Raw genomic sequence first — 144179 nt, forward strand, 5'->3', positions numbered from 1 at the left:
ATTTGAGTAGCATGGTTTTGTACTTGTGTTTACTACTGTACTTTTACAAAGTTGTAATATACTCATTGTTATATACAAATGTTTTGAATATAAAAAGGTATGTGAAGCCTGAAGTATAGTATGTAGCTATGCTATACCCAAAGTGTTGTGGTGCCATGTTTGAAGGGTCATGTGTGCCTTGTGTTTATGTGTTGTACAATGTGGATTGCCACCTCTATTGTCATTGTGTCTATGTTGTTGCCATGTCTTATCCTCTAGGATCGCCGCCACTATCCCGCCTTACACCATGTTTACTTGCCTCCTCGTTTCCACTCCATTATTGATATATTTTAGAGAGAGAGAGAGAGAGAGAGAGAGAGAGAGAGAGAGAGAGAGAGAGAGAGAGAGAGAGAGAGAGAGAGAGAGAGAGAGTGTGTGTGTGTGTGTGTGTGTGTGTGCATGTCACTAAATTGATGGCTTATTACGCATTCTCTATCTAGTAAATTTATATTCAATAAACTAATGACTCAGTTTTCTTTAAGTGTTGATGATGATCTAGCATGGCCATGAGACCATTTAGAGACCAGTATTCCTAGTGCATCACTTAATGGGGTGATCAGAGCACTGTGACGGGGATATTTGGTACATGTAGTACAAGTTATGAAAGGGGAGGGAAGTGTCTGCCAAGTGTAAGAGTGTACATAAGAACCAAGGAGTTACACATAAATGAATATGGATAGAGTTCTAAGAAGAGGAAGTGCATTAGCATTGTGTATATGTATCTATGTGTGCATTTGGGGACGCCTAGGAACATTTACTTGTGTGTAATGAGCATTGCATTCATTTGGGGCCATCCTCTCTCTTACAAGTCAAGGTTTAAGGTATTTTCTCTCTTAATGAATTAAGAAGAGAAGTAATTCTTTCACTAATAAAAACAAGAGAGGTAATTCTCTCACTAAGAAAGACAAGAGACGTGATCTTCTGGAAGTGAGGAGAGAAGTGATTTTCTCTTTCTAAGATCTAAGATGACACAAGCTTTTGTGGGAAGTCAATCTTAAGGTTGAGGCCCAAGGCAATCTAATGAACTCTTCTTATCTATGGCTCAAGGTGGTTGCATGGACCATAAGTTAAGAGTAGAGTTTAAAAAGCTGTTTTTTCTTAAAATAGACATCGTGAATCCATTTTTAAAATATCTCATAATAGGAAACTGATCTCTAAAAACGACCCTCACGAATTATCGAAAACGGTAAGATCTACAACTTTTGTGTTGAACGTTTTTCCATCCAAGCAATACACATAGAGATATTTCAAAATTGGTGCTGCAGAGTAGGTTTTGGAACATCAACATCTTGCGTATGAAGATCAACCTTTCCAATCTTGGCACTCAAGTCTCTCTCCAAGAAGAGAAGGAAGCCTATAAGAGAGGAGGCTCTCCTTGGGTATGGGAGATGTGAAGGAAGCATCACTTTGCATGCATCCAAGAGGAGAAGAGAAGAAGCAAGTGCTACAGAAGCTCTGCTGAAATCAAGTTCCAAGAGGAGAAGAGAAGGTGCAAGTGCTGCGGAAGCTTTGCTAAAATTAAGCTCCAAGAGAAGATCCCTACACATATTGTGTTATAGGATAGAAGGTGCAAGTGTTGGGGAAGCTCTGCTGAAATCAAGCTCCAAGAGGAGAGCCCTACACATATTGTGTAGGAGAGAAGGAGAGACTCAAGAAGGATCAAAAGGTGCCAACTTCCAAGTTGTGCAAGTGTTAGCTAGTTGTATACCGTGCAAGGATCAGTGATCTTGTTCCCAAGATCTACAAGTTAAGAACAGGTTTATGCGTAACAGAGAATCTTACTCATTTGTCAATAATATAACTCCACAAAGGGAGGGGGGGGGGAGCAGTCCCTAGTGTGTTGTCAATCTCTCTCTCTCTCTCTCTCTCTCTCTCTCTCTCTACATATTTATTTTCTCTCATTTGTTCTCTCTCTACGCCAGCATAATATTCACCATATATCTATTAAATATATAAGAAAGTCGAGCGTGTATCTCGGATCTTATAATTGTGTGTGTGTGTGGGTGCACATGTGTTGTTGAATGTGAAACTAATAATCGATGATTAGAATTAATGTAGTTTGCTTACTCAATTCTATCTCATCATTGCAAACTTCACTTTAACAAAGACAATTGCAAATCTTCATAAGTATAATCTTTCACAAGGTTAGAATCTACTTTTTTTTCTCTTTTTATCACAATAAATAATTAAAAAAAGTAAAAAGAGCAAAGGAAAGTGTATATCTTGGGAATGGCACCTTTCACTATAATTATAAAACTATGAAAAGACACGTGCCAGAACTCTTAGACACATTGCTTATAAAGCATGTTTATATGTTTTGTTGTATTATTGTTATGCTTTTAGAGAGTTAAGAGTTAATTCTTAACCAAAAAAAAAAGTGATATGTGAAAGGCACCACATCTTAAACTTTGACTAAGTAACTGACTTGTTTATTAGTTTATGTTTTGCAAGGTACTCTTTATCAACACGACATCTTATAAGTTTCTAGCAAAATTTGAATAACCTTGTGGGTAATTAAACTCAATAAAACATTCTAAAAAATCATGTAGTTTTTTCAAACATAGAGAATTATATATATAATCATATTTAAGTATATAATTGTATTGTTATCATAAATAAACACACATTCTTATGCTAATAAAATACATAGCAATTGAATATCTTACCTTCATTTTATTTTAATTATTGAATACTCATAATTTGAAAAAAATACAATTTACATTCAACTTTAATTTTCAAGCAAGAGAAATTAAAATATACTTCTCTAAATTATTCAAAAACAAGCACTTCGATAAAAAAACACAAGCAATGCCGCTACTAAATGTGGTTGCAGATGCCAACATAATTTTACGAGGGAGCCCTGTAGTTGTAGTTGCTTTAAACGTGTCCTTGGCTAGTAAGGCACGGCCCCACACTGCCTGCATTTGAAATCGTCAGCAGCGGCGACGCCTGCAATGGGCGCTTACGAGTTCGGGCAGGCAATCGCCGCGAGCTCTCATCGTTACTACTGCTAATCCTCGCCAGCGCGTCTGCTGTCGAACTTTGAGCAAAATTGGCCATGGAATCAGTGTGGGCAGCATCTTCACAGGCTGCATCCCAAGTCGCGCACTGTACTGTATCATCTGCAAGGCAGACCTTTCCTCTGGTTGACCGTGGGATTAAACTAAAGAGGGGACAAGCAGGGTTTTCCAATCCTCCCTCCCACGGGATACATCGTCTCCGCACGTGCGCGCGTGCTGCTCTCGGTCCACATGCATTGCACTTCAAGCCCTCGTGGGAGGAGATCCAGGAGCTTGCCAAGCCCAATCCTGTTGTTTTGGATGCCCAGGCCAGAGTCTGCACTGGCCCGACTCAAACAAGGCCCTTGGATGAAGAACAAGCTTTCAACGTCTTGAAAACCATTGCACAATCAGGTATGCCTCTGCCATTTGGTTGATGATTATGAGTTAGATTGAATGATGTATGTATGTACACACAGGTGTACGCATGCATTGATGCACGTAAGGGGAGGGAGAAGCTTCAACCATGGTTTTTAGAGAAGGGTGTCGCAGAGCAAGCAAATTGGACTATGTTGGAGATGGCCCAGTCAATGTTGGACCATCAAGGACTTCCTCACACCCTTGGGGGAGGTTGTCTCTACTGTGGTTCGTATATGCAATATGGCTTCAATGGCATCTTTGAAGGATACGACTTCATACAAGGCTTTTCTGGGCAAGAAGCCATTTGTATCTCATTTTGGCATCTTTGGATGTGATGCCAATGTTCAAACTTCATGTTGACAAGGAACATAGGGGCCAACTCAAATTTCAATGTGAAGTCCAAGAAGTACACATTCATTGGTTACAGTTGGGTGACCAAAGTACACACGCTTTATGATCCCCAAACTCCTAAGATTGTGGTGAGTTGGAATGTTGTGTTTGATGAGACTATAACCTTGGATCCTCCCTTTGATGGTGCCTCTTCTTCAGGACCGAGGTGGATCTTCTCAGACTCCTTCTTCTCCACCATCATTATCTTCTAGGGTTTTGCTTGGCACCTTTTCTTCGTCTTCAAATTCCCCCCCTTCTCCTCCTTTGCCTCCCCCACCTTCGCCAACTCTTTCTCCAAGTATTCCTACTCCATGCCCACCCCAGGTTTCTTCAGAGGGTATTAAGCCTTAGGCGAGAAGCCTTCCTTTCTCAATGAGGGGAGTCTTCTTTACCTAATGAGGGGAGTCCCTTTTCCATACATATAGGTGTATCATAGGTTTTGAAGGCTCCTAGGCCTTGTCGATAACAAGAGTAGCTTATTCTTATTCCATGGTGGTTGAAGGTTCATGCAGCCTGCGCAAGATTTGGGAATCACTAGGGGTTTTTACTTTGTGTGAACTATTCAATAATCATTCTAGTCCGTGTCTAGATTTTGTTCGAAGGTCGAAATAAACCACCAAGTTTGCTTGTTGTTGGCAATAGGGCCTTTTGGGAGACCCACTCGGGCTCGTAGGGGATAGGCTAATCCTAGAATGCCTAAGGAGCTACGGCAAGAGTCTCTCTGGCTCCTTGGTGCCTCCTAGCCTATAAGGAGTCCCTACGGAGAGACCTCTCACATTCGATGCCGGTCATCGCAATCTAGGGTGGTAAATCTGGCTCCCTTGGTTGAGAGCTAGTGCAACTACCCTTGGGGGAGGCCTTGTGTGCTCAATCATAGGTTTAACTTGTATTTTAGTATTCCCTTTTCAAAAAATCACAAGCATTTTTCAAACAGTTTTTTAATGCAACAAGCAAATGCTCTTATGTGTAAGGGCTTGTATATGTTCCGAGTTTACAAACATAGGTTCTATAGTCTCGAGTCATGAATTTTAGGTCTCTTAATCAAGTTATTCGCATCTAGGCAAGAGTGATGCCTTGGTTTGAGCCTTAAGGTTTTATTCTTAGCGGATCGATCCCTATGTTTTTAGCTCTAGCAAGGTACATATTAATATCTATCATAGTAATGTCAATTTAATATCTCCCTTAATTCCTTTTGGAAGTGGTTAGATTATAAATTATATATCCTATAGCCTATTGCTAATAAGAAAACAAATGAATTATCTAAACTCATAATTTCTTATAGCCTATTGCTAATAAAAAAACAAATGAATTATCTAAATATCCTATAGTCTATTGTTAATAAGAAAACAAATGAACTTTAAGTCTCTTAATCAAGTTAGTCTCATCTAGGCAAGAGTGATGCCTTGGTTTGAGTCATAAGGTTTTATTCTTAGAGGATTAATCCCTATGTTTTCAGCTCTAGCAAGGTACTTATTAATATATATCATAGTAATGTCAATTTAATATCTCCCTTAATTTCTTTCAGAAGTGGCTAGATTATAAATTAAATATCCTATAGCCTATTGCTAATAAGAAAACAAGTGAATTATCTAAACTCATAATTTTTTTAAAGTAAAAAAAAAAGATTTATTTCAAGACTAGGTGTAAGAACTAGGTGCTATCATGAGAGGATAATTCTAGTCGAATTTCCTCCTAAGTGTCCAGTGTTTTGTCATTTTGCTTGATGTCTTGGTATGCACAAGAATCCCGGACTACTTAGTAGCTTATATTACTTAATGAGATTTTCTTCTAACCGTATTTTTAAAAAGATTGCTAGGAAAACGAAGGAATAACTTATGTTAGAATTTGCCAATTCTATGGGTAGTACCAAATGTTTTAGTCTTTAGTTTTTTTTCAGTTCTTAGTGTGAACGTAACTAAAGTTATAAGTTGTGTCACCACTCTTAGAGTTAGAGTTAGAGTTAGAGTCGGTTAACTCTAGTTGAGTTAGAGCTCGGTCTATCTTAGACCTATCTTGCACCTTTTATTCTCATTCTTTCAGTTCAGCAAGTACACTCTACTCTTTTGCTTCATTACACTCTCATTGTTTGTAACCAGCCTTTCTTTCGTGGATGGGTGGTGATTCCCTAATTACAACTTAGTTACAGCAGTAGCATTTATTAAAAAAATGAGAAATGCAAAATAACTTACAATCTTGGACAATGAACACTCTGTTGGTCCCAAAATTGGCACCCCTTTCAGTATTTCTTTAACTTAATTGAACAAGAAGTTGATATACAATGGTATTCTCCCAATCCCTTTCGGTATTCCAGCTCCACTTGTTGTCCAAAATGACGAGCAAGTCTTCAATCTGATTTGCCCCTTGATTCAGGTAGTCAATTGGCCTTCATCCGCTTTGATGGAGATGAAAAATGCCCCAAATTCATTGATTTGCTGGTCCCTCCACCTGAATTTGACTGAAAATAGCTTCAGCCCTGTTGAATCCAAGTCTTGGAGCTTTCAATTTTTGGCACACTTTTCGAGGCTGCTATTAAATCCTAATTTTTGTTGCAGATTAGGGTTTACAATAGAGAAATTTGAAATTTCTTAGCGTGTGGTGATCTCAATGCTGTAATCTCTAGAGCAAGGCTGTAGAAAGACTTCGAGATGAGAGAGAAATTTCAGACTTTCTTGGTGAAGAACTAAATAAAATGTCATTTAATGTTGTTGCTTTGTCTCAACAGCTTGTAGATGCAAAGAATTGAAGAAAATCAGTCATTTACTGCTGCTATCCTATCTCAATAGCCTGTAGATGTTATTACATGCTGTTGATTGGTCCTCTCTTGTCCCTGGCTGCCTCAGAAGATCCTCCAATGGTTGCAAATCAGACCACCAGCATCTCCTCCCTCTCTCTTGCAGGTTGAATACACTAAAATGCTTCTCTCCAGTCTCTAAAGACGTTTTTCAGTCTTGCGTGGGCATTTTTGATAAGTGGCAGTCTTTCCAAATGTTTTTTTTAGCATTATCCATAATGAGATATTAAATTTCAGTCTTTAAATACTGAAAATTAATCTAATAATTATTTCAGTGCTCTGAAAAATAATACGATTGGCCAATAATTAAATTGGCTAGATAACTTCCATTTACGAGTGTCTTTGCGCCATCTTTGACTATTAGATTGGCGTTAGGTACCATTAAACGCCACTTCTCTAGTGTCACCACAACTAACACTTATGGCCAAATGAATGACCTAGGCCAACAATTGGCACTAAATATCACGAAGTACATGTGCGACATAACTTATAGCAACTTTTGCCCTTGGCATCCCGTGATTTTCTTAGGTCTCGGGCTTGTAAATTTACTGTAAATCTAGTTACACCTTATATGTGCAACATTTACTTAACTATGTGATTAAAAATTAATCCACATGTTAAGTGAGGTTTCAAAAATATATGTTCTCATGACATTGTCTCTCTTTTCTCTCCTCCATAGTCGGTTGTTATTTTTCAACATTTGGTATCAGAGCATGTTCTATGTGCGGATTTCGTTTAGCTACGTTAGTTGGTGCCGCCCTACCTAAGGTCTTGTTGCTGCCAGCAAGCTCTTAACCTGAGGAAGAGAAGGACAAGCTGTTGCTATTTTTAGCCTATGCGTAGCCCTATGCATAGTCCTATGCGCAGTCCTGTACACAGCTTGCACGCAGCCCAAGGAGCTGTTGTTTTGGAGGAGCTGCTGTTGTTTTCAGCTCTGCCCCTTATTTTCTCACCTCTGGTGGAAACAATGGTGCAAGGACCAAAGAACGTCTGAAAGCACTATCACTTGGAACAAGATTAAGGATGTTGTGCGTGGGAGATATCTTCCGCCCACATATCAAGCCCAGAAGATGAACGAGTTTTTCAACCTAAAGTACTTAAGCCTAAGCCTAGAAGCTTAGTACTCCAAATTCGTAACACTTCTAAAATATACATCTACAATGGATGTTTCACAGCAAGTATTCAAATTTTGCAATGGTCTAAATCCGCCCTTGAATACGCGTCTTGAATCAATGAGACCATCGGATTTACAGGATGCATTGATTCGAGCAGCTCCAATAGTTCAGGAGATCGAATAAAGGCCAAGGAATGTAAAGATTTTGGAATAGAAATAGTCAAAATAAGGGCAACTTCCAAGGTTATGCAAAAAGAGCCCAAGGGAAGTACCAACCAAACAAGACGAAGAAAGCCAAATCAAATGCAGTGGAAAACTTTATACCCACAGGAAGGAGCAATGAGACTCCAAGATACTTCTATTGCAAGGAACCAGGATATTTCAAGAGGCAGTGTCCGAAACTTGGCCAAGGTCAGTTTCGCGGGCAAAGCCAAGATGCCAGGGGAAAGGTTGCTAGAATAAACCTAAATTCATGGGCCACACATGGTTCAGCTAGGGGCAGTGAACCATACTAAATTACTTCCATGCTTGTTTACAATTGTTGTATGGACAAAACTATGACTGTGGGAGCTATCCTACCTCTAACATCTTGAGTTTGCAGATAGGGGTCTTGGGCAGATTTGAAGTAGATGTTGACTCAAGGCTAGGTCTCCCTTGAGTATGCTCTCCTCATTCTGACACTTTGCTTTGCCCTTATAAACTTCAAAGTAATTGACAACCAATTCGAAGAAATTTCATAATTTCTTTGAAATTCATGCAAAAAATTTTGGGGCTTTTGTCCGATTTGTAGTCCCACGTGTGAATCTTCATTGGAAACGCCAACATTACATAATTTCATTGACATTTGTGCAAGAAATTTGGGGCTTTTTGTCCTAGAGGCTCTGGCATGCATTATGAGGCAGATTCCAGTTGTTGTTTGCTGTTGGCACGCACCCGAGGTGACATTACTGCAGAAATTCAACCTGCAAGGTATGAATTTTTTCAATTTCTTTGAAATTTTAAGAAGAAATTTGGGGCTTTTAGTCGACATGCATTCCAAGGTAGCAAACGAGTGGTACAACATCATTTAATTGCTGTTATAGTCATATTAAGCAAAAAATTTAGGAAAAATCTTGTAAATTTTGGTAAGAATCAGCATTAAGTTGCTGTAATTTGTACTTTTGAGGGCATGCATTATGAGGTAGGTGTGGTACAATAGTGCATTGCTGTTATTTCTTGGCTGAGTGCTGATTTGGGTCAAATTGGGCACACTTTGGCATTTGTATGATAGTTTGGTACTTGTTGCATAATGCCGAGGGAATTTTTAGGTATTTTGAGGAGTGCAATCTATACTTTAGTAGAGAAGTATTTGGCTACTGAAGTATTTGGTTGTAGATTTTTGTCCATTACTGACAGCATGGCTCGTCAAGGGACTAATGTTTTCACTCAAGAGGACAAACTTGATGGATTAAACTACCTATTGTGGAGTTTTATGGTCCCCAACCTTCTCATAGCAAAGGACTTGTGGGACTGTGTTACATGTGATTTGCAGCAACCAAGAGGCCTTGCATCTCAAGCACCTTAGCATAATGCTAGAAGACAAGCTGCTGATGCTGTTGCCTCTCCTCCCCCTTCTACTGAGGATTAGAGGAGATGGGATGCAAAAGATGCATAGACACTTTCTTTGATTGCCTTATGAGTGAAAAGATTATTCCACACATCCGGTCTTGTAAGAACTCAAAATCAGCATGGGATGTACTTAAGTATATGTTTACAGTACGTAAGAAGGCTCGAATATCTTATCTTCGTAGACAGTTGGCCAATTTGAACATGAATGAGGGTGATAGCATGATAGATCACCTTACTCACACATAGGATTTGCATGAACAACTGCTCAATATAGATGAAATCATTCAGGATGGTGAATTGGTAAACATCACATTGAACTCTCTTCCAGAGTTGTATCTTGGTTTCCACACCTCTTTGATGTTGTCTTTGAGAGGGGGCAGCAACCCCTTGCATTTGTGGAGTTGGAAGGCCTTTTGTTGCAAGAGATATAGACTTGGAAGAATGTTGCATTGCGTTGGCTCATGCAAAATGCAAAAAATCACAAATAGGGTGATGTTGGATGCCCATCAAATAAGGCTGTCCAAGACATAGAAAAGTTTAAAAAGAAGGGGAAATGTCATTATTGCAAGAAGCTAATTCATATATTGATGAATGTTGGAAGGGATTAGCCGAAGAGAAGAAAAAGGACTTCGATTTGGTTATCCAAGAGACATTAGCCAGTAAATCTATTGATGGTGATGCTTCAACCAACTTTGTGAAGGAGGACTATGCATTTTTGACTTGCAGCTATGATTCTTCAATGGTTGATTCAGCATTTAATGCTGTTGAAATGCACCAAACATGGTATTTTGACAGTGGAGCTTCAGAGCACATCGCTTGTAGGAAGTGTTTGTTTTCCTCTTTGTATGCAGTCCCTGCTGGGAAGTGTGTTACATGTGCGAACAACAGCAGTTATGATGTTTGTGGCATTGGGACAATCACTATTACTGCTGCAGATGGTTTTGACTTCATACTTCTAGATATCTTGTTTGTGCCTAGCATTACAAAGAACTTGTTGTCCATCTCTGCTTTTAACAAGCATGGCTTTCAGGTCATCTTTGAGGATGACAAATGCATTGTTAGAGACAGGGAGATGGATCATGCACTTAGGCTGTCTGGGACCTTGTATAAGGATTTGTTCTTGTTGGATACCTATGATGCACACTCTCATGATGCTTTGGCAATCACTACTCTATCGCCCGCTATGTAGAATGTGGAGCTATGGTATGCCCGCTATGAACATATGAGTTTTGGGAGTTTGATGACCCTTCAAAGGTGTCATATGGTAGATACATTGCCTCCAGTGGAGACTCCACCTCCTCATGCATGCGAGGGATGTATTTTGGGCAAGATGCATAGATTTTCCTTCAAAAAGGATGGTGTAGTGTGTGTTGTTCAGAAATTGCAGCTTATTCACTCTGATGTTTGTGGCATGAGGACACATGCACTTGGAGGTCATCTTTACTTTGTTACATTTATTGATGACTACTCTCGGTATACATGGGTGTATAGGTTGAAGCAAAATTTGATGTGTTTATGCATTTTAAACATCTTGTTGCAAAGCTTGAGGTTGAAACTGGCTTGAAAGTGTAGACACTTCGTACGGATAGAGGGGGGGAGTACATGCCTTGTGCTTTTGAGACATATTTGCTTAATCATGGCATCAAGCCATTGTTAGAATGACTCCTCAGCAGAATGGTGTTGTTGAAAGGAAGAATCTCACTTTTATGGAGATGACTTGTTGTATACTCAAGCAAGGGGCTGCCTTATAAAGTTTGGTTAGAAGGCCTTCAATGTGTAAATCATGTGTTGAATCCACTAAGGTACTAAAAACGATCACACTCTGTTTGAAGCTTGGCATGGCAAGAAACCCAAGGTTGACTACTTTTCGGGTGTTTGGTTGCATAGCCTGTGCACATGTTCCGAAAGAGCTTCATGAGAAGCTTGATGAAAAAGTTGTAAAATGCATATTTACTGGCTATAGTTCGGAAAGCAAGGGCTAGCGCTTGTATGATCCACATACAAAGAAAGTTTTTGTTAGTAGGGATGTCATATTTGTTGAAAATGCTGCATTTTCACATGATCAGTTTCAAATTCCAGCTACCCATGACATTGGTGATGTCTTTGAGGGTCTCTTGCCACTTTCTTTGAAGTCCATGCGCCTGGACAGCAGGGTATCGATGATGGTTTGCCACATGCAGTACAACATGAAAGGGCTATTGTAAATACAGCCAAAACGGTTCCAAGATGGCTGTTACAAACTCTCTAGGAGAGTAAAATGGATGCTCCTTTAGCTCAATGCACTAGAAGGGCTGCTAGACATGCAACACATAATGGAGGGGAGTCCATTTGGCTAATTTTACGGAAGTAGATGATTGTGATGAGCATGTATTTATGAGCTCACTGTTGGATGATGATGAACCTACTTCCTTGGATGAAGCTTAGCAAGATGTACATTGGATGCAGGCCATGTAGGATGGGTTAGACTCTACTGCCTTTAACTCTACATGGGATCTTGTGGATTTACCACTTGGCAAGAAGGCCATTGGTAAAAAATGTGTTTTTAAACTCAAACGCAAGGTTGATGGTACCATTGATGTTGGGTTTCCCTCACTTTCACTCACGCCTACGCTCACAGAGGAGTGTGGGTGATTGGTAGGACACTAGGGCACTTTTTACTCTCGGTACGAGAGGTTTTTTCCCCCACACTTAGTCTTCTTTCGTATGTGCTTATGTCACACACTTACGGCACTTATCATGTTTCGGGTGTGAACACCCCTTATAATCCTAAGGTTTAAGGGTTGTACTTTGTACTTTTAGGTTATACTCTTTCAGTCTATTGCATTGGGTGTCGTGCTTCACTCTCCACACTGTCTATTGCACTCTCAGCTGAGCTTCGATCCTCTCTCTCAGCTGAGGCTTTGCTTAGGTTCAACTCTGCTCAGCAACCGCCAGCCAGGAAGTAGCCACCATTGCCAAGTAGGTTCGTCACCTGTGGCACCAGGAAGCACAACTGCACCACCATCTTGTAGCTCACCAGTCCGCCTAGGCGCTCGCCTGCTAGGCTGCCTTTGTTCTCGCTTGAAGTGCTGCTTGCACTTGTCCGCCTCTGGCCACGCCCGCCCCTGACAAGCGCAACCCGTCTGTAACTTGCGACGCCTGCCAGCTCACTTGGAAGTGCCCCACTGCCCCTGCAGCCCGCTAGTACTCCGTTCGCCCGTTTGGACCTCACGTGTCCGCCGCCCACACCTTGTGCCACGCCCGCTTGAAGTGCTGCCTGCACTTGTACCTGCATTGCCGCACCCTGTGGTCTGCACCTACTACCACTAGCTTGACTGGTTTCGGAGGTAAGTTTTTTAAAAAATTACTTTTTAATTCCAGATTCATCTATGGAAAAGGGGCTTTTGCCTGGGCAAGCACAGAATTATGAGTATGTGTTTGGGACATGATTGATTCAAATTTCTTGGCAAATAAGTAAAAAAATTTGGGACTTTTGAGGTTTTTGAAGACATTAGCACATGTACTGTAGTCTCAGTTAGAGATAAACTGTTTTGGACAAATTTGGGGCAAGAAATCTTGGGGTTTTTGCTCATATAGTGTTGCTGAACATTGAATGCACCTTTTACTGCATGCATTCCAGACAGTTTAGACAAAGTGTACCTCAATGTACTAACTGCAGCAAGCTATTTGCTGTAATTTGTGGAAATTTTGGAGATTTCTAGGTTGGTCCAGCTTGGACATTGCTCTTTTGCCTTCTCTTGGTATTGATTATCATGACAAATCAGGGAGATGTATTTACCTATGTATCCAAGGAGGATAGATTGGATGGTAACAACTACTTGCTTTGGTCCTTCATGATGAAGAATGTGCTTGTTACGAAAAATCTTTGGGACTATGTCAGTGGAAAAGAAGTGGCTTCTACTACTCCTCCAGGAGGACGTGGACAACGGGCACCTCAGCCTGTTTAGCCTGCTCCACTTCAGCCACTTCCCAAAGATCAGTAGCTTAAAAAGCATGGGATACACGGGATGCACAGGCTTTGTCGCTGATTGCATTGGCAGTTCAGTGGTTCATCATCCCTCACATTCAGTTTGCAGCTTTTTCACGAGAAGCTTGGCTAACTTTGGAGCAGATGTTTGCTGGTAAGAATGAGACCCACATCTCTTTCTTAAAGAAAGAGACAGAAGGGCAAAGGCAGCTAAGTAAAGAATGCTTCGCAGAGCTCTGGGACTTCAAGCACCTCACAAGGAAATAAAAAACAAGGGGGCACACAAGCCAAGAAAGGCAAATGCCATTATTGCAAGAAGCCAGACCACTATATCACTGAGTGTAGAAAGTGTATCGCCAAGGAGAAGAAAAAAGAGTCAGGGATGTTTGTCTCTGATGCTCCTTCCACTGCTACTAAGTCAGCGTCCTTTGTTGCAGACAGGGACTATTACTTTTATACATGTAGTTATGACTCTTCTTGGGCTGATCGAGCATTTAGCTCTACTGAGGATGCATGCACGTGGTTTTTTGACAGTAGTGCTTCTAGGCACATCACATCTCGCAGAGATCTATTTGCTTCTGTTGGTGCAGCTCTAGTTGGCAAGTCTGTACAATGTGCCAACAATGCATCATACCTTGTTAGAGGTATTGGGGAGATTGTGCTCACAGCCATTGATGTCTCTATTCTTCGCCTACAAGATGCTTTGTTTGTGCCAGGTATGAAGAAGAATTTGCTTTCTATTTCTTCTTTGGCACGTTGTGGATTGCAGGTCACCTTTGATGATGACATATGCATGGTGAGAGATAAGGAACGCATGACTTTGGTCTTGACTGGTACTTTATGTTATGGGTTATATGAGTTGGATGCTCTTTCAGTTGATCAGTCAGCGTACTTGGCATCCACGCTTACTCCTGCTATGATATAGGCAGAGTTATGGCATGCTCGGATGGGGCATGTAAACTATGGTAGCTTGATGCTCTTATAGCGTACACAAATGCTAGATGGATTACCTCTTTTGGAGAGACCTCCTAAGCACTTGTGCGAAGGATGTATTTTGGGGAAAATGCATTGGTTTCGTTTCCCCGTGATGTTGCTTTTAGAGCCACAGCTAGGTTACAGATAGTGCATTCAGATGTATGTGGGCCTATCCAGGCAAAGTCATTGGGTGGATGTTACTATTTTGTGACTTTTATTGATGACTTTACTCATTTCTGCTGGGTCTATTCTTTGGTGAAAAAGTCATAAGTGTATGATGCATTCTTGGCTTTTGTAGCACTTGTTGAGAACCAATTTGGCTGTAAAATAAATACTCTCTGTTCGGACCGAGGGGAGAAATATACATCCTCTATGCTGAATTCTTTTCTGAAGCAAAAGGGCATTGTCCATCAGTTTACTATTGCTTATACTCTATAGCAGAATGGGATTGCAGAGAGGAAGAATCGGTCACTCATGGAGATGGCCAGATGTATGTTGAAAGCAAAGAACCGGCCACACAATTTTTGGATGGAAGTTGTAATGTGTGCTTGCCATGTTTTAAACAGATGCCCCACCCAAGCATTAAATAATATTACGCCTTTTGAGGCATGGAACAATCGGAAACCCTCTGTTGGGCACTTTTGTACCTTTGGGTGTCTTGCATATGCACACATTTCCCAGGTACTTAGAAAAAAGTTGGATAGCAAGGCTGTCAAATGCATTTTTATGGGATATAGTAGTGAGAGCAAAGGCTATAGACTCTATGATCCTGTCTCTAAAAAGGAGTTGGTCAGTAAGGATGTACTATTTGATGAAAAATCAGAATTGTCCCTTGCTGGTTTTGACACATATCATGCTGCCCGTGATATATTTGAAGGGCTTCTGCCCATTTCATTTGGTGATTCAGCTGGAGTTTCAGCAAGTGAACTTAATGTTCAGCCAGCTGCTCCATTGGAAAATGCAGGAAATCAGCCATTTGCTGATCTGAATATTCAGCAAAGTGCTGAAACTGAAATTCAGCAAGAGCTTATGCACAGTTAGGAGTCAAGACAAATGCCTAGATGGTATTTACAGACTATGAAAGATAGTCATTTGGATACACCCATGGCTGATCGTGCTAGAAGGCAAGCTCGTATGCATGATACTGCACATACCATGGAGTTTGTTATGGCAGCAAGTATAGTTGATGATGAGGAGCCTGAATGTTTTGAGGATGCACAACAAAGTGTGCATTGGATGGCAGTAATGCATGCTGAATTGGATTCTATCACTAAGAATCAAACATGGGATTTAGTGTCTTTGCCCTTTGGGAAGAAAGCCATTGGAACAAAATGGGTCTACAAGCTGTAACAGAATGCAGATGGATCCATTGACAAATATAAGGCAAGGCTTGTAGCTAACGGCTATGCACAGAAGAAAAGCATTGACTATGAGGAGACATTTGCTCCTACCTCTTGAATGACTACCATCAGGTCTATGGTTATTTGGCTGTCCATTATGGATGGACTCTGCATCGGTTAGATATTAAAACTGCATTTTTACATGGGGAACTTCATGAGGAAGTATATGTACAACAGCCCATTGGTTTTGTAGTTGAGGGATTTGAACACTTGGTTTGCAAGCTGAAAAAGGCTTTATATGGTTTGAAACAAGCTCCTAGAGCTTGGTATGCAAAGATTGATGCCTTTTTCTCTCAGCTAAGGATTTATAAACAGCTTATCTGAGTCTACTCTTTACGTATGTAAAGAGGGGGGATCCATGTTGATCATTTGTCTATATGTTGATGATCTCTTGCTTATAGGGATACATGTTGATCAGATTTCAGCATTTAAACAAAATTTGCAGCAAACTTTTGAGATGTCAGACTTGGGGTCTTTGCATTATTACTTAGGCATTTAGTTCATACACAATGCTAGAGGTATTGGTTTATCATAGTCAAGATACATTGGTAAACTTCTTGAGAAGTTTGGCTTATAGGATTGCAAGCTAGTTTGTACACCAATGGAACCTGGACTAAAGGTGTCATTACATGATGACATTGATTTGTTTCATATACACACATGCGCTCCAGCAGTTGGATGTCTTATTTACCTATGCAACACTAGCCCGGACATACATTTTGTAGTTTCCACCCTGAGCAGATATATGCAGCAGCCACGCATGTCACATTGGCAAGCTGTTAAGCGTGTCTTTCGGTACTTGCAGGGTACTAGATCTCTTGGATTGCTTTATGCCAAGGGGGGACCACTACAGTTACATGCTTACAGTGATTCTGATTGGGTTGTGATTATGATTCACGTCACTCGACTAGTGGCAATTGTTTCTTTCTTGGCTCATCTTGCATATCTTGGCTTACCAAGAAACAATCCATTGTTGCCACATTATCATGTGAAGCTGAATACAAGGCAGCTTTCACTACCATAGTCGAATGCGTATGGATTAGATGCTTGCTAGCTGATCTGGATGTATCTGTTATGGAGCTTACTCCTTTGTTCACTGACAGTTAGAGTGGCATTGCAGTGGCATGGAACCCAGTGTTTCATGCACGCACGAAACACATTGAGATACGTTATCACTTTGTCAGAGAGAGGCTACGTGCAGATGATATCAACCTTGTCTATTGTCCTACCATCAGTAATGTGGCAGATATCTTCACCAAAGCTCTTCCCCGTGACAAATTTGAAGCATTTCGCAATGCTTTAAATTTGATCTCCTTTGGTGGCGGATGATCCTTGTACTTTTGATCACTTTTCACTCTAGGGGGGTTTGTTGGGTTTCACTCACGTTTCACTCATGCCTACGCTCAGAGAGGAGTGTCGGCGATCAGTAGGACACCGGGGCACTTTTTACTCTTGGTATGAGAGGTTTTTTCCCCTAGACTTAGTCTTCTTTCAGAAGTGCTTATGTCACACACTTACGGGCACTTTTACTGTCATGAGGACATGTATTTTTGAAACCTCACTTAATATGTGGATTAATTCTTAATCACATGATTAAGTAAATATTGCACATGTGAGGTGCAACTGGGATTAAATTAAATTTATAAGCTCGGGACCCGAAGAAATCACGGGATGTCAAAGGCAAAAGTTGCTATAAGTTATGCCGCATAGGTACTTGGTGGTATCTGGTGCTAGTTGTTGGCCTAGGTCATCCATTTGACCTTAAGTGTCAATTGATGACACTAGAGAAGTGGCATTTAATGGTATCTAACACCAATCTGATGGTCAAAGATGGCGTAGAGACACTTGGCAATGGAACCATGAAACCAACCTTCCTCCTCGGATAGGGTGGTAAATCCCTAATTACAACTTAATTACAGTAGCAAACAATAAATGCAAATCTAAAATTAATATTTAATCATGAAAAATATTGGAAAAACCCTTTGGGAAGGGTGTCACTTGTCAAAAATGCCCATGCAAGACTGGAAAACGTCTTTAGAGACTGAAGAGAAGCATTTCTATAAATTCAGCCTGCAAGGGAGAGGGAGAGGAGGCTGCTGGTTTGATTTGCAGCCATTGGAGGACCTTTCGAGACAGCCAGGGGCAAAAGAAGACCAATCAACAGCGGGAGACAGCATCTACAGGCTGTTAAGGTAGGGCAGCAGCAATAAATGATTGATTTTCTTCAGTTCTTTGCATCTACATGCTGTTGTGGCAGGGCAGTAGTTGCACTTGACTGATTTTCAGTCATTCTTTGCGACAAAACTCTGAATTTTCTCTCTCTACAGCTTTCCCTCTCATCTCCTAGCCATTTCACAGCCTTGCTCCGAAGATCTTAGCATTTGGAACGTTGGAGGCTGAGAAATTGCAAATTTCTCTGCTGTAAACCCTAATTTACAGGAAAAACCGGGGTTTAGCAACAGCCTTGGAAAGTGTGCCAGAAATTGGAAGCTTCAAGACTTGGATTCAACAAGGGTGAAGGTGAATTTCAGCTGAATTCAGTTGGAGGACTAGCCAACCATTGAATTTGGGGCATTTCCATCGTCTATGAAGTGGGTGAAGGCCAATTGAGTGCCCGAATCAAGGGGCAAAATAGATTGAAGACTTGCTGGTCACTTTGGACAGCAAGGGGAGTTGAGATACCAAAAGGGATTGGGAGAATCCCATTGTAAGTCAACTTTTTCTTCAATAAAGCTAAAGAAATACCGAAAGGGGCACCAATTTTGGGGCCAATCGGGTGTGCAGTGTCCAAGATTAGTAGGTAAATTTGTATTTTCAGATTTGCATTTATTGTTTGCTGCTGTAATTAAGTTGTAATCAGGGATTTACCAACCTATCCGAGGAGAAAGGCTGGTTTCATGGTTCCATTGCCGGGATACCACTCAATCCCTTGATTTGGTGGGCTCGAGGCACGGCCCGAGGCAGCTGATTGCAAGCCAAAGCTTTGTGCTAGTGTTGATTTTTACTCTCAGCTGAGAAATTACAACAATATGTCTTCATACAGTGAGATGGACTCAAGCAGTGATGATGCCTCTGAGTATGAACGTTCACATGGGAATGAAGGAAATGCAATGCTTGATCTTGGACAAGGCTCAGACCATGGACAGTAAGCTGAAAATGTAGCTGTTGGGCAAGATGCACGGCCTTCAGGGCATAAGGAGGCTGATGACTAGCAAAGTGAAGAGGAATTTGATGACTAGTTCAAGAATTGGATGAGGACGGCAACAAATCTCTTTGCTGAATTGGCAAAGGATCCTCAATTTACCCGATTTTTGAATGCTCCAACGAAGGACAGCAAAGGCAAGAAGAAAAAGACGTCCTCTACACCTTCGGGATAGCAAGATGCACCGAAGAGAATGCCAAGCCCTTCATTTGAAGCTCCCAAAGATGCTAATGTAATAAAACAGTTGGTACCTACGGGGCAAAGAATGCAAATGCAAGGCCATCACGAAAGTGCCAATCCAATGGATCTTGGACAACTAGGTGTGCAGGCTATGATGGGGCAACTAGGATATTTTGGTGGAAGCACGATTTTTCATGCTATGGTTGGACAAGGATCCCATACGGGAATGTATGGCACAAATCCCTATGGTATGCAGCAACCAATGCATGGAGTGCAAGGCCCAATGTATTTGGGTATGGCTGGAAATATGCAAAACCCTGTGTATGGCAGCATTGGCTTGATGCCTGGGGGTACTGTATTTGCACCCCCGAATGCTTATGGGGCTCAAGGAATGAATGTTAGTCATGCAAATGCTCTGTTTGGCATTGGTTTTGATGTAAATTCAGCAAATGCACCCTTTTTGCAGCAGCCAATGTATGACAACTTGACATCCAAAGGGGCAGCAAAAGACTATGATGAGGGTGAAAAAGGAGTGAAGTTTGAGTCCTTCAACGGTGTACAAGATAGGCTGAAAGCTTTGACTTTCATTTAGTAGTTTGATGCAGCCTATTCAGGGGGGAACTTTACGAAGTCCTCAAAGATTCAAAAGGCAGCCACTTTCTTGAAAGGGAATCCATTATAGTGGTGGTCCACTCTTTTGGTGCAAGGTAGAGCGCCGTCAATGTGGGTACAATTCAAGCAAATGTTTGCATCGAATTGGTTGATAAGTACCTTTGAGGTGGATATCATGACAGCTTGGAATAAGCTGGATGCTAAGGAATGTAAGAATTTGGAGCAATATAATAAGAAGTTTTGGGATACATTGCTGCCTATTACTTCTTATCGCTCTGTACCCCTTCATGAGCAAGTGGAAAAATATGTTTATGGACTGCCCAAAGGAATCAGGGATTTTTGTATTAAATCCACCGTGTCTAGCATGTCTTAGCTTAGATCGCGATTCGTGAGTCTGGTGGCCCTATGAGCCATTCGATGCATTTAGAGACCTGCTACAGCTGATGCTTTGTTGCGTGGGAAGGATTCGGGCTTCCTAGAGAGTGGGGAGAAGCCGAATAAAAAGTTGTTTAAGGCTGAGAAAAGGGGAAGATCTGAATATTAGCCTGAAAAGAGGCCAAAACAACAAAGAAAGGGCTCGAAAACATTGGCACAATGTAGGGAATTGATTGCTGCAAATAAATGTTTTATTTGTGAACAGGAGGGTCACATTGCAAGGGACTGTCCCAATAGGAAGCAAGCTGGAAAATCAGAAAATCAGGGAGATTCTAAAAATTGATGCATGTCTTGCTAGCAAAGGGTTCAAAAACAGTCCAACTGCTTCCACTTTATACATTAAGAATGAATGGGGAGACTTGCTGATTATTATTCTTTATGTAGATGACATGTTGCTCATTGGACCTTCAGAAGCAAAAATTGTAGATTTCAAGGCTGAATTAAAGCATGCATTTGCCATGTCAGATATGGGATGTCTACATTATTATTTGGGGATTTAGTTCACCCAAAATCAGCATGGTATCATGAGGTCAAAGTCACATTATGTGGATAAGCGTTACATAGGTTTAACATGCAAGATTGCAAACCTATGTGCACTCCTATGGAGCTAGGCTAAAAGCTGTCTATGCATGATGGTGAAGAGATGTCTGATGTTGCAATTTACAGCCAGGCTGTTGGCTATCTTATTTATCTTTACAACACATGCCTTGACATTCAACATGCTGTATCTCAGGTGAGTAGGTATATTTCCTAGCCCACGGACTATACATTGGAAAGCTGTTAAGCGAATCTTCAGATACTTGCAAGGTACTCAGTCAAATATATTATTCTTTTCTAGGGGGGAGACTTGCAATTACAAGCTTATAGTGATTCAGATTGGGCTGATGATGCAGACACTAGGCAGTCTACTAGTAGACACTGTTACTTTTTGGGCGGTTCATGCATTTCATGGCTAAGCAAGAAACAACCTACAATGGCTACCTCGTCTTGTGAGGTTGAGTATAGGGCAGCCTTCACGGCAACAGTGGAGTGTGTATGGTTGTGTAGATTGTTGGCTGATCTACATTTACCATTGGAGGGTCCTACACCCATTCTTTCTGACAGTCAAGAGTGCTATTGAAGTGGCATGAAATCTTGTGTTTCATGCTCGCACAAAACATATTGAGGTTGTGACATTAATGTGACATTAAAAGTGATATTTAATGTCACATTAAGGTCATAAGTGTGGAATGTGACATTAAAAGGGATATTTAATGTTACATTAAGGTAAATTTAGGGAAACATGCACGAGAATGATCGTCCGGGCTCTTGGGCGCCCGAACGGGGTTAAGGGAAGCCTAGAGAGTAAGGGAGTCCAGGAATAGTAGGACTCCAGGAAGTTGACGGCTGGCAAAGAGATAAGCTTGAGGGCCAGCACTTATCTAGGCGTGGCTGGGAGGTTAGTGTGTCTCATGCTTCCATCTTTTCAAGAAATCGGTCCCCGTAATCTAACATTGGTATCAGAGCGTCAGTTTTGGTCATATTGCGTGAGCAGCCGGAACCAGGAGCTGTGAAGATGTGACGTGACTCGTCACGAAAATAATCGCTGGAGTTGCTGGTCATTAAGACGTCGATAATAGTCGACGGGCCGTCAGTCAGAAAACGGGCCGTCAGTCAGAAGCGGGCCGTCAGTCAGAAGCGCCCCGTCCCGTCGCATGAGAAAACGGGCCGTTAAATTTTTTTTTAAAAAGAACTTCAGTGACACGTCACATTAATGTGACCTTCAACGTCACGGCAGATAAATTACGGGAGGAAACGCTTCGTTACGGGCAGGGAAAAGAAAAGAAATAAAAAAACGGGGAGCCGCCAGCATCCGCGAAGACCAGGCGTGGAGTCGCCAGCATTCGCGAGGACCAACCAGATCAAATGTGAAGCTGCCAGCATCCGCGAAAATTAGATCAGAAGGGAGCCGCCAGTATCAGATTGCTGCTCCTGAGACGAATAGGACTGCGATTGCTGTGAGACAGGCAGAAAACATCATATACAACTGAAGTCACAGTCTGCCATTAAAATCAGGGAAGTATTTTATCTTGTATGCAAATTTCTTATTTTTGCTTTTCAATTCCAGTGTATTAATGGCAGAAAAAGGGAAAGAAAGGGTAATGGAAAGTTCTAGTTCCGGGGATCAACCTATGGTAGATCCCCATGAACCAGACATACAAGAAGAACAATGGGAAGAATTTTTTGCCACGAGAGAGCAATTTGATGATCTTTCTGCTCGTGTGCAAACTCAGGGGGTTCAAATGGAGTTTTTAACTCAAACACTTACTGAAATAAAATCTCAGTTAACTTTATTATTGGAAAAAGATAAAAATAAGATAGAAATCTCAGATGTCCCATCTTCATCGAAAGATTTAGATGTGACTATGCGAGATCCTAAAGAACCCCAAACTTATCATAAATTGAGGGATAATCCGGTTTTAAAGGATATGAAACCACCTCAATTTTACGGGGAGGAAAAAGATAGGAATAAAGATACAATCTTTAATTTCCTCCAAAAATGGGAAGATTTATATAAATTGAAAAATACCCCACCACATCTCCAAGCACTGGAGGCCAGTTTAACTTTGGGGCCCAAAGCATATAAGTGGTGGCGAACTTTAAAGGAGGCGAATAAAATACCTGAAACTTGGGCTCAATTTGAATCTGTCTTTTTAAAAGAATTTCTTCCTGAAAATGAAATGGAAAGAAATTGGGAAGATTGGGATTATGTCAGACAAAAGGGACGGCCCCTACTGACATATCTGGAGGAATATCGTGAGATAATCCTCAAACTGGAAGGAATTGATGAATTCCAAAAAACAAGAGGATTCATTAGGGGACTGGATAAAGCCTGTAAAAAGGAAGTAAAACGGAGTTTACCTAAGACGCTTGAAGAGGCAATTAAATTTGCATTAATTTATGAAGATAGTACGCGTCCAGGTACACTCACCAGTCTCACTGATATGGAGCCCAAGTCTAAGGAATTAGAAACCTCAAAATTTGTGGGCAAATTTAAAAGAAAAATGCCATTTTTCAAGGGTAAAAAACAACCTTTTGAAAAGAAACCATATATGAGGCCAAAGCTAAGTCCTGATGACTTTGATAAGGCCAAAAAAGAAAAATTGTGTTTTAATTGCCTATCCCCTAACCATGCTGCTTGGAATTGCCCTCAAAAGAAAAAGGGGGAAGACAAAGGAAAGGACAAGGGCAAGGGAAAAGAAAAACAAATCCATGTAGTGCAGACCTTAGAATTAAAGGGCCATGAAAAGTATAAATCTTTAGAGGTCTTACACAGGGATATACAACATAAGTGTTGTATGTCAACTTCTTTGTGGCAGCCTACTTTTGGGCCACATGATTTACTTAGAGTACATGGATTGATAGCTGGAAAACGGGTTAGAGTCATGATTGATGACTTTGCCACACATAATTTTATAAATTATGCACTTGTCAAAAAATTGAAACTTCCCCAACAAAACAGTGAGCATCAATATGTTGTGCGTATGATGCAAGGCCAAGACAATAAAATATGGGATACAATGGTATCCAATTTGGAAATCGAGATTCAAGGATATAAAGATAAGCTTGATTTCCAAATAATGAACATGGAAAGAGCTGATATTGCTCTAGGGAGGGAGTGGCTATGGGGATTGGAACCATCCTTAAAACGTAGCTATCACCATAATACACTGGAATTTGAAAGGGATGGTAAGACTTTTGTCGTTCAAGGTGAACATGAAGTATCTGATAATCCTTTGCTGTGTTCTACTGAAGTTCAGAAGCTGATAAAGAAGGAAGTTTGTGAGGCATATATGCTATGGTCTCTTCCTGTACAAAATACTTTTACTTTCTGTAATATAAAGCAACAATTTTCTTATGTTTGCGAATTGAATGTAAATAATGAATTGAACAGTTTATTAGATGATTTTAAAGATGTGTTTCCTTCTGATTTACCAAGTGGCCTTCCATCAGATAGGGGTGAAATAAATCACCCAATTGATATAAATAAGGATACACACCCAATTTCAAAACCACCGTATAGGTTAAGTGAAACACAACATCAAGAAGTTGAAAGACAAATTAAGGATTACCTGGATAAAGGATTTATTCAACCTAGTAATTCACCTTGGGCTTCACCAATTTTATTGGTAAAGAAAAAAGATGGTTCTATGCGACTTTGTGTTGACTATAGAGCACTTAATAAAATAACGGTGAAGAATAAATTTCCTATGTCCAGAATGGAAGATCTTTTTGATCAATTGCAAGGGGCAAAATTCTTCACAAAGATAGACTTAAGATCAGGTTATCACCAAATAAGAATTAAGGCACAAGATATTTCCAAAACGGCATTTCGTACTAGATACGGGCATTATGATTTTTTGGTGATGCCTTTTGGTCTCACTAATGCACCAGCTACCTTTATGAAGCTGATGAATAGTGTTTTACGGCCCTATCTAGGACATTTTGTAGTAGTCTTTTTGGATGATATCTTGATCTTTAGTAAATCAAGAAAAGAACATTTGGAACACTTACAATTAGTATTCCAACTGTTAAGAACACATTCCCTTTATGCGAAGAAAACTAAATGTGAATTCTTTGCACAAGAGGTCAAATATCTAGGGCATATGATCTCGAAAGAGGGAATCAACATGGATCCAGAAAAAGTAAGGGCAATTATTGAATGGCCACCTCCACGGAACCTGGAAGAGCTGCAGATCTTCCTAGGTTTATCTGGATTTTATCGTAGATTCATTCGAGATTATGCCAAAATAGCTATTCCAATGACAGACCAACTTAAAGGGAAAGGGAAAAGTTTTAATTGGGGAACAGACCAAAATGAAAGTTTTCAAAAACTTAAGGTAGCTATTGCTACAGCTCCAGTATTATTAATAGTGGATCCCAATAAACCATTTGTGGTTGAAGCTGATGCCAGTGATAAGGCAATAGGCGCGGTCTTATTACAAGAAGGTTGACCAGTTGCTTTTGAAAGCAATAAATTAGATCGTGCAAAACAGAATTATTCTGTTTATGAGAGGGAGCTGTATGCAATAGTACATGCAATGAAGAAATGGAGGCACTATTTGTATGGTGCCAAACTTTTGATTTTATCGGATCATGAAAGCATTAAGTGGCTTAATGATCAACCAGATTTACATGGGCGTAAAGCTAGATGGGCCGAACTCCTCCAAGAGTTCGACTATGAAATAAGATATAGAAAAGGAAAGTATAATATAGTAGCTGATGCACTCAGCAGAATGCCCATCATTAATGAATTGAGTTTTACTGAGTTCACTTCCAACTTGCTTGAATCTTTAAAAGGGAAATGTCAGGTTGATCCGGCATATTCCAACATATGGGAAGCAATAAAAAATGGGGATCCAAAAGAAAGTGCTTCTACTGAGGAAGGAATATCTGAGGATGTTCAACTAGGAAATGGAGCATCAGGGGTTGCTCAAACTGGATTCAAGTGGAAGAATTTTACCATTGATAATGGTTATTTACTCTACAAGGGTAGGGTATGTGTCCCGAAAGATATAGAAATAAGGCGCCAGATACTCTTTGAGTGTCATGATACCCCTAGTGCGGGACATCCAGGAGTTAATAAGATTTATAGTCTTATTAAAAGGCAGTTCTATTGGCTTGGAATGAATAAGGACGTCCTTGACTATGTGGTCAAATGTAATAAATGCCAGGTTAATAAAGCTGAAAAATTAAAAATGGGAGGACTTCTCCATCCATTAGAAATTCCTTCGGGAAAATGGGAGAGTATCTCCATGGATTTTATTATTGCTTTACCTAGAACACAGAGGGGGCACGACTCTGTGTGGGTAATTGTGGATAGGTTAACCAAAATGGCTAGGTTTATTCTAACTTCAACTGATGTTAAAACACCAGAATTGGCTAGATTGTTCGTAGAGAACATATACCGATTGTATGGCCTTCCGGCAAATATAATTTCTGATCGGGATAGAAAATTTGATAGCCATTTTTGGCGTGCGGTATTTAGGAAATTGGATACTAAACTTAGCATGAGTACGGCGGATCATCCGCAAACAGATGGGCAAATTGAAAGGGTTAACCAAATTCTTGAAGATATGCTTAGGGCATATGTAAGCAAAAGGCAAACTAATTGGGAAGAGTATTTACCGATAGCAGAGTTTGCATATAACAGTGCCAAACACTCTTCCACTGGATATAGTCCATTTATGTTGATGTATGGGTTTCAGCCCAGAGCTCCTTTTGCAGTAGGACTGCATAAGGAAAAGGTTCAGGCAGCTAAAGACTTTTTGGAGGATATGAATAATATGTTAAAATTTGCTCAAGAAAATATTAAAAAAGCTCAAAATCGAGCTAGAGCATATGCAGATCCTCACCGTAGAGACATCTCCTTTGAAGAAGGAGAATTGGTCTATCTTAAGGTGCCTGAACAAACTAAAACTATGAAAAAGGGACATTGTCCAAAGCTTTCACCAAGGTATTGTGGTCCTTTCATAATACTTAAAAGGGTGGGAGAATTGGCTTACAAGCTCCAACTACCTGCTGGTAGTAAAATACATCCAGTTTTTCATGTAAGCAAATTAAGGAAGAAGCTGGGTGATTTGGATAATCTAATCTTAAATGATGATATTGAGGAGTTATTCTATGACCAATCTAATCCACATGAACCAGAAAAAATATTAAATGTTCCTAATAGACGAACGAGGAATACTATTTATCAAGAATGTTTGGTTAAGTGGAAAGATTGTTCAGAAGAAAGCTCAACATGGGAGCGAGTAAGTACTTTAAAGAAAAGGTTTCCCGATTTACAGTTAGACCTTCCAAATATCGTTTTCGAGGACGAAACCGATTTTTAAGGGGAAGGAAATGTGACATTAAAAGTGATATTTAATGTCACATTAAGGTCATAAGTGTGGAATGTGACATTAAAAGGGATATTTAATGTTACATTAAGGTAAATTTAAGGGAACATGCACGAGAATGACCGTCCGGGCTCTTGGGCGCCCGAACGGGGTTAAGGGGAGCCTAGAGAGTAAGGGAGTCCAGGAATAGTAGGACTCCAGGAAGTTGACGGCTGGCAAAGAGATAAGCTTGAGGGCCAGCACTTATCTAGGCGTGGCTGGGAGGTTAGTCTGTCTCGTGCTTCCATCTTTTCAAGAAATCGGTCCCCGTAATCTAACAGAGGTGCATTATCATTATGTTAGAGAGAGATGCTATGCAGGAGGGATCAGTTTGATGTATGTTCCTACACAGGAAAATGTTGCAAACATTTTCACCAAGGCACTACCTCTTGAGAAGTTTGAGGCTTTTCGCAAGTCCTTAAACTTATTACCCTTTAGTGATTGATCATTCCTGTACTTTACCACATTGGCACTACAGGGGGGTGTTAGAATTTGCCAATTCTATGGGCTAGAGTCAGTTAACTCTAATTGAGTTAGAGCTAGGTTTATCTTAGACCTATCTTGTAGCTTTCATTCTCATTCTTTCAATTCAGTAAGTACACTCTACTCTTTTGTTTTAGCAGTTGGTTGTCATCTTCCAACAACTTGGACTTGAAGTTGCGGAATGGGAGCGTTGCTTGCGTGTGCTATCTTGCATCTAGCTCTTGAACTTCTCCACTTAGGGACCATCTTTTTCAGCATGTTTCTAGCCTCCTCCTTCTCCGGTCTTTGTGGTCGTGAATCAAAGTTTGTCAAGGTGTAATAGTAAGCTCAAAGGGTATGTGGGTTGGGTTGGATAATGCAGTTTGATATTGGAGGGTGGATGTTTGGTAGCAAGATGGATTTTTAGTTAGGAGGATAAGTTTGAAAGTAATAGAATGATTGGATTGAGAAAAGAGAGCTTTGTGGCTTTTGGAAGTAACTTAGTAGCAGGGTTGGAAGGAAATAAGGATGGGATACAAACTTGGAGTGATTGATGCAGGTTATGGCAAAAGGGTTCTGCCAAAGGAAAAAGGTCTTCTCGGTCCGTAAAGCCTTCGTTATGTTTTTTCTTTGACAGAACCCTTTTGTCACGACATACATCAATCAGTCCAAGTTCATATCCCATTCTTAAATTGCCTATTGAGGAAGCAAAAGAAAAGGGGACAAGCACACGGGAAGCACTCAAGCAGAAGGTTGGAGAAGGTACTAAGGAAGCACAACGGCAGTTTGAGACAGCAGCTGCTAATGCTGCACATAAAATCAAGCAGACCATTGGCTACGATGACAAGGAGCTGTAGGAGGCCTGTGGTTGGAAGATTTCCAGAAAGGCATGAAAAGGTTTTATTGTTCTTCTTAGTAAGCGCCCCCATTGTTGCTCTTTAGTTTTTTTCCTTCTGACTTTGCTACTAAGTTACTTCCAAAAGCCACAAGCTCTCTTTTCTCAATCCAATCATTCTGATACTTTCAAACTTATCTTCCTAACTAAAAATCCATCTTGCTACCAAACATTCACCTTCCAATATCAGACTTTGTTATCCAGCCCAACCCACATATCCTTTGAGCTTACTATTACACCTTGACAAACATTGGTTTATGGCCACAAAGACTGGAGAAGAGGGAGGCTAGGAATGTGCTGAAAAAGATGGCCCCTAAGCGGAGAAGTTTGGGAGCTAGACGCGAGATTGCATGCACAAGTGATGCCCTTGTTCCGCAACCACAAGTCTAGCTTCGTTTTTCATAGTGGTCTTGTTAAAAATATGGTTAGAAGAAAGTTTCGTGAAGTATTGTAGGCTTGTAGGCAGTCTGTGATTCTTGTGGATATTTAGACATCGAGTTGAAGGACAAGACAAAACACTAGGTGCTTAGGAGGAAATTCAACTAGAATTATCCTCCCTTGATAGCAACTTAGTCCTTACACCTAGTTCTAAAAATAAATCCAATATATATTTTTACAACTAGAAAGGAATTATGAGTTTAGATAATTCAGTTGTTTTCTTATTAGTGAATGAGACCAAAATGTTACATGTGAGAAATCTAGAAGTTCCCATGTTTCAAAGCTATTATCTAATGCTATGAATAACCAAATAGAAACTAAACATTGAACAATACATAGCTGATAAGTACATAATGGTGTCTAAGCTAGATGCAATGTGGAACTGCGTAGGAGGCACTCTTTGCGTGCTAAAGCATTGCATAATTTAGAGGAGGCTATGACCTTGAAAAGTATGAAGAGTGTTTGAGAACTATCGCATCCTAAATACTAGGGGAAATGTCATATATTGCTTTATGTGATTGCACTCTAAGGAGATATAAATTGTGAATTGTATCTTTTCCTAAACTGTTTTGGTTCCCATGAAATGTTGTAAGATATACTTTTTGCTTGAAAAAGAGATGATTTCCTAGTTGAGGATATATTGATTGCCTTGTTAGTGGATTTTGGGAAAAGAGATATTGTGTCCGCATGGGCGGATTCTTGGATACGCCCTAGGCTTCCCCCAAGGCTAGTGGCAAAGCCCTTCACCAAGGGGTTGGATTTGTCCGCAATGGGTGCTAGGACTGTGGCCTCGAATGCAAGAGGTCTCTTCCTAGCGAGAATGTTATGCTAGGAGGTAACAAGGATGTTAGGGGGGCTCTGGCTGTAAATTCCTTTGGTGTCGAGAACCCTGGCCTAACACTTGAAAGCTCGGGATGGTCTTCTTGAAAGGCCTTGTTGCGAGATAAGGGTGGATTGTGCCCATGCAGGGGTATTCAAGTACTTTGGATACAGGTCTTGGTGTAAGGAACAGAATGCTGCCACATCATTGTACTTTCGACAAGGTGCATATCAATATACTGCTTGTAACTGTTTTTTAAAGACTGCTTGAAATTGTATTTGTCTCTGTGTCTAAATTACGCAAAGGAACATTGTTTTAAAGGGCTAATTAATGAGGCTGATTTCTATATATCAAAGTGAATTGTGATAGGATTAATTAACAAACTAAAGAAAACCTTAGAGGGAGGTGGATGGCTAGATCTCTAATGGGTCTTACTAAAGGTAGGGTGTGTTGAGAAAACCTTCACCCTTCACCTGCAGTTTGCGTTTTGCGTTTAGGTTTTGCGTTTAGGATTTGTAGCCCTAAAAAGGGGCGCCATCCTAGACTGATTATGCCTATTTATAGGCCACTCTCTCATTCATTCCTTACGGTTGATTCATTCAGTCCGCCACCTCTTCTCTCCAGTCTCTCCACTACCCTCACACCCCTTCAGGAGGACATTGTGGTTCGTGGTTCGTGACTGTCTTCATGTGCTACAGCACCCTTGTTCCCTTGTATCACATTCACTCCATGATTCCGGACTTCATCATTCCATTCATCAGAGTTTCTTCTTTTTGCTCTTCTCTTCTCCATGTTTGCCGAGTTCACTTTGTGTTCCTCTTCGCCAACCCTACAGTCTCGCTAGTATGTCATCTTTTGACATGGTATCAGAGCTGGATCTGCTCACCTAGCGGCAAAGATCCTCCACTCCAGTGAAGGCAAAGACCGGTGGCGGGTTCGGCATCCACTTCTCTTCTTCTTCCGCTGCATCAAAATCTCGTTTTTGCAGATTTCAGGTGTTTTAGCTTGCTGCTCACACCCTGTTCGCGGAGGACATCTCAGCCGAAGCTGTCCGTTGCTGTCTCCATTAGTTGGCACCTGATTTCCAGCCCTCTTCACGTAGTTTGGAGTTGATTCCAGCCAGGCGATTGCTGTCCTTGTGCAGACCTGATGCCGTATAGTCTACCACGTCATTAGAGTCCTGCTGCCTACGTTTTTAGTCTCTCTCTTTTGTAGGCTGTTCTGCCTGCGTTTTTAGTCTTTCTCTCTCCTCACCTGCGTTTTTCTACTGGTTGCAACCTCTTATTGCTGGTCACATCCTCCTCCCATTGGTAGCTCACTTCTAGCCCTTCCACTACCCTCCCACCCCTTGAGGCGGACATTGCGGTTCGTGCTTTACATTGCCCTCATACCCCTTAAGGCGGACATTAGTTTTCGTGGTTCATGGTGGGTGACCTCTTCCTTCTTCAGTAAGGCACACTTGTATCCATGGCTTCTTTACCAACAGGTGTCCAAACTACTGGGTGCTCCTACTATGGCATCACCGGACACACCACCAATGCTTGCCGACTTTGACCTTTGCTCCCCACCCCTCTGGAGTACATGCGTCTTCCACCAGGCACTCCTTATGCCATCTCTCCTTTCTGGGCTATAGAGATTGTTCTGCATCGGCTATCAGAGTACTATGCTCAAGGCAATAAGACATATCCGCTACGCACTAAGTCCTTTCAAGCACATGGAGGATCGATTGGTGCTACGACCTCCTGGAGATCGTCGCAATGCCAGTGGCAGTCTTCTTCCACTTATTTTCAAGTACAGTGGCTTCCACGACCTACAGATTTGCAGTCTGCTCCATTGAGAGACAGTGATTGTTTGATATTGTCTCCTCGTCTGTCTGCTCCTTCGAGACAATGGTTGCTTGATTCCTTCCTCTTCTTCGGCTACCCAGTCTGCTCCATTGAGAGACAGCGACTGTTGCTCAACTTTTGCTCATTCTGAGCCCTATCCTTCCCCACCCTCGACTACTCAGGTTCGAGAGGCTACCTTTGGGAGCTCTTCGGCACCCCAAATACCTTCTTCAGCACGGCTGGCGGCACTTCCTTCGTTATGAGACATTTTGGAGTCCGTGATCCATGAGTTTTTGGATTCCCTATCTACTTTAGAGGGGGATTCAGAGGGGGATGTTATTTCTTTGCTCTCAGAGGGAGTATCTACTTCTTCTTCGACTTCAGCGGGGGCCCCTCCACCTCCCACCTCCAAGGGGGAACCTACTCCACATGAAGTTCTTCACTCATCCTCTAACTTCTTGGGGTGGTTGTCTTCGACCAATCATCTCTTCTACTGATACCCAGGATCTTCAGGTACCACCTAGATTGGAACCTCGGAGGTTCAGCCGCGACTTGGTGACGAGGCCTTCGTATTCCTTCTAGCATGGATGCATGGAGCTAATGGCTTCTCTCCCGAGGTTGAGTTTCGGGTTCTCCAGTTCACTCTGTCTACTATTCTTTACTGCAGGTTCTCTTTCCAGTGGAAATCTTGGATCTTAGGGGTCCTCTACATCTTCTTGCCTTGGTCACTTGGTTAGCTTGGAGCCACCTCACGAGATCGAGTACGGGCATATCCTTATGGTTCTCGGTACCACACAAAGTCCGACATTCCTCCTATGCATTGCACGTTTTCATCATCTTTGTACTAGGGCGCTTGGGCAAGTGAACAATTTCCCCACGAGGGACACTGTCCAAGTGGCACTTGCTGCATGAGCATTCTTCAGCATGTAACATTGCATCTCCACCTCACTCTTCTCTTGTTCCCCTTTTTGGGCCTGAAAGGGGGTGTTGAGAAATCCTTCACTCCACCCGCAGTTTGCCTTTTGCATTTAGGTTTTGCGTTTAGGGTTTGCAGCCCCAAAAAGGGGCACTATCCTAGACTGACTATGCCTATTTATAGGCCACTCTCTCATTCATTCCTTACGGGTGATTCATTTAGTCCGTCACCTCTTCTCTCCAGCCTCTCCACTATCCTCATATCCCTTCAGGAGGACATTGCGGTTCGTGGTTTGCGGCTATCTTCATCATCTTTCTTGTGCTACAGCACCCTTGTTCTCTTCATAGTTGCACTCGTACGTAGTACGAACTGGTTAGTACTATACGGTACAGTGCGAACCGTACCATACGAATTCGTACAAAAAAACAAGCACCTGTTTTTTTTTGTGCGGTGGTTGTTGTTGGTGGTGGTTTGGGTTGTTGACTGTTGTTGTTGTGGTGGTGGTGGTGATTTTGTAGCCTTGATCAATCAATCAAGAAAGGGGATGGAAGCTTGATTAGACTCGTCACTCCTCATACATGTTTTGTTATGATTTATCCTAGAGCCAAAGGCCATACGTAAGGTATTCAAGTAGTTCCAAACGTTTCTAATTGATGGCCCATCATTTTTCGCAATATGTTAGTGTCATCAATAAATAAATTCAGCACCATTTGAGAATCAAGTAGCTTAATCCTATTGATTTTACCTTTGTTCACAGCTCATTTTGCACCACCCAACCCAAAGCATTAGTACACATTGCTAATAAAACTAGGCCAGAGGATAGCTTGGCCTAATGTACCTTTTGAGAGTACACGAATTAGTAAATGTACCATCGGTAGCTACTTTAGCCTTAGCAATGCGAAATAAAACCATAACAAAATTCATAAATCTTTTACTAAAACCTTTGGTGGTTTGTTTGGTAACTGTTGGTTTCACAGGTCATTTTGGCCTCTTGTAGACGTTAATAAAGCATCTCATGTGATTTCATCTCTCTCTCTCTCTCTCTCTCTCTCTCTCTAGAGACAGATGCCAAGACGCCTCAGCTATGCAGAGATACACCTCCCTAGAGAACAGACATATCATTGATGGAGAGTTTTCCTTTCTCTACTCTCACTTTCAGATCACTGACATGTTTCCCTTTTATGGGACACTATTTCATTTCCTTTTCAGTCTTATAGGCATGTTTTTCATCTTTTTTCTCGTTCTAGATGAGAAACACACCATCATTGTATGTACTGCTTTGGTCTCATAGGCCACATTGGCCTTTTAGAGACGTTAATATACTCTCTCTCTCTCTCTCTCTCTCTCTCTCTCTCTCTCAACCTTCTCTCTCTCAGGCACACATGCCTCTTATTTGTATGATCATTTATGTATGATGTATCCACTCTTATGTATGTACTTGTAAGTTGTAGTGCATGTTGCACATGCGGCATATGCCATAGAGGTTTTGGCATGTTACCCTCAAGTATTCATCTTATATACTCCAATAGTATTGCTATTTAGACTTTAAACATTTGTTATATCATCTATAGTTCAAAATAATGAAGTTAAATTTTTTCGTACTAATATCGTACCATACCTTATAAAATCTTAAGGTACCATTTAGTATCGTATTTTATCATACCGTACCGTACTATACTTTTCATACCTGACAACTATGGTTCCCTTGTATCACATTCACTCCATGATTCAGGACTTCATCATTTCATTCATTAGAGTTTCTTTTCTCTTCTCTTCTCTTCTCCATGTTTGCCAGAGTTCACTCCGTGTTCCTCTCCGCCAACCCTACTGTCTCGTTGGTACACCAACTTTTGACAGGGTGGTCTCGGTTCGCCAAGAGGCCTCCATCACAATTCAAATGTTAGATTAGGCAAGGTAAGGAAGGGTTGAACATTGACTATCCTAGCGTGTCATCACTAGAATCCAACTAGTGTTATTTTAGGGGACGGGAGTTCAGACTTACCCTACGAGTAGAAGGGTTGACGCATATTGCTCCCCCTTGTTTCTTACTCTCTTTGAACCAACTACGGAAATGGTTTGGCTTGAGGGATGCTAGATGTTTGATAGGAGACTACAATTTTTGAATTAGGTTTTCGTTTTTAGGTTGATCCTTGTGGGGTTGAGGTAGAGCTTCCCTTTCAAGGTAGACTCAAGTAGTTTAAGATTACAAATGTTCGTTTATTCTAATGAGTTTCGGGGCAGAAAACAAATTTTGGTATGACTGCAGATTGTTACAAACTTTTAAAATTAAGCAAGAGTTAGTTGAGGATAAATCCTTTATGTCCCTAATGCTTAATGAATTTGAATTACAGTGATGAAGCATAGCAAAGATTCTTAGTATTTTGGGCTATGTTCACGTTAGCCATGTTCTCTGAACTTCGACATAAGGGACATCTCTTCATGCCTATTTTGGATCGAATTAATCCATCTTCACTGTATGCTGGAAGACACTGTTTTGGATGTGTAAAGGCATATATTGTGTCATCAATGTCAATCGTCTTGCTTACATCCAAACAAACTTGAAGTGAATTGAGTGGATAGAAATTATTAAGGTTATCTACGTATTTATTTTTGAAGAATGTAAATCAAACCCTACCCTCCACATAGATGGACAATAGATTCTCTTCATGACACAATGGTAATGTACCTCCATAAGTGGCATTCCGTGCAAGTACCAAAGTACTCTAGCTATAAATGTCCTTACTCCACAATAGTTGTAATTTTGCCTTGTACTCGGCCTCACAATTGGATATAGCATACACTCCGCCTCCTCGGTATGGCTACCCTATCAAATAAGATCATCCACATAAAGGAGGATGACAGTACATTGTTGAGAAACCACTTCTTTAGTTTATTCACTTGAGTTAGGGTTTTGCACTGATAGTCCCAAAAAGGATTGGCATCCTCATTCTGGGCATTTTTCAGTGGTTGCCCACACAGTGGTGCGCACTCAGATTTCTTCTCTTGTAGTACAATAGGATCAATGAGAGCCGGAATATTTTGATTATACATAAGAAGCTAGTTTAATACTCATCATAAAACTTACCCACGTTTTAACTTAAGATTTTTTTGAAGGACTATAGGTTTTATATACGTTGGAGAAAGAAAACCATCTTCTATTCGAAAATTTTCACTAGTTGAAGGCATTACATCATGATGAGTGTTCTGTTATGAAGATTTACCTATGTAAGTCCGATACATCAATAGTATGATAGCAAGGAGGCTTAGCAAAAACTTCTAGGATTCTATATTTTTAAGGAAGGTTTGGGCAGTCTTTACAATAATTTTTGTAGAGTGAGTAGTTTAGGATAGGAACTCTATTAGCTGGAATAACTCGAATCACTTGTTCATAGACATAATTGTTTTAAGCAGATTAAACCTTCGGAATTTGATGGAAAAGGGAAGGCTGTGGAAACTGACGTTGAATTTTGGATTGAGTCTATGGAAGACTATTTTTGAGCTGTAGGGACAAGTATCCCTAACCAAGCTATGATGGCCAAACTAAAGCTAAGAGAACATTGTTTTAAAGGGCTGATTAATGAAATTGATTTTTATATGTCAAATTAAACTGTGCTAGGATTAATTAGCAAACTAAGGAAAACCCTAGAGGGAAGTGGGTGGTCAGATCCTTGACAGGTCTTGCCAAAGGTAGGGTGGTCCCAGTTTGTTGAAACGCTTCCATCACAATTCAAATGTTAGATTAGGCAAGGCTAGGAATGGCCGTCCTAGTGTGTTAGTCACTATAACCCAACTAGTGTCATTTTAGGGGGCTGGAGTTGAGACTTTACCTTATGGGTAGAGGGGTTGATGCGCATCATTTCCCCTTGTTTCTCACTCTCTTTGAACCAAGTGCGACAATGTTTCGCTTCGGCTTGAGGGATGATAGCAATGCAGTCATTCAGAAGTTGATGTTGGGCAACACATGGGAGACTAAAGTATTATACTTTAAATTAGGTTTTCATTTTTAGATTGATCCTTGTGGGGTTGAGGTGGATTCCTTGCGAGGTAGACTTAAGTACTTCAAGGTTATAAATGTCCAGTTATTCTAAGGAGTTCCGAGTGGTAGTAGTCTTGATTACTTCTTGATCGACTACTAAGATATGTGTTATCGATGTTTGTTTAGGTAGGTACATTACATTAGGACATAATAGGTGCCTTGTTGGCTCTTTGATTTGACTCATTCATATGAGGCCGGTATCTCTTATGTGGTGGCCCTCTTGTCTTGTTTCACGAAGATACCTTTGCAAGCTTACTAGAGGGTTGCTTTGCACGTCTTGTGCTATTTATAGAGAACTTCATCCTATGAGATCATGTATGGAGAGGGAGTCACTCTAGCAGGTTTGAGTGAGATTTGGGCTAGAGATGTTGACACTCGATCCTCCACTATAGGTTTTGCTTTCTTCCCTAAATTGAGAGCTATCTCATGAAGCAACAAGAAGCACTGTACTATGGCCTTGTCTTCTATGGAGGTCGAGTATCGTGCCCTATTGTTACCACACAAGAGGCGGTATGCTGTACTAGATATTGGTGGAGAATAGTGTTTCACAGATAGGACCCATAGAGCTATACATGTAGGAAACACAAAGAGGTTTAGTACTATTATGTTTGGGAGCGGATCGTGGATTGCAAGCTAGAAACGGTCGACTATTTCACAGAGGACAATACAATGGATCTCTTCACGAAGTCTTTGTCTCAAGCTTCTATGCGTTATCATATGAGGATATTGGGTCTTCAGACACTCCCTAGGATGTGAGAAGGGGTATTAGCAACCAAAAGAATCCATGGCTCAAACTATTAAACTTGAATCCAAAAATGCATTCACTTAGGGTTTAAGGTGCTGCAAATTAAGGTGTTCTCACATTGGTTTGCTGGAAAACGGCAGCTAGCTATGGAGAGAGAGAGGAGAGACAATGACAGCAAGAGAGTGAGCTGAAGAAAAAAGAGAAGAGTGTACTTGCTAGAATGAAAAATAGAGTGAAAGTACAACTTATGTTTAGGTCAAGGGTTGACCTAACTAGCCTTCCACCAACTAACTAGAGTGAGGTTTATTTTTCTCTAGAGCTTGGTGTCACTACTTTAAGTTTCTAAGACACTAGGTGTACACACCTTACATTGACACTTTAATAAGTGTCCACACCACACAAATTACATTGGGTGCTGCCCATAGAATCGGCAAATTCTAACATGGTTGAGGAAAAGAGAGAGCTTGTTTGTGCACAATGCACAAGCATAAGCTGAACTAAGATTAAGGAAATCATGCTTTCTAAATAACCAAATAATCTTAATAACAAAATGTCACAACTCTATAGAAATAGAATTTGTATCCTTTTTCATTAATTTGTCTATATAATGATTTATTAAATTTATTTCCTTTGCACTAATTAGATATAAAGAAAAGTGCATTGGAGCTGGCCACTGATGAGTGGTCACAGGTTATGGTGGACCCACGAGGTGGGTTAGAGAAAAGATAGTTCACACTTCCACCTATATGGCCCGATTGGGTGCTTGTGATCAGAACTCACGCATATCAGAGTTAGACTCGCATACAGAAAAGATTGATGCCTTGAAGTGTGGGCTAGATCCACCAGAACAGACAGTTACAATCAACAAGATGGCATGATCATGAAATGCTTGTATAATGTGCATGTGTGGGCTGAAAGCTTGAAATGCACATTTCTTTGCATAGGAAAGTCACATGAAGATTCTGATACCGTTTTTGCGATGTACACAGAAAAAGCTTTCATATGACACCCATATTGGGGGGGGGGGGGGGTCCCTAAATTTTAGGAGATCCGTAAATTTTAGGAGGTCCCTAAATTTTAGGAGCCTCGAATTAGCCTAAAAATGCTAGTCCTAAAAAATAGGGATGTCATTCTAAAAATAGTAAGTTCTGTACTTTGACTGTGTTTACTAAATTTGGTTGTTTCTATTCTTGACAGTATTCAGCCCAAAAAGGAAGGCCATAGAGAAGAGACAAGTGTCAAGACACTTGTCACACAAGTTTCCAAGTGTCCCACCACTTGTCACATCTCATGACATGTGGCTGGACACTTGTCTTGTGCTACTCCACTTTCCCCTTTTGTACTAGCTCTTCCCTCTCCTATAAATAAGAGCTCATTTTTCTTCATTTAGCATCATTTTTCTTTGCTGTAAATGTACAGCACCCACAGATAGCTAGAAACTGGCCCCATCCATCCCCATCATCATCCCCCACTTCTTCATTATCAAATTCCTCCATATTCCCTCTTCTATCACTGCTGTTTTACAGGACAGCAAGCCTGTAAATTCATTACAGCACTTCTTTCTCAAGCTCTTTCTTCCATTTTAGCAACAAGAAGCAAGCCCTATCCATGTACTACTGTTCAATGATGGAGAAAGGCTGATTTCCCCTCTTTCTTCTCTCATTCTGTAAAGAAATCCGTTCTTATCATTGCATAATAGATAATGCATGTGTGTTTGTACATCTTTGCATGATCTTGTGAGAGTGAGAATTACTTCTCCTCACTCTCAGGTTGATTGTAATTGAGCTCTTCCCTAAGGGACTTGGGTTGAGCAGAAATACATTCCTTCGGGGGGGGGGTTGGCCCATCTTCAACCCTCAATCTTGTCTCAATTACTTTTACATTTTCATGGCTGTAATTTTGTGAGTAATTTTCATTTTCAGCTTTAAGTGTTCATTCTCTTTTATATTAAATCTCGAAAACAAGCGAATATCATAATTGTTAAGCATACTACGTTGTTCGGGGCATTTACAGTGGTATCAGAGCTTTGGCTCAGTCCTCACCCCAACATTGGTAGTGCTTACAATTATAAGTTTGTTTGTTTTCAGCCCTTGCATTGAGTGCTTGAGCATATTTTTTTTCTTAAGAATCTCAATGGATCAGTCGAGTGCTATCCTTCAAGCCATTCAAAGTCTTAGAGAGGAGAATCAGCAAATTCGTGACCAACTTCTCAAACTAGAAAAGTTGAGAATCCCAAAGAATTCAAGGAAAGAAGCCCATCTGCTTCAAGGAGACAAAGCCATACCAATGAAAGGAGCCGATCAAGAAGTCCAACTACTTCTAAGAGGCAGTCCCATTCTACTTTAAGACAAAGAAAGAGATCGCGTTGAAGCTCATCCTCTTCTTCAAAGTCATTTGGCGCCTACTCTGATGGACCCTCTTCTAGTGATGAAGAGTCACACCCTTCTCGTGGAAGACCTCATTATCGTCAAAGGCGTCGACATTCTTCACCCTCGTCTCCCATCTTCATCCCCATCAAGCACTTCATCATCTTTAACCTCAAGATCCGGGCATGGATGAAGGCATAAGAAGAAGAAGAAGACTAAGTCACTATCTCAACTTGAAAAGAAGATCAAGTTCAGTATGTATGATGGTTCTCGAAATCCTGATCTTCTTCTGAAGTTTATTCGTCAATTTCAAATTTTGTATGGTCGTGACAAGTATAAAGAAAAAGAAAAGATTAAGTTTGCAGCTTTACATTTAATTGACTTAGCCCATACTTGGTGGACGGGGTTGGAATATGATCATGCTGTCCCAAAATCATGGCGGTCCTTTGTTCGCATGATACAAAGCTAATTTCTTCCTGTTCATTTCAAAAGAGATGTAAAAATGGAATGGGATCGGCTTTGGCAAAGGAAAAATGAGTCACTTGGTGACTATACCAAGAGATTTTGGGAGCTACTTTTGAAGGTCCAACATTTTAAGAAGATCAGCAGTTCGGAAAAGCTTAGGAAGTTTCAAGGAGGTTTGCATTTTAAACTTCGTACTGCTCTTAATCATTATCATTGTTCTAGTCTCAGGGAACTCATTGACCATGCTGAGACATGGGAAATGGAGCACAATGGCAACAAATCATTCCAAAAGAATGATAAGAAGAGAGTAGCTGATGATGAGGAGTATTCAGCCCCAAATGAAGGACAAAAACAACGGCAAAAGCAGCCATCAAATCAAAAGAAGATGAAGCCCTATGCACCTCCTAATGCTCCTCAATTTCGCTCCAATCTATACCCACAAGCAAAGCAACTTTTCGAAGAAGAAAAGCAACGCTTTATGAAAGAAGGGAAGTGCTTTAAATGTGGACAAACAGGCCACATAGCGAAGCAATGTCCAAACAAGGGACAAAGCAAGGTTTTTGACAACAAGCCTAAGTCGCCAGTGAAAATCAATACTATCAGTGATGTAGTTGCAAACACAACTCACACTTCAGAGATGCGCAAATTATTAAAAGCTTGGGGACAGTTGTAAGGTAAGCAAGCACTATTCTTGATAGATCTTGGGGCGAATGAAAATATCATTTCCTTGCAATTAGCTAAAGAGCTTGGATTAAAGAATGAAGAGATGGACACTCCGGCAGAAGTTCGCCAAGCTTTAAATACTGATGAAGGTGACACAGTGAAGACTGTGACACCCTACATTGGCAAGCTCAAGTTTCAAATTCAAGGTTACAGTGACGAAGATACCTTCTGTATCGGAGACCTTGATGGTTGCGATGTGATTCTTGGCATGCCATGGAATCATAGAGTAGATTCAACCATCTTCTCTCAGAAAAAGAAGGTAGAACTCACCAACAAAGGCAAGAAGTACGAGATCCAAGCTGGAGTTTCTGGAGACACCATACCTATGGTAAGCCATATGCAAGTCTCTAGAGCAATTAAGGATTGTGTTCAATGTTGTTTGCTTTATGTCACTGATGTAAAAGATAATATGAATGCTGAAAACCAAGAGCGACTTCAGCTCTTGGAAAAGTATAAAGATTGTTTTTCGGAAGATCTTCCTTATCAGCTTCTCCCAGAAAGGCCAGAAGACCATCATATTGATATTATCCCGGGCAGTTCTCCTCCTAATATAGCACCATACCGTGTGAGCCGTCCTCAATAAGAAGAAATCAGAAACCAAGTCAAAGACCTACTCAACTGTGGGCTAATTAGGCCAAGTAGCTCACCATTTTGTTCACCGGTTCTTCTTGTTCAAAAGAAAGATGGCACATTCAGGATGTGCATTGATTATCGAGCCCTCAACAAAATCACCGTGAAGAATCGGTTTTCTATTCCCAGAATTGACGACATTTTGGATCGTTTAGGAGGCTCAAAGGTTTTCAGCTGCATTGATCTAAAGAGTGGTTATCATCAAATTAGGGTAATACCACAAGGTGTACACAAAACTGCTTTCCGCACTTCATACGGTCTTTATGAATTCTTGGTGGTTCCTTTCGGATTAACCAATGCACCAGCCACCTTTAATCGAATGATGGAGCGCATCTTTAGAGAGCATCGACAATATGTCGGTACTTTCTTTGATGATATTCTTATCTTTAGCAAGAATGAAGAGGAGCATCATCAACACTTGGAAATTGTTCTACAATTACTTCAACAAAATCAACTCTTGGTAAATGGTAAAAAGAGTGAATTTTTCATGCATAAAATAAATTACCTTGGGCATGTCATCTCTTCTGAAGGGATTCAGATGGATCGTGAAAAGATCATGATAATCCAAGAATGGTCTCATCTTCATGATGTACATGAGGTGCGATCGTTTCTTGGCTTATGCTCTTATTACCGCCGCTTCATCAAGCATTTTGTACATATGGCTTCTCCACTTCATGACCTTACAAAGAAGAAGATCTCTTTCCAATGGAAGGAAAAAGAGAAGGCAGCCTTCACAAGGCTGAAAACAGCTCTTACTTCTGGACCTGTTCTTATCATTCCAGATCTGGTGAAACCATTTGTGTGGAAGCAGATGCTTTTGGTGATTGTATTGGTGCAGTGCTAAATCAAGAAGGCCATGCCGTAGCCTTTGAAAGCCGCCGTCTAAATGATGTGGAGAAAATGTATGACATTTATGAAAAGGAGCTCTTAGCAGTGGTTCATACTTTAAAGATATGGAAACATTATCTTTTAGGCAATGAATTCCTTATTAAAACTGATAATCAAAGCTTGAAGTATTTCAAGACTCAAAAGCATTTGCAGGAGAAACATGCAAGATGGGAAAATTTCTTGTCTATGTTTCATTTTCAAATTGTGTACACTCCAGGGAAACAAAATGTAGTTGCTGATGCACTTTCTAGAGTGCCTCGCATTGCAACTATTACAGTGGCTCATCATGAAGATTTTCAAACGATGAAGAATACTTATGATGAAGATACTGATTTTGCAGCAATTTGGTCAAATTTACAGCAAGGAGGTTCTCATCTAGATTATTCCATCAAAGACGGTTACCTTCTCATGAACAATCGCCTTTGTATCACTCTTCCTGTTCGACAAAAGGTGCTTAAAGAAAGTCATGAACCCCCTTATGCAGGGCATAGAGGGAGGGCAGCCACTCTAAGTGCAATTGAGCGCTACTTTTATTGGCCAACATTACGAAGAGATACACATAACTTCATTGAGGCTTGTCTGGTATGCCAAAAATCCAAGTATGATAGGCAGAAGATTCCAGGATTGTTGCAACCTCTTCCAGTGCCCAAAGATCCATGGGAATCTATCACAATGGATTTCATCTCAGGTATTCCAAGAACACCTCAAGGTCATGATATGATTTGGGTCATAATTGATAGATTCAGCAAACAATCACATTTTATTCCTTGTCATAAAACATTGAAATCTGCACAAGCTGCAAGGCTTTTCATTCAACATATCTTCAGATTACATGGTATGCCTTCTGAGATCATTTCAGATAGAGACTCCAAATTCACAAGTAACTTTTGGCGTGCTTTATTTGAGAATTTGGGAACCACTTTAAAGTTCTTCTTAGCTTTTCATCAAACTGACGGCCAAACAGAGGTGATGAATGTTACTCTTTTGGATATGTTGAAAGCTTATGTTAGTGAACATAAGTCACAATGGGAGAAATATCTTCCATTATTGAAGTTTGCTACAGTGCACTCATCCACAAGGAAAGGTTCAAATGAAATAGTACAGGGTAAAGTGATTCCTCCTCCAATTATTCGCACTAAAGATAAGATTTTTGCTGCTGATGAGTTTGCTTCAGATTTAAAAACCGCAATGGATCAAGTTCGAGCCACTATCAAAGTTGCCCAAGAGCGACAAAAGAAGCAAGCAGATAAACGAAGAAGACCTTTGGCTTTTGAAAAAGGTCAATATGTCTTGCTAAAGTTTGATAAAAGCAGGCTCAAACAAGGTTCCGGTCAAAATTCATCTTTTCCAAAGCTCTCCAGTAGATACTTTGGATCCTTCAAAGTGATTGAAAAAAATAAATGAAGTTTCTTATCGACTTGAGCTTCCTGCTCATTGGAAAATACACAATGCTTTTCATGTAAGTTTGCTAAAACCTTACATAGGACCAGAACCAAAGGAACCCATTACTGAAGATCCCCCAGAAGTTGAAGAAACAGAGCAACTCTTGGAACTGGAACATATTTTGTTTCACAAGGATCGAACCACAAGAAGTGGCCTTGTGACACGAAAATTCTTACTAAAATTCAAGAATCTACCCACAACAGATGCACAGTGGGTAGATGAAAAATTCATGAAGGATTACCCAAACATTCTTCAGCCATATCAAGAAGCTTTTCAGCTGAGGACAGCTGAATAAAAGCCAGAGGGCTGTCACAACTCTCTAGAAACAGAATTTGTATCCTTTTTCATTAATTTGTCTATATAATGATTTATTAAATTTATTTCCTTTGCACTAATTAGATATAAAGAAAAGTGCATTGGAGCTGGCCACTAATGAGTGGTCACAGGTTATGGTGGACCCACGCGGTAGGTTAGAGAAAAGATAGTTCACACTTCCACCTATATGGCCCGATTGGGTGCCTGTGATCAGAACTCACGCATATCAGGGTTAGATTCGCACACAGAAAAGATTGATGCCTTGAAGTGTGGGCTAGATCCACTAGAACAGACAGTTACAATCAACAAGATGGCATGATCATGAAATGCTTGTATAATGTGCATGTGTGGGCTGAAAGCTTGAAATGCACATTTCTTTGCATAGGAAAGTCACATGAAGATTCTGATACCGTTTTTGCGATGTACACGGAAAAAGCTTTCATATGACACCCATATTTGGGGGGGGGTCCCTAAATTTTAGGAGATCCGTAAATTTTAGGAGGTCCCTAAATTTTAGGAGCCTCGAATTAGCCTAAAAATGCTAGTCCTAAAAAATAGGGATGTCATTCTAAAAATAGTAAGTTCTGTACTTTGACTGTGTTTACTAAATTTGGTTGTTTCTATTCTTAACAGTATTCAGCCCAAAAAGGAAGGCCATAGAGAAGAGACAAGTGTCAAGACACTTGTCACACAAGTTTCCAAGTGTCCCACCACTTGTCACATCTCATGACATGTGGCTGGACACTTGTCTTGTGCTACTCCACTTTCCCCTTTTGTACTAGCTCTTCCCTCTCCTATAAATAAGAGCTCATTTTTCTTCATTTAGCATCATTTTTCTTTGCTGTAAACTGATGTACAGCACCCACAGATAGCCAAAAACTGGCCCCATTCATCCCCATCATCATCCCCCACTTCTCCATTATCAAATTCCTCCATATTCCCTCTTTTATCACTGCTGTTTTACAGGATAGCAAGCCTGTAAATTCATTACAGCACTTCTTTCTCAAGCTCTTTCTTCCATTTTAGCAACAAGAAGCAAGCCCTATCCATGTACTACTGTTCAACGATGGAGAAAGGCTGATTTCCCCTCTTTCTTCTCTCATGCTGTAAAGAAATCAGTTCTTATCATTACATAATAGATAATGCATGTGTGTTTGTACATCTTTGCATGATCTTGTGAGAGTGAGAATTACTTCTCCTCACTCTCAGGTTGATTGTAACTGAGCTCTTCCCTAAGGGACTTGGGTTGAGTAGAAATACATTCCTTCGGGGGGGGGGTTGCCCATCTTCAACCCTCAATCTTGTCTCCATTACTTTTACATTTTCATGGCTGTAATTTTGTGAGTAATTTTCATTTTCAGCTTTAAGTGTTAATTCTCTTTTATATTAAATCTCGAAAACAAACGAATATCATAATTGTTAAGCATACTACGTTGTTCGGGGCGTTTACACAAAATGATAAGGACTGGAATAAGGGGAACAACCCTTGAAAATGAAAACAACAAACCAAATGGACGAAGAGAAAATCTAGCACTTAAATCTGCACAGGCCATGAAACACAAGCTCATGGACTTATAGGACCAAGGCACTAGCATCCTAAATTGTTTGTTGGACATCAACAATGATACTAGACAGGAGCTTGCAACCATGTAAGCAAAAATGGATTGCATTCGAAGAATGTTGTAGTTGTAGGATTCTCATAAGATTCATTATGAGATCTAGTGCAGCAATACCTATTTGACCACATTGATATGCTGCAAGCAAGTTTACACATTGCTTAGTCTCTATTAATAGGAATGGGGAACACGCTTGCAATAACTAAGGACAAAGCTAAAATACCATTAGTGGCAGCTCAATAAATATGGAGTGGGGGACGATCCTTATAGCTTCATTGAATAGTTTGAGCAAGTATGCAAAGTGAATAACCTTATGGTAAGTGATGCTAAGAAGGCAGAAGCTTTTGGACTGTGCCTTGGAGAGAGGGGCCAAACCTGGTTCACCCGGTTGGATGCCATTGAGAAATCCTCATTCATATTGTTTTTATGCTTGTCATATCCTGGTTGTGAGCTTGATGGAGATGGAGGAGCTTTGATTGTTTCCAGCCCTTGCATTAGTGTGCGTTTCAGTTTTTGGTGAGTTGTAGTGTGTTTAGACTGGCTGTCAGTGATTTACCTCAGTGCATTTTAGATTTTAACCTGTGCAGATTTTCAGTACACTCCCTCCATCAGCTTGTATACTCCTCTATCATCACCTTGATCTGGTGTTCTCATTGACGCTTTGGGCTGTGTGTAGGGACTGATCAGTCCAGATTGTATTCAGTATTCCATTTTCAGATCAGTGCAGATTTGTTGTACTGTTTTCTGCGTTCGTGTCAGAGTCTCTCTTCCCTTCTCTCTCCATGGTCGTGTTCTTCTGTTGTGAACACACAATATGTTGGTGCTAGGCCATAGGCGGAGGCTGCTTGGGATTAGAAATGAGTAGGGTGCTCCACACAATGAGATTCATAGAAAAATGCTACACAATGCAAATGAGAATGCTCATGTAGCAAGGTGCCACTTGGATAGTGTCCCTCATGGGGAATTGTTCAGTTGCTCAAGTGCTCTTTTACAAAAATGATGTAGAGATCATGCAATGCAGAGGGGAAGATAGACAGGGAAGGGTGCTAGCAATATACATATCCTAGGTGTCAAGGTTCATGTTAGGGCTCATAGCCAATGTGTGTTTCATTTCTGAGGCAGTGCATTCAATGCTGGCCGACTTGCATTTATGGCCATATTAATATTGGCCAACTTGCTCCTTATTTTGTATTTACACAGCCAATTTATTGGCTGCCTCTCAACTGCACATTGATTCATATGAGCACACTGCATCTTGTCGGAGAGAGGGAGACTAAGAGCACTCTGCTGGTTGCTCACAGCCCTTGCATTTGTACACACTCTCTTGTGTCTTGGTATACGGATTCTATTTCTTGAGTTCATTCTCTTTGAGCCCATGTGTTTTTGTTCTTATGTTGAGTTCTTTGTGTTACAACAATTCTATCAGCTCTATCTCTTTGCTTTAGTTGCTGCACACCATTTTGTCATGGTATTGGAGCAGCCCAAGTGTCTTGATCCTAGTGCAAGTAGTTTCTGATTGGTGTTTCAGGTTTGATTGCACTCCTTGACTATGTCAACCTTTTCATTGTCGTGCTTTCTTGATTTGGCTGGCCTGGGTGTCAACTTTGACAAGTGGGCAATAGTTTTCAGCTGCTGGGCGGCTTGATTCATTTGCCTTTTTAGTACTGTATTTGTGTTTTTTGCACTAGTTAGTGTTTTGATCTATCTAGTCATTGATTTTTCTTTAAGTGTTGATGTTTTGATCTTCGGTCTTTTCTTTTCGCAAGCATTAGCTTTTTCTTGCCTACATTTCCATCCATTGCATTTTTAGCTCGGTTGACACACTCAAGGGAAGGTTCACATGTGTCGGTTGTCGTGCCTTTGATCACTACACTCACTTCACATTCTGTTCCTCCATCTTGTCTCTAATCTAAACTGTTCTTTATTGTTTGAACTGTTGAGCTTTGATATTGTCATGGGGATGTGCATTTTTAATGCTTAGCTTTGGCATTATGAAGTTGTGCACATGTGAATTGCAAGTCAGTTAAGTCATGTTGATGGCCCAAGTACCCCAAGTGAGTAGTGGGTGACATTGGCAAAAGCTATATAAAGTTATGTTGGACAGGTACTTGTGGGCATGTGGTGTTAGCTTGGGTCTAGGCCATTGATTGGGCCATTAAAATGTCCAGTGGTGACGTATACAAATCAAGAGATTGTGATGGTTCAATTAGACTTGGAGAAAGCTTTTGATCATTTGGATTGGTCCTTATGGCCCAACTCATGCAGAAGATGGGTTTGTACCTAAAATATCAAATTTGCTTTGCACATTGAGTTGGGCCTCGTTTGAGAGAGAGAGAGAGAGAGAGAGAGAGAGAGAGTATATAGCTACTTCCTCACGAAAAAAAGAGAGTATAGCTACTCATTATGGAAAAAAAAGAGAGTGAGCAAGCTATGGGCTATTCGATAAGAGTAGAGAGTGGATGCAAAGCGTGAGACTTTGCTGCACTCGTCTCTAAAATTTTGGAGATTGCAAGTTTGGTCTACTTGGAGGTGGCATAGGTGACGATGATTATCTTTCCTTTGCTGCCTTGATCTATGTAGGACACTTTTATTGTTCAAGGGCTTCAAAAAGTGTCATTTATCTCTTAGTGGCCATGTAGCTTTTTTGGTTTTTTGTTTTCAGCTATGCATATACCCTTCTAATGTTGGATGGACAACCAATCTTTAGGGGCCCCGCAAGGGGGGAGAGAGAGAGAGAGAGAGAGAGAGAGAGAGAGAGAGGAGTTTTGTTTTAAATTCACAAGAGGCCAAATCAGCCAATCAACCATGTCGGGTTTGACTCATGCCTATGCTCACAGAATAGTGTTGGTGATCCGCGGTAGGACATTGGGGCACTTTTTACTCTCCTTATGAGAGGTTCCCACGCCCCCCCAAAGCTATATTATCTTCTATTTTTTGTGCTTATGTCACACAGTTCAGTTACTTATCATGTTTTACACCTTTCGGGTGTAAATGCACATTAACAACCCTAAGATTTAAGGGTTGTACTTTGTACTTGCATTACACTCTTTGGTAATCGTATTGGGAGTCGTGCTATGTCTTCACTCTCCTACTCTTCACTGTCAACTGTGTACTCTCAGTTGAGCTTCGATCCTCCATATCTCACAAACCAATCAGCCAATCAGACAAAAGGTAGATACATCAGGAACTCAGGGAACTGTCATGTATCCTGATTCCCAATTAAAACAAAGAAAAGATTGAACAGAGAACAACTCACACATATGTGCACCAATCAGCCAATCAGATGAAAGGTAGATAGGTCAGGAACTCAACTGTTGTGTATCCTAATTCCCAAGTGTGTGTGTGTGTGTGTGTGTGTGTATATATATATAGAGAGAGAGAGAGAGAGAGAGAGAGAGAGAGAGTCTCATATACTATTTTGGTATTTTGTCTTGATGTTTGAATTTCAGCAAAGGGGGAGCTGACTGATAAAGTTTCAGATGCTCAACTAGGTGCTTACTTTGCAGCAATGACAATTAGGGCGAGCTCATTCCCTCCTAAAACACAGTGGAGCAAGGGTGAATGGAAAGCTATGACTCATTTTTGGCCTTTGCTTCTGCAGCTTTTACCTCCAGATGTGCTGTTTATAGCAGATCCAGAAGGCACTTTGATGGAAGGGCTTCCCTCTAAAGGCATGTTATTTGTTGGAAGAGGCCCATCAGAGATGAGACTTGTGGGTGCCTTGCGGGAGGTTCTCAATGGTGGTCATCTTGGATATGAGGAGGTTGTGGGGTTGTTGAGAGACATTCTTCCTGTCAATGATAAGAATGTTAGTACTGCATTGGTTGCTGCTTTCCTCATTGGTCAACGGATGAATGGTGAAACTGATAGGGAACTGAAGGCCTATTGCTTAGCTTTTGACAATGATGCTGGTACTTCTACTTACATTACTTTGTACCTTTATCTACTTATAGAGTTAGTCACATGTTCCATGAATTATTTGGAGGTTTGGAGATGGTCTGACTTGTAGTTTTTATACTACCACATCATAAGACGGATGCTAAGGTCATATTCATTGATTGTAATTCCATGGCTCTTGTACTCTTATTTCATGGATTGCATGATTTTTCTTGTGAATTATCAGGTATTTGTTATCAGATAGCAGTTTCTGTACTTCAATTTGGAAACAGGTGTAGGTAGACTTGACGAGCTGTATGCTGCATCATAGTATTCAGGCTGATGTGTGAACATATCCTTTGATCTTATTTTTGACTATACTCAGACATTGTGCTTAGATAGCACATCCGTGTCTGAACCCAACTCTATGCCCAAAATACATATACTTTTAAGGATCTTGCTATAACCTTAGGAAAAGTCAGGAATTTAGAGTGTCTTATGAAATCGTATAGAAAACAGCCTAGATTGTGACAAACATTTGGCCTAATATCTTATTCACCCTTCTTTGTGAATAAACATGCTCTAAGGCATCTCTTCTCAGCAGTAATCTTGACCTATTGTATTCTGTTTAGGACCAATTTTCTCCATCATAGCTTCGCCTTCTACCTTGTGCACTCTAATTCCAGCATAAGATATCAAGGCCCTTGTAGCCATGTCTTCTATTCTCATAAGCAAGAAGAAAATGAAGATTCCACTTTTGCAACCTGGTGCTGCTCCTGGATCAGGAAACATACTCATATTGCAATTCTTAGGCAAGGCAGAAGGAGTTGAAGAGGGAGGGAGGCTGGAGAAACAGTCTAATGAAGAATTCTGTAAATAATTGCAAAGTATGTCGAAGATCATTGAAACAGTAACTGTAAGATGTCTTTAAAGTTTAAACATGGAGGAAGGGATGGGAAGGTGGAGAGAGATGGATGGCCCTACATGACATATGTTTTTGCGTGTATATACATGCATTTACTTTCTTCCTTAGGCTGCAGCTTAGGATCTTCTTCAAAGCATTGTGTCATTCTGTTGCTTCAATGGAACCAAGCAGGTCAAGTAACTGCATGTGACTCGTATTTCTTGTCATCAACCATCGTAAAGAAAGTACCTTGGCAATAGGGGGCATTCAATTAGGAGGTTAAGCCATGATAGTATGTCTTGTCTCAACTCTACTCTCTGTGATCCACTTCATCAATCACTCTTGAATCTTCTTTCTCTTCTGCCTTCTTTGTAGAATGATAAATCTCCCATATTGTTTTGAGTGCTACAAAATAGTTGATTTTTCTGATTGTCAGGGCTGCCTGCATGGCGCACGCCTATCTCTGGTCCACTATTGTAGCTAGTCTGGTTTCCAATGATGCTGAAGTCAGCTTAAATGCTCTTGTGCTTCCTGTCTGTTGCTCTTATGCATAGTGCTGTTTCTGGTTGTTAACCATCCCTGCTGTTGCATACCTATCCAGGCTGTGGCAACAGGTAGCCACTTGGAGTGACCAAGTTCATGTAGGGAGGCACAATAGTAACCGAATCAAGACTATAGTAAGTAGTGTTCAAAGATCAGCTGGATAATATGCTTGAGTGTAGGTTTTGTAAACTTCATTATGAGAAACTTCGTATAATCACAAAGCAGAAGCTACAAACTTTTTTAACAAGGTGTATGCAAAACTATAACTGCTAGTACTTCCAATGCACATGTTTTCACAAATGTCAGAAATATTCAATGGTGGAAATTTCAAAATCTTTCCTGTTTCCCATGCAACTCTGGAAAAGAAAGACATAGTTTTGCATTGAAATTGATTTTGGGCATGCCAATTGGGGTCACTGTTTTTCTGAACAGCTGGAGTTGACTCAACTTGAGTTTCAATTGGTGAAAATTATTGGCTCCAGGCATTTCTACCAAATTTCTGGACTGATCTGAGGAGATTTCACAGACTGAACTTTTTCTTGGATAAGGGGATGTGTAAAGCCGGGTTTAAATTAGGAGATGTGCAGTGCATGCCATGCCCAATATGTGCATTTTGCTAGCCATGCCCTTGATATGGATGTTTCCCCAGAGAATCCCTGAATTTCCCCCAAATTTGCATGGATATAAGTGAGGTGGCAAAATCTATGTGAATTGAACATCAATGACGGGGATGCCTTACAGTCTAGGATATCTCAAATCTTAATGAGGTACATAATTTTCTTAATCTTTACTGGGTTCTGTTCTGGCCATTTGGGCCTGCCAAAGAAAACAGAGTTACTTATCATCAAGCAGCGTGTTAAAGAAAACAGAGTTAGTTCTGATAAATCGGGTATGCTGCTTGGTTTCATAGGGCCTTTTTCGATTGTAGAAAAGGCTTTTTTAAAGAACTTTTTTCCTTGTACTTATTTTGTTTCTGTACGTCTTTTCCTCCTGGTGCAAATTGGTAAAGCTTGACCAATTTAGTCATATTGATATACATTCTTGAGCTGGCAGCTTGTTTACTGTAGTGGCCTCCACACATATTGTTGAACTGGCATCTTTTTGTGCAGGCCAGTTACCAGTTGCTGATGTAAAGTCTTTAACTCATTATGGGGAGCCTTATGATGGGAATACCCGCTTTTTCAGAAGCACGTTATTTGTGGCGGCTGTTAGAGCTAGTTATGGGGAAACTTGCTTAATACATGGAGCTGAAACAATGCCCCCAAAGGTGAATGGCTGTGTTCTTCCAAGTACAGCATTTGTAGGATGACTGAACTACATATGAGCACCAAAAGCATCATCAACCTTCCATCAATAATAGTGCAAAATATTGGCAAAATTGGTGAACAGCATTTTAATTTTTCAACTTATGGCTGTTCATAAATACATGACAGGTTTCCGTATCTTTGGAGATTAAAAAATTCAGGTTTATATTTTCTTGAGGTTTACAGAGTTTCTTGAAACATATTTTTTGATTCTTCTGCAGAGAGGCGTTACTGAAGAGCAAATGTTAAACAATTTGGGAGCTAATACCAGGCTGCATCCTCCATCAGCTGTGAAGCTACTTGAGGTTCTGTAGTAGTAAAAAAAAAACATTATACCTGTAGTAGTTTTTACGCTTCCTTTCATTTAGTTGCATGTACAAGCTCAGCTTGCATTCTTGAAATTTGCTGCTTCCTAAGTTTATGCTATTGCCTCCAGTCCAAGCCATGTTCTGTTGATTTCTACAGGATGAGGGAGTGGGCTTTGCCTATATTAGCCAGCGAGAAGCACGCCCATCAGTGTATGGACACACCTTATCAGTCATTTAAATGTGGTATTTGACTGTACTTTTTCATCGTTGCACTAGTTTTCTTGACTAATGAGGACACTTATATAAGACATTTCAACCACATTTTTAGGAGACAAGGCTTACAATCAGACCCTAGTCATGGATGGGTTGCTCATGGTAGAGGCCATGAACACTCTCACAAACATAAATATTGGAGTTTATTTGCTGGAGAGTGATTTATTGCTGAAGTAGCTTTATTGTAAATTATGCATTGATTAGAGATTGCGTCAACATGTTCTTCACAATTTGAGTTAGTGTCTTAATGTTGATTAAAGTGTTGTCCTCCGAAGATGGATCTTGAGTGAAACAAATCACTAATGTTGGGGTAGAAATCTGATGCAGAGGGCTGAAGATAGCAGGGAAGCAGGCTGGATGTTGAAATGCAGTCTCTGGGGTTGGATCCCAAACACAGCACAGTACTGCTTGGCGACATACTTTGGGAGGTGGAGAGGTCAGCTGCAGTCAAAATGCAGCCATTAGGTGCAGTTTGGGCAGAAAATCCAGTTGTTAGGATTAGTGGAAGTTGTAGATGACAGGTTCAGAGCAGGTGGCAGCTGATGGGCAGCACCCTGATGTCAAAATGCTGCTGATCTGTGGCCTCTAGCACGCTGGTGGCAGCTCTCAGATGGCAGATGGCAGCAGCACAAGCCTGCTGGTAGCCTCCAGGATATTGGATGGGAGCAGCCTGGTGGCACGGTAGCAGCTTGTTGATGAGGGAGATGATGAGGATGATGATGATGGGGCGATGACACACAAGAGTCAATGTGGGATCAAGATGGAGTGCATATGTGTCCTTACATAAGGGATAGAAATTTGTGTGACTACCAAAATAAAATGCCTTTTAAATTAATAATCCTTTTTGGGGGTATTTTGTTGGAGTTAAATTAGGCCGAAATGCACAATAAATTTTGGTTAATTAGGGCAGTTAATTTTGATTGCTCAATGATTTCACAATTTCCTTTGCTGATCCAAAAGCCCCTTGCTGTACATACAATCAGCAAGCAATTTGGGCCAATTGCCCCTTGATTTTCACCTAGTAACTGCACAAATGGAACCACCAATTGGCCAAATGCTGCCCCAATTTACATTGGATGACTTGGCATCTTAAATCTCTATCAATCGCATGAAACTCAGGTGTTGATTTTAGTGTACGATGTCTATTCTTGTTGGGATGGGTCCCAAGGTGGTTGTAAACCCCTAATTTCTGCAGAAATTGAGGGTTTATTGTAGAAGTCTTCTTGTTGTCCACCAAATATGGTTAAGATCTACTACAAATGACCGAGAGACGTTGAGAATGGCTGAGTACAAGTTGAAGAAGGTGAGAGAACGTTAGAGGAGAGAGAAATTTCTGATTTTCACGCTAGAAAAGCTTGAAATCAGATTGTTGCTAACACCAAACAACATTTAATGCTGTCGCTAGCTGCTTAGGAGGCCCCAAATTACTGTCGGCAGCTCTTGGAAGGTCTAGAATTATTGTTGCCTACTTCATTGGTCTTCTCCTACCCTTGGCTACCTCAGACGGTCCTCCAATGGTTGCAGATTAGACTAGTAACATCTCCTTTCTCTCTCTTGCAGCATGAATGAATTGCATCCCTCTCTCTAGCCCTCAAAAACGTTTTTCAGTTTTGCATGGGCATTTTTGTCAAGTGACAATCTTCTAAACCCATTTTTCAGCATTATTTGGCTATTTAATTAATTTTTAGAATTAAATAATTATGAGAATTAATTTCAGCCCTTCTGACCCTGCACAAAATTAAATGTGCCCATACGTAATTAAAATGGTTAAGCTATTTGCAACTTGGAGTGGTCCCCAACCTTTGTTGATCCTTAGATTAGCATTAATTAATTAATTAATGCTATTCCTTAGTGTCACCAATGTGCATCTCATGTGCTAAACAACCTTGCACATTTGATTAATAACTTAAATTAAATGTTATTGGTAAGATTGAACCATCTTAAAATTTCACATCTCTGCGATATACCTCCACCTTGAAATCCTTGCAATCGTCCTCGATTGCACTTCATTGTGCCAAAGGAAAAGCATACGACACTAGAGTTTTCATAAAAAGCATCACAGTCACAACATTGGCTACTATTGTCCAACCATGCCACATGCCCCAAATTTGTTGTCAGAATTTCCAACTAGTATAAACATAATATAAATCTGAAAAAAAATCCAGAATTTTTGCTAGAAACCCATTGGATGTATCCATAACTCATGTTTCTCGACTGTTCTAACTTCACAACCATAATAAAGCATATTCTCAGCATAAACCATGGCTGAAACTTGTCAATGGCATTTACTAACATGTTGCTATGCATGGAACTAGTTGTAAACCATTGAAAATTGAGCACAATCTGATTACAAACTGATCATTTGCTGATTTGAGAACTGATTATAAAATTCTGTAAATGTGACCCTAAACAGATCACAAACTCATTGCCAAAATTGATCCGTTAGTAATGCAAAAACTAATCCCAAAAGTGACCATTAATGGTTCCTACATTGAAAAAAAACCGAGCTGAAACTGATTGACATCTGATCTCAAAACAGATGTAAAAGCTCATGCCTAATTGATCATGAATTGATCCTAAAGTGATGCAAAAGTATAGTCTCAGAGCCGTGGTAACAACCATATTCATCAGCATACATCTTACAGTGACTAGTACCTTAAGTAGTGATCCCATGGCAGATATATTGTTAGCAGGATGCATGCTAAATACATCTGAGATCCACTACATACGAGAGCTTTCCAGAATTGGAGTGAAAGCATCTCCTCCCCCTTGAGCATTAGGCAATACTCTGGACCTTTGCTCTGCTGAACCTAAGTGAGCCCGAACTGAAGTCGGCTCTAACTGAAAGGCATCTAGATAAAGTTGCAACAATTGAGGATGGTTTGCCAAGTCATCCTCTTCCATCCGTTTTGCATCCATCAGTGAATAATTCTGAACCTCATCAAGAAACTTTATCTCTAAGCTTCCTTTCCTTACGTGCCAAGATTTGCTTAGGTACCAAAATCTCACGAATTTACATCAAAACCAACACTAAACGGAGCATTTACAAGACCAACACTCATTTCTTGAGCCCCATAAACATTCGACAGTGTAGATGCATTATCAAATATGCTACTTTGTGCCCTAGGTATCAAGCCAATGCTGCCATACATAGGGTTTTACATATTTCCTGCCATACTTGAATATATTGGGCCTTGCACACTATGCATTGGTTGCTACATACCATAGGGATTGCGCCATATATTGCCATATGCGGTCCTTGTCTAACCATAGCATAAAAAATCGTGCTATCACCAAAGTATCCTGGTTGGCCAATCATAACATGTATGCCTGGCTGTCCAAAAGCCATTGAATTGGCATTTCCATGAGGGCCTTGCATTTGCATCCCTTGTCCTGTAGGTACCAATTGTTTTGCTTCATTAGCATCTTTGGGAGCTTCAAGTGAAGGCTTTGGTACTATCTTCAGTGCACTTTTCTGTCTCGAAGGTATAGAAGATGACTTCTTTTTCTTGTCCTTGCTGTCCTTCTTCGGAGCATTAAAAAATCGGGTGAATTGAGGATCCTTTGCCAATTTAGTAAATAGATTTGCTGTTGTCCTCATCCAATTCTTGAATTGGTTATCAAATTTCTCTTTCCTTTCCTAGTCATCAGTCTCATTATGCCTTGAAGGCTCTACATCTTGCTCAACAACAACATTTTCAGCTTGTTGTCTATGGTTTAAGCCTTGTCCAAGATTAGGCATTGTATTTTCTTTTTTGTGGGTGTCCATACTGAGAGGCATCATCACTATTTGATTCCATCTCATTGTATGAAGTCATATTGCTATAATTTTCCAACTAAGAGCAAAAATCAACAATAGCGCAAAGCTTTGGCTAGCACTTAAGTGCTTTGGGCCCACCAAATCAAAGGGTTGAGTGGTATCCCGGCAATGGAATCATGAAACCAACCTTCCTTCTTGGATAGGGTGGTACATAACTTGATTTAACACTAATTACAACAGTTAATATCTGAGCACAAAGTGAAATGTATACATTACCTTAACAATCTTGGCTAATAGACATTCGGTTGGCCTTGAAACTGGCGCGTCTTTCGGTATTTCCTTAACTTTGATTGCTAATGAATAGTGTTCAAGTTGAGATTCCACAATCTCCTTTGCTGATCCAAAATCCTTTTGCTATACATATAATCAGCAAGCAATTTGGGCCAATTGCCCCTCGATTTTCACCTAGGAATTGCACAAATGGAACCACCAACTGGCCAAGTACTATCCCAATTTACATTGGATGACTTGGCTTCTGAAATCCTTGTCAAATCCACAAATTTCAAGTGCTGATTTTAGTGTATGATGCCCATTCTTGTTGGCACGGGTTCCAAGGTGGCTGTCAAATCTTAATTTCTACAAAAATTGAGTGTTTGTAGGAGAAATTCTCTTGTTGTCCACAAATATGATTGAGATTTGCTACAAATGGCTGAAAGATGTTGAGAATGGTTGAGCACAAGTTGGAGAAGGTGAGAGGATGTTTGAAGAGAGAGAAATTTCTGATTTTCATGTGAGAAAAGCTTGAAATATGATTGCTGCTTGTAAGAAACAGCATTTAATGCTGTCGCTAGCTGCTTAGGGCGACATCCCTCTCTCATCTCCTGATATATTTTTTGTAGTGGTTTAGTGATGCTATTGTTGGTGGCAAATACCATGCATGTTGTGTCTTTAAGGTGGAAGGCAGGCCCTCCTCTCCCATTTGTGGTTGTTTGGAAGATCTCATCCTTGATCTAAGCATTAATGTTTTGCATCTCTATCTCCATCTTTATCCCTATCAATCCACTTCATCCCACCAGTCACTCAATTCTCTTTGACCTCGAGATTTGGGCATAGTTGGAGGCATAAAAGAACAAGACCAAGTCACCCTCCTAGGAAGATTGTATTTAATACCAAATATTATTTGCTCACATGTAAAGAAGCACTTTCTTGCCATTTATTTCAAAAGAGATGCAAAGATGCAGCAAGATCAAACTTGACAATGAAAGGATGAATTATTGGATGAAAGGATCAAATTTGGCAATGAAAGGATGAGTCATTGGATGGCTACAAGAAAATGTTTTGGAGCTACTTTTGAAGGTTCTATAATTCTAGAAACGTAGTAGCTCCAACCATTGAGCTTCGAAGGTGCTTTGTATTTCAAAGATCATATTGCATACAGTCACTATCATGGCTCCGGCCTCAAGAGACTCGCCAGACTGTGTGGTGCCATGGTGAATGGAACACAATGATAATAATTCTTTAGGCAAGAAGAAGATGAGGTCATATTCATCTCTAATGCTTCTCAATTCCACTCTAATCTATATTCTCAATCAAAGTAATTTAGTAAATATGAAAGTAGTACATGGAAGGGGGAAGTGTTTCAATGTTGACAGACAGGTTAGGTAAGCTACAATGTCCTCTTATAGGAAAAATAAGACCTTTATACAATTGATTTGCACTTGTTGCTAGAACTCAAGCATATCATGTTGAGACTATCATATATACATAATGCATGCTTGCAAGTGTGGTTACATCCATAAGAATAGGCAATTAACAATGAATAAGATGTGATAATCATGAAGGTTTGATCGATGTGCGTATGTAGGCTCAAAATTTAGAATGTAAATAAAGTCTTTTAGAAGTGTTGGATTGGTATTTTAATAGTTCTTTGTTTGATACCCATGTTGGGGGTGTTGAGCTAAACCATGCATTACTTGTTGATTAGCCTCTTAAACAGCCCCAAAATACACTAAAAAATGCTCTTTTAGAGTAAAAACCCTAAAATAGGGAGCGGTTCGAGAGAGTTCAGTGGAAACCCTAAAATGGGGAGTGGTTCAAGAGAGTTTAGTGGAAACCCTAATTTTTGGGACATCCTTCCATATCTATAAATAGATAGGTTGCCCCCATTCAACCTCATTCCATCTATGCAGGTTTCTCACTCCATGTGCAGTTTTCAGCCATCAATCTCCTCCCACATGGTTGTCCAGCTCTCGAGATTGCTGCCACTCCATCCGTGTTTGCTCCTGTTGCTAGTGCCTTTATCCATGCTGATGTCAGCTGCTGGTGACATCATCATCTGCTGAGATCTGATCATCTAGTCATTGCCAGCCACATCAAACACTATTTTAGCTTGTTGTTTACAACAGACTGTGCGTAGTTTCCTGCCTCCGATTGGTGGTATACTGCTGCGTTTACCAGTTTCTAGCGTCCAGACTATTGCGTTTTGGTGACCAGCGTGCTGCCATTCACTATTCAGCACTCCTACACTCCAACTGGTGGTCACAAACTTGGGATCCGTCTCCGGTGGATGTCACACTCCGACATTGCTCTACCCTTGAGCACACTGTACACTCTTACATTCATTTACAGCATTCATTCACTTCAGAGTTGTGTTCTCTCCCTCCCTTCTTCTGTTTGTGTTTGAGTTTCTGTGTTTGAGTTTTGAGTTTTGCGTTTAGGGTTTGAGTTTTTCCCTCTGTGTCTATGTCTGTCTCTTTGTGTTTCTGTCATGGTCGTACACTCTGTGTGTTCTCAGTGCAAACCCTAGCAGTTTTCTTCACAGGGAGACCCCTGAATTTAGGAGCTTTGAGTTGGCCTAAAATGCTAGCAGCTAATTCTAAAGATAGGAATTGATGTACTATACATAGTAGGTTTGGCTTCTCATAGTTTTTACTCAATTTGGTAGTTTCTATTCTCGATAATTTCCAATTCACAAAGGAAAGCTTTAACAAGAAGACAAGTATTAGTGCCCTTATCATTTGAGCTTTGTTCTTGCACTTGTCCCATTTCATGCCATGTGGTTAGGCACTTGTCTTGTGCTACTCCACTTTTTCTCCTTGCATGGATGCTCCTTTTCCCCATTAAAGGAGCTCTTTCTCATTTCCCATCAAGTTTCTTTGTTGTAATTTTGTGTATAATAGAGGACCACTTGTCCCACTTCATCACATGTGGCTGGATGCTTGTCTTGTGCTTCTCTAGCTGGTCACAACCATCTCCTTCTTTCTAATCTTTCACCTTGTCATCATGAATCCCTCAACTCTCCACCTTTCTCTTTGCTGGTCCTCACAACAACAAAACTGTAAGTTAAAGTTCATGAGTATTTCAGCTTCTCTCTTCCACTTTCAGGTTTGTGCAAAGGCTGAATCTTCTCTCTCATACTTCCTGAATTATGAAGAATCAATTGATTTGCCGCGCCCCCCGCCCCCCAAACGCCCCCGCCCCAAAAAAGAAAAAAAAGAAAAAAGGAGGAAACAGATTTGTTTGCTTTTGCATTTTGTTCTCTCAAAAAGTAAGAATTAATTTTAAGTTGTTTAGCACTATGTATTGTATTACATCAGAGTTTTTGATCAAGAGGCATAGCATTATTATATGAGATTGTATTGATTCAATCATAATGTTTTTTACTGCATAATGTTAGCCTGTCAAGTTATTCTGATCTACGCCTTGGTTACATGTGTTTGCAGACATTCCCTTGTCAATATACGGGAGCATATCAAGAAAAGGCCTCCACTTGCGACTACTGAAAAAGTGCAACAATATGTCAGGGTGATTCTTCTAACAAGTTTGAGAGGAAAATACCTTTATTTACTGAAAAGACATGTTTTTACTGGTCAGTCTTATTTGGCAATGACTCGGTTTACAACTCCAGTGTGATTTTGTATGAATAGGCGACAGGAAGAGAGGCAATGATTGCTGGTTTTTACCATGAGGGTTATCGGGATCCTCTGTTGATGCTCATGCGTAGAAGGGGTGTAACAGCTGGCTTGGTTGTGAAGGTATAGATAATCTTATTCCTGCTTGTTATCAGTCCCCATGTTTTGTCAGTATATCCAGAGTGGATCAGCTGTATTGTCTGTAGCTGTATTAGGCATCCACTTACAAATTTGCATATCATGTGCAAGGCTTTTAGAGGAGTGTATGTAGTTGTGTCTATGCATTCTTGATTTTTCTTAAATATGGAGTTAGAATGCTATGAATGCTATGACTAGGAAGTCACAGTAGGATTTAAACTATTTGTCTGATTTTCAGAAAGTTACTGTTAGAGCCAACTTGTAGTCTACCCTCAGCTGGAATTATAAACACTAGAAATCTCAGGATTTTTGAGAGAGAGAGAAAGTGAGAACATGCATGAGTATATCTGAAAGCTTCAGGGTGACTTAGAGGAGACAGAGCATTGAGAAATCTTTCAGAGCTGGAAGGATGAGATGTACTATCAATTGACAAGAAGCAGCTGCTCTGGTTATCCTGTTAACTTCAATGCTCGAGAAACATTCTATTCAGGCACTGTTCCATGGACAAATGTGGTTTCTTTGCAATTGATCCTTGTGGCCTTCCCACCGTGAGGTTACTACCACTAAAGTGGCCAGCTAGAGTAGCAAGATGAGAGTTCGCAGTAGGTAATAGGATTCTAACACACACACACACACACACACACACACACACACACACACGAATGAGAAGGGCCAGCCTTGAGAACACAGCTATCCCCTTTTTCCTTGAGGATTCTCTTAAGATGGACTCAATTTTCTAGGACTAAGTGATGAGAATGGGGAGCATTGAAAATAGAACCATTAGGTTTCCCTCTAACTATAAGAGTGCAGAGTCTTTGTGCATATTGGCCTCTCTTAATCAAACAATGACTTGTGTATCTTTGACAATCACCCAACTCTCTAGCCAATTGGAACCACGTAAAGAAAGAATGAGTCATTAACTTTTCCTTAGTGTGTGCTGGAAGCTTAAAAGGCACCATATTGCTCTGCTATGCCTAGTGTTTTAGTCTTTCCAGTACAATAGTCCTCTCCCTATGTCAACATGTTCCCATCCAGTCTAGCAGCAAGGTTTGCTTTACAAGAGATTGGCAAACTATTGTGTACATCTTGGTTAGTAATTGGCATGAATGGGGTTACAGCCACTCATGTGGGATTGGCAACACTCAAACAAAGTAGTCAAGTATGATGTGTTCAATCTGTCCATTTCATGGACTTAGTATGGTATCGAATGTACACAAGAAACTGCCTGGTAAAATATGTTGTTTCATACGGTATTTAAAAAAACAAAAGTTACAAAGGGTTTTGCTAGTAAATATAAACTTTGAATTTGTGCTTCAACATGATGAGTTATGAATCATGAAATAGGATGACAAGACATTATTTATTAATTCAAACTTTCAAGATTGGTTCAGAGGCAGAGGTAGAGGTGGTAAGAGAGGTAGAAGTAGAGATATAAGAAGAGGAGGCGGTAGGAGAGTGGTGAAGGAAGAAGAAGAGGTAGAGGATGAGGAAGACCTTGCTTGAGAGGTAAAGGATGGAACTTGAGAGCTTGAGGGGTAGAGGATGGAGCTTGCTTGAGAGGAGAGCTTGAGGAGTAACCCTATGCTCTCAATAGCCAAAAAGGGGTGGAAGAAGACCTGCCAATGGATAGAAAGCCACATTTTAAAGCAAGCGTGTTTTTCTTTTCAATGGGCAATGACCACTTTTTGGGGCTTATTAGGACCGTACAGATCCTGGACAGGTCGAATGGATCCTGACCATATTGGATGGACCAGGTGAGATGGTCTTGCCTGCGGACAGAATGCAACTTTGCACTCAAACATATCAAGATAATTGCCATTGCTCCAACATGACCACCATATCATTGTTATTAGACTAGTTGTTAGCAGATATGTTATGCATTGTCTTCTTTTGTGTACATATCTGTTTGTGAGCCTCGGTCTGAGTTAGATGAGGGCATTGGGAGCTCTATCACTGTCATAGTCCGTCAATTAATCTTGTGTGTTAGTCTTTTTCCATTTTAAGCACATTAGATGGACATACATGGTTTCTTCTTCATTTCATCCACCATTTCATTTAGCTTGTTTGCATTGCATACTGATCTTTTAGTGGATTGCATTCGTCATTTAGCCACCTGGGCAGCTAGGGGGCATATGACTTCATGTGGGCATTTTCAGCACCACCATTTCCTTGCATCAGTCTGCCTGTTCTCTACTCTCATGCCTATTTATAGGCAGCCCAACCCATGCCTCCATACATCCATCACATTCATTGATCCATCATTCTCTCTCACATTCCTTAGTCAGATTTCCATTTCTGCCATCAGGTTGGCACCCTCACTGGTGCACCCTCACATGGTATCAGAGCCAAGCTGTGTTGGATGGCCCATCCACTGCAACATTTTCAATCTGAATTGCTGTATTCGGACCCCTTGCATCCTGGTGACCACATCTTGGCCTCCTGAGAGCTGTCCTTAGTCCCTTGCTTGTTGATCTGATGAAAATGTAGGTATTCTCCAAGAAGTGCCGACTGTTTTTAGACACAACAGGCTGTGCTGTTTAAAATTGTTGCTGTAAATCAGTGATTTGATATCAGATCTGAAGACATTTGGTTTTCTACAACAAGGGTAGACTGCATGCAATTGGTGAAAGCTCAATTTGGCTCTTTGAGGATTTAAATCAAGGGGGAAAATTGAGGATTTAAGCTGCTGATTGCAATGGACAACACTCCAAAATTGTTGGAGGTTGCGCTTTGATTTGCTGTAATTGGGGAGATTTCAGTTGAAGGAACTTGGAGGGATATCGAGTTCTTGGCCCCATTTTATTTCGAATCTATGTTATCGAGAGAGGCCCATTAGCTTCTTTGTTGGTCATAAGTGACAGACTATAGTGGGAACCGAATTGTGGCCATGACTCTTAGTTTTGTTGTTGGCTTTTAATTATTGCATGGCAATTCAATGGTTGGTTTGCATTGTGAAATCAACCCCTAAAAGATGGTGTTTCCATATCGAAAGTGCATGAATTTCAGCAAGCAATTCTTTCTTACAAACCTGCAAATTCCTCTCTACACCATGGAGAAGACAATTGCGGATCTCATGTACATTCCTCAAAGGTGGCCATGAATGTATTGCCTCAACCTTTGCAAGGTCCATATGAATACTATCAGCTGATACTATGTGCCCCAAAAAGTGGATCTCATGTAAGAAAAATTCACTCCTTGTCATTAATGACCAGCCCATGCTTACACAACTCATTGAACACAATGTTCAAATGCTTTCTATGCTCTACTTAATTCCTTGAGTAGACAATCACGTCATCAAAGAAGGTGCCCTTAAATCCCCTATGTGGCTTGAAGATACAATCCATCATCTGATTAAAAGTGGCAAGAGCATTTGTGGCATGACAAGAAAGGTATACAATTCAATAGCCCTTTTTTCAACAACTCATTTACATGACTCATTATCTCCTCTTGTTGAGCTGCACTTACCTTGCAGGGTGGCTTATTAGGTGGGCTACTTCCAGGGATAAGATCTATGCTTGCGGTAGCTGTCCTAGAAGTGATTGAGAGAAGCAGTCAATATACATCTTCAGAAATGAAATATGATTCTTCTTTAACTTTGACATGTTTCAAACATTTTCATTATTAATCTTATCCTTAGTAAAAACCAAGTATGTTGAAAGGTGTTTTTTCATTACTTTGGAAATAGTAGCAACTGATGCAACAGGGTCACAGAGTTATCTGTTCTTCATTGTGATAGTCAGAGCGTTATCATACTAGCACGAAATCCTGTCTTTCATGCAAAGACAAAGCGCATACAGGTGAAGTAACACTTCATTAGAGATGTACTTGACAGCAAAAGCATTGAGCTTGTTAAAGTACATACAAATGATAACCCTGCAGACCTTCTCACGAAGGGTCTTTCAGTAGAGCCGTTTGCTCATTGCTGACAGATGATGGGAGTTGGATAGATATATGTATTTCAGCTTTGTATATACCTAGACTTAGCTGATTCTTTTCTCCTCTTAAGGCACATTGCCTTTGGGTGAGAGGTTGTTGGGAATAAAGGCCTCGTGCCTTTTAAATGTGCTCGGGTGTGAACACACCCTTAGCACTTGTACTTACATATATATATATATATATATATATATCTATCTAAAAACCTAAAGATACGCACTCGTCATTGTACTTGAAAACGTATTCACTCTCTACTTTGCTCACTCTCTCTCACTCTCTCTGGCTCTCACTGTGCGTAGGATAGTCTGTCTCGATCGTCGTGCCTAATCGGTCCCTACAAACTGGTATCAGAGCCATCAGGTTTTGTGCGCTTCTCGAGATCTGACAAGACCAACAAACAATTGGAGTTCTTGACGACCTGTGTGTCGGACTAAGGCAGAAGGCAACGTGTGGCGTCATGTAGGCGTAGATTGCCAAAGGTTCAGGCGGGCTGGACAGGGGACAGCAGCTGTTGAAGAGTAGTCACAGGCGAGTTGATGGATGGCGTTTGCAAGGCAGTTGACCTGTGCAGAAACGTGATGAGTAGCAGTCGGCGGGACTGATCACGACGGGTAGTTATCAGCGGGGTGTTGACCAGCGGGCGCTGACGAGACGCGATGGCAAGCGCGCGATGGATGGAACCGTTAGCGGGGCTTACGGTGCACGACTGACGGGTCAACGGACCCGTCATTGATTTTTTTTTTCTTCTTCAAAATTTTTGAAAGGCCTCTCCTCCTACTGAGGGTTCACGCACTAGAGGCACATACCTTAGATCTGAGCCAAATTGAGCCAGAAATTTGGTGCTTTTCCCGAATTTGGGGATCTCAACACAGAATTGGACAATTTGACTCAGAAATTGCAAAGTCGGTGCACATTTGCCCGGGAATTTTGGGGCTTTTCACATTTTAGTGAAATTCTTTCAATTTCATTGAAATTAGTGCACGGAGGACTTTGAAAATTTGGGGATTTGTCCAGATTTGATTCGAGCAAGGTACAACAGTGATATCTATCTTGGAAATTGCATGAATTTGTGACATTTTGTCCCTAAGATTTGGGGCTTTTAATGTACATGCGCAAATTGGGCTGAAATTTACCCGATTTCTCGACATTGATGTACATTGGACCCCGTGGAATTTGGGGCTTTTGCAGTTTGGGAAAAATTTGTGCAGCATTTGGTCATTTTATGTACATGCATGTTGAATTCCACGCAATTTGGACATCAACACTTGGTAAAATTTGGGGGTTTTGCTGAAATTGCTCTATTTTGGCAAAATTGGCTTGTTCTATGTATGATAGAGAAAATGCAGATGTGTGTTTGATGCTTTGAGCACAAAATTTTGGGGCTTTTGACCGTTCGTGTCAAATTTTATTCCTGTGGGTACATGTACAACAGAAATTGCAGCTGAAATTTTGGGATTCCTCATATCATGTTATACACATGCCCTTGGAACAGCTGTAATCAGTTGGATAATGCTGTAGCACATGGTTTGGTGCTTCTGAAAATTTAATTACAGATCTGAAATCTGTGCTTCTGCGTGGTCATTTATTGCTGATTGGTACTTGTTTGTACCTTGGTCACTTGGGTGACAGTTTGGGCCTGCATTTGCTGGTTTTTTTGGTCACATTTGGGCTGAAAATCATGGCTGGCAGCAATGACAGCAGTAATCTGATGCACATAAAGAATCTTGAAGGTGCACACAATTTTGCGGTTTGGCAAAAGCAATGCTACAATATCCTGTTACAAAAGAAGCAGGCAAAGCCGATCAAAACCAAAGGGGCAAAGCTTGTGGACATGGATCAGGACAATTAGGATGAGTTAAATGAGCTTGCACGCTCAACCATAGAGCTATCGATTTCTGATGCCTTGCTCTTCAACATTGAAGGTTTGGATTCTGCATATGTTATATGGACTAGATTGGAAGAACTATATGCACAAAAGAGTGCTGCAAGCAAAGTGTATTGGCTGAAAAAGCTCATGGATTTGCGTATGAAAGAGGGTACAACAATGTCTACTCACTTGAGTGAGTTTAACTCCATTTTCAGCCAGTTGGTTGCCTTGAAGTTCATGATTGATGAGGAATTTAAGGCTACTTTCTTGCTTTGCACTCTACCAGAGAGTTGGGATACATTCAGGACTGCTATGAGCAATTCTAATGTGATCCTTTTGTATGCTGATGTAGAGAGTGCTCTACTTATGGAAGAGATGAATCGGCAGAACAATGCATCCGGTAAGTCTTCCAGTGCTTTGTATACTAGGGGAAGATCACAGCAAAAGGGCAAATATGATGGCAAGGGACGCAATAAATCACGTGGCAAAGATGTTGAATGCCATCATTGTGGCAAGAAGGGTCACTTTAAACGTGGCTGCTACAAATGGAAGAAAGAGAAAGGAAAAGGCAAGAAGACAGATGATAGCAAGGAAGAGAAGAAGGACAGTCAGCCTAAGAAGAGCAGTGTAAAAATTGAAGAGGTGAATGTAGTCACTTATGACAGTGACAGTGGGAGTGATGTACTCCTTGTCTCTTCACACTTTGGTGCACATGCTTTACTTGCAGATACATATGATGACATGCATACCTGGATTCTTGATTCAGGTGTTTTTTTTCATGCCCCTCATTGTGAGTGGTTTTCCGACTATATAGGGGGTCAACATGGTGTTGTCAACTATGCATGTGAGATTACAGGTATTGACAGTGTGTAGTTACAGTTTCAGCATGGCTTTGTCTTTACACTTCAGCATGTACGACGTGTATCTCAGCTCAAGAAGAGCTTAATTAGCACATGGCAGCTAGATGATGATGGTTTTCATACCACTTTTGGTGATGGAAAATGGAAGATCTGTAAGGGATCTAGGGTTATTGCCAGAGGTTGCAAGAGTGGTACTTTGTATCCACTTCATGTACCTAGTGTGTGTGACCATGTTGTTGCTATGACCGAGCAGCCAAGCGTTTCTTTGTGGCATGGCCGGTTGGGACACATGAGTCAAATAGGAATGAAAGTGCTTTCTCGTTTGGGTTACTTGCCTTGTCTTCGTTATGTTAATTTTGAGCATTGTGATCTTTGTATTTATGGCAAATATGCACAAAAAAAGTCTCTTTCTTTGAAATCTTCTCCTCTAGAGTTAGTACATTCAGATGTATGTCAAATGCCAGGATTATCTTTAGGGAGAAAGAAATATTTTGTCACCTTTGTTGATGATGCTACACGGAAGGTATATGGGTTTATCCCATTCGTAGCAAGGATGAAGTGGTTGATAAGTTAAAAAAATTCTTGGCATTGGCTGAAAATTAGACAGATAAGACACTTAAGTGTCTTTGCTCTGACAATGGTGGCGAATATGTGTCCAAGGCCTTTCAGGCATTTTGTGACAGCAAAGGGATAAAGAGGGAGCTCACTGTCCCTCATAATCCGCCCCAAAATGGAGTTGCAGAGCGTACGAATCGGACCATACAGGATAAGGTCCATATGATGCTGTCTCATGTTGCATTACCCCATGGTTTTTGGGCAGAGGCTGTTATGACAGCCGTTCACTTAATTAATCGGTCACCAAATAGGTCTTTGAAAGGGGGAGTTCCCCAAGAAGTGTGGTCGGGCAAGCCACCTTCATATGCTCATCTGAAAGTGTTTGGCTGCGAGGCTTTTGTGCATATTCGTAAAGAAAAACGTAGCAAACTTGAGGCAAAGTCCTGTAAATGCATTTTCCTAGGATATGATGACGCGGGTGAAATGGGGTATAGATTGTGGGATCTCGAGAAAATGAAAGTAGTACGCAGCAATGACATTATCTTCCGGGAAGATCGCATGCACAAACAGCCCGAAAAGGTTGAGGAGATCCGTAGGGTTGTATTCCAGGAAGAAGTACCATTTAGATAGCAAAATGTGCCCATTGTACAGCAGCAAATACGTGCTGTAAATGAATCTGTAAATGCAAGAAATAATGCTGGAAATGATCAGCCAGCTATTGCCCATGAAAATGAGCCATTATATGTGCAGGAACAGCCAAGACAACAAGCTGTTAATGCTGATTTGCAAGCTGAAATGCCAGGACAGCATGCTGAAAATGGACATTTTCAGGAACAGCCAGTAAACAATGACCATTGGGTCAGGAGATTGTCTAGAGCTACTAGACAACCTGACAGGTTTGTTCGTGGTGTAATTAATGTGGCTGATTATGTCATGTTGACAGACTGTGGTGAACCGTCTTGCTTCAAGGAAGCAATGGATAGACATGATAGCAAGAAATGGTATAAAGCCATGTTGTCAGAGATGGAATCTCTTGAAAAAATTGGCACTTGGGACTTGGTGCAGTTGCCTAAAGGGCAGAAAACCCTTCCATGCAAATGGGTTTACAAGATGAAGGTCACTTTTGGTTCCTCATCAAAGTATAAAGTAAGATTGGTTGCAAAGGGGTACAAGCAGGAGCATGGAATTGATTTTGATGAGATTTTCTCTCCTGTAGTCAAGGACTACATTGAGAACCATTTTGGGCTTGGTTGCAATTGAGGATATGGAGCTCATACAGATGGATGTAAAGACTGCGTTTTTACATGGTGATCTCCATGAAGACATATATATGCAACAACCTGAAGGGTTTGTTGAACAAGGGAAGGAAAAAATGGTAGGTAAACTCAAAAGGAGTTTGTATGGCCTGAAACAAGCACCAAGAGAATGGTATCATAAGTTTGATATATTCATGCAGTCCCAAGGCTTTCATAGAAGTCAAGTGGATCACTGCTTGCACACCAAGAAGGTAGCAGATGGTAGCCTGATTATCTTGGTTTTGTATGTTGATGACACGTTGATTGCTGGCAGGGATACTCATGCCTTGGATTCATTGAAGCAAAGTCTTCATGGCAGCTTTGACATGAAGGATCTTGGTGATGCAAATCACATTCTTGGCATGCGAATACTCAGAGATAGATCGAAAGGCTTACTCTATTTATCTCAGCAGGAGTATATCTCCAAAGTTTTGCAATGTTTCAATATGGAGGGGAGGAAAACAATTGGGGTTCCATTGCCTCCATATGTGAAACTTAGTGCAGAGGACAACCCTACATCTGATGATAAGAAGGTTGAAATGGCTAAGATACCATATGCTTCAGCTATTGGCAGTTTGATGTATGCTATGGTTGCTACACGTCCTGACATTGCCTTTGCAGTGGGAGTGGTTAGCAAATATATGGCAACCCCTGGCAAGAAGCATTGGGATGCAGTGAAAGGTATTATGAGATACCTCAAAGGTACAAAGGAGTTGTGTATCTGCTTTGGAAAGTAGAAGGCATTTGTTGTTGGCTTTACGGATGCAGACTATACTGGTCATGCGGACTGCAGGAAGTCCACTTCTGGGTATGTGTTTACTTTCACAGGAGGAGTAGTCTCTTGGATCTCCAGGCTACAAAAGTGTGTTGCATTGTCTACTACAGAGGCAGAGTATGTGGCTGCTGTTGAGGCATACAAGGAGGCTTTATGGCTTTCACATCTGGTGGGAGAGCTTGGCATTACAGAGTTACCTGTTCTCCAGAGTGCTATCATGCTAGCACGGAATCCTGTCTTTCTTGCAAAGACAAAGCACATACGTGTGAAGTACCACTTCATTAGAGATGTACTTGACAACAAAAGCATTGAGCTTGTTAAAGTACATACAAATGATAACCTTGTAGATCTTCTTACGAAGTGTCTTTCAGCAGAGCGGTTTGCTCATTGCGGATAGTTGATGGGAGTTGGATAGATATATGTATTTCAGCTTTGTACATACCTAGACTTAGCTGATTCTTTTCTCCTCTTAAGGCACATTGCCTTTAGGTGGGAGGTTGTTGGGAATAAAGGCCTCGTGCCTTTTAAATGTGCTCGGGTGTGAACACACCCTTAGCACTTGTACTTACACATATATATCTATCCAAAAACCTAAAGGTACACACTTGTCATTGTACCTGAAAACGTGTTCACTCTCTACTCTGCTCTCTCTCTCACTCTCCGGCTCACATTGCGCGTAGGACAATCTGTCTCGATTGTCGTGCCTAATCGGTCCCTACAACAGGGACATATTCCATTTCAACTTTGCATCCAAAGTGGGTCTTGTTCTTATCCTGAATAGTGATCACTTTAGCATGTGAATCAATCATTGCATGTACATAATGGCACCAAGGTATATCAAGCAAGATATCACAATTCTTAAGCAGAGCAATAAATAACTCTTCGTTGTCCACATATCCTTGAATGTGCAAACGAAGCTTTCCTATGAGCGGTGTGGCAAGCTCTGTATGGCCCTTGTATGCTATATCAACTTCTCCCATGGATCCTATCTCATCCTCTTTGATGCCTAGATGGGTTGACATGTTTGTAGGGATAAAATTGGCTCGTGCTCCATTTTCAAAGAAAATCATACCATACTGATCTTTGATTTTGTCCCATGTTCTGTATAACTCAATAGCATCATCATTGGTTTGATCACTAACAACATTCGGTATCAATCCAATTGATGTTTTGGGCTTCCTACTCTTGGGATCTCCTTGATTTTTTGATGTTCAATCATGTTACCTATCAGGACAGTCCTTAGCCATGTGACCCTTCTGTTCACAAACAAATCATTTATTTATAGCCCTTAATTCCCTATGTTGTGCAATTGATTTTCAGCCCTTTCCTTGCTATTTGACCTCTTTTCAGGTTGATTTTTAGATCTGCTCCTTTTCTCAACATTTAACAACTTATTCGGCTTCTCCCCACTTTCTGCAAGCTTGAATCTTTCCTAGGCCAGCAATGTATCAGCTATAGTAACAGTCTCTATGAGCTGAGACATGCTAGACATGATGGATTTAATGCAAAAATCCGTGATTCCCTTAGGCAGCCCATATACATACTTTTCCACTTGCTCATGAAGAGGAACTGGATGATATGAAGTTATAATAGTTATCTCTGTATATAGTACAGTATCATCCATATGGTACGTATTAGTACGATTTCGTATGAAAAATAGACTACTTTTGGCCATACCTCCCCAACCTTTTTTTTTTGAGCATCAATCTTACACACACACACACACACACTCTCTCTCTCTCTCTCTTTGGCTCGCTCCCCTCCTTCCCCCTGGTAAAGAAATACTCTAACACAGACACACAAATAACAATCGTACGACAAAGCACAAACTGATAAAAGAACTTAGTTAGGGTTAGGGTAACTCAGAGACAATGAACAGAGAAAATAACTGAAGTGATATAATTGCTGAATATACAATGCTCATGCAGCAAACACACTATGCAGTGAATGAATACTGAACCTCGAACTCCTGTATCTCAAGGATCGGGGCAAGGGTAATGAGCTAGAGAGTGTGTCGTACTCTGAACGGATCCCGAATCATAGCAAGGCAGCCTTCGGATGTCGAACACCAACAAACACAGCAATGAGAAGCTGGATCTGATGCAGACGGCAGTGAGGATAGAGAATATGCAGTAAACGCAAGCTGATGAGAGAGAATACAACCAAACATAGGCTGTAGAAAACTGGCGGTAGCAGAGGAGAGAAAATCTGTCAAACGCCGGCTGCACAGCCTGGCGACAGCCTGCAGGAGCTGGGCGACTGCTGGAGGAGAGAGAAAGCTGTCAGTTGATACCTGCAGCAGCTAGGCGACAGCCTGCAGGAACCAAACGCAGGGCTGTGATGACGTGGCGGGCTGTACGGCAGCAAGTCTGCGCAGAAATAGTAGTCGCCTCGCTGGGATCAACTCCAAATTGTGTGAAGAGGGTTGGAAATCAGGCGCCAACTGATGGAGACAGCAATGGGGCTTTGGCTGAGATGTCCTTTGCGAACGGGGTGTGGGCAGCAAGCTGAAGCACTTGAAATCTGCAAAAATGAGATTGTGGGCTGAATGGAGGGCAGCATACGTATTTATAGAAAGTTTGGGCCTTACCAAGTGGTTTTTTGATTATGGGACACAGAAACTCTCTTTTTTTTGCAAGTAAAATGTGGCTGATTATATTACAAAAAAAAAAGATTACAATGGGGTGCTCATGCTCAATAAACTAGTTGGAGCTGATGCAAAGTCACAACTACATCATGTATACAAGCCTCTGAGGCGGTCTGGGGGGGATGGGGGCAAGAAGCCATGGGGGGGGGGAGGGGGGGGGGTGTATCGCCAACTGGGGCTACTTGCTTGTATCACGAACAGGTCCTGGCCGCCCCAAGTGCTCATGAAATGACAACGGAGCTCCTGACGAGCCTTGGACTTGCCCTACACCTGGTCCCATCGGCCGCGGAGAGAGTGGATGATGGAGGTCCAGAGCTCTGCTAAGGTCGCCTCTATTGAGAGTCTCGCTCCGCCGAAAGCCATTTGACACCGCGCCTTCCAGATATGCCATCCAATTAGACTCCCTATGATCTCCCATACCTCCGAGCGGTCTGCTGTGGGTTCCAGTACCGACCATTGCGCACGACCCTGTCTCGATAATGAATATTGTGTCCTGCATGCCGGCCTCATACAGAAGGTGACGGCCTTGGCCAACTGCCTGCCAATAGAAAGCTCCCCATGAGATACATCCAAGGCTGGGTGCTATACGGCGAAGGATGCGGCATGCTCCTCTCTACACAAGCTGTGCCTCCTCACATGACCAAAGGCAGTGCTTTGGTGTTTCTAGAGGCTGCTGTGTGCAGCGCTTACAACCTCCCTCCTTCTGCATTTGGGCAAGACAACTTCCCACCGCCAAGCCTCCATGTGCCACCAGCCATAAGAAATATGACACCCTCCTCGACCTCCAGCTATCCCATAGATGGTGCTAGAAGGTTCGTCGGAAAGGCTTCGTGATGCTGTGCTCTGCCCAGTGCCTACTACGTGACGGCGCCTAATCCATATCCTCCTGGATCAATATGTTCCTGCCAATCCTGGTAGTGTACTCCAAGAACCTGGATGGCTTCTTGGCGACTGCTGTGGCCGGCCATAGCCACTCTCTTGGGTCCCACTCCAGCTCATCAAGTGGTCTGCCCTCCCAGATCCAAAGGTGTCACTCCCTGAGCTCCTTCCATAAAACATAGGGGTCCAATTGCCATGTCTTTCCCTGAAGGCCCACCACCCAAATCGTCTTCCATGAAAGGGCGGCTATCCCCTCATCCCGTTGTCCTCTGTCAAGGGCCAGACACCCCCTTTCTTGAACGGCGAAGAAAGTCCCCTGCGGAGCGTTGCCCACTCTGCTTGCCACCTGTAGGGGGATGCCTGCTGGTGAAAACCTAGCTACCCATACCTCCCCAAGCTCTATCGGCTGTCGTATCGGGGGAGCAAGCCACTCCAGAGGTATTGCTACATCTATCTCCCTTCTCCTCAACTCCACTTCTCTCTGGCAGCCTGATACTCGCTGCAGCATCTCCTTGTCCACCATCGTGTACAACTCCCGCCACGTACTGATGGTACGAGCCAGGCAGGCCTCCCAACCAGCCCACTGGATGTGGAGGTGCTCACCGAATCTGTGCCCCAACCCGATCTTTGACCTGGGGGTTCCAAATCACCGGCTGATGGTCTATCTCCTCCTGGTAGCCTAGGGGGCTTTGGATTAGGGCCTTACGGAGGCGTTGCCACACGCGGAGTAAGCTGTTAAGGAAAGGTGATCTGGGGGGGGTAATCTGGGCTGACGTGAAGATCCATCTCAGGGACGGCCTCCACTCTCCCCCAAGCCCTAGTCTACAAACCTGGAGGCCCTCCTGCAATAAGACCTTCCAAGTCTGCTTGCTTGGTGTGAGGCCGCAGACAACTAGCTTGCCCAAGAGGGCCATACTTTGATACTCTGGGTCTATGATCCCAAGCCCTCCCTCTGACCGATGCCGTATGATGAACGCCCACGCCACCTTGGCCCTGGAATCTTTGGAACCATTTGACCCTAACCAAAGGAAGTTCCATACTAGGTGGCGAAGTTGCACTATGCATGATGAGAAGCACCAACACGAGGTAATGTACTAGGCCATTGCTAGGAGGACCTGGTTAACCACTACGGCTTGGCCGGCCAGTGAGAGGCGGGCCGTGCTCTAGTAGGTCAGTTTTCTCCGAATAGAATCAAGAACAGGGAGAAACTGCTAGGCAGGAGTGATGCGAGTCCCACGTGGAATCCAAGGTACCAAACGGTCTGTCCTTAACTTACCCATCTAAATCCCAGGTGGACGCCCCACTCCGTGCTAGAGTCCGGGTCTGTGCGGAAACCAACCGACTTTCGCCAGTTGATTTTCACTCCCGCTGCAGAACAGAACACGTCAAGAGCCAGCCTCACTCTCTCCAGCATCAACTCATCGTCCTCTATGTAGAGTGCTATATCATCTGCATACTCTGAATCTAACAACTTAGTCTCCTCTCTCACTAGAAGTCGGAGGCCGCATAATCCGCTCACACGTGACCTGAGGAAGTGAGACATCGTCTCTGCAAAGAGTAGAAACAGGTATGGGGCCAGGGGGCAACCCTGTCAAAACCGATCTCCCCTCACCTTCCACCTATGAGAACCCTCTTGGTGGCCGATCTATAAAGGGCGGAGACCCCGCGAATCCAAACTTGGGGGAATCCCAACCTCACCATGGTGCCCTCTAGGAAATCCCAGTCCACCCTATCATAAGCTTTCTCGAAATCCAAGAGTAGTATGGTCAGTCTTTGCCCATTGTGTTGAGCCCACTCTGTTGCTTCAAAGAAGGTGAATACTTTGTCTAGGATGCTCCTATCCTGGACAAAGCGTGTATGTGTGCCATAAATGATGTCTGGAAGCACGGGGCGTAGTCGCCTACCAATAATCTTTGATAGTGCCTTATAGGCCACTGACAATAAGGTGATCGGTCTCCACTTGGAAAGCCCTAACCGGTCTCTCCCTTTGGGGAGACGGTTGATAAGGCCTGCCGAAAGACTCCCTGGCATCTGTCCTAAAGTGAAAACCTCTTGGAAGGCCATCAATAGGGGGTCCTTCACCACCTCCCAGCAGGTAGTGAAGCAGACTTTAGAGAGGCCATCCTCTCCCAGGCATTTCTGCCCATCTTGTGTATGGAAAGTCTCCTCTAGTTCCATCTCTGTGAAGGGGGCTAGGAGGGAGTGTTCCATCTCCTTTGTGACGAGGGATGAGATGTGATTCCAGACCTTCTGTCTACATCTCTGTCCTCTAGCTGAAGCTGTCTCCTGCTGGAAAAGGCGCGTGTAATAGTTGGTGGCAATCTCCATCACCTTGTTTGGGCTAGAACGAGTCCTCCCATACTGATCTCGAAGGCTGCGTATTTGCTCTTCTGAGGTGCAAGGCTGGTGCACCAGGAAAAACTCCCTGCACATCGTGTCCCCCTTCCGCGCTCGGAAGGCTGTTGAGGTGCAGCAAAAGAACTCTGAGCGCTTGTCCTCTAGGCCAGCAATGGCTGCTTGTGCGCGCACCTCCTGTGCGTGGAGGGTGGGATCCCTTGGTGCCTCCTGTAATAATCTCTGCAGGCTTGCAAGGTCCCGCTGGGGTGCTCTTTTCTCCTCCTAGCTCTGATGCCTTGCTTGTATGGTTGCCTCTTGGCAGATATTGCTCGACTCGGCTAGGACTTGTGCAACCTCCTCTGGGATTCGGTCCCTGCTGTCCTAGTCCCTGGTCCAAATCTGCTCAATCTGTCTGGTCACCTCCTTCCTCCTATAGATTAAGTCAGGGATCCGACAGGATCGTGTGTCTAGGGTAGATGCTTGGGGATTAAGTGTCAGGAGAACTGGGCAATGATCGGACAATGTGGTGCCTGCCAACTACTCAGCTTTGCACAATATTTGCAGGATACTCTTTACAAGACATAGGCTGTGATACCATGTGAAGAAAACTGCTAGGGTTTGCACTAAGGACACACAGAGTGTACGACCACGACAGAATACAAAGCGACAGACGCAGACATAGAGGGCAAAACTCAAACACAAACAGAAGAAGGGAGAGAGAGAACACAACTTTGAAGTGAACGAATGCTGTAAATGAATGTAAGAGTGTACAGTGTGCTCAAGGGTAGAGCAATGTCGGAGTGTGACGTCCATTGGAGACGAATCCCAAGTCTGTGACCACCAATCTAAGTGTAGGAGTGCTGAATAGTGAATGGCAGCAGGATGGTCACCAAAACGTAGTAGTCTGGAGGCTGGAAATTGGTAAACGCCGTAGTGTACCGCCGATCGGAGGCTGGAAATTGTGCACAGTTTGCTGTAAACAGCAGGCTGAAACAGTGTCTGATGTGGCTAGCGATGACTGGATTATTAGATCGCAGCAGATGATGATGTTACTAGTAGTTGACGTCAGTATGGATGAAGGCGCCAACAGCACGAGCAAACATGGATGGAGTGGCAACAGTCTCGAGGGCTGGACAGCCATGTGGGAGGAGGCTGATGGCTAAAATCTGCACGTGGAGTGAGAAACCTGCACAAACAGAATGAGGCTGAATGGGGGCAGCCTGTCTATTTATAGATGTGGAAGGGCGCCCTAAAAATTAGGGTTTCCACTGAACTCTCTCGAACCGCTCCCTGTTTTAGGGTTTTACTCTAAAAGAGTATTTTTTTAGTGTGTTTTGGGGCTGTTTAAGAGGCGAATCAGTAAGTAATGCATTTTTTAGTTCAACGGGTGGGGGGCGGGTGCAATGGGCCTAGTTGGTAGATGGTGGAATGGGGGGAGGCGCAGTGGTGGCCAGAGACGAAGGGGTGTGCAGTGGCTGCCGGGAGGGGGAAGCGTGAGGTGACTTGGCAGTGGAAGGGCGGCGTAGTGGCGGTCAGGGAGGGGGCGTGCTGACGGACAGAGGGTGGGGAGGTGCTATAGCGGCGGAATAAACGACAGAGGTGCGATGGCGGGATGGCGAACACACAGCGCATTGGTCAAGGTCAGAGCTTTTATGTGTACATGGCTTCTTACTCCATATGAAGCATTTACTTTTAGGCATTGCATTTTCCCCTTCATTGTGTGCATTTTCAGAATGAGATGCATCATCATTGCTTGACCCCATCTTACTGTAAGATGACATACTTGCTGTATTTTCTAGCTGAACACAATTTCAGCACTAGAGTAAAACTTCCGACCTTCAATAAGGTGCAATGGATCAATTATGGATCCACCAATTCAAGGGATTTGATGGTATCTTGGCAATCGAACCATGAAACCAGCTTCCTCCTCGAACAGGGTGGTAGCAACTTGATTTGATAGTAATTACAAGAAGTAATTAATTTATATGAATTAAAATGAACACTTTATCTCTTATCTTTGACAATGGACAGCCTGTTGTCCCTAAAATTGGTGCCCCTTTCGGTATTTCCTTATCTTTTATTGCAAATGGATGGAGTACAATTATGATTCCCTAATCTCCTCCGCTAATCCAAGTGCTACTTGCTATGATTAATGATTAGCAAGCCTAAAAACCAATTTGCCCCTTGGTTTGCTTGGGGAATTGGCCTTCACCGTACTCCTCGAGAGACAAATGTAGCCCTAAATTGAAATTGGCTGGTTAGCCTCTTGAATCTCCTTGAAATTCTTCAATTTCAGCTGTTGGAATTGAAGTCTTAGGCCTTTGATTTTGAGCACATATCTTGAGGTAGTTGTTAAAACCCCTAGTTTATAGTAGAGATTGATTGAAATCTCTTCCTTTGATGACTCAAATTGCTGGAAAATGTTGAAGGGAGTTGAAAAATGGCTGGAGGATGAGAGAGAATGCTCAAGAGAGAGAAATTTCAGACTTCCATCGCGAGAAAATGGAAGAAATCAGTTGCTGTCGTGTCTAGATAGCCATAAAAGTTGTCTCCTTTGATGGAACACTCTGAATGTGATATTGCTTGGTTGAAACAACTCTCAAACTGCTGTCACGTATTGCAGTAGGTCTTCAAACAGTTGTTTCCACCTTTTGGGTAGGTCTCTAATGTTGATGAATAGTTCAAGAGCCCCTTCTCTCTCTCCAACAACGCCCTTCTCTCTCACAATGACTGGAATAGACTTTCACCAGCCCCCAAAAATGTATTTTTCACTTGCATGGGCAAGTTTTACCAAGTGACAGCCTTCTTATTTCATTTTCTAGCATTGTCTAGCTTATTAAATTATTTTTTTGCATATTAATTCGGAGAATCAATTTAATAATAATTCTAGTGCTCCAAAAATTAATTTCACTAGCTAATAGTTAAATTGGTTAGGGAAATTTGTCTCCCAACTGTTTTTGAGCAGTTATTGACTCCTAGACAGGGATTAATTAATTAATGCCTAGTCTCTAATATCACCAATAACATTAGTGGCCAACAAATTGGTCTAGGCCTAAATTTGAGACCAGGTTGTTGAGCTAAAATATTCTTTATAGCTGATTAGCATCTTTAAACAGGCCCAAAATATGTGTAATCAATGAAAAATGCAAAATTGGTGCGTGGTTTGGGAGTGTTTTAGCAGTCCCCCAAAACCCTAATTTTTTGGGATACCCTTCAAGTTTCAACATCTATAAATTGACAAGTTGCTCACCATTCAGCCTATCCTTTTGTGCAGGTTTCTCACTCTACTATGCAGATTTCAACCATCAGCCACCTACCATTTGTTGTCCAACCATCATCGACTGCAGTCCATCACTATCCAGCCTTGGGCGGCCTGTTTTCAGCCATTGGCTTGTTGTTTGGAGGTCTTCATCTGCTGCGTCATCACAACACTTGAACAACTTGCGTTTTTAGCATCTAGTGCTTGGCGACAAGCTATTGCGATCTCTTCCACTAAGTGATTGCTGCTTGACTTGTGTTTTTGTTATCTAGTAGGCCGTCTATATCAACAAACAAACACCTCTCATATTATTGCTTGACAGTTCTTTGCCTTGGGTGACTAATTTTCAGTCTTCTTTGGTGGTACACTGCTGCATTTACTAGATTTCAGCCTCTGACCTGTGTGTTTTAGTGACCAACCTATTGCTCTTCATTATTTAACACTCTCTCACACTTTGATTGGTGGTCACAGCACTTGGGATTTGTCTCTAGTAGATGTCACTCTTCGACACTCCATTGCTCTACCCCTTGGGCATTCTGTACGTGCTTACATTCAGTTATAGCAGTCATTCACTTTAGAGCTTTTGCTCTCTATGTTTGTTTATGTGTTTGAGTTTTGCGTTTTGCGTTTTGTATTTAAGGGTTGAGTTCTGCTTGTCACTGTTTGAGTCTTTGTGTTTCATCGTATATGCTGTGTTTCCTCAATGCAAACCCTAGCATATCTTCACATGGTATTAGAGTCGGTGCTCTTTTAAAGAGTATCTTGTGGTGATTGTGGAGGATGGTCTTTGTGCGAGACTCACACCTGACTCGATTTTGACTCATAATGTTTGAAGCACCTTTCTCTTCGGATCCTATGACTCCCTATCAAGCTTCTCTATCGTTGGAGGCTCTGAGAAGGCATTATGGTCTTGAGGAGGAGGTAGATACACCTTCATCTTTATCCCCTTCAACAAGTGCTACTACTCCATGTTGAACAATTGGTGAGATTGGCAATCTCTGTGATCTTAGAGGGACCATGACATTTGGTGCGTCTAGCGATCCATCTCCTTGATCAAAGCAAGGTCTTATGTCAGGTTCATATAACCCTTTTGAGTCGTATGAGTCAAAGCCCTGCCCTTTCCTGTTTCTTCTTTTGTTGTGCAAGATCTCGATGATTTTCAGCATGTTAACTTTAATAGAGGAGGCTCTCGAAGTAGATACCCTTCATCAAGTATATCTCTATTGTTTGTTTTATTTGAGCAAGTAAACTACACTTTTCAACTTCCTCCCATCCTACCACTGTCTTCTTCATGTTTTAATCTTCTCATATCTTCATTCCAAAATCTTGGATTACACTCCACTTCTGCACAAAGCATGCTAAGGTTGGATCTTCCATCTCAGCTCATAGCAGTTTCTCATTCTCCATTTCACTATCTTTCTTCCCTCTGTTCACTCCACCTCTTGGTGCATCGTTAGGGGGAATGCCACCGTTTAACACGGCACATTTCATATACTCCCATCTTACCACATCCTTACACTTTGAGACAGTTGCGATGGGTACCTTGCTCACTATCCTCACACTCACAAACCCCCCACATGACCTTTCAAAAGCAGGGATAAATATGCTCTGCTTATGGACTGTTATCACACATCTTATGGGTCACTTCTACGTAGGGATTTCCATTCTCTACTCCACGTGTTTCTATTCCTTCACCTTGGGCTCCTCAGACAATTACCATGCCCATACCTAGTTCACCCATGCCCACATTTGGATCCATTGAGGATACTTCTCATATGCACGGTGGGCACTCTGGGGTTCCTTCTTAAGTATACTCCATTCTCTCACTTTATCCCCCCTATCCACCCTAGCCCCATTATACACCTTCTCCATCTCCTAGCAGTGAGCACTATGCTCTTGTTGCAAAGGCTAAGAATGCCTTCACGGATAAGACTTGTTTTTAATAGGTCAAATTTCACCATTGTCGAACTTAATGCAACGAGTTCTTGAATCTTAGGGACTTTGAGACCTTGTCGTTGGCATCGAGCCTATATTGGACCCTTGACTAGTCACCATGATTATATTTGTCAATGGAGAGCTTCCAATGCCACAACCAATGTTTAGTTAATGCAAGGGTTGCTTCTTGAGTTCTACTCTTAGTTATAGCATTTTTCCCTTGCATTTGAGCGTTCGAGTTATCTCATTGACCGCTATGCAGCCTGAGATCGCATTCAACGTATCAATCTCGATTTTGAGCTTTAGGAGTTTTTCATTAAAGAAGGGGATGACTTAAAAGTCAAGTTGGCAAAATATCGGCTATTACTTGCACAGCTTGCCACTACTGGCTTTCCGAAGTTGGACGACAATCAGATCATATTCTTCTTGAACAAGTTGTCGACAAATACTTCCATTTTATCAAGCACATTATCTCAATACCTAGATTTGTTGACCTTATACGAGTTTGAGTGCCATCTTTTGTGTTATGTGAGGTTGCAGGATCAAGTCCACAAGAAATCCTCCACACACATTCATTAAGAGGGGCGAGAGTTGGTTGACTCTTCTTCCAGAGGGAAAACCAACAGTGGCAAGAACTCGCAAGAAGGCAAGCTAAAACACGGGTGACATCCCTTCCTTTGGCAGAACCAAAGGAACACAATTCCTTTGGTAGTAAATTTCTAAGAAAAATGGGTTTTTGCACACACTATGAGAGGTCGAGCCTCTCCCACTTAGAAAACCACAACAAATTGCTGTGATAGCCTCCACTTTGACTGGCCAATCTAGTGGGGCTATGTCTCCCTCTACTGCAGCATTTGCTCCATTTGCCCCAATGGCTGCTAGACATGTGGCACGTGGACAACCTCAACAACTTATCTTCTTTACGACTCTTGAAGGATTAGATGATTGGTCTGCTAGTGGCTTACCTATTGTAGTTATGTATCCATTCCTAAGGCATCCATTACATCGTGAGGACCACTTTCCCGCCTCGTTCTATGCAATGATGGCCACACACTTAGCCTTTCCCTTTTTAGACTTCCGTTGCATACATACATATTCATTGCATTGCCCTTAGCCTTGCTTTCCTTTACTTTAAGTTTTGCTTTTTGGAGCATCTCACTTCGCACCTTTGTGCTTGCAGATTTTGATCTCTTTTGCAAGGTTTTGTATTTCAGTATAGGGCTAACCTGCAAGTTTGGGGTGCTTGGTAGGCCACTGGGCAGCCGATGAGCACCCTTTGTCTGATGCCTTGTCCTCTCTGGGGTGGTTACTTGGACTCCCTTGGTAAGATAACCATTGCCTCTATAGTCTTGGTAAGCCACTGGGCAATTGACATGCACCCTTTATCTGATACCCTAGTTGCTTTGGGGTGGGACGCCTTGGAGTAAACATTGCTAGTCCTCCCTTTTAGGCTTAGTTTTGGGCATGAGAGGGGGTGTTGAGCTAAAACACACTTTTTTCTTCAACCCTCCATTGCTCTTCCCCTTGGGCATTTTGTACAGTCTTACATTCATTTATAGCATTCATTTACTTCAGAGTTTATTCTCTCTATGTTTGTCTTTGTGGTGGAGTTTTGAGTTTTGTGTTTGTGATTTTGCATTTTGTGTTCAGGGTTTGAGTTTTGCTTGTCACTGTTTGAGTCTTTGTGTTTCAGTCTTGATTGTACATGCAGTGTTTCCTGAGTGCAAACCCTAACATATCTTCACACGAGCACCATCGAGTATTATCTTGGCGTCTTGGGTCCCACATTGTGAAATAATTAACTTGCACCTCACATGTGCCAAGTCACATTAGCACATTTGATCAACTTTTAATCAAATGCCAAGGAAAGTAATAAAATTTCATGTCCTCATGACACAGATCCTTGGGACGTGGTTGTGACCCGGAGTGTTGCTAGCTCCCAGGCTCAAGGGTGAGCCCGTTTGGCTCTATGGCTAGGAGATGAGTGTGACATGGAGTCCCTTTATATTTGTAATACAGTGTAATATAGCTTGTGTCGTGTCTCATGTGCAAGTTGGATCCTAGGTGGATGTTTCACCATCCATAAACCACATTACTTGTGGGATGCCGTTGGATTGTGTGAACACCAAGAGGAGTAGGTAGGATGAGGGAGATGCGGGTGAAAGATCCTCTCTCCATTGCGCCGGCTATTAGCTTGACCCTTGTCAGTGTTTGGGGTTTGATAAGAATTGGCAGGAACTTTAGGAGGATTACTTTGGGCTTGGGACAACATTCCTCTTGGTGCTGCTAGTGAGTGCAATATCTATTATTTCTAGGAACATTCTGCCCAGTTTGTTTCAAAGACTGATGACCTCTCTTCCCCTTGTTGAGGGCCACACATGCTGGCTTTATGGCCCCTCTCTTCTCTGCAACAACATAGCTATAGCAGAAGAGGGAGCCAAGATAGTTGCTTAGCTTCCTCTATGTTGAGTGCTAGTCACTTGCAAGTCACATGGAATCATCACTCCCTCTTGAGTTGGAAAACTTTGTGTCCAAAACTCAGATGGCAGAGCCTGCCTGTTGGCTCCTCAAGATTGGCTGAGCCAGACTTTTCCATCTTGCTCTTAGGAAGATGGGGAGGTGATCATGACTGCTCTACAGTTATGTCAAACATGAGATTCACAGACTCATGCATTGATACTGTATTATCGATTGCTGAGATGTTGCATATCCAAAGAAGAGATGTTGACTTTCTGTTGGTGCTGTGTTTAAGAAACATCAAGGGTACGGAATGAGCTTGCTATGTCAGTTTTTAGTGTGATATTGTAATTTGTTTAATTACAAATTGCTTGTGACATTGAGCTTGTGTACTGTTGTTTTCCATTAAATTTTTAACGTAATTCTTCTGATGCGGGTTTATGGATTCCTCTCCTGAGCTACTGCTATTTATACTGTGAGTTAGGGTGAAGAAGGAGCTCTTTCACTTACCACAAAGGAGCCCTCTGCTAATGCTTCTGCTAAAGGGTTTCCACTGAATTATTGTGCCGGTTTTCGCCCATCAAATGTTTGTGCATCAGATTCAGACATCAGTGATGGTATGCTTTTATGTTCAGATCCAGCTAAAGCACTTTAGTTTAGTTTTTAAATATGTATTAAGTTCCCAATGTTTTATAAGTTTTTTTCATACTTGTCATTGTGCAGATATTTCCCTACTAAAGCTATTGTATATTATTGAAGCTGCTGATTGTTACAAGCATTTTTTTGCTTACTTTTCTGCTGTATGAAGAAATTTCATAGTTCACTTTGAGAGTCTTGAGGTTGTTTCCATCTTGTGGGTTTGACATTTGTTTCCCAAGAGGGTGAAACCCTCGAATTCCTTTATTTTAGTTGAGTGCATTATTGCATAGGTTATTTAGTGGTGGACTGTTTCTGGTATACTTATAGTTAGCTCCTTGGGTTGACCCTTACATTGTGCTGATGGTTCTTCTATATATACTGGAAGAACTCTTGTAAGACAAGCTAGGAGCAAGGTGAGGATACCTTATGCACACACAAAAGGCTGTCTTGGAGGTGTCCTACTATCATGTGGTAGCAGGAGAGGGGGTGGGTAAAGCTGCAGGGTGTGCATGTTGAAGGGAGGGTGGAGGGGCAATGCAGAGGGCACATAAGGAGGTTGGAGGGGAGGTGGGTGGGCAGCATTGGCCAAAGGGAGGGGAACAGGGGATAGCTGGGTGTTACATCCTACTAAGTCAAAGGAACCTAGCAGGCCAGTTGATGTCATGGGATGGATAACTACTTTGTAAGCTGTCATTTCAATAAACTGTAGGCTCCTTAATATTCTATTACCGGCCTAGAGCCAAGGAATTTTGTAGATCCTGTCTTAGATATCATTGTTTTAGATAGTGAAGGCATGCAACATTGTGAGTTCGCCCATTCGTGTGTATCAAGCAAGAGTACTCTTCCCTTCCCCCTCTTTTGCACTCTTGCATCTCTCCACCCTTACTTGCATTGGAATTGTGGCCATGAGGGCTTGAGACACCTTGATCTCCTTGAGTTTTGAGCTTTTTACTTTGCCTCTTTGCACTTCATGTTCCATTACATGTGAGGCTTGGATGAGTGTGAGCTATCTCTTGGATGTATTTGATCATTGAGAAGAAGTTAGGTCTTTGCTTGCAGTAAGGAGAGTGGCTTTTCTGCTACAACCATTTTTCTTTGAAGAATGGAATGCAAAAGATAAAAAGTAATGTATTGGTTCTTTGTAGTCATTGAGAATACTGTTGGGGCAAGTTAGAAATGCACAAAATGCTTGGACCTTGATGGAACCATGAAACCAATCTTTCTTCTCGGATAGGGTGGTAACTTGATTTAGCACTAATTACAGAAAGTGTGAAATTCACAGAACTGAAATGCACACTTTATTACTTTAACCTTGGACATTGGGCACCCTATTGCCCCCAAAATTGGCGTCCCTTGCGATATTTCTTTATCTTATATTGCAAGTGGTAGGAGTATAACTGAGATCCTCTGATCTCCTCTACTAATCCAAGTGCCTCTTGTTGTCAAAACTGACTAACAAGACTTCAAACCAAATTTCCCCTTGGTTTGCTTGGGGATTGGCCTTCACCTGCCCCTTGAAAAACAAATTCAGCCCCAAATCTGATATTTTTTGGTTGGGCTCTTGATTCTCCTTGAAATTCCTCAATTTTAGTTGCTAGAATTCAAGACCTAGGGCCTTAATTTTGACCACGCATCTCGAGGCAATTGTCAAAACCCTGATTTCTACTGTAAATTAGGATTTGCAACAAAGATTGATTGAAATCTCTTTCTTTGATGGCTCAAACTGTTGGAAAATGCTAAGATAACTTAAGAGATGATTGGGATATGAGAGAGAATGCTATAGAGAGAAATTTCAGAGTTTCATTGTGGGAAACGTTGAAAAGTCACTGCTGCCCTACTCAAACAACCATGAAAGCTGCCATCCTAGCTTAGGACCACCAGAAAGACAACTGCCCCCTCTTATATGCAGTCATTTGTACTAGAAAGATCTTGGGCTACTGTCATCAGCTCTTGGAGAGCTCCAGATAGCTGGGATATGAGAGAGAATGTTGTAGAGAGAGAAATTTCAGAGTTTCATCGCGAGAAACACTGAAAAGTTAGTATTGCCTACTTAAACAACCATGGAAGCTATCATCTACAGCTTAGGACCACCAGAAAGACCGACAAATCACATCAACCATCTTTCCTTGCTCTCTAATAGTCTTGTTTTCTCTCACAATGGTTGGAATAGACTCCACCAGTCCCTAGAAACGTTTTTTCCACTTGCATAGGTGAGTTTTGCTAATTAGTAGCTTTTTAATCCCATTTTCAGCATTATCCATCTTATTAAATTAATTTTCAAAATATTAACTCTGAAAATTAATTTAATAATTATTCTAATGCTCAAAAAATTAATTTCAGTACAGCCAATAATTAAATTGGCTAGACCAATTTGTTTTCCAAGCATCCTTGAGCAGTTATTGACCCTTAGACTAACATTAATTAATTAATTAATTAATTAATCAATACCTAGTCTCTAATGCCACCACTGACATTAGTAGCCAATAAATTGGTCTAGGCCAAAATTTGACACCGGGTACCACCTAGTACTTGTTAGATATAAATTATTATAACTTTTTCCTTTGACACCCATTGCATCATTGGGGTCCCTGGCATGTTAGTGTGAAATAACTGCCATGTGCATTACATATGCTAAACAACCTTGCGCATTTGATTAATAACTTAATTAAATGTTACCGGCAAGATTAAAGTATCTCAAAATTTCACGTTCCTGTGATAGATCTTCGCCTTGAAAACCTTGCAACTATCCTCGATTGCATTGCATTGTGCCTAAGGAAAATGATAGTACACTGGAAGTTCCGTAAGGTATCATAGTTACAACATTAGTCACTGTTGTCCAACCATGCCACAGACCCAAACCTTGTTGGAAATTTCCAGCCAGCATAAACATAACATAGAACTGAAAATCAGTCCCCAGAATTGTTGTTAGAAACCCATTGGATGCATCCATAACTCATGTTTCTTGATTGTTTTGACTTTAGAACCATAGGAAAGCATATCTTCGGCAAAAACTGTGGTTGAAACTGTCAATGGCATTTACCAACATGCTACTGTTCATGGAACGAGTTGTAAACCATTGAAAATTGAGTATCAACTGATCATAAACTGATCACTTTCTGATCGAAGAATTAATCACAAATTGTTGCAAATGTGGGTCCAAATTGATCACAAACCGATTGCAAAAACTGATTAGTAACTAATGCAAAAAATGATCCCAAAAGTGACCATAAACGGCTCTCAAACTAATAAAAAATTGAGTTGAAATTGATCAACATTTTTTCTCAAATTGAGATAAAGACTCATGCTAAACTAATCATAAATTAGAAACCCATTGGATGCATCCATAACTCATGTTTCTTGATTGTTTTGACTTTAGAACCATAGGAAAGCATATCTTCGGCAAAAACTGTGGCTGAAACTGTCAATGGCATTTATCAACATGCTGCTGTCCATGGAATGAGTTGTAAACCATTGAAAATTGAGTATCAACTGATCACTTTCTGATCGAAGAATTAATCACAAATTGTTGCAAATGTGGGTCCAAATTGATCACAAACCGATTGCAAAAACTGATTAGTAACTAATGCAAAAACTGATCCCAAAAGTGACCATAAACGGCTCTCAAACTAATAAAAAATTGAGTTGAAATTGATTAGCATTTTTTCTCAAACTGAGATAAAGACTTATACTAAACTAATCATAAACTGATGAAAAAGTATAGTTTCAGTGCTCGGGTGAAACTCATACCCATATACATATATCTCACAGTGACCAGTACATTGAGTAGTGACCTCATGGTAGACATGCGGTCAGCACAATACCTTGGATGGATGTTGAATACTTCCAAGATCCAATACATATGAGAGTTATCCACAGTGGAGTGGAAGTGCTACCTCTCCCCTCGAGCATCAGGTGATACTTTGAACCCGTGCTTTGCTGAATCGAAGTCGGTTATAACTGAAAGGCATTTAGGTAAAGTTGCAACAATTGAGGATGGTTTGCCAAGTCATTTTCTTTCATCCACTTTGCATTTATTGGTAAAACAATGATGAAGCTTCACCAAGAAGCATATAGTAACTTTACCTCTAACTTTACTTGCCTCGAAACCTCCACTAGGTTGTATGGCTTTCTTCCCCTTAAGCATTGCAATGCTTTATACTTTCACATTGCTACAATTTTAACTTAACTAAGATGCAACAGTGCATCTAGTTGACTAGCCCCTCATGTGTACCCGATATGCTAGGAGCACCGGATACGTTAGGAAACATTCTTGTTTGTATACTTTGGACCATTGCAATGTGATTATTTATGGGAATTTGCATACTACCAGCCAAATCAACATACATTTTTCCATATGTTGCTTGCAGTAGTAGTTGTATTTTTTCTCATGACTTAACACTATACAAAGCATTTGCATGACCAACATTAATATCATGAGTCCCAAACATAGTAGGCTGCATGTATGCGTTGCTAAACTTGGCACTTTGTGCCTTGGCATCATGCGAATATTGTTGTACATGGGGTTATGTATATTACTAGCCATACCCGGATACACTAGGCCTTCCACACCATGCATTGGTTGCTGCATGCCATAAGGAGTTGTGTTATATATCCTTGTATGTGGTTCCAATCCCACCATAGCATGGAAACTAGTGCCACCACCAAAGTATCTTGGCTGCCCCATCATTGCATGCATGCCCTGCTGTCCAAAAAGCATTGGATTGACATTTCCAAGTTGGCCTTGCATATGCATCATTTGCTCCACTGGCACCATTTTCTTATGCTCACTACGCACATTTGGAATATTATGCTATTGTATTGGCTTTTCCTTCATTGCATCTTTCTGTCCCAAAGCTCTCGAAGACGATTTCCTCTTCTTGCCTTTGCTACTCTTCTTTAAGGGTTTAAAAAGTGCATAAACTGAGGATCATTTGCCATGGTTTCATGGTTCCATCGCCAGGATACCATCAATTCCCTCAAATTGGTGAGCCTAAGGCACCTAATTGAAGGTCGGAAGCTTTGCTCTAGTGCTGAAATTGTATTCACCTAAGTATTACAGCAAGAATGTTTTCAAATACTAAGATGGGATCAAGCAGAGATGATGCCTCTCAATCTGGAAGTTTACAAAGTATTGGAGAAAATGCAATGCCTGAACTTGGACAAGGCACAAAGCATGGACAGCAAGATGAGAATGAGAAAATTGAACAAGAGGTAGGTCCTTTTAGGTCTCTTGAAGCTAATGACTAGTAAGAGGAAGAGAAATTTGATGACCAGTGTACCTCGGAGAGGGTGGTAAATAACCTGATTTAGCACTAATTACAACAAGCATAAAATTCACATAAACTGAAAATGCATACTTCACCACTTTAATCTTGAATATTGGACACCTTATCGGCCCCCAAAGTGACTTCTCTTGTGGTATTTCTTTATCTTACATTGCAAATGGAAGGAATACAATTGAAATCCTTTGATCTCCTCTACTAATCCAAGTGCATCTTGCTATCAAAACTGACTAGCTAGCCTCGAAATCCATTTGCCCCTTGGTTTGCGTGGGGATTCACTTTCACCCTACTCCTTGAAAAACAAATTCAGGGCCTAAATTTGATATTGTCTAGCTCGGCTTTTGATTCTCCCTAAAATCCTTGAATTTCAGCTATTGTAATTCAAGTCCTAGGCCTTGAATTCTAACCATGCATCTCGAGGTAGTTATCAAAACCCTAATTTTTGTTGTAAATTAGGGTTTACAGCAGAGATTGATTGAAATCTCTTTGATGGCTTAAAGTGTTGGAAAATGTTGAGATAACTCAAGAGATAGTTGGGATATGAGAGAGAATGTTGTAGACAGAGAAATTTCAAAGTTTCATCGCGAGAAATGCTGAGAAGCTATTGCTGTCTACTCAAACAACCATGGAAGCTGTTATCTATAGCTTCGGACCACCAGAAAGATTGTTGTCTCCTCTTGTATGTTGTCATTTGCACCAAAGGATTTTGAGGTGTTGTCACTTGCTCCTGGAGAGCTCCAAACTATTGTCACATGCTGTAGGACTGATCTCTGGTGGTTGCAAATTACATCAGTAGCCTCTCCGTGCTCTCTAATAGCCTTTTTGATTCTTGGCACAATTAGAGTGCTAAGATCTACTTATAAGTGAGCTAGAGTAACTTGTCGGGATTAGGGTTTTTGTTAAAAATATTCTAATTTTTTTGCTTTGGAAAACCATAAGAACATTTGTGCTCTTTATGTGGGAATGCATGGATAAAGTGCAAAAGATTAAGCATGAACATTCATAGAAAGAAAGAATACATGGACACAAGAAACTCAGAATGAATAGGCAATGGAATCCATAAGGTGAAGAACGAGATATGTGGTATAGTACTAGCAAGGCAGAGACACAATGATGACTAGCAACAATGTCTCTATCAATTTCTCCAAGGATGCGAGATGATGCGATACGACAACTAAGAAATGAGTGGAGTATAAATAGAAACCTTGAAACAAGACACGAGATAACTAAAGAAAGCCTAAAAGCCTAGAGACAGGATAAGGAGACACAATGATGACTAACAAAACCCTAAAACGTCGATTAATTGCCTGTATGTGGTGTCCAATTGAAGGCTAAACGTAGTGCCTAAACCCCATGTTACGTATAAACTAACTCTCTATGCCTACATGAAATTTTGGCCTTGTTTGATGTGTTTTTTCGAGTGCATAATTGATTGAAATATTCATGAGTTGTAGAATTGGGAATGCAAAGTTGTTTTAGACAGTGGACATGAATACCAATCTTTCAACACCTAAGACTAGCATTTGAAATGAAATCGAAGTAGTTGTGAGCTTTTTGTACAAAATAGAATAATAGAAAAACTTGTTGATTATTGAAAGTGGTCATTTCATTTACAAGCTCACGGGCACCCAAGCCTTAATTCATGGGCAGCTTCTTTTGAGTTTTGGATGACTTGCTGCTTATAAGTCGATCCACCTTTTTGTTTGTTAAAGGAGGCTATGTGGCCACACTCACATACTAGCACATGTAGATTCTTAGTATATGGAGATAGAGAGCCCACAAAGTGCGTTGAGATGGTGCTGAGCCATTGTACTCCTTGATTCTCGTAGTTGGTCTTGGTTCTGATTTACCTCGTCCTCGTGTTTATAGTTAATGATATTTTTTTGTTACACTATGTTGTATTGCTCTTCTAATATGATATCTGGATTCTAGGTTTATTGAAGGAGTTATGATGCCACACTAGTTTTGTATCAATGTGTTTGTCACCTGTGCACACTATAACTTGTTTTCCCTTAGAGATTTTTGTAGACATTTACGCTTGCTCTAATATTCTCTTTACTCAAGCTAATTGTGTGAGTACTCTTTGTCATTTCTTTTAATCATTATGGCACCTTTATGTGCTAAGGATGATGGCAAGCTCAAAGGCCCTAAGTATATTCATTAGAAGCTATGCATGAAAGTTCGATTTGTCTAGAAAGATCCTTGGTAGGTTGTGCAAGATTTAAGCCCAAGCCACATGTCATCAAATCCATCAAAGTGCATGGAGAAGGATGAGGTGGTTTTCAAGAGGAGCTTTCCAAGTGAAAAGGCAAGTATGCTAAGGCCTTTTAAGGCTTTGGTATACTCACTTCACCCAATAGTGCCTTCTACCATTCAGACCTTAGAGGTGATTGCCAAAGTTTGGGACAAGCTGCAAGAGCCCAGAAGTTTTTAATGAAGGCTATCATCCTTAAAGGTCAGCTATATAATCTCAAGTTTAATCTAGGTGACTCCATGCTATTGTTTGTATTAAAGCTCAAGGTTATCCATGATCGGTTACTCACATTGGCAGCAGGTTGTACTTCTACTTAGTTATGTGCTTTGATTCTTACTAAGCTTCTTTTAGAGTATAGGATACTAGCTAGGGCCATGAGAGTTCGGGTTTCCACTCCCACTCTTGAGTTTGATGGCCTAATGTCTCTTTTACTTGATAAGTAGTCTTTGCTACAAGGACAAGGAAAGGTTCTCACATACAATGATGGTGTCAAGAGAGATTGGTCATGTCTTCCAAAAAGAAGAAACAGGTTTGTTGCAACTCTTGTGGAAAGTAGGGCCATGGCTCTAAAGAGTGGCATAGGAAGGCTATCAATTCCAAACACAAGAGCAAGGACAACTCATCTTTTGACTCCAACCTTGATTCACGAAGAGCCATCTGGCCATAGTGAGTGATGAAAAGGTATTCTAAAGATGGTGCTGCTTTCATGTGCTCCTAGCAAGAGAGCAAGTGTGAGGATAGAGGGAGGGCATACTGATGCTCTTTCATGTTCTTGGTGGATTTAATGTGTGTCATTGAGCTTGCATGTTTTTGGCATTTCTAAAACCTTGGATTGTTGTGTCCAACACCAAGCTCTGTGATGGGATGTACAATGTGATTTTTCATGTGGTCTCACAAGATGGGACCCAAAGTCATGCTTAAGCTCCAATGGAGGGCTCTAGGTGTCACTATGAGCTATCCAAAGAACTTGTGTGGCAATAAGTGGTGCAATGGTGGCTAGATTGACTATGTTAGAGAGGCATTGTGGAATTGGACTTCTTTAGGTACAATCATCCAAGTGTATCCAGTCTTGATAACACTAGAGAGTGTGTATTGGGTGTTCTTGTCCCTTGCTCACATGTGCTCCAAGAGAGGATATTGAAGTGGTCATTTTACAGGCTCAAAGGTACCGAAGTCCTAATGCACAAAAGCTTCCTTCGAGTTTTGGCCGACCTATTTGTCATAGGAGGTTGTCCTACCTTTGTTAGAGGAGGGTGTGTGGCCATGTCTATGCACTCACAGATTCTTGGTGTGCAGAGACATAGCTTGTGGAGTGTATAAGCTAGTGCTCAACTATTGCACTATCTGATTCTCAGTGGATTCCTGCTTGTATTTTCGTTTTTCTTTTGTGTTTACTATCTGTGCATTCTGATTTTATAATCCACTATGATGTATTGCTTTCCGAACACTTAATTGATTGGTGAAAACATTGAAGAAATCTGTGTTGAGATGCCTAGAGTCCCCTCTCCCTTCCCTTGTTGTAAAGAGTTGTGTTGGAGAAGAGAAAAGAATAGAGAGGTATTGAGAATCGGTGTGCTTTTTGCTTAGATATTTGATTGATAGGAAACCTTGCAAGTGATAGGAACTAGGAGTAGTTGTATAGTAGGAATTTCCACATCCAGTTGTATAGCAGGGATGGGACTACTTGGCATATTTGTGCTCAATAGCTTGTCACTAACATTAAAACAAAGATTGATCATTTAATACTACCTTGCAAGTTGACCTGGAACTTTGTGAACCCTAGGGGACCTTTGAGCTAACCAAAGGCTTGCATGTAGGAAAGGGCAAAAAACCATCGTATTTGACCTTGTCTAGGCATAGTTTGACTTGTGCAATAGATACTAGGTGCCACCAGGTGGGTTTGTACGGGATGTGTCAAACGGGACTGGACAGATTGGATGGGTCAACCCATCCATCGGATGTGGACAACCCTGCTCTCTAAAAGTAGCCATTTGTTTGCTCTTATGAACTTTGAAGTAGCTCGGTGTGAACCCCAACACCAAACTGTCAAACTTGTATCGAATCCATCATTGATTTTTGTGAGGGATATGGGAAGCCATTTTTCCCCAATGACTCCTCGAATAGCTCTCTACTTTCTTTTTTATTACTATAAAGAGCTCACTCACTCACTTACACAACACACTCTCTCTCTCTCTCTCTCTCTCTCTCTCTCTCTTTGGTCTAGATATCATCTTGTATCCATCAACTATGTACTGTTTATTTTTATATATGGTTAGTCGTAGCATTAGATGACTACTCTTTTTGGGACTTGGAAAAGTTCCTTGACTTCTAAACATAACATTTTGGTCTTGTAGACCAGGTGTCAGTGTGCCTCCCTGGTCCCATGGGTCCACAGTGGTACGGGCATGCAGCACCACGTCGCGTCTTGAACACGTAGTAGAAGCCAACTCGAAAGGTATGCCAAGAAGACGCCATTGTGTCATAGCATGCACCCTTCGCTTCGTGTCGCGTCACAAGCTGTCACGCCTTAATATCCCTCCCGTGTCGCGGCTCGCTCATAGCACGCGTAACGTGTTGATCTAACTCGCACTTGGGTGACTTGGCACTTGGAGTCGCCGGATCGCGCCATGGAAGAGTTCCGGGCTCACAAGGATCCACTTTCAACCATCTTGGACCACGGTGCCACGGGGGCGACGTGGGTCAATATCACCTCTCCTCATGAGTCTCAACTCCTAAGAGTCATGTCGACTTGAACTCGGAGGAGGGGGCATGGTTGCCTTGACCAAATAGAGAACCCTGCAAGCCGGGAGAAAACGATGGTTGTTCCATGTGGCATGGCCACCATGGAGGAGGGCATAGTTGCCTCCTTACGACATACAAATACGATCTGTACGGTACCATACGGTACGTATCCGCACGATATTCTGGGCCTATTTGGGCCACCTCGCCTGCACATCCTGCATCCCACGTCACAGGTTTCTTGCACCCCTGCCTTTACTCTTGCGCGTTCTGCCTGCCTGCGTGGCACTTTTTGGGGGGGTGGGAAGCCTTGGATACCTCATCCCACCCCCTTTTCCAGCCATGCACAACCCTAGGGGACCTTTGAGCTAACCAAAGGCTTGCATGTAGGAAAGGGCAAAAAACCATCGTATTTGACCTTGTCTAGGCATAGTTTGACTTGTGCAATAGATACTAGGTGCCACCAGGTGGGTTTGTACGGGATGTGTCAGACGGGACTGGACAAATTAGATGGGTCAACCCATCCATCGGATGTGGACAACCCTGCTCTCTAAAAGTAGCCATTTGTTTGCTCTTATGAACTTTGAAGTAGCTCGGTGTGAACCCCAACACCAAACTGTCAAACTTGTATCAAATCCATCATTGATTTTTGTGAGGGATATGGGAAGCCATTTTTCCCCAATGACTCCTCGAATAGCTCTCTACTTTCTTTTTTATTACTATAAAGAGCTCACTCACTCACTTACACACACACACACACACTCTCTCTCTCTCTCTCTCTCTCTCTGGTCTAGACATCATCTTGTATCCATCAACTATGTACTGTTTATTTCTATATATGGTTAGTCGTAGCATTAGATGACTACTCTTTTTGGGACTTGGAAAAGTTCCTTGACTTCTTAACATTTTATTTTGGTCTTGTAGACTAGGTGTCAGTGTGCCTCCCTGGTCCCATGGGTCCACAGTGGGGGAACCCGCACAAGTAACATGGTCTACGGGCATGCAGCACCACGTCGCGTCTTGAACACGTAGTAGAAGCCAACTCGAAAGGTATGCCAAGAAGACGCCATTGTGTCATAGCATGCACCCTTCGCTTCGTGTCGCGTCACAAGCCGTCACGCCTTAATATCCCTCTCGTGTCGCGGCTCGCTCATAGCATGCGTAACGTGTTGATCTAACTCGCACTTGGGTGACTTGGCACTTGGAGTCGCCGGATTGCGCCATGGAAGAGTTCCGGGCTCACAAGGATCCACTTTCAACCATCTTGGACCACGGTGCCACGGGGGCGACGTGGGTCAATATCACCTCTCCTCATGAGTCTCAACTCCTAAGAGTCATGTCGACTTGCACTCGGAGGAGGGGGCATGGCTGCCTTGACCAAATAGAGAACCCTGCAAGCCGGGAGAAAACGATGGTTGTTCCATGTGGCATGGCCACCATGGAGGAGGGCATAGTTGCCTCCTTACGACGTACAAATACGATCTGTACGGTACCATACGGTACGTATCCGCACGATATTCTGGGCCTATTTGGGCCACCTCGCCTGCACATCCTGCATCCCACGTCACAGGTTTCTTGCACCCCCGCCTTTACTCTTGCGCGTTCCGCCTGCCTGCGTGGCACTTTTTGGGGGGGTGGGAAGCCTTGGATACCTCATCCCACCCCCTTTTCCAGCCATGGACTTGTGATTTGTCATTCTCGAATCTCATCTCCCATCTTCTCTTTCCTGCACCCTATCAAAGCATTTGCCATTCTCATCTTCCATCCCCTCTCTCTCACTCTTGCTCTTTGAACTTTACTCCAACCCTCGGGCCTCTCGAGTCTCCCTCCCTTTCAACTTTCAAGACTCAAGTTTCAAGAGTCGAGATACACTTCCCTAGAGAACAGACATATCATTGATGTAGGGTTTTCCTTTCTCTACTCTCACTTTCAGATCACTGACATGTTTCCCTTTATGGGACACTATTTCATTTCATTTCATTTCCTTTTCAGTCTTATAGGCATGTTCTTCATCTTTCTTCTCGTTCTAGATGAGAAACACACCATCATCATTGTATGTACTGTTTTGGTCTCATAGGCCACATTGGCCTTTTAGAGACGTTAATATACTCTCTCTCTCTCTCTCTCTCTCTCTCTCTCTCTCTCTCAGTGGCCTCTTTATCCGTCATCAGCACCATGACTCGTGAGAAGCATGAGGCCTTCAATTTGCATGCGATCCATGTGGAGAGGGACACAAAGAAGTCTAACTCCCACCATTGCACATGCAAGTATTGCGGCAAGCGCTATTCAAGTGGTGCAACTCGGCTTCTCCAACATCTTTCCAAGATGGGGGGGCAAGTTGCTCCATGCAAGGAGATCCCTCAAAACATCGCGGAGGAGATTCTCGCTAAGATGAGAGGGGGATCCACAAGAGTAGGAGGAAGTGGCTTATTGGCACCAACTCCTATGCCTACTAACGAGGAAGCATCAAATGTGGGCGTATCTTCAACTAATGCGGGAGAGGCCTCTACCATTGGTTGGGGCTCCACATCCACATCTGGCTCCTGTAAAAGACAAAGAGTGGAGGCTCATGCGGTGTCGGAGAGACAATTCTCTCTCTCAAGCTCCCGGTCATGTGCGTGGATCGGTTGCCTTTCTTAGAGAAAGGCAGCGACTTGCGGACATTGAAATTGCACGCATGGTGATTGGTGTAATCTTGCATTCAATGTCCTAAAGCAAGAGCAATGGAAGAATATGGTAAAAGCCATTGCCAATGTGGGTCCATGTGAAGGATGGACCGGTGTTATATACAATGACATGGGGACGAAAAAGATTGATGAAGAGAAGGAGAGGATTGATAGAGCCCTTGATCCTATTCAGGCCGCATGGATAAAATATGGTCGCTCCATTCTTACCGACAGATGGAGTGATCGTAAGAAACGGGGCATCATCAAGATACTCGTCTCATGTCCACTCGGCACTTACTTTTTGCGGGCCGTAGATACCGGCAAGAGGGAGAGGAAAATGACGGGCGCATTCATCTACCATTATAATTGAAATTTGATTTATGCATAACTATCTATCTCCCTATTCTAATAATTAATTTCTCTCTAGTATCTCTGATCTATCTTGATTCTCTCTTTTCCCTCGGGCCGTAAGGCCCCCAACCCCTGGGCCCCATCTCTCTTCATTCTTGAATCTTGAAAGTTGAAAGTTGAAAGTTGAAACTTGAAAGGCTCAAGTTTCAACTCTCTCTAGACTCTTTCTCTCTCTAACCTCCAATTTCCAAGTATTGTTAGTAAGAAGTATACTTGTAATTTGTAAATTGTGGTTGTAGGTGGGCCCCTCAAATGTGGTGCAAGTTGTTACCGACAATGCATCGAATTGTTGGCGCATGGGCCGTTTGCTTGGGGCCGAGTTTCCTATGATTGTGTGGACTCCATGTGTAAGTCATTATTTGGACTTGCTCATGGAGGACATTGGGAAGCTCAAGTGGGTGAAGAGAGTGGTCCGCAAAGCTACATCAATTGTCACATTCTTCACGGTAAAGGTAAAGGTGCTTGCGATGTATCATGAGCATAGCACACTGGAGTTGAAGAAGCCTTCTTCAACTTGCTTTTCTTATATGTGGTTATTGCTGAGCTCCTTTATGAGGTGCGGTCCACCTTGCGCCAGACAGTGGATCCACTCTATGAAATGAGTGGGATGAGCATGAGACAGAGGAGGCCAAAGCTATGCAGCGCTTGTGCCTTAATGAGCAGTTTTGGCAAAAAGTTCGTGCCATTGTCATTGTCGTGACTCCCTTTTATAGGGTGTTACATATGAGTGATTGCAAGGGGTCCATCATGGGCCTTCTCGTTCACTTCTTTAGAGCAACATTGGTGGAGGCATGTGCTTGTACAGTGGTCACAGAGACACAGCGTGCACATGTTTTAGAGATAGTAAAGAGGAGATGGGTGTGGATGCATAAGCCCATCCATGATGGTTTTACCACATTGGTACATCCGGACTACAAGTCACCGGCAGCCATGGATGATAGAGAGTCCCGTTTGGACTAGCTTGCTTATTTGACTCGTGTGGTCCGTGTGGATGACCACAATGCAGTGCTAGAGGAGCTAGGATGTATGCAGATCAGAGAGGGCATATGGCTTTTGCTTCTCCCACTTGTTGGAGGAGAGAGTCACTTGTGAAGTGTTTATTTTGGTGGCGAAACTTTGGATACGCACTAGAGACCCTTCAGCCCTTAGCCATGAGGGTCCTTGCCAGGATTGCTCTTTGGGTGCATGTGAGAGAAACTAGAGTGCCTATTCTCTCATTCACACAAAGATTCGCAATCGGCTTAGCACATGACAGGTAGAGAGGCTAGTCTATTGCCGCACTAACTAACTTCTAAAATTTGAACTTTGAAGTTTATACTTTACAATTTAGACTTTAGCATTTACAATGATCAATCTTACGTGCATCACTGCATTGTGTAGATGAATGTTGATACATTCAAGTTGACAGGCGACACTCTTCCGAGTATACATAAGGAGGTGGAGGAGATGATTTTTGCAGAGCTCCATAGAGAGTTTATAGCGGCAAATACTCGTGACACTCGCAGTCAGCATGCTCGTGGCCGAGGAGTTTGAGTAGATGGTAGCAGGGGCATGGTCATTGGACGCCCTCCATCATCGAGGAGGGACTGTTCAAGTGGCTTGCAGAGATATGTAAGGCGGGGCTCTAGTAGCTGACATCTTGTGCCTCATGACATCCCTCCCTTGCCTACACAGTCGCCACCTAGGGAGCCATCATTTGATGATGATGGTAACCTCATCTGTGAGGATGAGTATGAGTGTGTCTCATCATCAGATGCCGAGGAGTCATCTTCAGACTCTCTTGATGAGCACTTAGATGGTTCTAATGGTGATGATAATGATGATAGTGATGCCTCATTATAGATTCATAGGTCTCTCTTTTTTTTGTATCAGATATACTAGACTGTAGCTGTATCGCATGTTTTGCGTAGCTAATGCGACCGCGATGGTCACCCTCATGTATTCATCTTATTCTGTAATGAAATGGCTATTTCCACTTTAAACATGTATTCTATGATCTATCATTTAATGATTTATGGTTTTTGTTATTAAAAAAATCATCATAATTTTTTTTCGTACTAATATTGTACCGTACCTTATAAAATCATAAGGTACCATTTAGTACCGTATTTTATCATACCGTACCGTATCGTACCTTTCGTATCTGACAACTATAGAGGAGGGGAGGAGAAAAAGACTCTCCCTCTCTATAAAAATCTTTCCCCCTTCCCTATCACATTCATCCTTTCAAGTTTCTATTCACTTGAGCTTTCCACTCTTTGTACTCCCTCAAGAACTCTTGCCATCTAAAGCTCTCTACTTCTTCAAGCATATCAAGCTTTAAATGTTTGAAGAAAACTTTGTTTTTAAGTCCAACATTAAGTATAGACTTTAAATTATATGTAAATCTTTTTAAATCGGACGTAGCATTGGGAGTAGGTCCAAGATTTATTAGTCTGGTTCATACCCTGTTAGTATTGGACGGTATTAATCAGATGACATCAGACATGACAACCATTTTAGAGTGTCCTAGTTGCAGTAATGGAAGTGGACCCTTTTGCATCCTCAAAATATCCGTATTAGCGGTTGAAAGCAATAACCTTTGGAAGATACTTGGATGAGCTATGAAAGTGAAGGGCCGATTAAGGCTCATAACTTGTCTTGATTGAGCATTAGGTATGTCTATGATGTAGTTGATTGTGGAATTATTTTAAATCTTGCACAGCACTTAAGAATTTAATGTTTGGGAAGGCTTCGAAAAGTTTGGACCGTCATTTTAGAGTTTGGATAGTCCCAAATTTCTATAAATAATGTGAATACATGGGATGGATTTTTTAGAAACGGAAATCTTGCTATTTCTACTACATATCTGTTATTCGCTTGATGCAAGTTTGGAGAAGCGATGGCTGGCTAAGGGAGGATCAGTTTAATGATTTGAAGAGGGAAGAGCCATTTCTTGGCAGCAGGAAGAGAGGAGCAGCATCTCACTGGCTTTGAGCAGCTGTTCCTTCATCTGAAACAGTTCTCAACTTTGATTCCCATCATTGATTTGCTGTCTAGAGAAGTTGTGGATGCTAGAGCAATGCTGAATGTCTCTCTTTCTCTCTCATTTATTGTTGTTACAGCCAGTGCTGATTTGAGTTGCATTGACCATTGTGTGTTGTGGTAGAACAATCTAAGGCAATGCATGCCTTGTTATTGACACATGCAATCATCATTGAGGCCATGGACAGTAGGGATTTGCATGTATGCACATATTAAGAGTGCTTGTAGGAGAATTTTGTGGCAGACAATTGTCATGGTTGCTGAGAGAAAGTTAGGGTCAAATGCCCATAGGCAAAGCTGGACTTTTTGAAGAGCTGATACCGCCAATCATTGTCTGATTCGGAGTTGGTTTATCATAGCAGGGATTGGAGTTATAGTAGTGAGGATTTCTGAGTGTCTTGAGGACTCATCATTGACAATCCACCCTATAATTGCTAATCCATTGTTGCTTTCTGATCTATTTTTTTTTGCAAGTAAAATGTGGCTGATTATATTACTCGAAAAAACTGATTACAATGGAGTGCTCATGCTCGATAGACTGGCTGGAGCTGATGGAAGTCACAAATACATCATGTATACAAGCTTCTCAAGGCGGTCTGGGGGACAAGAAGCCATGGGGGGGGGTGTATCGCCATTTGGGGCTGCTTGCCTGCATCACAAAAAGCAGGACTTGGCTGCCCCAAGTGCGTATGAAATGTCATCGGAGCTCTTGACGAGCCCTAGACTCGCCTTGCACGTGATCCCATCGGCCGCAGAGGGAGTGGATGATGGAGGTCCAGAGCTCTGCTAAGGTCGCATGTATTGAAAGTCTCTCTCCGTCGAAAGCCTCCTGACACTGCACCTTCTAGATATGCCAATCACTAAGACTCCCTATGATCTCCCATATCTTAGAGCGGTCTGCAGTGGGCTCCAGTACCTGATGGATGGGTAAAGCCTCCAAACCGACCACTGCGTATGACCCTGCCTCGATAATGAATATCGTGTCCTGCATCCCGGCCTCATACCGAAGGTGACGGGCCTGGCTGACTGCTTGCCAGCAGAAAGCTCCCCATGAGATACATCCAAGGCTGGGTGCTATATGGTGAAGGATGCGGCATGCTCCTCTCCACACAAGCTGTGCCGCCTCACACGACCAAAGGCAGTGCTTTGGGTTTTCCAGAGGTTGCTGTGTGTAGCGCCTATAACCTCCCTCCTTTTGCATCTGGTCAAGCCAACTTCCCACCACCAAGCCTCCATGTGCCACCAGTCATAAGAAATATGATACCCTCCTCGGCCTTCAACTATCCCATAGGCGGCGCCAGAAGGTCCGTCAGAAACACTCCATGATGCTGTGCTCTCTGCTTCGTGACGGCGCCCAATCCATATCCTCCTGCATTAGTACGTGTGTGCCAACAGTGGCAATGTACTCCAGGAACCTCGGTGGCTTCTTGGTGACTGTAGTGGCTGGCTATAGCCACTCTCTTGGATCCCACTCCAGCTCATCAAGTGGCTTGTCCTCCTAGATCTAGAGGTGCCACTCTTTGAGCTCCTCCCAGAAGACAAAAGTGTCTAGCCGCCATGTTCTTCCTTGAAGGCCAATCACTCGGATCCTCCCCCATGAAAGGACAGCTATCCCCTCATCGTGCTGCCCTTTATCAAGAGCCAGTAGACGCCCCCCCTCTTGTACTGTGAAGAAGGTCCTAGGTGGAGCGCCACCCACACTTGCCACCTGTAGGGGGATGCCTACTGGTGAAAACCTAGCGGCCCATACCTCCCCAGGCTCCATCGGCTCTCGTATCGGGGAAGCAAGCCACTCCTGAGGTATTGATGCGTGTATCTCCCTTCTCCTCAACTCCACTCGTCTTTGGTATCCTGATACTTGTTGCAACACCTCTTCGTCCCCCATGTCCTGATGGTACGAGCCTGGCTTCGACAACAATTAATGGATGGAAGTCGTAACAAGGTAGCCGTACTGGAAGGTGCAGCTTGATCACCTCCTTTTCAGGGAGAGTTCATACTTATTTGGCACTTCGGTTTTCTGCTCACTCTTCCAAGTCTTGGAAGAAGTGTAAAAGCCAACTCCTTGCTTGCTTAAAGACAATTACCGGTCTGTTAGGATGCCTCAGCTGCATACATTATTGCACTTCCACTTGGCACCTATCGTGCCGAAGCGGGGAGCCCATCCCCATCCCTCGGATTTTCCCGAGGAAGGATGGGATTCTTTTCAGTTTGTTTTGACCTGAGGGAACAAGCTCATGGATTAGGTCTTGTTTCACCGCGAAGTCATCGATGTTGTACCCCCTGGACCTGAACTCATTGTTTCAGAAGGTGCCTCTCACCACATTGCAGCGGGCGTGAAGCTCCTTCTGTAAATGGATAATACTTTCCTTCCCAACCAGCCCACCGGTTGTGGGGGTGCTCGTCAATCTGTGTCCCTTCTTGATCTCTGACTTGGGGGATCCAGATCACTGGCCGACGGTCTATCTCCTCTTGGCAGCTTGGGGGGCTCTGGATTAGGGCCTTACGAAGGCCCTGCCACACACAGAGCAAGCTGTGTAGGAAAGGTGATCTGGGGGGGGGGGGGGGTCATCTGGGTTGACGTGAAGATCCATCTTAGGGACGGCCTCCATTCACTGCCAAGCCTCGGTCTACAATCTTGAAGACCCTCCTGTAATAGGACCTTCCAGGTCTACCCTCTTGGTGTGAGGGTGCGGACAACTAGCTTTCCCAAGAGGGCCATACTCTGATACTCTAGGTCTATGATTCCAAGCCCTCCCTCTAACCGATGCCGTATGATGGTCGCCCATGTGACCTTGGCCCTGGAATCTCTGCAATTTGGTCATTGGAAACCGGGTTTGGAGGGGAGAGATTTAGATCCAGCGGTGTTTCAATACCAGATTGTCGCTCCCAACAAAAATTAACCAATTCTTCTGCCACCACAGACAGCTCTAACGTACTACAAATGCTAGTCAAATACTGCACTCTTTAGCTACTGTACTCCGGAAACAAAGTAAGGGAGAGCTGTCTGAACCGGACCAAAGGAAGTTCCGCAGTAGGTGGCGAAGCTACACTACTCAGGATGAGGAGAAGCACCAACACGAGGCGATGTACCAGGCCGTCACTAGGAGCACTTGGTTAACCACCGGGGCTCGGCCTGCTAGTGAGAGGCGAGCCGTGCTCTAGTAGGTCAGCTTTCTTTGAATAGAATCGAGGACTGGAAGAAATTGCTAGGCGGGATTAATGTCGAGTCCCATGTGGAACGCTAGGTAATAGACGACTCACCCATCTAAGTCCCAGGTGGATGCCCCACTCCGTGCTAGAGTCGGGGTTTGTGAGGAAACCAACCGACTTTTACCAGTTGATTTTCGCTCCTGTTGCAAATTAGAACACATCAAGAGCCAGCCTCACTCTCTCCAGCATCAACTCATCGTTCTCTATGTAGAGTGCTGTATCGTCTGCATACTCTGAGTCTAACAACTCAGTCTTCCTCTCATAGGAAATCGGAGGCCGCGTAATCCACTCACACGTGACTTGAGGAAGTGAGACATTGCGTCTGCAAAGAGTAGAAACATGTATGAGGGTAGGGGGCAGCCCTGCCGGATTGATCTCTATAGCCAAAACTCCTCTCCTCGCCTACCACCTATGAGAACCCTGCTGCTGGCCGATCTGTAAATTGCGGAGACCTTGTGAATCCAAACCTAGGGGAAACGCAACCTCACCATGGTACCCTCTAGGAAATCCTATTCCTCTCGAAATCCAAGAGCAGTACGACCAGTCTCTGTCCACTGTGCTGAGTCCACTCTGTCATAGCTTTCTCGAAATCCAAGAGTAGTACGGACAGTCTCTGCCCACTGTGATGAGCCCACTCTGTCGCCTCAAAGAAGGTGAATACATTGTCTAGGATGCTCCTATCCTGGACAAAGCGTGTATGCATGTCATGAATGATGTCTGGAAGCACGGGGCGTAGTTGCCTACCAATCATCTTTGCCAGTGCCTTATAGGCCATTTACAATAAGGTGATTGGTCTCCATTGGAAAAGCTCCAACCGGTCTCCCCCTTTGGGGAGAAGACTGATAAGGCTTGCCGAAAGACTCCCTGGCATCTGTCCTGAAGTGAAAACCTCTTGGAAGGCCATCAATAGGGGGTGCTTCACCACCTCCCAGTAGGTAGTGAAGAAGGCCTTAGAGAGACCATCCTCTCCTGGGTATTTTTTCCCATCCTGTGTATGGAAAGCCTCCTCTAGTTCCTTCTGTGTGAAGGGGGCTAGGAGGGAGCATCCCATCTCCTTTGTGACAAGGGATGAGATGTGATCCCAGACCTTCTGTCTACATCTTTGTCCTCTAGCTGAAGCTGTCTTCTGCTGGAAAAGGTGCGTGTAATAGTCTGTGGCAATCTCCATCACCTCGTTTGGGCTAGAACGAGTCCTCCCATACTGATCTTGAAGGCTATGTATTCGCTCTTCTGATGTGCAAGGCTGGTGCACCTGATAAACCCTGCACATCGTGTCCCCCTTCCGCGCCCGGAAGGCTGCTGAGGTGCGGAAAGAGAACTCTGAGCGCCTGTCCTCTAGGCCAGCAATGGCTGCTCGTGTGCGCAGCTCTTGTGCGTGGAGGGTGGGATCCCTTGGTGCCTCTTGTAATAATCTCTGCGGGCTTGCAAGGTCCCGCCGGAGTGCTCTCTTCTCCTCCCAGCTCTGCTACTTGGCCTGTATGGTTGCCTCTTGGCAGATACTGCTCGACTCGGCTAGGACATGTGCAACCTCGTCTGGGATTCGGTCCTTGCTACCTCAGTCCCTGGTCCAAATCTGCTCAATCTATCTCGTCACCTCCTCCCTCCTATAGGTTGAGTCAGGGATCTGACAAGATTGTGTGTCTAGGGCAGATGCTGGGGGATCAAGTCTCAGGAGAATCGGGCAATGATCGGACAACGTGGTGCCACCTTGCCCAATCTAGCCTCCACGAGAGCCTCCCCACTTTCCCACATAGAACCTATCCAACCGCTTCAGTAGGACTCCAGCTAGCCGTCTGTATCCCGAGGAGAAGTCCAGCGACCTCTCCTTTCTGTGGAAGGCAGGGTCTCTCCAGGCATCGCGTGCTCCTGCTGCCACTAGAAAGACCTCCCATGCGTCCTGCTCCTTCCTAGCCATGCCTTGGTAGTTTTTGGCTCTGCCCTGCTAGTCCTCTAAAGCCTCCAGGTTGTTAAAGTCTCCTCCAATGATCCAAGAGTCCACCTCTAGGAGTCCATCCGCGATCTCCACCCAGAACCTGTTGCGTGCCTTAACCTCCATAGGGGCATAGACATTGAGGAATCCAAGGCACAAGTCCCCAATATCCAATCTGATCCATAGAAGCCTCCTTGCCACTATAGTCCCGTGGTCTCGTACACAGGGGATGAGACTCGGACCAATAGAGGTGCATATGCCTCTACTCTTACCGTGGGCATCGATAGCGTGCTCCTAGTAAGTGTGTGAGCTGCCCGGGAGTACCTTCCCTACCTACTGGGCCTGGGTGGGAGTGAGTTTGTGCTTCTATAGAAGTAAGATGTTGATCCGTCCGCCAAGGGCAGGTTGCAGCTCCTGCCGAACAATCAACTTCCTGGAAGCATGTGCTCCACTATAGTGGAAGCTATTCACATTCCAGGATGGAAGGTGTAAACTCATAGGGAGATATGTGACTGACCGAACAAGCATCTGTTCGGTGAAGTTGCTGACAAAGAAGAGGAAGTATGAGGCATACGTATATGCTTCATTGCCGGCCTGGATCGTAAACTCCATTCCCCCATGGTAACCCTCGAGCAGACCATAGGGGTGATGGATGCGTGTGGTGGTATCACCAAGGTGTCTATCAACCAGACTGAGAGGCGAGACTCCGTACATTGGTAGAAATGGGCGGCCTGTGCTAGGGGCCACTCAATCACATCCATCGGCGCTCTCCACTGTGGAGGGGCTTGAAAAATAATACTTAGATGAGGTGCCTCGGCCCCAACCCACCAGTTAATGTCCATCATGCAACCTGACCATTGTTGGGAGAAAAGTGCCGATCCACCTTCTCCCATCCAGTGGAAGATGTGGTCTGCCACTTGGCTCTTCACCTCCTCCTCTATTTGAGTCGTCATCCAGTCTCCTGTGTGAGACGTCTGAAGGAAGAAGGCGTAGTTTTGTCCATTTGGTGGTGCTAGTAGATAGACCTTGCCGCTCCTAGACTTGCGTACCATGAAGATTCCCACCTCCAGGGGTAGTGGAAACATTCTGCGCTCCGCAATTCTCAAGTAAGACCAGGGTCCAATGCAAAAAAACTCCTATGGTAGCAATTGTGCCTGTCTTGGGAAAGTGTGACGGGCGGCATGGACGGCTGAACTGGTGGCTGTGTGAGGGGGCTAGACTGCTGGTGGGTGGAGGATGTCGGCGTCTAGGGGTCCTCACCTCCTGTGGGAGGGGGGGATGGGTCGGGTAATGGTCACCTGTGCCGGGTGGGGATCGGGGGGGCCGCCGGGGGGGGGGGGGGGGGGGGGCGGCTGGTCGACAGTGGTGATGGTGGGGAGGGGGAGAATCGAGGGACGGTAGGGTGGTCGGAGGCACCCGACAGGTTTGGGGGGGGGGACCAGTAGCTCCAGGTGAACGGGGGTGTGGACTAAGGTCCGCGGGGGGGGGGGGGGGGGCATGGGGAGGGGGCTATGGGTCCTCGGGTGATACGGCTTGTGATGCCTCTATGGGGGGTGGATGTGTAGATGTGCGGACCTGTCGGGGGTAGGGTGAGGAAGGGTGGGTCCGTGTGGTGCTCTGCGAGGGGGGTGACGCTCGCCCTCTTGCTCCTTGCTGTGGCTGTGTTTGAGGAGCTGCCCGTGGCCTCCCCTATCGTCTCCCTCTGTGTCGTCTCTATACTCGTGTGAAATCGTTCGCATCCACTTGTGGGCATGTCGGCGAAGCCGCTCTAGGTCCGAAGCACGTGCACTCTGTTTCCTGGTGCCCAAAGTCATAGCATCACAGGCACTGTCCTGGCTGCCTAGTCACAATGACTTGGTGCCTGAAGGAGTGTCCGCTTGCCTCAATCTCTAGGAACTGTGGAATATTCTTGGTCTCTTTCACTGCCACCCGTACCTTTTAGACTCTTGCGGTTGTCACTGCGTCCGTGAAAGAGGTGGGAAGGACAGTGCTGAAGAGCTGTCCAAAGTCTTTCACCAACTGAGGATACTCTATTGCTAGTCCAGGGAAGAGAAGGGTAACCAGGTGTCTAAGGAACTTGTTGTGGAGCACAAACGCCTCCACTGTGAAGCGACTGTACCAAGGGACCATGTGGATGATCCCCTTCATAGAAGCATAGGGTGAACTGGCCAGTAACTCACGGGCTGCTTCAATTGAGGTAGTTGCGAACCACGAAGATCCCTTGACCCATTAGAACCGCCTCCACTATCTGCGCTGTGCCGATGCGCATCGTGGAGTGAAGCCAATCCCGAAGCTGGGCCCTGGATGGGGAGTGACCTACTACCTAACCAAAGATCGCTGTTTCTTTAAGCTCTAGCTCTACGGCATGGACGGCTAAGAGCTGTTTCTCAGAGAGGACGACACGCAAGGTGTTTGACTAGGGGGCACTCGCAGAATGCACCGGTGTCTGACCGGAGGTTTTCATTGCACATCCCTGCTGAGAACTACCGGAGGGGGAGGGGAAGTTGCTGCAGAGGAAGGGAGCAACTGGAATGAAGGGGAGGGGGGTGTGTTGGGCACCTAAGTAAGCCATCTCTCAATGGCCACAGTGTGGGTGTTGGGCCTGTAAGACGAGGCCAGGCTGCAGTATGAAAGAGGCGGAGGACCAGGGTGGAGAAGGTAGGGGGGTTAGGGCGGAGGAGACGAGGGTTCAAGCCCTCAGCTGGGGTTTGGGGCGGGGGGACAAGGTGGGTTCAGGTAGGGGTGAGTTTGCGGGGGGAGGAAACAGAAGGCCGGCGTGGGATAGGCAAACACAACGCTGGGGGATGGGCGGAGCAGCAGGTGGAAGGAGGGCGGGGTCATTGCTGGGGGGGGGGGTCGTGCTAGGGACAAGATGGGAGGGAGGCAGAGCAGAGGGCAGGGAAGTAGGCGGGAGAATAGACGGGGGAGTAGGCGAAGCAGAAGGTGGGAGAAGACAGGTGCGATGGGGGGGTGGAGCAGGAACGCGCGCGTCGACAGGAGCTAAAAACGGACATTCTGATCTATGAATTATTCTTAAAGAGATAAAGGAATACAGTTAGGGATGCCATCCTTTGGGCCAATTTGTGTCTTGGTTCTGAAGTAGGAGCATTCTAGTTCATTGTGGCTGTGAGGTCTTTTGGTAGCTGATCTGTAAAGTGCGGAGACCCGCGGATCCATACTTGGGGGAAGCCCAACCTCACCATGGTGCCCTCTAAGAAGTCCCAGTCCACCCTGTCATAGGCTTTCTCGAAGTCCAGTAGTAGTACAGCTAGTCCATGACCACAGTGTTGGGCCCACTCTATCGCCTCAAAGAGGGTGAATACATTGTCTAGGATGCTCTTATCTTGGACAAAGCCTGTCTATGTGTCATGAATGATGTCAAGGAGCACAGGGCGGAGTCGCCTACCAATCATCTTTGCCAGTGCCTTATAGGCCACTGACAATAAGGTGACCAGTCTCCACTGGGATAGCTCCAACCGGTCTCTCCCTTTGGGGAGGAAATTGATAAGGCCTGCTGAAAGACTCCCTGGCATCTGTCCTGAAGTGAAAATCTCCTGGAAGGTCAGCAGTAAGGGATCCTTCACCACCTTCCAGTAGGTAGTAAAGAAGGCCTTAGAGAGGCCATCCTCTCCCGGGCATTTTTGACCATCCTATGTATGGAAAGCTTGCTCTAGTTCCTTTTGTGTGAAGGGGGTTGGGAGGGAGCGTCCCATCTCCTCTGTGACGTGGGACGGGATGTTGTTGAGAAACCCTTTACCTGCAGTTTTTGTTTTTGCGTTTTGTCTTTAGGGTTTGCAGCCCCAAAAAGGGGCGCCATCCTAGACTAACTGTGCCTATTTATAAGCCACTCTCTCATTCATTCCTTACGGATGATTCATTCAGTTCGTCACCTTTTCTCTCCAGCCTCTCGGCTACCCTCACACCCCTTTAGAAGGACATTGCGGTTCGTGGTTCGTGGTTGTCTTCATCATTTTCCTTGTGCTACGGCACCCTTGTTCCCTTGTATCACATTTACTCCATGATTCAGAACTTCATCATTCCATTCATCAGAGTTTCTTCTCTCTTCTTTTCTCTTCTGCATGTTTGCGGAGTTCACTCTATGTTGCTCCCCGCCAACCCTACTGTCTCGCTGGTACGTCATCTTTTGTGTGATCCTAGACTTGCTGTCTACATCGTTGTCCTCTAGCTAAGGTTCTCCTGCTAGAAAAGACGTTTGTAGTAGTCGGTGGCAATCTCCATTACCTTGTTTGGACTGAAACGAGTCCTCCCATACTGATCTCGAAGACTGCAGATCTACTCTTTTGAGGTGCGAGGCTGGTGCACTTGGAAAAATTCCGTGCACATTGTGTCCCCTTCCACGCCAAGAAGGCTGCTGAAGTGTGGAATGAGAAGTCGGAGTGTCTGTCCTCTAAGCCGGCGATGGCTGCTCGCGTGCGCAGCTCCTGTGAGTGGAGGGTGGGATCCCCTGGTGCTTTCTATAGTAATCTTTGCGTGGCTGCAAGGTCCCGTCAGAGTGCTCTCTCCTCCTCCCAACTTTTCTGCCTGGCCTGTAGGGCTGTCTCTTGGCAGATACTGCTTGACTCGGCTAGGACCTCTGCAACCTCCTCGGCGATCTGGTCCCTTCTGCCCCAGTCCCTAGTCCGAATCTGCTCAATCTGTCTCTTCATCTCCTCCCTCCTATAGATTGAGTGAGGGATCTGACAGGATCGTGTGTCCAGGGAGGATGCTAGGGGATCAAGTGTTTGGAGAACCTGGCAGTGATCGGACAAAGTGGTGCCCGCTAACTACCTACCTGGCCTCCGCGAGAGCATCCCCACTCTCCCACATAGAACCTGCCCAACTACTCTAGCAGGACTTCACCTAATTGCCTGTATCCCCAAGAGAAGTCCAGGCATCTCTCCCTCCTGTGGAAAGCTGGGTCTCTCCAAGCATCGCGTGCTCCTATTGCCAGTAGAAAGACCTCCCATGCCTCTTGCTCCTCCCCGGCCATGCCCTGGTAGTTTCTGCCTCTGCCTTGTTGGTCCTCTAAGGCCTTCAGGTTGTTGAAGTCTCCTCCAACAATCTAGGAGTCCACCTTTGGGAGTCCTGCTGCGATCTCCACCCAGAACTTGGTGCATGTCCTAACCTCAGTAGGGGCATAGACATTGAGGACTACAATGCAGGAGTCCCCAATATTCAACCTGATCCATAGAACCCTCCCTGCCACTATCGTCCCGTGGTCTTGTACACAGGCAATAAGACTCGGGCCAATAGAGGTGCATACGCCTCCACTCCTGCCATGGGCACCGATGGTGTACTCCCAATAAGTGTGTGAACTGCCCGGAAGTACCTTCCCCACCCGCTGGGCTTGGGCGGGAGTGAGCTTGTGCTCCTGTAGAAGTAAGATGTCGATCCGTCCGGCAAGGGCAGATTGTAGCTCCTACCGAACAATCAACTTTGTGGAACCACGTGCTCCACTATAGTGGAGGCTATTCACATTCCAGGATGCAAAATGTAAACTCATAGAGAAACCTGTGAGTGACCAAACAAGCACCTGTTCAGTGTGGAAGCTGTTGACGACAAAGAGGTGCTACGAGGTATGTGGATACGCTTTGCTGCCGGCTTGGACGGTGACCTCCATTACCTCAAGGTAGCCCTCTGGCGGACCATGGGGGTGATGGATGTGCGTGGTGGTATCACCAGGGAATCTATCAACCAGGCTGAGAGGCGAGACTCTGTACACTGGTAGAAACGGGCTGCCTGTGCCAGGGGCCACTCGATCACATTCATCGTAGCTCTCCACTACGGGGGGGATCAAAAGATAATGCTCAGATGTGGGACCTCTGTTCCAGCCCACCAGTTAATGTCCATCATGCAACCTGGCTACCACTGCTGGGAAAAAAGTGCCAGTCCACCTTCTCCCATCCACTGGGAGATGTGGTCTGCCACCTGGCTCTTCACCTCCTCCTCTATCTGAGTCGTTGTCTAGTCTCCAGTGTGAGAGGTCTGAAGGAAGAAAGCATAGTTTGGTCCATCCGGTGGTGCTAGTAGATGGACCTTGCTGCTCCTAGAGTTGCGTACAATGAATACTACCTCCAAGCATAGTGGGAACTCTCCTGCTCCGCAACTCTTAGGTAAGACCACGGCCCACTGCGAAAAAACTCCTATGGTAGCAGCTGCGCCTGTCTCGGGAAAGTTTGAAGGGTGGCACAGACGGATGAAGGGGGGGGGGGGGGGTTTGTGGACTAGGGTTGGGGGGGAGAGGGGGTGGGGGATGTGGGCCCTGGGGTGAGGCGGCCTGTGACGCCTCCATGGGGGGTAGATGTGTAGGCCTATGGTCTTGTTGGGTGGGGCGAGGAGGGGGGGGCCGCATGGTGTTCTGTCGGGGGGGCGACGCTCACCTTGTTGCTCCCTGCTACCGTGGCTGTGTTCGAGGGGCTGACTGCAGCCCCTCCTGCTGTCTCCCTCTTTGTCTTCTCTGGACCCGTGTAAAGCCGTCCGAATCCACCTGTGGGCACTGCCTTGGCTGCCCAGTTACAATGACCTGCTGCTTGAAGGAGTGTCCGCCTACCTCAATCTCTAGAAACTGTGGTATATTCTGTCTCTTTCACTGCTACTCGTAACTTTGGGACTCCTGCGGCTATCATTGCGTCCACGAAAGAGGCAGGAAGGACAACACCGAAGAGCCGTCCAAAGTCTTCCACAAGCTGGCGATACTCTATCGCCAGTCCAGGGAAGAGTAGGGTGACCGGGTTTTTAAGGAAACTGTTGTGGAGCGCGAATGACTCCACTGTGAAGCCACTATACCAGGGAACCATGTGGATGACCCCCTTCGTGGAGGCATAGGGTGAGCTAGCCAGTAGCTCACGTGTTGCTTCTGTTGAGGTGAGTCGTACCATGAAGATCCCTTGACCCATTAGAACTGCTTCCACTATCTGCACTGTGCCGATGCGTAGTGTGGAGTAAAGCCAATCTTGAAGCTGGGCCTTGGATGGGGAGTGTTCTACTATCTGACCAAAGATTGTTGTTTCTTTAAGCTCCAGCTTTGTGGCACGGACTGCTAAGAGTTGTTCCTGAGAGAGGACGACGCGCAAGGTGTTTGACTAGGGGGCACTCATAGAATGCACCAGCTTCTGACCAGAGGTTTCCATTGCGCGTCCCTACTGAGGACCTACCTCTCACACTACTGTGCTGTTCGGGGGGGGGGGGGTGTGTGGTTTGCTACGGAGGGAGGGAGCAACTGGAGTGGAGGGCCGATGGCGAAGGGGGGGGGGGGGGGGGGAATGCATTATCTCACGGTGGGGGAGGTGTTGGACACCGCTGTAGGCCGGCTTGCCATGGGACGACGCATGTGTTGGGCTTGTTGGACGGGGCCGGCGGGCCACAGTATAGATAAGGTGGAGGGATAGGGCGGAGGAGGAAAGGGGGGGGGGTCAGGGCGGAGGGGCGGGGGATCAGGTCCTTAGATGGGAGGACAAGGCGGGTTCAGGCGGGGGAGAGCTGGCCGCCGGGGGGGGATTTTCAGGTGGGGGGAGAGTAGGCGTCGTGGGTGAGGCGGAGGAGGCGGGGCATGCTAGGGAGCAGGTGGAGCAGTGGCAAGCAGAGGCGGAGGGAGCGCTGGGGGGGGGGGGTCGCGCTGGGGGAGGGGTCGCGCTAGGGGAGAGGCGGAGCAGAAGGCGGGACAGAAGGCGGGGGGGCTGGTGGGATGGCGGGGGTGGAGCAACAGCACGCGCGACGGCGGGAGCTTTTTTTTTTAATTACAGCAGTTTCAAGATTCCTTATGGAGATCCTACATACATTAGATGAAGCAAATTCAGGCATTTCTATATGAATCATGCTTTAGCAATTTCATCATGTATAGTCCAAGAGTCTAGGTGAGAATGGGCAGTCTTGCTTCATACCAATCATGGACTATGTCAAACATCCCCCTTGGGGCCTGTACTCTACCTATCACTGTCTCATAGAGTGCAAGGTTCCCCCACATCATCTTTGATAGTCTCCTGCCTAGAGTCGTGTAAAAGCATGGGCCACTGTATGAATCCAATGCCTTGTGAAATCCACAAAGCGTGCTTGGCCCTCCTCAACGATGGCATGTAGGACAAGAATATGATCAAGAGTGGAGTATTCTTGTTTGAACCCATCCTATCTAGTCTTTGTGCCAATGGCTCTTAGCTCATCTACTCAACTTGTGCTCTAGAATAGAACCAAGATCTTGGCCAATATGTGATCAAGCATTACCATCCTATAGTTGTCGGGCTCCACGGGATCTCTTGCTTTGTGAATTGGTACAATAGTATTGGTGGCCCAGTTGGATGGGAACCCCTTGTATACGAGTCTATTGAACATGTGTGCAAACAGGGGGCTAATAAGTCCATCACATGTGAGAAATGCCCAGCAACTAATCCACGATGATCTTGAGCCTTGCCATTTTGTAGACGTTGATTGATAGCTCCCCTTACCATACTGGTGTGAAGGAGAGGGCATTGGGGTTGAGGGTGTGCATGGTAAAGAGAGTGAGCCTATGTATGCCAAGCCTCTGGTGATGTGGTAGGGATTGTGTGGGCCAGCTCCTAGAATCTCCTCCATGCTTCTTTGCAATCTTGACCAAAGAAAAGGTTGCAGAACTCTTGAACCCTTGCATAGTGGGCCCATTGCTTGTGTCTCATAAGATGTCACATGACTCATGGTGTGTGAGCTGCCCCACTGTTAGCTCCGTATGGAGGACTTGTGTGGTGTGACACTCATCTTACCAGCTATTTTATGACAGAATCCGTGTATGAAGGAATGTTGCCACGGATGGTGTGTGCAAGATGCCAATAAGTATTGAAGTGAGCGCCAGAGGTAGTGCGGTTTATATTTGAGGTCATCGTTGATACAAGGTCAATTCATACACGGCTACTGACTTGTGAGAACTAGATCCTTGTGTTTCGAGGTAGAACTGCAGTGATGCTAGCATGGTGGCACATAAATGCAAAAGATGGGGCCAAGCAAGTATAATTTTCTCTCACTCCAATGGGTTGGGGTCCAACGTAAGGAATCTAGAGATGAGAGGTACTAGTGAGAGAAAGCCTTTCAAATAGTCAACTGTACTTGCTCCATGCCCAAACAGATAGAAATGAACCGTGTAAATGATAGCTGTCATGGCATGCCATTGAAAAATGGCAAAGCGACGTGCTCCTCCTAGATCCAAGGGATATCTCCCATATGTATTATGTCTGGTATATCCTGTGAGACCCTGGTGAAGCCTGCCTCATCTATGTGGCCTTCGACATGTCAAACAAAGGGGCTTGGTGGCTGGCACTGCAGGCATCGAAGTCCACGACAAGTAATGTCTCCCATGCTGGAGAACTTCGTGATATCTCCAACAGAGTAGGAGGTATAGGGACTCACCTCCTACAGTGGCATGTCTGGATGTGGCTGAGCAATGTAGCACAGTGCAATATACACTGGAATATATAACTTCCTAAGCCTTTCAGTCGTCAGTCTTGACTCTAATCAACATGTATCTGGTATCCTCATCTTGTCTTAGCTCCTGTATGGCCTCTTGGAGCTCCAATAGCTACTTCCCTTAAGCCATTGGTCCCTCCAGTTGTCCATGCTTTTCCTCAATATGCAGATTCCCATTGGCATCTTGATACTGTTGGAAGGCTGCTTTCTTGGCTTTAGTGAGACATCATGTATAGCACAAGGTCATGAATGTTCCGCAAATAAGCTTGCGTATTTCCTTTTAGAACCATTACAATGTCAGATGGTGATCTCTAGAGTGGTCTCATAGGCTGCACACCCCTATTTTGGGTTGAGTGGGGGCATCTCAATGAGATGTGTACTCACCAATTCTGGTAAGCCTCCCACTTGCCCGTCGCCCTTCTCTTGAGCCCCATTGAATCTCCCCACATAGGACTTTCTATGCAACAGCCGTGTCCTTTTGAGATCATCTTCCAAATATATATTCTTCCCTTATACATTGCTCTTGCTTACTAAAGTTTCTCAGCAAGTAATGTCAGGAAATCTCAAGATCAAGGTCCTCTATTCTGATAATTGCCAACTTGCCATGGCCAAGCGTGGAACACAAGGATGTGGCATCACTAAGTGGCAATTCTTCCTTGTCCAAATTTGTTACCAGAATGTGTAGTGTTCTCACCTTCCTGCTTTTTGCATCCTCCCTGGCCTCATGCACAATCAGCTCTGTGTGGTCTTGAAGCTGATGATCTTTTAGAACGTCCCATTTCCCTCTCTTATATAATCATATTAGCAAGGCCGTGTGACTTGTCATCCTTTCCCTCCCTTTTGTGTCTTTCTTGCCCCATCTCATCTTTCTGACCATCTCAACCTATTTTGCCCATCTTCTCTTAGAGCTCCTCTTGAGCCGCCTCAATCTCTTCCAGGTTGGTCTACATGCCTTGCTAGATTTCTGTCTTCAAATGCTACTACACTTAGTTGACTTGTGATTTCAATATCTCACCCCTGCAGATGCACTGAAGATTTGAGTTTGATCTTTTGGATTTACTGTTCTATCTTTGATTGCTGGGGAGCAAGCTTTTGTTATAGGGCTTGCTTATTTTGATGTCGTTGTTATTGATAATGAATTTGTGCATTGCTCTTGCAAGTCCTGTGTCAGCCCCTTTTTTCTTGTTTCGCTATAGCAATTCCCACTTCACCACATCACATACTACCTCTGTCAGGTCACTCCTGCTCGTGTTCCTAGGTGGTAATTTTCTTTCAAATTTGTGTCAGATTTGCACATGCATATGAGAGAGAGAGAGAGAGAGAGAGAGAGAGAGAGAGAGAGAGTTACGGAAAAAAAAAAGAGGGGGAGGGAGATGAATGTTCACCGTGGACTTTGCAGGTGTTTTGCGTGAAACTTTTGGTATGCAGTTGAATGCTAAGGACTACGGTTTTCAATCAACACAAACCCCAAGGGTTGACAGACTGGTACTAGGAATGTTATCATATAGTAAATAGAGGATGTGGGTGCTCTGTTTCCTGGTGCACTCTAACAATTCACGAGTTTGATGTATTATGCAGGTTTCCAAAAACGTTGAACTGGGGTTGGCTGCTTTAAGAGGAGAAGAAGGTCCAGCATATGACCGGATAGTCTTGAATGCAGCTGTTGCAGATCATCTTTTGGGTTGCCCTGATTCTAATGACATACAGGTGGCCATAGAAAGAGCCAAAGAAGCTATTGATAGTGGAAGGGCTCTAGCTGGTTTGATGAAGTATATTGATGCTTCTAAGTTGTTTGATTGATTCTGCATAATGCTGTTGACGGTCAGAGATAAGTAGAGTCGCTCTACCCAGCTCTTGAAAAAGACACCATCTATCAGCTTCAATACATGATGCAAGGGCGAGGTTTTTCAGGAGATCTAATAAATGTGCTGATAAATGCAGGATGAGCGAATATATGACCAATTTTCAGGTAATTGCAGCTGCAGCAGATCATCTTTTGGGTTGCCATGATTCTAGTGACGTGCAAATGGCTGTAGGGCAAGCAAAGGAAGCTATTGATAGTGAAGGAGCATCAGCTTCTTTGATGAAGTATAACGATAGTGAAAGAGCTTGTGGTAGAGTATGTTGATGCTTCTGAATGGACTCTGCATCAGGCTGGAGCTGGACACAGCTACAATTCTTTTATCACAAGTCACTGGATCAATTTTGATACTTTCCAATAGGGTGGGGTTTTTCAGCATTTCCACTGTTCTGTTTGCCTGGTATTGTGTCAACTCCTCTCTCATAAATAAAACGATGAATTATTCACTGCTTGTTGGTGATGTGCCAGACCAGTGCATATTTAATACAAGCCTCGAGCACTGTTGCTGCTGTCCATAGAACAATTTTCTGTGCGTCTCTAATATACCAGTGCATATTTAATACAGTTGTCTACAGAACGATTTTTCCCAAAACACAAAAGAAACATAATAAAAGTTTGTATGACTTGATACACGTAGCAGATTATACCCAAGAATTTCACAAGTTGTAAACATCGACTTGCACACGAAGATAAAATGTTAAATAGAGCTAGTTGAAAATTATACCCAAGAATTTCTCAAGTTGCTTGAAAGTGTTGGGAGACATTTGCAACTGCTTAAATGGAGTTGAAAAGTAAAGAATTAGAGCACTACCTAGACAATGTGCAAGGTGCCATTATCTTGGATAGTAACACACTTTGCGTTCCAGATATAAATGGCGAAGGTGGTGGTGGTGGTAATGGAAAAATGAAATCCTTGATAACATGCATGCAAATTTCCTATCTTATGGGGTTGAAACATTGAAAGAAGTGAATGCCTACTTGGTGTCATGAAGGATGACATCGAAGAGAAATGTAGCCATTGTTGAAATCAAGAATATATAGATGCATGCAAGGCCCAACTAGACAAGCTACATGAGGAAGTTAAAGGTTTCCATAAGCAAGTAAAGATAGGAAGGGAGGGGAAATAATCACAAATCCCAAATGCTAAAATCAAGATTGCTATGCATTAAAGCATAACTCACATAAGAGAATCCATACTTGAATAGAGGTAGCCAAACATACCCAAATACAAATAGAAGAACCTCAAAAGTAAACAGTGCCATCTCCCCCAACGTATAGCAATGGTTAAAGGCCTTACCCTAGTTGCATTGAGAGCAATCGCTAAGGCATTTGTGTGCATAGCGTAAGAAGCTATGTTTAATTCCCATAGATGGACTTATGGATTTGTAGCTCTACTTGTGTAGGGTGCTGTGAGGGTATGCTATAACTAGCCATAAATGGCATCACATTACAAAAAAAGGGTCAAAGGCCTCACTTTGTCAATGCCACTTCCTAAACTAGTTTTTAAATGATCTAACACTTGCAATGTTCAATTTGTTTATACAAGAGACGCACAATTTTAGTTTAGATGATGTACATGTGCTATATAATGAGAATAAGATGTGTAGTTCTATTCATGCCAAGCAATCATTTGGTTTGATAAAAAGGATGTTGATTTATTGATGTGTCTTGTACCTCAGCATGAACTTATTTTGTTGTCTAGTTATGTTTGTGTTTTCTTCACTTCGATCTTTAGGTTATAGTTGATGGCCAATGTTCTTAAAATTGTATGCAACACATTAAAAACTCTCAATATAGTGAAACATATTAAAAACTCTCAATATAGAGAAACATATGCCTTGCAACTTCTTTCCATATCCCATGCTTGAATATAATGAAACTCTCAAAATAGTGAAATGTATGCCTTACACCTCCTTTCCATATCCCATGCCTGAAACTTGATTTATTTTCATTGCACTCTGTGTGTAATACATGCTTGGGCTATTGAAGAAGATTGCAATCCCATAGGTGTTAAGAGGGGAAAATAAGGGCCATTTTCCTTGCAAAATAGAGCTAGAAGATGGAGACCTTGTATGTGTTAAAGAGGACAATGAGAGCCATGCTAACCTTGCAAAATAGAGCCAACTTCTTGAAGAGCTAGGCTTTGTGCTTAGTTAAGGTCAACTTCCTCCCTACACACACACACACACACACACACACACACAAACAAAATCAATCTTTCCATCCTAAAAGAAAGAGCATTTGCAACATTTGCAATCATAGATCCCCTTGGAAAAGAAAACATTTGCAATGTTTCAAGCACAATCTAGTTTAATGCCTTTCTTGAGAGAGAGAGAGAGAGAGAGAGAGAGAGAGAGAGAGAGAGAGAGAGAGAGAGAGAGAGAGAGAGAGAGAGAGAGAGAGCGAGCTCTAGACTAGGAAAAAATCCTTATTAAAAATGGAAGTGAGATTTATCAATAAAGTATGAAGAGCCTTAAAAGTATCTCATGGGGTCTTTTACCTATAGGAGTTGGAATCTATGGTCCTCATCTCACCTTCAATGTGGAATTTACTTGGACCATTATCTGTTTACAAAAGTATAAACCCAACTACATAAGTAAACCTAGCCAAAATGCAAATCAAGGTGAACAATAAGTTCATTCATGATAGGTTTTTGAGCATTGCATGTGCATGGGGCATACCAATCGATGCAAGTGCTACAAGAGTTAATGTGTTATGGAGCCACATGGAGTTCCCAAAATCCAAGTGCAATATATTTTGTCTTTCTAGAATAAAAGTAAACCCAAAGCAAATAGTGAATTCTACCTCCACATTGCAAGATGCATATGAATCCTTTTTTCCTAGTTAGCTCTTGGTGTAAACCTACAATTTCACCCTTCCATTAGAGAAACATTGGACTCACATTTGTCCCATTAGTTTCAATAAAGAAAGATTCTCAATCAGTAGAGGGAAAGCTACCATTACCACGAAAATGAGATTTTTTGCTATGTAGATTTTTTAATCTCATTTTGAAAACTCCAAACATGAAACACTTTTACATATTTTTGGGAACACATTTGTTGAGATATAGAAAGGAAAAGGCTCTTGAATCAAGGGATAGTGACATTCTTTATAAGCCTTGCACAGCCTTGCAGCCTCTTTATCATTTTTTTGCAATTCTCAGATACTGCACCAAAACACTTTTCCTCCACTATAGTATGCTCAACTTTGTTTAGAATTGTCCAATGCTTCAATAAAGTGTCTTTCCTCCCAAAAATTTGCACACAATTTGATATTCTCACTTCTATTTTTAATTCAACATCTTCTTTTTCTTCTTCTTTTGTTTCAATGGGAGCCGCATGTTCTCGGCATCCCTCTTCCTCTCTTTCTTCCCTCTTCCTCTCTTTCTTCACAATATATAGTAATTTTGATCTTGATAACCACATATGGATTTCTACCACCATCTCTATTGGAAAAAAGGGTATGTCTTAGACATGTAAGAGGAGAAGATATGGAAACAAATTCATCGATATCTACAAGGATCAAGTCAGATTTTAGGCTCGAAGGACCAAGACTAGAATTGAAGGAAGTGCTTATACAATATGCATACATGAGCTCAGAATGACACTTACAAAATTGACCTGGTGACATAGGACATAGAACAAATTTGATATTAAGGTTTATCAATAATGCTTTATACATCTCAAGATTTTGCTAAAGTTGTTATACGTTTATGTTTCTATATATCCTCTAAAACTTGAAGATGGCAACCTATCAAAAGCATAATCAAGATTTTTGATGCATATCATGGCTCTATTGATGAACAAATTTACAAAGCTAGATTAGATAGGCTATTGCTTGAGCCTAGGGTTTTCTTTTATGGTAAAAATTTATACAATACCATCAAGCATGCATTATAGGATATGTATATGCTGATGTGGATCTCTGAAGCCTCTTTCCCTCTTGGCTCTGGACTGCATAGAATGGCCGACCCAAGAATTAGAAGCAAGTTAATCTAGGAAGTTGTTAGGTAAAAATCACAATCTCCATACCATTACGTCTCTTTGTGGACTTCTTTTATAATGAAGAAATGGAGAAGATGTCATTGATATTTATGAGAAATCAAAGAAATACATGGACATCAAAGGGCGTTGAAAGCCGTCGAAGAACGTCAATTAATGCGGAATCCGATTGGGTGTTGGTCATTTAATTACGTAACACACTAAAAATCGAATAATCGGGACGCTTTGATGGCCCAGTCACCTTCTGGTGTTCATGGCACGCACTGGCATGTAATGTTGCCATGCCCTTGTTAGATGAGAAGCCTTTTTCCTCTATACGTGGACCTTTGGATCACAAAAATTTGACATTCCACTAGTCTGTGCAACCCACACGTAGAATCAAATATATAATTAATTAATCAATAAGAAAATGAAAAAGAGGTTAAGAAGCAATACAAAGAAAACATGTGATTAGAGGTCCCAAATTGTGAGGGACTCCCAAGTGCCTTATGCTCCAGTCTAGACCAATACAACACTGTGTTCTGCTCTCGTCAAGGAATGGTACAATGCAGTATAGGCCCCTCAAAACTCTTGGGGATCACTTTGTGTTGGGCATAGTAGACCATTAACAACACAATATGGGGCTCCCACAATTGTTGAAGGCCCCAACTCATGTTGTGCTAGTTTATGGTTGATATAACATGATATGGGGCCCTCAAGAGTTTTGGGGGGCCCTTATGTTGGGCAACTCTAATAAAATCTTTTATCAAAATTAGTTAGGATGACTGACACACAGTGGTCAAGGACCCCCGACAACCTCAAGGACCTTAGATAGTGTTGTGTAGATCTTGGAGTCTAGATCTCGCGTGTATTAGAAGAGGGACTTTAGGACCCACATAATGGAAGAAGGGGTCCTCAACACAATTGCATGTATTGCTTTGCATTGTGTGGCTTGTGGAATATGCACAATGCTACTAGACCCTCTTCATGGTGCAAATTGGCCCAAAATCGTATTCTGTGGGTCTAAAAAGGAAAAGATGGATGGGCCATTACAATTCAAGAGCCCATCCCGAACTCTTCCACTAAGCTCCTCTCACATTATGCTAGACTTGTGTACAAGATGTTAGTTGACTCACCATTTCACAATTAGTTGCATTGGATGACAAACTACATGCAAATTTGAAGGTCAGAGGCAAAAGCACATGTGCTAGATTAAGAGGTGAAATATTTGAGCTTTGGATTCTAACTATATATGGCCCTTGCATGTGTACATAAATACACATCACCTAATCTATACCACGATCCTTTACACATGTGATGTACAACAAAATCAAGTGCTATTGAGTCTATGATGTTGAGCCAACATAGCACATTTAGGGATTATGGGGATGTGTCAAAACCTCCCATCATGTTGTATTTTGAGAGGGGGAGGGAACTTTGACAAACCTTGCACTGTAGTAGTTCCCCCACCCAACTCCTCAAGTTTTGTATTTTGCTAGTCTAGGCCTCCCCTCATATTATGTTGATCTTGATTGGGGACCCTTGACACTTTGTGGGGCTCCATATCAAATTGTGGTGTTCCTTCTAGGGATACCTTTTATGAGACACACAAAGATATAGAAACTTGCAAGTTTTTGTCTTTAAACTTATAATGGTTAAATTTTCACAATAATAAAGTAGCAAAAGCATGCAATGAAAGATAGTTTAACCAGGTCAGTGAATGAAAATTTTATGTTTCATGTAAAGTAAATCAATAAATATACCAGCATTAAAGCTCAACTTTTTTGCAAGAAAACCCATGGATAATGCACTGATCGGATAGGGTTCAACATTAATTGACATTGTCATTATAGAGCTCAACCATGTATCTTTGCCCCAAGTTGAAACCTTTACTTTGAAGTTGATCACTACAAGAAGACTAAGCTATCCCTTATCGTTTTCTCAACATAGCTACGTTGATGTTCACATTTAATGTGATGTTCTCTTGAAATGTTAGAATGTTTCAACCCAAAATGAACTAAGCATAATTTATGTAAACATTAAGTGAAAGATAATGTGGCAAATTTCTCCGCATTCATCCTAAAGCTTACAAATATTTAAAGTGAATCCAATCTATTTCCTTAGATTTTTTCGGGGATTTTTCTTTTGTGTGAGTGGAGAAAATGCGTCTTTATATCCTTCCTATACTATAGAAATGTGGAGAAATATAAAATCTCAAAGGTATAGCTCAAAATGCTCAACTTTTGAATACTAGAATTGAAATATATGAACTTTTGAATACTAGAATTGAAATACTAGAATTGAAATCATCCTTGGTTCCTTCTCAATAGTCCCATACTAGGTTTGCCAATTGGTAAATATGTTATCATTGTTTCCTTCTCAATAGTATTATGCTAGACCAATATAACATAGTTTTGGGGCCACATGAATGCCCCAAGCTTTTGTTTTGTAGTGTATCATAGAGTCCAATATAGTCTTCTATGGAGGTGCAGGGAATGGGAGATAGTGAGGCCACTTTAGAAGAGATGTTGTTTGATTTCCTTTATTGAGCAAAACAACACCATCTCCATCCATAAGTGTATTGAATGTTTTTAATATTTATTTTTAGTGGAAGAATGGATTAAGGATGAACAAAAATACATTGAGAATCATGAGGCTAAATATGAGGAGCATATATCTATGGGGGGAGTGCTTATAGAGGTTTCCTAATATGTGCACATTAATGATGTCTTCATTGCAAAACCCTTAAAAGGAAGTTCAACTAGGATGTGTTGAGGGTTCCAATATACCTAAAGAAGTTAGATTTTCTTTGCTCTATGCATAGTTAGAAATGCCATCTCATCAAGTATTTTCATGGGCTTATATGCTTTCTATACATGTTGTTAGAAGATAAAGGGAAAGAGGCCAAAGAGGTTGGCAAAAGATATACAATAGTCCATTAAAGCAAAAAAGGGTGAGGTTTGAGAGGTCTCCCACCCCTTAGATTTGGTGAATGAGGGAAAGATAAGAAGGGATCCTTCCGATAGAGGAAGAGTTCCAAGTAGATAAAATTGAATATATCTCACTTGGGGAGATCATAGAAGAGTTTGACTCCTAAGTCGTTAGAGATTGACAAATCCAACATTCAAATAAGAAGTGAAGAGTTATCTCTGATGAAAATAAGAAATTTTGTTTCAAGCTATGTTCATTTAAATACAATGTTGAATTTTCATAAGAATTCTATTATAATCGACTATGTTGCTATGTTATAGCTTTATACATATAATGATAAATTTTTTGGTTGTGCAATTGACAAATGTAAGGGAGGTTGGTGGACTTTGATTTGGGGTAGTATATCAAGAACCTCACCTATTCAAAGTTTTTGCCATATTTCATAAAAAATTCTCAAGAGAATGTGGAATCTTTTATTTTTACATTTCAAGCCACTATCAAGATAAGTTAGAGGATATCCCATTAGATGGAATGTTGACAAGGTAATGTTTTTGGAAAAGCAAGAAGCTCTACGAGAATTTAGACAAGGTCCCACTTTTCATGCACAATGCAATAACTATCACTTATCATATGCATTATAATGGCTAATGTGGGGGATCAAGTATCCAAAATTGCTAATATAATATGGAACAAAGCAACTCCTTCGATGATGTAGAAGAACTCTAGTAGATCAAACATTACAAGTAGTAGAGGATGAAATTGAACCATCTTCAAAGAGGCCATGAATAGAGGAGTGAAAGATTATTATGTTGTAACAATACTTACAACAATTTTTCTTTACAAATATTTTATTGTGCAAGTATTTTCAAGAAATTATTATTTGTGGGTATGCAAGATTCACTTTTTCTTTCTCTCTTTAAACGTTGCAATGCTTTGTAAATTTCATACGTTTTTAGTGTCCCTTTCATGTTAGCTCTATGAATAAGCTTTCTATAGGTACATTGGTATAATTCTTCTACTATTAGCTTTCTCTACCTCTTTGATGTGCCTTATATGGTTGAAATAATCAAAACAAGCTTGATAATGGGTTTTCTCCATTTCTTGAGTTGAACAAACTAATATACTACCATGCTCCTTGGCAAATTGGGGGTGTGATTGTATATGATCTATTGTCAAAGAATAAAAAAGGTGGGTTAGTAAAAGCACATGCAATCAAACAATTGAACTTTGTTAAACTTTAAGAAGATAAAGTACCGAATGTAGTGGGTGATGCATTGATCTAACCATTGACTTTTTAAAACTCGTCTAACATTGTTTAAACGGCTTGATAGTCATGCCCATTCCATACATGTATGTTATAGTACTTAAAAAATTTACCCAAAGACTTTTAGACATAGACCTTACATGATCATCTGCGACCATTGTATACATGGTGCACAACTACATTATGAATGCACTTTTGCCTATTGCATTGAATCCTTTGAGTGGACTATACTATTTGATGATGAGTATTATTTGAGACTATTCTAGAAAAAAATGTTCATGCTTTCACACCTTGAATAGAAAGCTTATTAGGCAACTATTGGCCATCCATGGACCTTTGTTCATCTTTTAGATTTTTACATTTCCACCATGTGAACCAATGTTCAAAAATGCCTTCTCGAGTGTTGTGACTACCTTAACCTGCACTGATTTAGATCGTAGAGTCCATGCCCAATATGTATACAAGAGGACTAGTTTCTTAATGAATCTACATGGACATGCATTATGAAGTCATGGACTCTTGACAATGGAATATGTAAAATTGACAAAATTTTTGGATCTTTTAAGTGCCTATTATACACCTTTTTCCAAGTCTTACTATTAAGTATATTTCTTTATACATGAAATGTATATATGGGCTCTTGGAATTGATACCATTTGAAATAATGTTCACAAATTTGGAGTTGTGAGATCGCACGATATGTGACACTTCAGTTTGTATTTTTTGAGCCTTCCATCTTCAAGATTCTCCCATTTCTGTGCTCCTGAATGATCTTAGGTATATTTGTCTTATAGAAAGGCCAATGTAAGGTATTAGAAATTCTTAGATGCAACCTGTAATTCACACATATTACAATCACACATGATAAGCATGTAGCACTCTTCATTAGATACAACCAAACCATTAATGCAAGCTAATCTCTAATAAATACATTGTTTAACTTAGAGAACCTTAGAGAAAATATGTTGTTTTTAGAATAGAGACTAAACCATTTTGGATTTTGATTCATAATTGCTAGATCAAGTGCAATGTTTATCAAGGTGATAGAAATTTGTTCTAGATTTCTCTCTTTCACAATCTGACATTCATTAAATTTTAGCACAAATTTGAGGACACCATTGCATTTGTCTTGAGCCACTTCAAATAATTGAACAAAGTAGGATCAAGAGCTTCAAATTGCAAATGTTATTATATTTGTTATAGATCACCTCTTATGTTGCCCCATGGTATGTATATTTGATGTGGAATGGAGCTCCCAAGACTTCTAAGATTTCTTGGTTCACTTACTTTTGTATTCTTTGAGTGATGTTAGATTTGGCAAGATCGATCAACACATCCTAGATTTCTTCATCTTTGATTTAAGAGGTTTGCAAATAGTTATATATTCTCTATTGATTATACTTGTGTCTCATCCAATAATTTGTGCATCTTGCTTGGATTAAGTTTGTTCTCTTTCGTTAAGGCCTTGACCTCCTACTGCATAAGCTTTTGATATTTCAAATCCTTTAGGATTTCTTTGATAGCTTTCCTATTTAGAAACATTTTGATGTGTGCAATTGATGGCTCCAAGCTTGAATTTTCTTTTTTATTAGGTTGTAGGATATCCACATTTTTGAAATCAAAATGTTCAATTATTATATTAAAAAAATGCTAAAAAAGTACTTTTGAGATAGAGAAACAATAAGCAAGTAACTTACTTTGTTGTGTGTATCCTCTTCTTTATGCTACCACATTATTGCAACTTCATGTCTTGAATATTTCAAAGTTTTTTGCATCATTTGCAAAGCCCTTAGTACTGTTTTTTTGAGACTTATTTTATCAATTTTTTTCTTGAGCTCCAACATACTCTCCCTATTCTCTAACAGTTTTTGCTTGCATGGCTCTAGTATTAGCCTCAAATAGGTATTCTTGAAGTTATTGTACCAATGATTCAAACACTGAGGATTTGTTCATCAACCTTTATCAAAGGCAAGTTAGATAGTACAAATGACATTCTAAGGAAGTTTACATTTACAACTATCCTTGATTCTTATGAGCTTCCAGATATGGTGGTATGGACTACCCTAAAACCACAAGCTATCCCCATCTAATTTACTATGAGCCTAGACATGAAGGAATGCATATGCTTTGTTTGCCTTAGTTACATGCACTTTTGATAGTATTATAAACCTTGAGTTTGCATTCAACCAAGGCATCAAAGGCTTGGAATATACTAAAGGGTCATTATGAAACACAAAACTAAGAAAGGTTAAAAACTGAGAGAATTAGCTACTGGTAGTAGAGAAGATTCTTGAAGAGAGATGACAAAAGCATTCATAACTCATGTCAAGAACGTGCATGACCAGATGTTGTTTACTAGGATACCAAAGGCTAGTGAGAGGAGCTAGATGGATAGTATTGTTGGATTTGTCTACCAAACTTTGATGGATTGGTAACAACTTTTCACACTCAGCTTGAAGGCCAAAAATAAAATAACAATGGAGGTGTTGCATTCTCTACCCATGCAAATGGCAAAGGTTGTTCCTCCTCCAAAAGTGATGATGACAAAAATGAGAAGAGAGATAAGCAAAAGTTTCAAGGTGAATGCCTTTACTATAAGGAAAAGGAACATCCAATTGCACTTTGCCATATTAAGAAGGCAAATGAAGAGAGTGGTACCTTGGAAAGTAAAAAAAGGAGACAACCAATATGGCCAAAGTGTTGGATCTATTCATGGACGACGTTAAGAAATTATCATCCATGGTAAACATTTACCACTAACTCATGCATGTTGGATAATGGTGCCTCCCATTAACAAGACAAGTCTATATTGTTTATGTTCTACAAGAACACACTACTATGACAACTAGAATTAATGCAAACTGTCCTACTAAGGATACACGTACTATTTCCTTTGTTGCTAAAAATATTGAAGTAAAAAGCTTTCAAATGTGTTTTATGTCCCAAAGATTAAGTGAAACACGTTCTCATTTTCTTTCATTAGTAATTTTGGCCATAAACTGAGATTGATTAAGACATGTGTGGAAAATCTTGATAGTGTTGGCAAGTTGATTGGCAAAGGAGAAAGGAAGAAAAACCTACATGAGCTAAGTGCTCTTATAGCCACTACTAGAGTGGGCATAAGAAAACTTTGGCACTAAAAATTTAGTCAACTAGATTTAGAATGTTAAAGGGGACACACAAGCAAACCATGTGAAGCTTATATGATGGGCAAGCAACAAATAAAGTTACTTCCATAAGAAACCACAAAGAGAGTAAAGGTTTCTCTAGAGTTAGTGCATTGCAACTTGTGTGGTAAAATGAAGATATTTCCATAAGAAACCAAGAAAAGAGCAAAGGTTTCTCTAGAGTTGGTGCATGCCAACTTGTGTAGGAAGATGCATACAAAAGCCTTGGGGAGTTCTTGTTATTTCACATTGATTGTCAACAACTATAGAGGGACAACATGAGTGTGCTTCGTTCAAGATAAAGCTCAAGCTTTTATTGAATTTAAGATATGGCTATAATTTGTTGAAAATCAAACGAAGAAAAGTATGAAGAAATTTAGAATAAATGATGGCGATAAGTTCAACTCAAAGGATTCAAGACTTTTGCAAGAGCAATGATCAAGCATGGATTAGAAATCCCTCACAAATTCCAAAAAAATGATGTTACTCAATGTGAAAATTGAACCATTGTGGAAATGGCAAGGTGTACACTTGAGGGCACTAACCAAATTTGGCCCAAAGTTGTTAACACTATGGTTTACATTCTCAATAGGAGCTACACTAAAATACTTAAGGGAAAATACCACATGAGTCTTATACTAATAAGAATCAATGTGTCTCTCATTTCATTAAATTTGGATGTGAATGCTATGCACAAGTTCTAGATGCGAAGTAGAACAAGTTACAAAAAAATAGTAGCAAACCTATAATCTTGGATTATAGTGATGAGAAAAAGGCTTATAAATTATATGACCAAGAACAAATTATTGTCATAGCAGGCTATGATGTGGTATTTAGGTAGTAGCCACGTATAGTGGAGGCAAATACAAGTCCTTATACTTTATCATCAAGAGAGGAAGTAGTATGCTATGAATATATCTCAAGAGCTAGCCTTATTTTGAAGAAGGAGGAATCATAACCTTTGGATGATGAAGAGAATGTTCACCAACCTACTATCACACCACCACAAAAAAGCCATTGCTATGAAAGGTGAGGTATTTTGATGACTAGAATCATCCAATTCCTACATCACTTTGAGGAAAAGGGAGATGAACCAAAAGGCACCTCAAAAGAATAAAGGAGCAATAGTGTGGATAAGGAGTAATGTAGCCAATTGGCATGAAAGAAACACTTGTAGACCTAATGCTAGGCTAAATGCACAATAGTGGAGATATTGAATGGACTTATATACTTTTAGAAGTTGCTTGCTTTGGTGACAATCTCTCACCTTATCTTCTTATCAATGCTTCACTATAGCTAACTATGCATCCTTCTCTCTATCCTCAAAAAACACAAACACAAGACTAGCTTTGAGGTATCATGAACTCACCTATCTTACATTCTCCCATTGTAGTATGAAAGCTTAAAGCCTTAAAGATTGTTAACATTAAATGTAGAAGGCAAAGTCAAAAGCATAAGTGCACTTATATTATTTATGATACTTTACATACATATATTATCATGATTGTATTATATTATAACCGAGCTCACATCCATACACACTGTATTATTTCTTGTAGTTGTATTTGATGCACATCTAGTTATTTTGTGGGTTGCTCACATGAAAATTTAATAGCACTAAATTAGGCTAGATATAATTAGGTTAAGATAGAAGCATGCATCAAGGGAGGACTAGCCAAGTGCCCACAAATTGGGTAGGATGCCTAAAAAAGGGTGCAAACCCTAATTCACAGTTGTGAAAACCGTGAAAGACAAAACGAATACAAATTCTAATTCATTGAGGGCACCTAATCCTAGTTTTGGTCTATATAAGGGTGAGAGGTCTCAACTATATTCATCCATTTGATGCATCTATTATATGAGAGCTCTATCAATGCAAGATTTGAGCATTCATTCACTTATTTTGTTCTATCATCTTGTCTCCATTGTTGAGAGAGAGAGAGAGAGAGAGAGAGAGAGAGAGAGAGAGAGAGAGAGAGAGAGAGAGAGAGAGAGAGAGAGAGAGAGAGAGAGAGAGAGAGAGAGAGAGAGAGAGAGAGAGAGAGAGAGAGAGAGAGAGAGAGAGAGAGAGAGAGAGAGAGAGAGAGAGAGAGAGAGAGAGAGAGAGATGTGTGTGTGTGTGTGTGAGGTATGTTGAGAAAAGGACTTGGGATAGAGAAGCTCTATATTTTCTTCTTGATTTTTTCATACTTTTCACATTCTTGCTAAGACAATTGAGAGAAAAGGATGGTTGGCTAGTTAGAGTGGAGCGTTGAGGAGCCAAGGTGAGAGATTGTTGCCAAGTGAGCTGCAACTTTTGAAAGAATAGAAGTCCATCCAATGTCCTAATATTGAATGTTTAGCTCGACATTTTAGTTCCATTGTCGAGATCAAGTACATTGCAACCATTGAGGTTCTCACACTCTTGTCATGTGATGGACTAGGAGAATTGACACCCGAGTTTGGATTGGATTTGTCATCAGATTAATTGTATCCACATTGGCACATTCGCATGCTCCAAAATATCCATTGCTAGTAGCAAAGGTTATGGAAGTGATAAGAAGAAAGAGAAATAGAACTTGAAGGTAGTATGAAGAAAAAAAAAAACCTTGAAATCAATAGGTTAGAAAGAAAAAATTTTAAAAATAAAAACACAAAATAACACAAAGACTCAACATAAAACATAAAAAGCACAAGCTCAATATTCTTGCCTTCATGAACAGACTTGAAGGGGTTAAGGTTGATAAGAAGAAGGTAAGAAAAAGAAGGAGAAGAAGGTGAAGGGATTATAACAGGGGAAAAATAGATCTTGAGGGAGAAGAAAAAAAACATTTTAGAGGGAGCAAACACAAGTTTGGCATAGCCATAAATAGGAAGCACATCATTTTTTCATTGCCTTTTGTGTGTTTGTCTAAGGTTCTTTAGGCTTAATGAGAAGAGTTAAAGGAGCCACACTCGATCACCTCATGTTGTGTGTAAGTCATCACCATCAAATTTTGTGGCATGCATCTTATGTTGTACACTAGCATCAACTCTCCATGGATCAGAGGTCAACCTTCATGCATACTCAACCCATATCCCCAATTATTAGTCATCCTTCAAGTATAATCCAATCCATTATATAGAAGAGTACGCCAAAGAAGAGGAACACACTAATTTGTACATAATTTTTTATAATTAGTAATACTCCAATCCATTATATAGAGGAGTAGATCAAAGAAGAGGAATCCAGTAATTTTTACATGATCTATGATAAGGATTATCACTCATCCTTCGAGTGATGCTTCACTCCATTCTATAGAGGGGTCAATCAAAAAAGAGGAATACATTAATCTATACATAACCTATGACAACAATGATAACACAATTCCCATGGACTATCAACCCATACCACTCATGATGTTAGGGTGAGGAAGAGGAAGGGCTCCAACACATTTTAATAATCCCATCGAATGTTGGAACTCTCATGTAAAGAAACTCTACTCTAATTGAGATTAAACTAACAATTAATGCTAGGAAACATGGAAAGTAAACGAGAAATTCTAGACATGGCCACGCCATGGAGAAATTCTTCCATTAATCCATGACACAATGGAGCCATTGTTGTTGTAGGAAAATACAAGATTACAACTAATGCTAGAACTAGAGCTAAGCCGAAAGTGCTTAGTAAATTGTCAAAGGAGCCAAAAGTGTTTACAGTGCCATCAAGGCTCCTTTTATACTCCTCTAAGTCTCTCTCTGACTAAGCAAAATTATCACCCTTCCAATGAACTTGATGTAGAGTGTACTCCTCCATGGTCTTGTCCAATCTAGTCGTGATCTATTCCACCTAGATTAGATCATGCTTTGCCTTCTTCTCATCCAATTGCTCTCTCCACTCTACTTAAATTAGTAGGAAAGTATTTCTCTTCTACAACACCCATTATGTCTTGGCCCATCCCACTTCAAGATATTCTAGTTACCACTTGGATGGTAGCTTAAGCTATGGTCATCTTGTTTTCCTCACATTCAATGGGTATTTTTTGAAAGATTCAACTACTTTAATTTGATAGTTCAAAGTGATCTATGCAATGAATTTTTCTACACTGGCAAATGAGGCCCATGAAGGGGATACAATGGCAGTGAAGAAGGAGAAGAGGAAGATGTGAGAGAGAAGAGCACATACAATGTAGGTGCTATCAAGAATGATATGGCATCCTTATTACACTTTCATATTATATATGAATAAAGAATGGGCAGTCTATGTACATGGGTGGGCCCAATGGCCTTTTACCCCAGTAACCTCCCACTAAAAGGTCAATGGGATAGGGAGTGAAAAAACAAAGAAAAAGGAAAAGAGACAAGGTGAGGAATCATGACATCTCACCCAACGCCCAATGAGAAAGCAAGCTATGCAACAAGTATTAGGAACCTGTATAGAAGAGTGAACCATCCCCAAGTCCATGACATCCAGGAGACAAGCGATCCCATAGCTCCATACAGTAAAGTAGTCTTAGAATACTTCTCATTAAGCAAGCACAACTCATGAGTGCAAGGTTGTAATGCATAAGCATCAAAGTAGCACATAGTATCAACGTGGCACATAGGAGACAACTGAGAGCACATAGACTCTCCAAAGTCAATCATAGAAGAAGGGCCAGCATCCCGAGGTCTCAAGATAGTATGCGGCCTCAGTGAAGTGGAAGACTGGCATACAGTTGTAGCATCAACCATAAAGCGCACTGAATGCACATTAAGAGGCTTGAGAGATGTCTGTGTCTCATAAAAGACAGCTTGATGACTGCGTATAACCTGCTGGGCATCCAAATCCCATAACGTGTAAGCCTGAAATTCACCATCTCCATAACCAAGAAGGATACATCTACGTGACATAGGCATATCTGGCATACATACAAATGCTTGGCAGCCAAACATCCTTAAGTAATCATAGGAGGGGCTCATGCCACTCCATGCCTGGTGTGGTGTAATACCATCCAAAGTCAAATACGTCATCCTATTAAGCAAGTAGACTACCGTCATAAGGACCTCAGCCCAAAAGCCATAAGATAACCCAATTGTGGTAAGCATAGAAGAAACCTTTGCCTGTAGAGTCAGGCACATGCCATGAGTAATCTTGTAATACCGTGGGCATAGAAAATCAATGCCAAATTGCTAAAAATAGGACTGAAAGCTAGGAGAGATATCATAACTCTCATAATCCATCTGCAAGAACCTAGGCCTCCAACTAGCGGAATCCATAAACCTGTCACAAGCATAACTCCGGCATCCTCAATCCGTACCAAGGGAAAATCCCAAACACGGTGGGTAGCATGATCCACGAAGGTCATAAAGTACAATGCTCCACCAAGTGGTCCATATACTGCACAATGGACAAGATCTAGAGGATCATACCTCTCATGATCGCCATGAGCCAAAGGGGCTCTACAAGGATCATAAGTATAATTAGGGCACGCATCAAGATCTGCATGTGACAAAGGAGGTATCATGGAGTCTGAACGAGACAAGATATCCATCTCTCTATGGTGCATATGGCTAAGGCAAAAATACCATAACAATGCATGTGGTACCCGGATAACTGCAACCATAGAATCTCCCACATGAGAGACATGCACTGGGTAATGAGAACCAACTCTAAAACCTCTGGCCAAAACCAAGCAACCATGACAGATCTTCCATGACCTATCCTGAAGAGAAATATAGTAACCTGCATCATGCAACTGACTGACAGAAATCAAGCTCTTATTGAGCATGGGAACATGTAGAACATCCCTGAGCATAAGAGAAGTCCCATTAGGCAAAGCTATATGTATGTCCCCTGTACCAACAATAGCATAAGTTTGCTCAAGGTTCAAATTAATATATCCCTCAAACTCCTTGTAAGAAGAGAACCATGCTCTATGAGGGGTAACATGACAAGATGCCATAGAGTCCAAAAGCCAAGCAAAGGCATAGGCCTATTCACTAAGCAAGTTATAGGGAAACAAGATGACAAGAGTACATGCTCTACTACATCATCATGGGTAACCACATGTACCTCACCACTAGAAAGAGTTGTAACACCTACTGCATTGTTGACTCTCTGCTCATGTTGAGTCCATCTCTGTCTCTACTGCTCTTTAATCCATCTAAAACATTTTCTTTTAACATGCCCAAGCTTTCCACAATGGAAGCATACAACATTTGTAACTGAAGAACCTGTAGAAGACGACAAGGAATCCAAGTGATCATGAATAAGGCTATCCATAGCATCCATGGAACTCAAGGTGTCAAGGGCTATCCCAACAAAGGGAACCTACTCATAAAGACAATTATCTGCAAGTACATCAGTGGTAGAAGCATGCTGCAAAGACTCATGAAACCTCAACAAATGGGAGGACATAAAGGCATCAACCAAGGATGCAAAAGCTCCCACATGAAGAAGAGTCATAGCTAGTTGCATCACATAACCAACCATAGTACAGTAAAGCATAAGACATTTGTCATAAGAGCATACAATATTTAGCCATGAAATCAGTCCATAACCATATGCATATGCATAGCTCTGTAGTACATCATGCCACCTAGGAACATCCAAGTCAAGTAAAGATCGACAAGTGGCAAAGCATCCTGCAAGAGTCAAGCTCTAGGAGAAGCCCAAACATCTGTACAAAAACATCCAAATAAGTGTTGCTGTAAGGTACAAGACAATAGACAAAGTGCATAGCCGAGTAAGCATGCATAGCATCTACTCTTTGACATGCACAGGCAACAAGAGCCCAACTAGCATAGAGGCTAGGCAAAAAAGAAGCAAGAAAGCCATAACTCCATCCCAAGCACCATAAAGTCCACTAATCGACCAAATAACATGCAATAAATCCAAGCACCAATGAGCATACAAAGCTCGATAAAAATTTGCCAAGACAATGAAGCAACTCTGCTCAATACATGTCTGTATCAATTAAACATCTAGGGATCCATAACATCAGAGTATAAGGCTAAGTAGCATCCAAGGTCATAACGAAAAAATCCAAACCAATATCCAACTGCTCCACAAAAGTCCTCAAATGCAAGTCTTGTCAAGCCCAAACATCTGCCATATTGTAGCAGCATCCACCAAGACATAAACCCACATGGGTACCCTAAGCATAAGAAATCATAAGTGGAATGCCATCTGCAAATAAAAAATGGCAGTGAATCATAAAATTGAGCTCTACTTCTTGCTCAAAAGAATTCTGAGAGCAAAAAGAACCATGTGGCATCATCCAAATACATTAGTACATCCAAATACATCAGTACATAACCCCAAATAGCTGAGAGCACCCTGTGACCAATAGGCATAACCCAATTGTAGCATAAATAGCTTCAACCCTGAAGTTTCTAGCAATAAATAAATGTCCAAAACTAAGAAAACATGGGCTCAATCCAAGCTCAAAACCATAGGTAAACCATATGCATTCTTTCCCATATGTACAGCATAATCGGGCATCAAATGACCATGTAACATAAGCATAAAATGTAATGATAGGGGCTACCCTATTTTGGGATGCCTATGGAGTGTGTAAAATAGTCAATGGCTAAGTAAATTTAGCCCCAAAATCATCTCACATCATACGCGTACATTTCCTGATATGTAGGCACCATCTCAGCATGATCGGGTATCAAATGATATGGGTAAATAAGGATAGGCATGAAATGTTGGTTGTTGCCCTATTCTGGATAGATCCTGGGACTATTCAAATAGTCCGTGGTTGAGCTAAACCAGATCCAAGCTCAATGCCAATCATAAATATCAATGCCCAAACCCAAAGCCAAGTGTCAGGAGGCTTCAACAAGCCATAACCAAGTGCCAGATAAAGTAAATGAGTTGGGGGCTGCTATAAATGTCTAGCACACACAATGTAGGTGCTGTCAAGAATGATATGATAGCCTTATTGCAATTTGATATTATATATGAATAAAGAATGGGCGGTCTATATACATGGGTAGGCCCAATGGCCTTTTACCCCAACATCCCATAAGGTGGTAGTGTTTGAATCAAAGGTTACAACATGGTTGGCACAAGATCATGGTTGGGCTACTTGGGCTTTAGCTCAAAAAACCTTTGCACATTAGTTCCACCAAGGTCTTGACTAATGCCCATAAGCTGCAATGGTTGCCTTGGCTCAAGCAAGGTGATTCTAATGTGCAAGCTTCTACTGCCCAATTCAAGGTTATGAAGGGGCACATTGTGCAAGCACAATAGCCAGATGGAGAGATGCTTTATGCTATGTATGTCCAAGGTTTGAATCAAAAGATTTAGAAGGTCTTGGGGTCACAGAATATCTAGCTACCAATAATTTGGCCTATTTTCATCAATGTGCTCTTAGGGCCACCATGGTCCTAGGGCAAGATAAGACCACCAAGTCTACTACCAAAAATCATGGTTTGGAGTCTAGAAACTCTAACTTAAAGGTGCACATAGAGAAAGATGGTAGCAGTAATGATGAGGACTCTAAGGAGAAGGATGCTAAGAAAGTGGCAACTATTGGTGGAACATTGTAAAGTAGTGGAAGTGCAGAAGGTTGAGTTGGAGAAGTAGGTTGAAAAGAATAGAGAAGGATGCACAACGGAAGGAGCAATGGTACAAGATATGGAGGCTTGAGAGTTTTTCTTCTTCTTCATCTTCATTCTTCTTCTTTTCTCATTCTCAACTAATACACCACCAAGTATCCTCTAAAGTGATAGATGCCTTTTGACCTTTAGGACTCTTCACACACAAACTCTATTTTATTTATGCATACATAGGATATGACTTATCTTGTGCTTTATTTCTCAATGCTCTCCCTCAAGCCTAGAATGAGATTGCAAAGACAGTTTTCCAAGTGCACTCCTAAAGTAGTCAAACTTATCCTTGCCTAATGCTTTTTGTAAAGATATATGTGCTTGATCATTGGTTTTGACACGTGGCAAGTATATCTCTCCATCCATAACATTCTCTTTGATGAAGTGGTAGTGCACTTCAATATGCTTCATCCTTGCATGGTAGACTAGGTTCTTTGCCAACAAAATGCCACTATTGCTATCACAATACATGATAACTCCACCATCTATCTTTATCCCCATATCACATAGTAACAATCTTAGCCATGTTTTCTCACATGGTGCCAATGCAATACCTCTATAATCTGCTTCTATTCTAGATAGAGCAACTGTAGGTTTCTTCTTGCTACTTCAACTTACCATGGTAATACTTCCAAATGAGATAGCATTATGGATAGGAGATCCACTATAGGTTGCTTATGTAGGTAGGAGATCCATGGAAGTATTATGGATAGGAGATCTACTATTAGCTATCTACTAGTAGGCATCTATTTTACTGAATAGTGTAGGCTTGATCCATTTCTCATAGAACAAGCCAAAGCTAATTGTATTCTTCACATACCTTAAGACTCTTCTCACTACATTGAATTGTGACTTGCATGGTTTCTACATAAACTAACTAATGACTCACACTAAGTAACTCAAGTCAGTTATGGTTAGGTAGATTAGGCTACTAACCATCTTTCTAAACATAGTGACATATTCTACATACTATTCCATCATCCACTCACTTACATCCTATCATTCAATACTTCTCTAGCATCTTTCGATGAGTATTGTCTCTACACTAATTAAATTCCATGTGGATTATCAATCCCCTCAATGTCAAGAAAGCACCTCAAAAAGCCAATGTTCTTAATGTCAAAATCCTTGTGAAGCCAATGCTTTACTTAAGCAATCTCTCTCTCTCTCTCTCTCTCTCTCTCTCTCTCTCTCTCTCTCTCTCTCTCTCTCTCTCTCTCTCTCTCTCTCTCTCTCTCTCTCTCTAGAGTACCTGTAATGATATGATCATCAACATGGATGACCACAACAACCATTCCATCTTCAGTATGTTTGACATAAAGTGAATAATTAGTCATGCTTTCCTGAAATCCCATGCTACATAAGAACTTACAAATCCTCTCACACCAAGCTCTTGGTGCTTGCTTCAATCTATACAATGACTTTCTCAACTTGCATACATAATGCAGATATTTATGGTGAACATATCCTTTTGACTAATCCATGTGTACCTCTTCCTCCAATGCCATTCAAGAAAGTATTCTACACATCCATTTGGTATAATTGTCAACCATAGATAGAGGCTAATGCAATGACCAATCTCATTATATTCATCTTAACTACTAGACTAAACATCTCTTCATAATCCAAACCATATGTTTGAAAATAACCTTTTGCAACTAATCTTGCATTGTATCTCTCCAATGAACCATTCAATTTGCACTTTAACTTTGTATACCCACTTTTAGTCAATTGTCTTCTTGCCATAAGGCAACTCTACTAGATCCCATGTCTTGTTGTTTGTCAATACATCTATTTCTTCATCCATATCATTCTTCCAAACTTTGTTTCCCAACTATCTCTTCAAAACAAGTGGGATCAACATGCTGAACATATGATACCATGTATGCATAATGGATATTCATGAAGCCATTATATGTTAACATATCCAATGGATGCCTCACTCTATTTGATCTCCTCAATTGTGGTACACTAGATGGTGTCTCAACCATTCTTGCATGTGGTGGAACACACTTTCATGCACTCTTTATCCCTAGATTTTTTACACGTGGTATGCCAAACTTATCATCCCTAGAATCATTCTCAGGTTTCCTTGTGCTATCTCTACCATCTTTTGTGCACTCCTCAGCTTGCCACTCCAGGGACTATAACTATCACTAATTTCTTCATGATCTTGAGGTCCAAACATATCCTCAATGTAATATTTCCACGCAATAAAAGTTAGTTGATTAGTTTGAAAGTTAGTTAGTCAATTAATAAGTAGTAAGATTACTAACTAATGACTAACTAAGGTAAAAAAACTAACTAATGTTAATAGCTGACAATTTTTATTTAATTTTATATATATATATATATATATATATATATATATATATATATATATATATATATATATATATATATATATATATATATATATATATATATATATAATGAGAGTTGTAAATCCGATATCTTTCTTGGATTGAAAAGGACCGTAGCCACCCTTCACGGAAGTTAAAAATATATATATTAAAAAAATGAGAGTCGTAAATCCGATATCTTTCTTGGATTGAAAAGGACCGTAGCCACCCTTCACGGAAGTTACAGTGTGAACGAGACTTATGAGCCATATTAATCACTAGTATTAATGTGTATAGTTTGGATGGTCCAAAAATATTAGATTTTTGGAAAAAAAAACTAGTATATTTTAGATAGTATCCTAAAGATAGAACTGGATGTCATTTAAAAGAAAAGACAAGTGAAGTTTTAGTTCGTTTTAGAGATTTTATAAAAGAAAATAAGTTAAAGAGAGAGATTGGCGAAATCTCTTGCACTGCAATCGCAGTCTACAGGCAGTAGACAACACTTCGAGCAAAGAAAAGAAGGAGTGAATTAATAGCTTTCCAATCAAGTCAAGTGTCTTGGGGTTTTGCCCCCGTTTTAGAGCCAATGCAACCATCAAATTTATGATCTAAGCATCAGATCATTGATTCTTCCAAGAGCCCCTTGTTCTCAGTCTCATCCCCTTCTCTCTAATTCATTATAAATACGAGGCATGGGGAGGCACAAGGAAGCATAAGGAGACCCCGAGAGGTTGCGAGAGAGAGGTAGAGAGAAGGATACCCCTTCAAGTGATTGAGAGAGAGAGAGAGAGAGAGAGAGAGAGAGAGAGAGAGAGAGAGAGAGAGAGAGAGAGAGAGAGAGAGAGAGAGAGAGAGAGAGAGAGAGAGAGAGAGAGAGAGAGAGAGAGAGAGAGAGAGAGAGAGAGAGAGAGAGAGAAGAGTTACCTTGAGAGGCTGCACAATTCCCTCTATCTCGATCCTCGACTTAACCATCTTCTCTTACGCTCTCCCATCTCAAATATATTTCGCCTTCTTAATCTCTTCAGTCTACTTGCCGACGATGGCCTTGCAAGCAAAGAATGTCGCGTGCGGATGGCAATCCTACAACTAGCAACGTAGCTTCAGGCGAAGGCATAACTATCAATCCACCTGCGGTTCTGATCGTAAGTAATGTATTTCTAGTATTTCTAAATTGATAGATGCTTGCTTTGATTCTCGCATGAGATACATTAGGCTTGTACTTTGTTGTGCTAGAATAGGTCATTGAAAAGGATAAATCGCATCTCAAATATTCAAATATGAAGTTTGTGAAGTGCTTGTATCAAGGGGAGTTAAATTGCACCTAGTTGCTATGCGATGAATCCATGCATAACATAAGCAGCATATGGGACTCTAAAGTATTGAGCATCGATGAGTATTTGATTAATCTTTATCGAGGACAATATTGTTTAAGGTTCGCAAATGCACATAGATGGTACATACATGGGAGAGATTATGTGAACTTTACATCAATGACATGTGACTCCTTGCCTTAGGAGAAAGGAAGATAAAGCCAAGATAAAATGTTGCATAGTAGGGAAAGGCTGAGACCTTGGCCCTAGAAACTCGGATTTTAGGTCGATCCTAGTGGGTTCGCGGCCACGGACGTTCCATTGCGAGGTAGACTCGGGAAACCCTAGGAAACAAACCCCGTGACATTCCATGGGAGTGCCGGGTGGCATCGCTTAGACTCATCTCCTGATGGACCGCTAAAAGCGTGCCAAGACAGCCGATAGGCGGGCACGTTACACTCAACATGCTAATTTCTTTGACCATTATTTGCTACAATTTTCTTTACGTACCCATCATCATCAATAGTCTCATAGACATCTATGTCAACTATAGATTTCAATCAATACTAAGACTCGTACTCAGTGAATCTCACATCTTTACTTATATGAATCTCATTAGTGATAGGATCATAACATTTGTAACATTTATTCTCATATGGATACCCAAGAAAGATGTATTTAATAGCTTTTGATTCCATATTTTTCCTCAAATCATCAAGGACATGTACATAACATACACAACCAAACACCCTAAGGTATGCAACTCTAGGTGTCCTGCCATACATCTTCTCATATGGAGACATATGATTCATCAAAGCTATAGGTGTCATGTTCATGATATGATCTATACTAGGTACTGCCTCAACCAAATAGGTCAAGGGCATGTGCATGTGATTCATTGTTTCCCTTGCTACTTCCACAATAATCTTGTTCTTTCTTTCCGCCACACTATTTCGATGTGGTGTATATATGCTAACTTGTCTTTTGATCCCATGGTCTCTTAAATAGTAAGACAGCTCATTTAACATAGATTGCATCTATTTAAGTCTTTTCAAATTCACATGTCCAATCATTATATGCCATAGTTCTACTTCTTTATCTTGTCCATGCTCTATCTCAACATAGGTAGAGTTTTGAATGATGGGAGTTATTGCATCCAAAGCAAATAACCTACCTTTCTTTTGACCATGAGTAACAAGCATGCCATGTTATCCATTCTTGAACTCCTCAATGAAACAACCATACTTGTTAAACCTCACTTGAAATCCTTGATCAACCATTTGACTAGCTAATGGCAAATTTTCAATGATAATGGACACATATAAGACATCCCCAAGCTTACTTTTAGTTCTATCTCTAGTCACAAAAGGCACACTCCCAATATGAGCTATTTATGCTATGTGCCATCTCTTGTAGCGACATACTCTTTAGTTTGCATTTGGTGCTTTCTATCAAAGAATTTGCATGGTGTAATGTACCCACCCTTGATTATGTGACGGATAACATTTTAGTAGTTGCCAGATTTTACATTCCTGCCGTCGTCATCCGTACTCTAACCAGAATGATTGCGGCTAGTTAACCCTAGGTCTAGCCCGTAGGGAAAGCTTCCTGTTGTTACCCCCATGAAGGATTGACTTGAAGGTTCCTAATTGACCTAACAGTCACCTATCAACAACTAGCTCACATCTAGAGGTGTCCTTCAAGAGGATTCTTGTCCAGAAGGAGCAACTGTCATTACCCTTGGTTCATGGAATACAATGCTTTTTTCTAGTAGCAGACTAAGGATTTATGAAATCCCTCGCAGTGCTCTAGCACAGCCACCATACCTTTCCCCTAAGATAATTTACAGTTCGGGATCTGAGACCAAACCCTAGGTAAGTCAGCAAATCGGCCCTTCTTAGCATTTGTTTTTGGGGAAACCTCTCAGCTAATTGAGACCTCCTTGCCATAGGACTGGATTCGTTGGGAATCCATCCACCCACTTCCCTCTATGGAAGTTCTTAGTTATCTAATTACCTATCACATTACATGAAATATATAAAAACAACTTCGTTAATTAAAAAGAATCCTTTTATGCATAGTTGTTCGTTTGCGTAATTTACTCGCGGACATACAATCAAAATAAAACAAATTCATTGATTATGTTCCATAATGTGTGTTCTCCCACCCATACAGGAGAAAATTTACAATTTCACATGTTGCCTCATCCGGTGCATCTGCACGTCACCAATATCAAATCCACCTATAACTAGCTTTTTTAAGTGTCCCAAGTAGAACTTGGGCCATAGAGGGGACCAAGTAGTTCCTAGGTGCGTAAAGGATTTACTAGCCAGATATCCCTCTTGGCACCCTATCCACCTCCTACTTAATATGATCCCTGTTGGGAGACATCTCGCCATCGGAGCCAGTCCATGCTTTTGTGAGGGTAAAAACATCCCCTCTTGGTATGGGGATTGAGCACCTATCCTTGGGGGAGGTATAGGGCTCCACAATTTTTATATGTTCCAATACTTGATTCAATCAGGATCTAATCTAGAAAATCACAAACAAGATTGATGTCTTCAAGCAGTTACGACTTCAATCAATCATACAACTTTCAAGTGATGATTAATCTAGTAGCAATCGATACTTGAATTTCACATAAAGAACTCTTCCCCTTGGAATTTAACTAAGGGTATCTAGATTTTGGGGACTCCAACTTCCTAGTTTAAAGTTTATTCTTGGAACCAAGTTTCTTGGCCTTAAGTTAGTTCCTTTAACTTAGAGATATTTCTAGTCTTAAAATATTCTATCAAAGCTTCTAGATTAAACTATATCCTTGACTAATTTCTTTAGGGTTCATTCTTAATATATCCGTCTTGAAAATTTCATCATGATTTGTCTTGAGTTCTAGAATTTCATAGCTTTTCTAATAGTTTCTAGCCTATAAGATGTTTTACTAATTTACTAAGTGAATACTCTAAGATTGTAGTATTTCTTAAGAGACTTATCTTCTTTCTATTGAATTCAGATAGAAATTTTAATAAAAACATGTGGTATCGCGATTGGTAAAGGGTTGCTATCTGCACCCGTGATTTCGTTAGTGATCCTGTACTCACAACTCCAATTGTTGCTTCCATGTTAGTAGGGTCATTCGTGATTTCTACTTTTGGATTCTTTTTCTTTAGGGCCATGACGGAAATAGGATTCATAGAAGAAGAAGAACACGACAGTAATATCGGTTGGCAAGGGTATAAGACTCTCAATGATGATGATGGTTATTGCGGGATTCAATGATGTAGGCCTCATAGATGGTTCTTCTTGCCTCGTGGAGAGCAGTACTTCTCTCTCTCTAGTAGACAGAATAGGGACGAGAGTAGAGCTATGACTTCTAGCCGGATTGATAGAATATGATAAAGTTTTTCAGTGTATTCTCTTCTCAGATTAGAGTAGAAGAGGATGAGATACCTTTTATGTATCCCCTTCCTTGGATTGAATGGAATGATGTCTCTTCGTCTCATGGAATAGAGTCTCCTCCTTCTCGATTAGCATCTTGTCCTCGTCAAGATTGCTCTTGTTCCCCTTCTTAGTCATCCCCAAGCCCTCAATTTATAGTTTTGTAAGGGGGTAAAAGAGAGGACGCTTTCTTTTTAGCATTTTTCGATGACAAAGAGAGAACACTTTCTTTTAGAGCTTCTGATGATATCATTGATGATGTCAGAGAGAGAGCTCCATTTTTGTAGCACGAAG

At 41.9% G+C, this 144179-nt stretch overlaps 1 protein-coding gene across 2 annotated transcripts; it reads left to right on the forward strand.

Annotated features, from left to right (window-relative positions):
- Positions 1 to 2910: 2910 nt before the first annotated feature.
- LOC148023526 (anthranilate phosphoribosyltransferase) lies at positions 2911 to 117469 on the forward strand. Of its 2 annotated transcripts, none has more exons than XM_087696492.1 (10): positions 2911 to 3452; positions 49128 to 49547; positions 52069 to 52226; positions 52485 to 52568; positions 52729 to 52781; positions 60327 to 60408; positions 60531 to 60638; positions 83937 to 84069; positions 116433 to 116518; positions 116612 to 117469. In XM_087696492.1, the coding sequence occupies exons 1-10, from the start codon at positions 3098 to 3100 to the stop codon at positions 116831 to 116833; spliced, it is 1701 nt and encodes a 566-aa protein (XP_087552618.1). In that variant the 5' UTR covers positions 2911 to 3097; the 3' UTR covers positions 116834 to 117469. The 2 variants fall into 2 exon arrangements, with proteins under 2 accessions (XP_087552618.1, XP_087552617.1); XM_087696491.1 differs by having other exon boundaries at positions 2912 to 3452; positions 49086 to 49547; positions 116612 to 117468.
- The last annotated feature ends 26710 nt before the right edge of the window (positions 117470 to 144179 follow it).

Source organism: Lygodium microphyllum, chromosome 16 (genome assembly GCF_053477565.2).
Source record: "Lygodium microphyllum isolate KBCC chromosome 16, Lygodium_microphyllum_v1.1.10, whole genome shotgun sequence".
Lineage (NCBI taxonomy): Eukaryota > Viridiplantae > Streptophyta > Polypodiopsida > Schizaeales > Lygodiaceae > Lygodium > Lygodium microphyllum.

What these genes read in the sequence shown, in the direction of transcription:
- LOC148023526 (XM_087696491.1), top strand. Translation starts at nt 3,098, where the DNA reads ATGGAATCAGTGTGGGCAGCATCTTCACAGGCTGCATCCCAAGTCGCG. An exon ending in GAAAACCATTGCACAATCAG is followed by an intron (nt 3,453 to 49,085) that starts GTATGCCTCTGC and finishes TTTGAATTTCAG; the next exon opens with CAAAGGGGGAGCTGACTGAT. An exon ending in CGAGAAGCACGCCCATCAGT is followed by an intron (nt 52,782 to 60,326) that starts GTATGGACACAC and finishes ATGTGTTTGCAG; the next exon opens with ACATTCCCTTGTCAATATAC.